This window comes from Suillus plorans (assembly GCF_016647745.1).
Source record: "Suillus plorans strain S12 chromosome Unknown HD556scaffold_115, whole genome shotgun sequence".
Taxonomy (NCBI): Eukaryota; Fungi; Basidiomycota; class Agaricomycetes; order Boletales; family Suillaceae; genus Suillus; species Suillus plorans.
In genome coordinates, this window is record NW_024537499.1 from 1 (window position 1) to 123,822 (window position 123,822).

General features: G+C 47.5%; 44 protein-coding genes across 44 annotated transcripts; 19 read left to right on the top strand and 25 right to left on the bottom strand.

The window, feature by feature from the left end:
- Positions 1-4,476: 4,476 nt before the first annotated feature.
- HD556DRAFT_1423711 (aspartic peptidase domain-containing protein) lies at positions 4,477-7,189 on the bottom strand. Its single transcript, XM_041304561.1, has 5 exons — positions 7,037-7,189; positions 6,832-6,910; positions 6,594-6,780; positions 6,017-6,544; positions 4,477-5,964 (listed from the first exon to the last, which is right to left on the bottom strand). Exons 1-5 carry the CDS (start codon positions 7,060-7,062, stop codon positions 4,781-4,783), a joined length of 2,004 nt encoding a protein of 667 aa, XP_041152696.1. The 5' UTR covers positions 7,063-7,189; the 3' UTR covers positions 4,477-4,780.
- Positions 7,190-9,570: 2,381 nt separating this feature from the next.
- On the top strand, positions 9,571-10,896 carry HD556DRAFT_1423731 (kinase A anchor protein). The gene is made up of 5 exons (XM_041304562.1): positions 9,571-9,758; positions 9,817-9,833; positions 9,884-10,250; positions 10,305-10,363; positions 10,418-10,896. Exons 1-5 carry the CDS (start codon positions 9,659-9,661, stop codon positions 10,664-10,666), a joined length of 792 nt encoding a protein of 263 aa, XP_041152697.1. The 5' UTR covers positions 9,571-9,658; the 3' UTR covers positions 10,667-10,896.
- Positions 10,897-10,983: 87 nt separating this feature from the next.
- Positions 10,984-11,807, top strand: HD556DRAFT_1250201 (P-loop containing nucleoside triphosphate hydrolase protein; the record flags this gene model as incomplete). Its single annotated transcript, XM_041298906.1, has 5 exons — positions 10,984-11,037; positions 11,096-11,137; positions 11,204-11,401; positions 11,460-11,594; positions 11,652-11,807. 5 exons carry the CDS (start codon positions 10,984-10,986, stop codon positions 11,805-11,807), a joined length of 585 nt encoding a protein of 194 aa, XP_041152698.1.
- A 2,092-nt stretch (positions 11,808-13,899) lies between these two features.
- On the top strand, positions 13,900-15,121 carry HD556DRAFT_145258 (protein-tyrosine phosphatase-like protein). Its single transcript, XM_041308075.1, has 2 exons — positions 13,900-14,513; positions 14,573-15,121. The coding sequence occupies exons 1-2, from the start codon at positions 14,133-14,135 to the stop codon at positions 14,894-14,896; spliced, it is 705 nt and encodes a 234-aa protein (XP_041152699.1). The 5' UTR covers positions 13,900-14,132; the 3' UTR covers positions 14,897-15,121.
- A 703-nt stretch (positions 15,122-15,824) lies between these two features.
- HD556DRAFT_1423766 (NADH-binding subunit of NADH:ubiquinone oxidoreductase) lies at positions 15,825-17,967 on the bottom strand. The gene is made up of 5 exons (XM_041304563.1): positions 17,728-17,967; positions 17,505-17,668; positions 16,651-17,440; positions 16,468-16,598; positions 15,825-16,421 (listed from the first exon to the last, which is right to left on the bottom strand). Exons 1-5 carry the CDS (start codon positions 17,902-17,904, stop codon positions 16,193-16,195), a joined length of 1,491 nt encoding a protein of 496 aa, XP_041152700.1. The 5' UTR covers positions 17,905-17,967; the 3' UTR covers positions 15,825-16,192.
- A 114-nt stretch (positions 17,968-18,081) lies between these two features.
- On the bottom strand, positions 18,082-21,111 carry HD556DRAFT_1423769 (major facilitator superfamily domain-containing protein). Its single transcript, XM_041304564.1, has 17 exons — positions 20,650-21,111; positions 20,579-20,597; positions 20,505-20,527; positions 20,335-20,452; positions 20,242-20,277; positions 20,130-20,189; positions 19,818-20,078; positions 19,537-19,764; positions 19,408-19,489; positions 19,218-19,354; positions 19,085-19,168; positions 18,963-19,033; positions 18,885-18,910; positions 18,821-18,830; positions 18,625-18,769; positions 18,543-18,572; positions 18,082-18,488 (listed from the first exon to the last, which is right to left on the bottom strand). The coding sequence occupies exons 1-17, from the start codon at positions 20,779-20,781 to the stop codon at positions 18,409-18,411; spliced, it is 1,542 nt and encodes a 513-aa protein (XP_041152701.1). The 5' UTR covers positions 20,782-21,111; the 3' UTR covers positions 18,082-18,408.
- A 1,725-nt stretch (positions 21,112-22,836) lies between these two features.
- On the top strand, positions 22,837-25,530 carry HD556DRAFT_1423785 (WD40-repeat-containing domain protein). Its single transcript, XM_041304565.1, has 9 exons — positions 22,837-23,990; positions 24,046-24,093; positions 24,154-24,174; positions 24,227-24,442; positions 24,499-24,654; positions 24,703-24,807; positions 24,867-25,010; positions 25,069-25,231; positions 25,287-25,530. The coding sequence occupies exons 1-9, from the start codon at positions 23,040-23,042 to the stop codon at positions 25,298-25,300; spliced, it is 1,818 nt and encodes a 605-aa protein (XP_041152702.1). The 5' UTR covers positions 22,837-23,039; the 3' UTR covers positions 25,301-25,530.
- A 47-nt stretch (positions 25,531-25,577) lies between these two features.
- HD556DRAFT_1423791 (uncharacterized protein) lies at positions 25,578-30,302 on the bottom strand. Its single transcript, XM_041304566.1, has 13 exons — positions 30,047-30,302; positions 29,819-29,983; positions 29,677-29,760; positions 29,522-29,628; positions 29,170-29,472; positions 28,775-29,120; positions 28,505-28,712; positions 28,238-28,454; positions 26,746-28,185; positions 26,596-26,692; positions 26,457-26,542; positions 26,275-26,405; positions 25,578-26,221 (listed from the first exon to the last, which is right to left on the bottom strand). The coding sequence occupies exons 1-13, from the start codon at positions 30,258-30,260 to the stop codon at positions 25,918-25,920; spliced, it is 3,702 nt and encodes a 1,233-aa protein (XP_041152703.1). The 5' UTR covers positions 30,261-30,302; the 3' UTR covers positions 25,578-25,917.
- Positions 30,303-30,661: 359 nt separating this feature from the next.
- On the bottom strand, positions 30,662-32,131 carry HD556DRAFT_147270 (uncharacterized protein). The gene is made up of 5 exons (XM_041308470.1): positions 31,864-32,131; positions 31,780-31,810; positions 31,393-31,726; positions 31,060-31,334; positions 30,662-31,008 (listed from the first exon to the last, which is right to left on the bottom strand). The coding sequence occupies exons 1-5, from the start codon at positions 31,995-31,997 to the stop codon at positions 30,841-30,843; spliced, it is 942 nt and encodes a 313-aa protein (XP_041152704.1). The 5' UTR covers positions 31,998-32,131; the 3' UTR covers positions 30,662-30,840.
- A 704-nt stretch (positions 32,132-32,835) lies between these two features.
- Positions 32,836-33,771, top strand: HD556DRAFT_1450899 (cytochrome P450; the record flags this gene model as incomplete). Its single annotated transcript, XM_041307840.1, has 5 exons — positions 32,836-32,981; positions 33,035-33,131; positions 33,186-33,322; positions 33,375-33,500; positions 33,555-33,771. The coding sequence occupies 5 exons, from the start codon at positions 32,836-32,838 to the stop codon at positions 33,769-33,771; spliced, it is 723 nt and encodes a 240-aa protein (XP_041152705.1).
- On the top strand, positions 33,737-35,224 carry HD556DRAFT_1531706 (cytochrome P450). Its single transcript, XM_041309506.1, has 5 exons — positions 33,737-34,115; positions 34,169-34,255; positions 34,312-34,393; positions 34,450-34,572; positions 34,629-35,224. Exons 1-5 carry the CDS (start codon positions 34,034-34,036, stop codon positions 34,876-34,878), a joined length of 624 nt encoding a protein of 207 aa, XP_041152706.1. The 5' UTR covers positions 33,737-34,033; the 3' UTR covers positions 34,879-35,224.
- A 1,420-nt stretch (positions 35,225-36,644) lies between these two features.
- HD556DRAFT_1423826 (uncharacterized protein) lies at positions 36,645-39,153 on the bottom strand. Its single transcript, XM_041304567.1, has 10 exons — positions 38,872-39,153; positions 38,715-38,813; positions 38,626-38,666; positions 38,397-38,575; positions 38,293-38,348; positions 38,186-38,241; positions 38,058-38,136; positions 37,995-38,003; positions 37,683-37,941; positions 36,645-37,623 (listed from the first exon to the last, which is right to left on the bottom strand). Exons 1-10 carry the CDS (start codon positions 38,959-38,961, stop codon positions 37,007-37,009), a joined length of 1,485 nt encoding a protein of 494 aa, XP_041152707.1. The 5' UTR covers positions 38,962-39,153; the 3' UTR covers positions 36,645-37,006.
- An 845-nt stretch (positions 39,154-39,998) lies between these two features.
- Positions 39,999-40,923, top strand: HD556DRAFT_147505 (uncharacterized protein). The gene is made up of 3 exons (XM_041308515.1): positions 39,999-40,647; positions 40,698-40,748; positions 40,801-40,923. The coding sequence occupies exons 1-3, from the start codon at positions 40,467-40,469 to the stop codon at positions 40,812-40,814; spliced, it is 246 nt and encodes an 81-aa protein (XP_041152708.1). The 5' UTR covers positions 39,999-40,466; the 3' UTR covers positions 40,815-40,923.
- A 2,248-nt stretch (positions 40,924-43,171) lies between these two features.
- On the top strand, positions 43,172-45,180 carry HD556DRAFT_1423877 (uncharacterized protein). The gene is made up of 13 exons (XM_041304568.1): positions 43,172-43,676; positions 43,739-43,748; positions 43,803-43,822; positions 43,881-44,013; positions 44,061-44,089; positions 44,142-44,169; positions 44,218-44,250; positions 44,300-44,376; positions 44,428-44,587; positions 44,642-44,761; positions 44,815-44,852; positions 44,904-44,935; positions 44,988-45,180. Exons 1-13 carry the CDS (start codon positions 43,644-43,646, stop codon positions 45,145-45,147), a joined length of 873 nt encoding a protein of 290 aa, XP_041152709.1. The 5' UTR covers positions 43,172-43,643; the 3' UTR covers positions 45,148-45,180.
- A 752-nt stretch (positions 45,181-45,932) lies between these two features.
- On the top strand, positions 45,933-47,303 carry HD556DRAFT_147676 (uncharacterized protein). Its single transcript, XM_041308540.1, has 3 exons — positions 45,933-46,544; positions 46,597-47,054; positions 47,106-47,303. Exons 1-3 carry the CDS (start codon positions 46,130-46,132, stop codon positions 47,109-47,111), a joined length of 879 nt encoding a protein of 292 aa, XP_041152710.1. The 5' UTR covers positions 45,933-46,129; the 3' UTR covers positions 47,112-47,303.
- Positions 47,304-49,820: 2,517 nt separating this feature from the next.
- Positions 49,821-53,202, bottom strand: HD556DRAFT_1459455 (glycosyltransferase family 2 protein; the record flags this gene model as incomplete). The annotated part of the gene is made up of 13 exons (XM_041308210.1): positions 49,821-49,879; positions 49,938-50,014; positions 50,070-50,092; positions 50,151-50,429; positions 50,479-50,562; positions 50,617-50,951; positions 51,012-51,225; positions 51,279-51,371; positions 51,420-51,952; positions 52,001-52,055; positions 52,103-52,523; positions 52,572-53,116; positions 53,185-53,202. 13 exons carry the CDS (start codon positions 53,200-53,202, stop codon positions 49,821-49,823), a joined length of 2,736 nt encoding a protein of 911 aa, XP_041152711.1.
- Positions 53,203-54,288: 1,086 nt separating this feature from the next.
- HD556DRAFT_147721 (WD40-repeat-containing domain protein) lies at positions 54,289-55,878 on the bottom strand. Its single transcript, XM_041308551.1, has 7 exons — positions 55,743-55,878; positions 55,537-55,679; positions 55,367-55,468; positions 55,201-55,314; positions 55,031-55,151; positions 54,722-54,971; positions 54,289-54,670 (listed from the first exon to the last, which is right to left on the bottom strand). The coding sequence occupies exons 1-7, from the start codon at positions 55,840-55,842 to the stop codon at positions 54,430-54,432; spliced, it is 1,071 nt and encodes a 356-aa protein (XP_041152712.1). The 5' UTR covers positions 55,843-55,878; the 3' UTR covers positions 54,289-54,429.
- Positions 55,879-55,978: 100 nt separating this feature from the next.
- HD556DRAFT_1531711 (uncharacterized protein) lies at positions 55,979-57,932 on the bottom strand. The gene is made up of 13 exons (XM_041309507.1): positions 57,847-57,932; positions 57,752-57,784; positions 57,682-57,701; positions 57,615-57,629; positions 57,523-57,561; positions 57,439-57,467; positions 57,367-57,380; positions 57,276-57,311; positions 57,037-57,096; positions 56,844-56,978; positions 56,555-56,786; positions 56,434-56,497; positions 55,979-56,378 (listed from the first exon to the last, which is right to left on the bottom strand). Exons 1-13 carry the CDS (start codon positions 57,917-57,919, stop codon positions 56,178-56,180), a joined length of 951 nt encoding a protein of 316 aa, XP_041152713.1. The 5' UTR covers positions 57,920-57,932; the 3' UTR covers positions 55,979-56,177.
- A 1,948-nt stretch (positions 57,933-59,880) lies between these two features.
- Positions 59,881-61,044, top strand: HD556DRAFT_1435224 (glycosyl transferase family, a/b domain-containing protein; the record flags this gene model as incomplete). Its single annotated transcript, XM_041305398.1, has 2 exons — positions 59,881-60,246; positions 60,301-61,044. The coding sequence occupies 2 exons, from the start codon at positions 59,881-59,883 to the stop codon at positions 61,042-61,044; spliced, it is 1,110 nt and encodes a 369-aa protein (XP_041152714.1).
- A 703-nt stretch (positions 61,045-61,747) lies between these two features.
- HD556DRAFT_1423962 (uncharacterized protein) lies at positions 61,748-62,802 on the bottom strand (the record flags this gene model as incomplete). Its single annotated transcript, XM_041304569.1, has 4 exons — positions 61,748-61,988; positions 62,016-62,279; positions 62,324-62,685; positions 62,800-62,802. The coding sequence occupies 4 exons, from the start codon at positions 62,800-62,802 to the stop codon at positions 61,865-61,867; spliced, it is 753 nt and encodes a 250-aa protein (XP_041152715.1). The 3' UTR covers positions 61,748-61,864.
- A 1,187-nt stretch (positions 62,803-63,989) lies between these two features.
- Positions 63,990-65,021, bottom strand: HD556DRAFT_148466 (uncharacterized protein). The gene is made up of 2 exons (XM_041308691.1): positions 64,589-65,021; positions 63,990-64,537 (listed from the first exon to the last, which is right to left on the bottom strand). The coding sequence occupies exon 2, from the start codon at positions 64,521-64,523 to the stop codon at positions 64,080-64,082; it is 444 nt and encodes a 147-aa protein (XP_041152716.1). The 5' UTR covers positions 64,524-64,537; positions 64,589-65,021; the 3' UTR covers positions 63,990-64,079.
- An 865-nt stretch (positions 65,022-65,886) lies between these two features.
- HD556DRAFT_1423973 (major facilitator superfamily domain-containing protein) lies at positions 65,887-68,051 on the top strand. The gene is made up of 9 exons (XM_041304570.1): positions 65,887-66,073; positions 66,128-66,300; positions 66,351-66,386; positions 66,442-66,487; positions 66,540-66,563; positions 66,612-67,181; positions 67,232-67,477; positions 67,530-67,578; positions 67,638-68,051. The coding sequence occupies exons 2-9, from the start codon at positions 66,261-66,263 to the stop codon at positions 67,947-67,949; spliced, it is 1,323 nt and encodes a 440-aa protein (XP_041152717.1). The 5' UTR covers positions 65,887-66,073; positions 66,128-66,260; the 3' UTR covers positions 67,950-68,051.
- A 1,189-nt stretch (positions 68,052-69,240) lies between these two features.
- On the top strand, positions 69,241-71,189 carry HD556DRAFT_1279890 (major facilitator superfamily domain-containing protein; the record flags this gene model as incomplete). Its single annotated transcript, XM_041299276.1, has 8 exons — positions 69,241-69,451; positions 69,499-69,534; positions 69,588-69,633; positions 69,695-69,718; positions 69,775-70,344; positions 70,395-70,640; positions 70,702-70,750; positions 70,804-71,189. The coding sequence occupies 8 exons, from the start codon at positions 69,241-69,243 to the stop codon at positions 71,110-71,112; spliced, it is 1,491 nt and encodes a 496-aa protein (XP_041152718.1). The 3' UTR covers positions 71,113-71,189.
- A 1,443-nt stretch (positions 71,190-72,632) lies between these two features.
- HD556DRAFT_1314425 (acyl-CoA N-acyltransferase) lies at positions 72,633-73,233 on the top strand (the record flags this gene model as incomplete). Its single annotated transcript, XM_041300927.1, has 2 exons — positions 72,633-72,657; positions 72,713-73,233. 2 exons carry the CDS (start codon positions 72,633-72,635, stop codon positions 73,231-73,233), a joined length of 546 nt encoding a protein of 181 aa, XP_041152719.1.
- A 2,152-nt stretch (positions 73,234-75,385) lies between these two features.
- On the bottom strand, positions 75,386-76,707 carry HD556DRAFT_1540187 (ubiquitin-conjugating enzyme/RWD-like protein). Its single transcript, XM_041309736.1, has 4 exons — positions 76,593-76,707; positions 76,419-76,540; positions 75,956-76,363; positions 75,386-75,897 (listed from the first exon to the last, which is right to left on the bottom strand). The coding sequence occupies exons 1-4, from the start codon at positions 76,630-76,632 to the stop codon at positions 75,811-75,813; spliced, it is 657 nt and encodes a 218-aa protein (XP_041152720.1). The 5' UTR covers positions 76,633-76,707; the 3' UTR covers positions 75,386-75,810.
- Positions 76,708-76,813: 106 nt separating this feature from the next.
- Positions 76,814-78,278, top strand: HD556DRAFT_1424026 (Coproporphyrinogen III oxidase). The gene has a single exon (XM_041304571.1). The coding sequence runs from the start codon at positions 76,888-76,890 to the stop codon at positions 77,941-77,943; it is 1,056 nt and encodes a 351-aa protein (XP_041152721.1). The 5' UTR covers positions 76,814-76,887; the 3' UTR covers positions 77,944-78,278.
- Positions 78,279-78,552: 274 nt separating this feature from the next.
- On the bottom strand, positions 78,553-79,178 carry HD556DRAFT_148657 (uncharacterized protein). Its single transcript, XM_041308724.1, has 4 exons — positions 79,039-79,178; positions 78,936-78,984; positions 78,701-78,884; positions 78,553-78,647 (listed from the first exon to the last, which is right to left on the bottom strand). Exons 1-4 carry the CDS (start codon positions 79,056-79,058, stop codon positions 78,592-78,594), a joined length of 309 nt encoding a protein of 102 aa, XP_041152722.1. The 5' UTR covers positions 79,059-79,178; the 3' UTR covers positions 78,553-78,591.
- Positions 79,179-79,890: 712 nt separating this feature from the next.
- HD556DRAFT_148688 (clathrin coat assembly protein ap17) lies at positions 79,891-80,790 on the bottom strand. Its single transcript, XM_041308733.1, has 6 exons — positions 80,625-80,790; positions 80,504-80,575; positions 80,330-80,450; positions 80,222-80,274; positions 80,046-80,167; positions 79,891-79,987 (listed from the first exon to the last, which is right to left on the bottom strand). Exons 1-5 carry the CDS (start codon positions 80,697-80,699, stop codon positions 80,066-80,068), a joined length of 423 nt encoding a protein of 140 aa, XP_041152723.1. The 5' UTR covers positions 80,700-80,790; the 3' UTR covers positions 79,891-79,987; positions 80,046-80,065.
- Positions 80,791-80,792: 2 nt separating this feature from the next.
- Positions 80,793-82,741, bottom strand: HD556DRAFT_1424040 (uncharacterized protein). The gene is made up of 6 exons (XM_041304572.1): positions 82,605-82,741; positions 82,435-82,553; positions 82,170-82,370; positions 81,457-82,113; positions 81,056-81,398; positions 80,793-81,001 (listed from the first exon to the last, which is right to left on the bottom strand). The coding sequence occupies exons 1-6, from the start codon at positions 82,671-82,673 to the stop codon at positions 80,966-80,968; spliced, it is 1,425 nt and encodes a 474-aa protein (XP_041152724.1). The 5' UTR covers positions 82,674-82,741; the 3' UTR covers positions 80,793-80,965.
- Positions 82,742-83,506: 765 nt separating this feature from the next.
- On the bottom strand, positions 83,507-85,468 carry HD556DRAFT_148817 (uncharacterized protein). The gene is made up of 15 exons (XM_041308757.1): positions 85,230-85,468; positions 85,156-85,165; positions 85,089-85,108; positions 85,009-85,041; positions 84,851-84,947; positions 84,761-84,789; positions 84,671-84,701; positions 84,584-84,616; positions 84,459-84,535; positions 84,353-84,407; positions 84,189-84,287; positions 84,021-84,131; positions 83,915-83,955; positions 83,829-83,854; positions 83,507-83,771 (listed from the first exon to the last, which is right to left on the bottom strand). The coding sequence occupies exons 1-15, from the start codon at positions 85,287-85,289 to the stop codon at positions 83,636-83,638; spliced, it is 858 nt and encodes a 285-aa protein (XP_041152725.1). The 5' UTR covers positions 85,290-85,468; the 3' UTR covers positions 83,507-83,635.
- Positions 85,469-86,256: 788 nt separating this feature from the next.
- On the bottom strand, positions 86,257-88,453 carry HD556DRAFT_1250220 (glutamine synthetase guanido kinase; the record flags this gene model as incomplete). Its single annotated transcript, XM_041298907.1, has 14 exons — positions 86,257-86,282; positions 86,335-86,494; positions 86,547-86,837; positions 86,887-86,897; positions 86,956-87,119; positions 87,172-87,188; positions 87,242-87,396; positions 87,447-87,545; positions 87,595-87,654; positions 87,709-87,724; positions 87,781-88,045; positions 88,098-88,159; positions 88,213-88,241; positions 88,363-88,453. The coding sequence occupies 14 exons, from the start codon at positions 88,451-88,453 to the stop codon at positions 86,257-86,259; spliced, it is 1,446 nt and encodes a 481-aa protein (XP_041152726.1).
- Positions 88,454-89,355: 902 nt separating this feature from the next.
- On the bottom strand, positions 89,356-90,930 carry HD556DRAFT_1424098 (uncharacterized protein). Its single transcript, XM_041304573.1, has 3 exons — positions 90,702-90,930; positions 89,624-90,650; positions 89,356-89,565 (listed from the first exon to the last, which is right to left on the bottom strand). Exon 2 carries the CDS (start codon positions 90,266-90,268, stop codon positions 90,047-90,049), a length of 222 nt encoding a protein of 73 aa, XP_041152727.1. The 5' UTR covers positions 90,269-90,650; positions 90,702-90,930; the 3' UTR covers positions 89,356-89,565; positions 89,624-90,046.
- A 1,030-nt stretch (positions 90,931-91,960) lies between these two features.
- HD556DRAFT_1314432 (uncharacterized protein) lies at positions 91,961-93,296 on the top strand (the record flags this gene model as incomplete). The annotated part of the gene is made up of 5 exons (XM_041300928.1): positions 91,961-92,078; positions 92,144-92,250; positions 92,298-92,372; positions 92,427-93,140; positions 93,201-93,296. 5 exons carry the CDS (start codon positions 91,961-91,963, stop codon positions 93,294-93,296), a joined length of 1,110 nt encoding a protein of 369 aa, XP_041152728.1.
- Positions 93,297-93,371: 75 nt separating this feature from the next.
- On the bottom strand, positions 93,372-95,397 carry HD556DRAFT_149374 (uncharacterized protein). The gene is made up of 14 exons (XM_041308844.1): positions 95,111-95,397; positions 95,042-95,061; positions 94,961-94,993; positions 94,801-94,897; positions 94,711-94,739; positions 94,613-94,643; positions 94,515-94,547; positions 94,386-94,462; positions 94,281-94,335; positions 94,122-94,220; positions 93,956-94,066; positions 93,857-93,900; positions 93,774-93,796; positions 93,372-93,714 (listed from the first exon to the last, which is right to left on the bottom strand). The coding sequence occupies exons 1-14, from the start codon at positions 95,133-95,135 to the stop codon at positions 93,564-93,566; spliced, it is 828 nt and encodes a 275-aa protein (XP_041152729.1). The 5' UTR covers positions 95,136-95,397; the 3' UTR covers positions 93,372-93,563.
- Positions 95,398-98,663: 3,266 nt separating this feature from the next.
- HD556DRAFT_1424138 (uncharacterized protein) lies at positions 98,664-100,174 on the bottom strand. Its single transcript, XM_041304574.1, has 7 exons — positions 100,120-100,174; positions 100,022-100,069; positions 99,937-99,972; positions 99,820-99,889; positions 99,413-99,768; positions 99,342-99,353; positions 98,664-99,292 (listed from the first exon to the last, which is right to left on the bottom strand). The coding sequence occupies exons 1-7, from the start codon at positions 100,121-100,123 to the stop codon at positions 98,910-98,912; spliced, it is 909 nt and encodes a 302-aa protein (XP_041152730.1). The 5' UTR covers positions 100,124-100,174; the 3' UTR covers positions 98,664-98,909.
- A 75-nt stretch (positions 100,175-100,249) lies between these two features.
- HD556DRAFT_1424146 (nucleophile aminohydrolase) lies at positions 100,250-101,418 on the top strand. Its single transcript, XM_041304575.1, has 6 exons — positions 100,250-100,504; positions 100,559-100,640; positions 100,693-100,822; positions 100,875-100,981; positions 101,049-101,168; positions 101,215-101,418. The coding sequence occupies exons 1-6, from the start codon at positions 100,323-100,325 to the stop codon at positions 101,359-101,361; spliced, it is 768 nt and encodes a 255-aa protein (XP_041152731.1). The 5' UTR covers positions 100,250-100,322; the 3' UTR covers positions 101,362-101,418.
- A 428-nt stretch (positions 101,419-101,846) lies between these two features.
- HD556DRAFT_1301627 (chaperone for protein-folding within the ER, fungal-domain-containing protein) lies at positions 101,847-103,142 on the top strand. Its single transcript, XM_041299473.1, has 4 exons — positions 101,847-102,173; positions 102,233-102,297; positions 102,351-102,400; positions 102,453-103,142. The coding sequence occupies exons 1-4, from the start codon at positions 102,039-102,041 to the stop codon at positions 102,899-102,901; spliced, it is 699 nt and encodes a 232-aa protein (XP_041152732.1). The 5' UTR covers positions 101,847-102,038; the 3' UTR covers positions 102,902-103,142.
- Positions 103,143-105,613: 2,471 nt separating this feature from the next.
- Positions 105,614-107,868, top strand: HD556DRAFT_1250247 (kinase-like domain-containing protein; the record flags this gene model as incomplete). Its single annotated transcript, XM_041298908.1, has 2 exons — positions 105,614-106,697; positions 106,865-107,868. The coding sequence occupies 2 exons, from the start codon at positions 105,614-105,616 to the stop codon at positions 107,866-107,868; spliced, it is 2,088 nt and encodes a 695-aa protein (XP_041152733.1).
- A 306-nt stretch (positions 107,869-108,174) lies between these two features.
- On the bottom strand, positions 108,175-109,786 carry HD556DRAFT_1424194 (uncharacterized protein). Its single transcript, XM_041304576.1, has 8 exons — positions 109,568-109,786; positions 109,391-109,503; positions 109,194-109,338; positions 108,788-109,047; positions 108,688-108,730; positions 108,537-108,632; positions 108,410-108,480; positions 108,175-108,361 (listed from the first exon to the last, which is right to left on the bottom strand). The coding sequence occupies exons 1-8, from the start codon at positions 109,731-109,733 to the stop codon at positions 108,236-108,238; spliced, it is 1,020 nt and encodes a 339-aa protein (XP_041152734.1). The 5' UTR covers positions 109,734-109,786; the 3' UTR covers positions 108,175-108,235.
- A 1,076-nt stretch (positions 109,787-110,862) lies between these two features.
- HD556DRAFT_1450923 (uncharacterized protein) lies at positions 110,863-112,143 on the top strand (the record flags this gene model as incomplete). Its single annotated transcript, XM_041307841.1, has 9 exons — positions 110,863-110,926; positions 110,983-111,095; positions 111,159-111,320; positions 111,375-111,429; positions 111,492-111,584; positions 111,642-111,752; positions 111,815-111,855; positions 111,913-111,938; positions 112,005-112,143. The coding sequence occupies 9 exons, from the start codon at positions 110,863-110,865 to the stop codon at positions 112,141-112,143; spliced, it is 804 nt and encodes a 267-aa protein (XP_041152735.1).
- A 1,245-nt stretch (positions 112,144-113,388) lies between these two features.
- HD556DRAFT_1450924 (uncharacterized protein) lies at positions 113,389-113,938 on the bottom strand (the record flags this gene model as incomplete). Its single annotated transcript, XM_041307842.1, has 5 exons — positions 113,389-113,423; positions 113,489-113,505; positions 113,558-113,574; positions 113,627-113,698; positions 113,765-113,938. The coding sequence occupies 5 exons, from the start codon at positions 113,936-113,938 to the stop codon at positions 113,389-113,391; spliced, it is 315 nt and encodes a 104-aa protein (XP_041152736.1).
- A 1,365-nt stretch (positions 113,939-115,303) lies between these two features.
- HD556DRAFT_1450925 (uncharacterized protein) lies at positions 115,304-116,132 on the bottom strand (the record flags this gene model as incomplete). Its single annotated transcript, XM_041307843.1, has 5 exons — positions 115,304-115,502; positions 115,554-115,674; positions 115,744-115,786; positions 115,828-116,013; positions 116,088-116,132. The coding sequence occupies 5 exons, from the start codon at positions 116,130-116,132 to the stop codon at positions 115,304-115,306; spliced, it is 594 nt and encodes a 197-aa protein (XP_041152737.1).
- Positions 116,133-116,522: 390 nt separating this feature from the next.
- Positions 116,523-118,096, bottom strand: HD556DRAFT_1450926 (uncharacterized protein; the record flags this gene model as incomplete). Its single annotated transcript, XM_041307844.1, has 4 exons — positions 116,523-116,873; positions 116,938-117,773; positions 117,829-117,999; positions 118,048-118,096. 4 exons carry the CDS (start codon positions 118,094-118,096, stop codon positions 116,523-116,525), a joined length of 1,407 nt encoding a protein of 468 aa, XP_041152738.1.
- A 1,300-nt stretch (positions 118,097-119,396) lies between these two features.
- Positions 119,397-120,339, bottom strand: HD556DRAFT_1450927 (uncharacterized protein; the record flags this gene model as incomplete). Its single annotated transcript, XM_041307845.1, has 3 exons — positions 119,397-119,506; positions 119,561-119,912; positions 119,965-120,339. 3 exons carry the CDS (start codon positions 120,337-120,339, stop codon positions 119,397-119,399), a joined length of 837 nt encoding a protein of 278 aa, XP_041152739.1.
- Positions 120,340-123,822: the final 3,483 nt, after the last annotated feature.

Consider the following 123,822-nt stretch of genomic DNA (forward strand, 5'->3'; position numbering starts at 1 on the left):
ACCCTAACTAACCCTAACTAACCCTAACTAACCCTAACTAACCCTAACTAACCCTAACTAACCCTAACTAACCCTAACTAACCTAACTAACCCTAACTAACCCTAACCCTAACTAACCCTAACTAACCCTAACTAACCCTAACTAACTAAACCGACTCGCTACCGAGTAAGGTATGTAAAGATATATGTAAGTAAGGGTCCATGGTAAAAATAGAGGTGGAACGATATGTAAATAAGAGAAATGGGAATATACGCACTAGAGAGCTTGGTGGACAGTGGATGGATGCTTCTGGATGGCTGGCGCTATAGGGCGCTCAAGCGCGGGAAAGCGCGCGCGTGTATACATCGCAAAGCGCGGGAATGGTGCGCGCATGGCGCGCGTTGTGCGGGAAAGCTGCGCCTCATATAGGAATAGCTGCAGGTAGCATACAGAGTGATTGCTGCAAGTCGTGCTGTGTACTCCCTAGTGGATACTGCCATATCATGCCATGAGAGGCATGAGTCTCTACAACGGTGTTCTTCTTGGCATTTTTCAGATACTAGTGTTTTACAAACACAATCAAATTTCAAATTAAAACTTACTGGTTGCATGCTGAAGCTATCAGTGGTTCCAAACTGTCAGATCATATTGGGGTAATCTTCCAATGCATGGTACTTATAGGTCTTGAGATTGAGTTTCTTGTGTCTTGGACCAGATGGAACTGTCTTGCCCTTGCTTTTTGGGTCTGCTTCTGTAAGCTTGGAAGCTAACATAGCTTTCTGCCATCCACATGTTGCATACTCATTAGGTAGTTCTGTCATATAGTAATCGTTACATGTTGTGCGAGCGAATTTTCGTACTGTCTGCCCTAGAACAGCCGTGGCAGTGTCAAAAAAGTTCATGGTGTCCTTGGTGTGCATGTGCAGCTCCGCGAAGCCATGCCAAGTCACCAGATCGAACAGAAGGTCTAGAACCATCACATTATGGCTGTCTGGCAGTAAGCCCTCAAAGACAGGAAGCGCACACTAAAAATAAAACCAGATCATCAATAACTGTATCGAGGAACTTGGAACCAACACCTACCTGCAGAAGATCCTCAAAATCTCTTGCATAGGCATTTCATTGAGGATGCATTTGAATTAAATTTTCTTATTGTGCCTCTACCAAAGGTTGGCGTAGCACGATATCTATTAAGATCTGTTAGGGAAAATTTAAAATACATACCGTTCATTTAGTTTTTGGACTACATCTCCACCAACTGCATGCAAAATGTGCATTAAATGTGTGAATTGAAGCAAATTCATGAAGTTCATTGATCACAAACATGTGAAAACAGTTGAATCCGTAAGGTGATAGCTTGTCAGAAAATGAATTCTATGTATTAAATATCATCAGTCAGTAAGAAGTTGGAGTGGGCACCAGAAATTTTTCATTAAGAATACTCTTGACACGAGTCCCATCAACAGGCACGCCCAACTGAAAAATGAGCACTCGCGTGTCATCGATCTTCTCGGAGGTGTATCCTGTCATCCTTCCACATACATCTGATCCGACGTTTCATATCCACCTTTTGTTCCCATCAATGGAACCTCGTCCTTCTTTGTGAGACAGCGTGGACAAAGGCATTGTCCGAGATTCTTGATACCTGTGAGAATAACTCTGAGAAGCATTAAATGCATGCATCCAAGAATGAATAATATTACTTACTTCTCTGGATAGTCGGCTGAGTATGTAAAGAATCAAGGGAACACTCTACGAGTGATCCCATCGCTACATTAGATTACCATACCATACTCATAAGGCATAAAGTCCTCATCTAGTAGTAGAGCCCATATGGCTTGCATCAGCTGATGCTTGCAATGTGTGTAGACCTGATGTGTACATGGCTCGCCAAAATCAAGTATACTTTGACTCGTTGGCCAAAATACAAATCAAAAGGCCAGAGTGAAGTGTCGCCGAAATTTGCCAGATGTGTAGCATCAGACCAGAACATAAGTGATGCAACGATGCGCTCGAGGTCATCTCCGGCTTCACAAGGCAGATCATTGATCTCTGCATATGTCTCCACCATTTCAGCGCTGGAGTACGCTTCTGAGAAGACCTCGATGTCGCGACGATCCAGAGATTTCCAGAAGTCGCCGATGGGGGGTGTCATATCGTAAGTTTTTGGGACGTCATCCTGGCAAACAGACTGAATGATGTCAGTGATCCTGGACCCAGAGTAATGATAGGGGCATGAGAAGCTGGCTGCATAGAGATCATCTTGACCGATCTCCTTAGACGACGAGCCCTCAGTGATCAAACTGGGAATCAGGTCACCTCCAGCAAGTGTCGGAGCATCGGTAACACTTTCCAGGGTATTTTCATTGGGGTATACACTGGGGGCGGGTGGGGTAAATTCAGTAGAGGCATGCTTTGTTGGGTCTAGTCTTGAAAGGGATAAAAAGGGGGTGGGTCATCGTGCTCTGATTGCTGTGGGGATGGCGTATGAGGCTGGGGGTCCATACGTTGATCTGCGATGACATCATTGTGATGTAAATGTTGCTGACAGTTGGAGAGCGGCATATGGGCAAGAGCCGGCGCCGAGTCGTTCAGACATGCACAACATCTGAACCATCATACTGATCAGGTGCTCAGAAATAAAAAAATTAAAAAAAATAAAAATCACATCTGAGGGGATTTGAACTCTCAACCAGGCATGCGCAGCCAATATCAATCGGTTTGACCACTAGGCTAAGTGACCACAGATATCTTTGACCCAGCGTTCGGGGTATGTACCATATCCGCTGGACTCGAAAATATTTTATCATCTCCATGAAAGTCGTAGCCCTAGCCGTAGTGGAGACGAGGCCGGTCTTGGCTGGTCGATCGGCGGTCGTTCGAGCGAAATACGAGCGAAATACGAACGAAACATCGGCGAGTTTTGTGAATAAGTGAAAATGAAAGGCGAATGAAATATCGATGAAAGCCGTGGACGATTGTATGAACCTCGAAGCATCGGCGAGTTTTGCGAAAAAGCGAAAATGAAAGGCGAATACAAGCTCGATGAAAGCCCTACGCATCATGGCCTCTTAGCCTGGCGGTAAGATGGACCCGAGATTCTGAATCATCTTGAGTTCGATTCCTGCCGGACGCAACTTTTAAAAATCGCATTTCTTTTGACGCAAGATTTCGAACAGACAGGGGTTTGATCTGCGAGGGACGGACAGGGGCCAGCCCAGCCCGTGGGAACCGTTTATCCCCCGACAGGGGCTCGTCGGGAGGCCCCCGACCGCCGCCTCACTATACATATATGGAGCCTGGAGGTGGCGCTCAAAAACGCTCTGGTACGTATGCGCTTTGTGGTCTAATTTCCCTTCCTAATTGTTTTGGCCATCTAGGGTGCAGATGATGGCAATGTAAAGCTCAAGGCGAGTCTTCTCTGCTTCTCTTTCACACAGTGACACTGCATCTCACCTTTTACTAGGGACGTCCAGACCAACCGAGAGTTGTGCGTCCACCAATTGTGAGCAACCCCACCTTTTCTCATGTGTCTCGTCAGACCTTTGACCGTCTTGCGTATAATCAGCAGCCTAAAAAAACAGGACTGGGAAGATATGTCAGTGTACTTTCTTCTTCTTGACCTATCTGACACCAGGATACAGGGCAATGATTTCTTTGGCAATGAATCAGATCACGCGTCTCGTCGTGCAGCTCCACCCAGAAGTCCATCGTCCCTTATTCGTTGGCGTCGTTTGCTCAGTTCCATACATTTCGGCACACGACCTCTAAATGCATCCCAAACAATCAAACGACAGTCCCGACACTGGAATATCAACTTCAAATTATTTTCTGGAGGACATTCCATGCGCACCATCAATGTACCTCTTGCCCAAGATGACAATGTAAGTGACTCGTCGTCCCTCTAATTTTATTCCATTAAAATACACTGCAGAGAATTGGTATTGTCCCTGAGACTGATGCAGAAGCAGCCGCAGCTATGCAACGTACGAACAGCAACCAGGCCGACATTTCAACGCAATCAGGTCAACCAGCTGGGGCACAGCCATCTAAAGCACAATCAATCCAAACAGAAGCACAAGGCTCAACTGGCGGAGTGGAAGACTTTGTGTATGCAGGAGTGAGCTGCTGCGGATTTTTCTTTGGTCGTCGTCGTCCTGCTTCGCATCAGTCATGAAGGATGAAAGACGTGTGACACGCGCACACTCGGTTCAACTCTCTTTCTCCCGCACCTGTGTCTAACTCCTCTCATAATCGATATTCGCCACCATAACTATCACCCACGTACTGGGATCCAAGTACGAGAAATGTGTATCTTGATTCTGATGTATAAGCTGGACTTGTCACTTTTTTGGACAAGTTTCCTGCTTATTCGAATGTCATTAGTTGAAGTCCTAAGGCGTTGTATTGTGAACGTGTCGTGATGCCTCCAGAGACGCAGTTGAGTTGAACGACAGGGCAAAAATCTTCGCCAAGAAAACCAGGTATAGGACCAATCGCAAGCATAAGACAATGGATTTTAACAAATGAGTAGTTATAATATATTCGCTCTAAATACAAATGATGTACATGTATCCGGTGGATCTGCACCAATTGGCTTGACTGTATCATACTTATACGAATACGCACGATAGATAGTCCAGGTAATGAGCCCATATAAAAAAAGTCCAGACGAACAAGTATGCATCAGTATACCACATATATCGAAATATCAAAGAGCGTCGGTAGAGATGTGCGCGAGATGAAATGAGATGAGATGGAAAGCAGCAATGCTCTTAATAAAGCCCACATCCATATCCGTCAACGAATGTCGACATCAACAGTATCAGGATGCTCGTGTGATGTCGAAAATCGCCATGACGGAGTGACGACTTCAGTACTCGGACCCAAGGATGACGAGTTCCTGTCAGCGCTGTCGCTCCGAGATAGGTTATGATGTAGACCAGTGAAAATTTGGCTCCCGCGTGCAACAGTGCCAACGCCTGCCATACCTACACCAGCCTCCGCAACGTCGCCATCACTGCTCTGCGAGCCGCTTCCTCGGCGATGCCGGTTTGTGAGTAAGGGAACAGATGTGCTTTCCAGCACGCCAGTGATTTCATCCGATGTTCGTCGATGGTTCGTGGTCAAAAAATCGAGGGAAGTGGGAGTATCGGGCAAGGGCGCATCAGTGCCTACAATCGTATCTCGATTGGCAGCATGAGGATCCCAAGGATCGCTCAGGTCGAATATTGACGGAGGCGAGTGATCGTATTTGACATTCCATTCTCCAAACTCGTCGACTGGATCTAGCTCAACACGGGTCCCGTTTGAGTCCAAAGTATACTGGGACACTTTCTGTTTCCTCGTAGCGTATGCAAGCGTCCTGAGAGTACTAACAGCAGCATCATCGCTTGACTGCGAATTGCGCCTCGTAAGTTGGTAGACCCCATACTCGCCTTCGCCTTTCTTCCCTCCATCTGTGTCAACCATCCCCTGTTTCTTCCACTGCCGCCGCGTCATGAACCATTTCAACCCGAAAAGTGTGACGCATAGTGCGAAGAAGCCGATCAGGCCAATAAGAACTTCGAGGCCCACTGACAACTTTGGTTCGCTTGAAAAAGCGACCTGTGGCGGTGGTGCGCCGCCAAGTGGCTGATTGAGGACGCGCACGTTGTTAAACTCATTAAGCGCTTGAGTTATATTCGTGAGTCCCATAAGTCCGAGTGTTGGTCGGATTCCAGCGTAAACAGACATGTTAAAGGGTGGGGGTTCGTACGCAAGCACGGTGTAGACGTTGCGCATGAAAGGAACGCCGAGGACCATGTCCCCGATGTCAGAATTAGCAGTAAGTTGTGAGTCGTCAGCCTGTATAAGGCCGATGCAGTACTGTGAGTTGTGCTGCCCAGACGGCTCGCTGGTAAGGTCGAGTGGGTGGATGGGTAGCTCGGGTTGGCCGTCGAGAGTAATGGTCATGTTGAGTGGTGTCGTACAAGGGACATAGTCTAACAGACATTCAGCTTGGCAATTACGAACTGAGGTGAATAGAATACAAACAATTGCCGTCCGAGGCTGGGCTTATGCCCAGTGCGCCATATATTCCGTTTGCGATAGACGATGTCGTGACGATAAATGGCACCCCAGAGTCGAGCAGTGCAGTGGGGAAGGCAGCACCGGTAACAGACTCGGTTAGTACTACAGGACGTGCCTGACCATTTACGTAGACCGTAATGGCTCGAACATTCGTTTTCCAGAATAATATGCCAACGCCCTGGCTCACAAGCGTCGAATACTGGATTTTCGAGGGATCTGGAACCACAGACGAAGGATGCATACCAATTCCAAGAAGTGATGGAATTGCATCCGAACCAGGACGGGCAAAAGTGAGGGAGAAGAACGGTTGTGAGGGAGCTGTGGAGGCGGGCGTCATGGAAAACAGATTCGAGGAAAACGATGCGCCATCTGGGTTGTTGTCCGTGGTCGGGGGAATTGTTTGCTCGATGATCGAATCAAGAGGAAGAGCGAGACCAAGGATGCCGTCAAAATCTAAGCTGAGGGGCTCGTCGGATACCGTGTTAACAGCAGCTGTAAATGTCGATCAGGATAATGTAACAAAAAATTACAGAAAACAAACCCAGCGCCTGATTCTCCACACTGTATGTTCCAAGCTGGACTGTATCCCATACTATGGGCCCGCTAACGGTTCCGGAGAGATAAGCGATGGTAAAACTAGCGCCACTTGTCGTTGAGGAGGTCGGATCGTAGAGGCGACCATTTGTGGACGAACACGATGCAGTGGAGCACGATTTTGATGCGATCCACTTCATTTTTGGGATTAAAAAGGCTGTGCAGCCAAGGAAGGCACGACTCACAAGATCCGATGAGCCTGTGTCAATTTGAAGGGAAAGGTTTTGCTGAGCTGCGCCTACTGACACGGGCACGGTATAGGCACTAAATTTAAGCGATGAGTTTGGAGAAAAACGAAATCAGAAGGTAAATTTTTTAACCGCTGGAAAGGCAGGGTCTCCGGGACGGATAGAACAATTCGAAGTTCGTATAGGTAATTCAAAAACTCACACTGAATCGTAGCTGGTGGTCACCATCTCAAGTTCTAACACCACACCACCAACCCCACCTGTACCCTCGTCTCGAGCACGTTGCTTGCCTTCTGCCTTAGATGATACACGGGCGCTTTTGAGTAGGGTCATCGTTCACTAAGAGAGACAGCAGTCTGAAAGGTCAGGGGTTATGGGGAGCCAGAACTGCAAAACATAGTGGACTTGCAAAGAGGGTGGGGATAAAGGAGGGTCTGGATGAGATTTTGAACGTCTAGATGAAAGCCAATGAGGACATGCAAGCTTGATAGTACCAGTAGATGCGCTTGATAGTCGTCCTTAACTGAAAGGTAGGATTAAGACAGCACGAAAGGGAATGGATGAGACCGGAGGATAGCTAGTGGGGATAACAGAACGAGGTAAAGAACGAGGCGATGATGCCAGATTTCAGGACGCTGACACCTGTACATAAAAAGTTCCGTCAATAGGTAATATGTCAGAAAAGACGCCCAAAAGTCAGTTTGAACATACCGCAAGCAAAACCAAACTTGCTAAGATTGGGATTGTGTTAAGACAGTACTAGTGTTAAGAGGGTATCCTCGGGCGCGCTCACCATCCCATTCCCGCCCGACGCGCTCGGGCTCGGCAGCGTTGCAGTTTGCAGCGACCCTGCATGATCTCCTTTAGGCACTTTATTCGCACACTTCACATTCTAAACAGGCGGAAACGCGAGCATGACGTCTTCATCCATACTCACCACGGCTGACTCTGTTAGGCACTACCGGAGGATTGAGCTGGTACGAACGGAAGACCTTCACGCGATTTCCCTACTTCCAGTGAGGAATCAATAATCCGATTTAACCTGTGGACGACCCACGACATGAAACTTGCTATCGAAACCGGCCGTAGCCTTCGTGTAGCGATGTGGAACGTTGAAGAAGATGACAGGTGACTGGTAGTGACAGCCGAAGTAAAACATGGTGTCTAGAGCAGGAATGAAGCTTGAAGCTTTGAAGCCGCGAAGAAGTCGATGATCGGCGACTCTCAAAACCAGAGCACTATAGTACTAGCCGCTGTCAGCAGCGGTACCTTCACTCCGGGACCGCATCATCTTCAACATTCAACCTTGTATCCTTTGGGTCCGTTTAAATGTATGCTAATAATCGCTGTAGCAACTTGAATAGATTTCCTATACCACTAGCAAGTACAGATTCTGGTGTAGCCGCTGCCTAACGCAGCATTAAAAGTGCACGCTGTGCTCCACATGCTCCCATCGTTATCGCGATATGTCCTATTTCGACATATAAAGTTAAGGCGGATCTAGACTTGAAGCTGTACCTGAACGGCATTTGTCGAGAGTTCCCTGATGGGGCAGACAAATACATAGAGTTCAATCATAATGCATGATGATTGATCCCCGCACATGTTTAAACTTACGGAGCGCTAAAAATGCTGCAGACGTCACCATGCGCTACTTGTTGATTGATTGCGGAGGACAGTATAACCCTTTGGTTGAGTAGACTGCAATGTCTGCCGTTGGCTTGGTGCGGTAAGTTTATGAACATCCAGCAATGCGTTTACAGCATGCCATCATATGCCAAAATTGTCGCCTAGCTGAGAAGTTGGTTTCTGGTAATTTGCAACTAAAACTGCTCCACACCTCGAAGCGAAGTCAGGGTTGGTAACTTACCAGCTATTGGTTCAGGAAGCCACACGCACCACTATATCAGATGAGGATACAATTGTGATACAAACAGCTCCCCACCAATCCGCAAAGTCGATAAGGACATCGCAACGTTGTCAAAGTGTCCTGTTTAAAATAGAGCAGTCGGAGATTACAAGGTGCGCTTACCTTCGATGGGCACCATATATGTCCCGCTTTCCACGATTCTATATTAGAAATTTGTGCAAAAAACGACGGACTCATGGCGGTACCACAGGAACGACTCGGAGAAGAGGTGATGATAGATCTTCAACACGTTGAGAGTAGGGGCTGGACTATGAGTTATAAAAGGATCGGTTTGTGACATACACACACATGATAATCATGACCGGTAAAGATACTGGGTTCAATCAAAGTCTCATCGATAAGACTTCGACTGAGTACAGTTCCTATTGCTGTGGTAGTAGCACCGTTGATCAAGAGCTTGCCGCGTCAACAGACTGTTCAAAGGGGGGCAGGTACATCCTGGAGCTACGTACTTGTTAGTTTGTTTCTATAGCTAAAGGCTTTTCGATAGCGATAAAGTTGCTCACCAGCTTGACAAATTGATGATTGATTTCTTGAGTCATGAATTGTATATATACCGAAAAATTAGAAATGACCGTCCCGACTCCCGTTCCTCGACCATTCGTTAGATCTGTCGAACCCTGATTTGGTGATTTGGAAGCCCTCCAAAATCCCGGAATTTATTTTTGAGGATTTGTGTCAACCTGTGAGCTCTGAGCATAGCACATTTCAGCGTTTGTTGGACGACGGGGACAGAGGACGAGACAAAGCGGACATACAAAGCGGACGGACGGGACGGACAGGCCGGACAGAACTTACTTTCAGGGGACGATTCGGAATTTCCCGTTCTGAGTCTTGACTCTATCCTCAATCATCAGGGTTAGTTTCTTCGCCTGGGTCGACCTGCTATAAAGTATGGCTACAAAATACACTGCTAGGGCAAGCGCTTCGACTTCTCGCCGTGGTCAATTTTCCTCTGGAACAAACCGTAATTCTAAATTACGGCCTACACATTGTCCGTGGGTTTCGACTTTTTGAATGCAGTATACGTGCTCAGTGCGTGATCTCCAAAGTCATATCCCTGCCCATCGTAAGTACCGATCTTTCGATAATGAAAAATTCACGCCAACGTAGAACTAGGGGCACCATGTACAATTGCAGGAATCAGTGAAGTCGTTCACGGATGGCTTGCTTAATTGTAAGCCTTCGCTCCCTGGCCTTGATCGCGGTATTGTTATCGCACCTCGTCGCCTTCATCTGACACTAGGAGTTATGACTCTTGAAAATTCACCGGGTTCTTCGGGACGAACTCTAGAAGATGCACAAGCACTGTTGTGCACATTGAGAACGCGCGTCATGGAATTATTGAATGGACATAGTCTCTCCATCCCTATTACGGAGATGAACATCATGAACCCCGATCGCGGTAATGCAGACAATGCGCATGTACTCTGGTTGGGCCCTTCATTGGACACAGAAGATGCGCGACGCCTCAAATCTGTTAGCGGTGCGCCGATGCTCGCCCCATGCTAATTATATTCGCATATCAATACTGTAGCAGAATTTGTGAACAAGGCATTTAGTGACGCCGGGTTTATTCAGGATCGTCGTCCCCTCAAGGTTCGTATCTCTTATTCCCAGATTAATGCAACTTAGTGGCCAACACGGAATTAGCTGCATTGTACAATTCTCAACACTTCGCACCGCAAACCATCTCGACAGCCGTTCTCCTATAATGCAATTCTGATGTCGCCGTTTATTCGCGAGATTGTTCGTACACCGCTAGAATCACATGATTTTCGGGATCCCGTGAAAGTGGAGTTTGGTACTTGGAGTGTTGATGAGATACAGATATGCAAGATGGGAAGTTACGGACCCGAAGGCGAATACGTGAGTTGCGGGTGCTGTTCGTTGGCGTCATAGGTTCGATGTATGACATATGGTGTCCAAATTGTTTTATACTTACAGCCGAGGCTTGGCTGGACTGCGTCACTACGGCATGACAGATACTTTGAGTACCCGTGGCTGTAATGCTGTGGCTTGCGACGAGGAAGGGCTTACTAGAAAGGAAGTTAGGTCTCACGCACAGGCCTACACCTGTAGCACAGCCCATTGTGTGGCCATTGAAAGAGCGATTAAAAGACCGACTTGTATCATCGTGCGACTCTTGTCTCGCTGAACACCATCATCCCCAAGGAGCGCCCGTACATCCACGCAATCCTACTTTCTACGTTCGAATAATGGCTGAAATCAGGAGGAAGCTTGTTATCGTTGGTGATGGTGCTTGTGGAAAGGTACGCCCCTTAACGTGCACGCGAAACAACACACGGAACGAGCTCATATCATTAACAGACGTGTTTGTTGATAGTTTTCTCTAAAGGAACATTCCCTGAGGTATTTTCCATCAGTATCGTCAGCCGGGTGTTTGTCTAATTATTTGCTCGATTTGTGCGCACATAGGTCTATGTTCCGACCGTCTTCGAGAACTATGTAGCAGATGTGGAGGTTGATGGAAAGCACGTCGAGCTTGCGCTATGGGATACGGCAGGGCAAGAAGATTATGACCGTCTCAGACCTCTCAGTTACCCAGACACCCATGTCATTCTTATCTGCTTTGCTGTTGACTCACCAGATTCTCTGGACAATGTTCAAGAAAAGGTACGTCTGGCCAATGAGCAATGCCTCATTCGGTCCTGACGGCATCTCCCGAAACCAGTGGATTTCCGAGGTGATGCACTTCTGCGCCGGTCTTCCCATCATTCTTGTTGGCTGCAAGAACGACCTCAGACGTGACCGACGAGTGATTGACGAGCTCAAGAAGACGAGCCAGAGACCTGTAACTCCTGAGGAGGTACGTTTTTGTTTCCTTTCTCACAGATTTCTTTGGATGATGTGTCGACCTTTTCAGGGTATGGCGGTAGCGAACAAGATTGGCGCGAGGCACTATCTCGAGTGCTCGGCCAGAACAGGCGAGGGCGTTCGCGAAGTCTTCCAATATGCTACAAGGGCTGCACTTCTTAGCCGGCCCAAGAATAGCAAGAAACACCACTGCGTGGTTGTGTAGACTATCTTGTCTTACTTTCCACCTCGCCGCACCCCGCCGCTTCTCTGACTACACCCTTGCCCCTGTCAAGAGTCCATACCCTTCACGACTAGTTGTTATTAGCAATCTTCATGATCTGTCCTTTCCCTCGCTCTATTTTTGCGTGACCGGACACGTGTGCGGCCTTGTCAGTATTTGACTCTGCATTGATGTTTCTTTGCTTTTCAGTTTTGAATGAATTCAAGTAGGATTGCATGGACCTTTGGTAGTAGGTTCTATATCTACGCTTCTGCCTCTTATTCCGCTTCGAGTTTGAGTCGCATGTCTACAACGGTCCTTGTCTCCGATGTTCCAGGAGTGCGAAAGCGCCAAGGTGAACCTTGAAGGTATTGTGAATCATACGTCGGGCTTTCCCTTGATGAGGTCTTTGCTCTCTAGACGACGTCAAGGAGGCCCAATTCTGCAATGCGCTTACTGGGATTGATGGTGTGGCGCAGAACTGCAAAAGCACATCCTCGATGTACAGGTGAAATTGTACGAGGTTCGCCTTGCACATGAAACTTAATTTGTCATGTTCATGCATTCGCATGCTTGACTTGAAGAGGCACGCTCATCAAATAGTGCGTATCATTCAAATTGATGTCTTGTTTCCAGACCATGCCCAGAGCTTCAGTGACCTCGTACAATCCGAATGCACCTCTTGCGGACTGCCGGCGGTGACGGTGACATCGAGGGGCCGACTTCTGATCGTGCTATATACCAACAAGGTTGATATTAGGTTAGTTGTCCGACGCTGTTTTCCATATTTCCTGCACCGTTTCCCTGCAATCTATCTGGTGACTGATCGTACCAAGTGAGGCGTGGGTGTTACACACTAACATACAAGTATAGTATGCAAGCCGAGCTGTGCGAGCGTGCAGGCTTCATCGCGTGAAGGGGCCGATAACAGATCGGCTGAAGTGGACCGTTTGCATGCTGTCTGGACAGCACGAGTGGATAAGCTGGGAAGCTCCTGCCGGAACGAAAATATGTGTTGATGCGCACACGAACAAGTGAGATACGCACCCGCCGGATCACTTGTCCTGATGCCTGAGATTGTAGAATTGAAATAGATCACAATCAAGAGATCTCAACCGTCTACACGCCGCCAACGCGCTAGAAAGAAATGCCTATACCTTCGGGAAGCATTTGAAAGTAAGAACCATCCGCGGTGGAGCTATATGCAAATCGTTGATGGAGTGGAATTGACCTCGTGAAGGCAGGGCACCGCTGTGTGTAAGAACCAACAGGAACTTGAAAGTGGATTCCTGTCATCTTCGTAGGAGAATGGTAGCGGCAGATCTTGTTCAATCCGACTCCGGCAACCGGCTCGACAAAATACGTGATTGCAATTGAATGTGGTTCTGGAACCATGGACATGCACCCGCGCCATCAGATCGGCTTCAAGTACTGTGGGTCTCTGATAGGCGAGGTAGAGGCATGGCAATCGCCATACAATGCTGGAACAGCAGCCTCGTGCTGATCCTGATGTCGCAACCTCACAGGGCTTTGACGCATTTCAGGATCTATCGCGCCCCAGCTTCCGAGCCATATTAATATACTGAATGGAGTTCCGGTCAGAGTTGAGGCAGATATCAAACTCGTGGTAAGGTGTTAGCCGAGAAACCGGTAAGCGCGAATCTTGGTGAGAGTATCTGGCTTCGAGGATCATGTGCACCTAGGTTGTTCAACCTCGATGCCTTTCGCGGAGAGATGTTGTTGAACTTCCTATTGCCCACTCCGCGGCACATCAGTTGTAGGCTCTAAGTGAGCGAAAAGATGATACTTGGGGGGAGCACTGGAATTTGGGGGCGTGCTCCTCTGAGAAGTTACGATATCGGAGTGCTGGGATCTAGACGCTGATAGACGGTTGTAGAGATGTAATAAACCGATGATCGAATTGCCTGCCGAATTAAAGTTTCGAGGTGGCCTCGATTCGATGTCCAGGTACGTTGAGCGTACCTTTTGGAGAAAAACTTGATGTGATCACGAGGATCAATCAGAGTTTGTTGGTCCAGACTGTGGACTACTGACTTCGGAAGCAAGATTAGAAAGACAATTCTGACTCCAAAATAGGAAATCGCATCGATTATCTGAAGGAGCAGCCTTTACATAAATACTAGTATTAATGCTGCTCCACCATCCTCCTAATATCGCTCCACTGACAATCGTCTGCTATATGTACATTCCACACGAGTGCAGCCTGTAATATAGATCTTCACCCGAACTCTGATCATCTATCATTTTCTCTCCGATATCGACTCCATCACTTTCTTACTGATCTCCCCCCGTCATACTGCCAAAATTATGATCCGCTTTGAGGGCATGTCTCCAGACGTCATGGAGGCAATCTGTACACCCATGCACCAAATTCTTCCTTTTCAATTTCAATCCCAGTCCATACAATCCGTGGCTCATGCCTCCAGTTCCCAACCCGGGTTCTTGTATCTCGGCTCCATGTCTGCAACGATGGATCGCGAGTTGCTCGCTAAAAACCATATCACTCATATCGTACAAGTACTCGACGTCCCCTGGCTTCCGATATCAGAAAAGGACGGCTTCCGGTGCCTCCGTATAGACATCCTTGATAAACCATCCGCTGACCTTCGTCCGCACCTGGAAGGAGCATGCCAGTATATTGCTAACGCACTGCGAAGTGGTGGGAACGTTCTGGTGCATTGCCAGCAGGTATGCCTCCCTCGAAATTTATTTAGCGTCAAGCCTGATCAGAGGTTCTCGTGCAACAGGGTGTCTCACGCTCTCCAGCCATAGTCATTGCTTATCTCATCCACGATCTTGGGATGTCATATGAGCAGGCATATGCCCTGGTCAAACGTTGCAGACCCTGTATTAATCCCAACCCTGGTTTTGTTGCCGGTCTTCGTGCATGGGAAGAGAAATGGCGAGCGTCCGCGCCGCCGCCACCACCACAGCTGCGGAGGTTCAATACCTCCTATGCACCACCTCCAGCAACTCCTATAGCTGTCAGGCCGCTCGCAGGCATCCCAAAACTCTCCAGGGGCACGAGTTACAGCGGTCATTGTAAATCCGGGAGTACTTCAGTCTCTTGATCTTCCTTGCTATCGTTATGGCATGGGTCATGATCTATCACAAAATCGCTGTCGCAAAATTATTGCGAAACACCATGGTGTTTTCGCGCCTCAGATTCCTCGTTACCTGCATATCCTCTTATATTCATCGTTCCTATACATCCTAGCATCGTTCACAAATACGCATCACTATCGCTCTGCTATCCTCGCTTTTCAATCCTGCACTGTTGTCCAGACGTACGCCATACCCCCATTTACATCCTTTACTTCATGCATACCCCATACTTGGATTTCTTAGGGCTGGGCTGGGTATCATCAAGCATTTCGCTTTGTTTTTTTCCCTCAGGTAGTGAAATTTTAGGGGATCGGGTTGTCTTGTACATTTCTGTAAAAGTTACTTCGCTCAGACGGCTATACAAACCAACCGAAATAATTCGGACCTACTCACAAATGTATCCACCTCGGCAAACATGCCTTATCAGCCGACGTTCGACATTTGGGATCAAGTTTTAAAAATTCCACTTACGATCTATGATATCAGGAGAAAATTATTTGCAGCGTCATACATGTTTCCTCGTGCTCGACGCAGATTGATCGTGATACGCCTGGGCCAAGGATGCAAGAATGGGTATCAGACACTCGAATCCGTAGCAAAAGTAAATCATTACCCACCTCACTACAAGAGCGATTCATCATGTGACAGCCCCTTGACAGGTAGAATGCACCTGAGCGGAAACAATAGTGCACGTCGGTCTGCATAATGCTTCAGTACCTGACCACCGTGAATTAGTCTGGGCCATTGAAAGTTGAATTCTTCCATAGCTCTGGCCAGGTTGGTCCAGGCTGGTCCAGATCTGCCCTGAGTTGCGCAGGCAGCGGTGCATAAAGGAAACAAAAATGCGCGTTAGCTATTAGCATGGCATGTCGACCCAATAGCCACCGAGCCCGTGATTCAAGTGCAACATGCATACACGAAAAAATGTGCTCATTTGGAACAAGGCCCAGTCAGGAATACTGAGCGCTACTGTCATAATCAACAATTTGGTCCATTTCCCGAAGGCCGACTGTCAATCTCTGTCAATGTCGCAAAGGGAGAACACATCTTAGCGCCCAGACTTGTGCGATTTAACAGCTCTGGCAGAACCGATTATCCTGCCCATGACAGTAGTACTTAATTACGTACTTTTAACAACTGTTATTCACATGTCAGCAAGTCAAGCTTCAAGCCTGTGCATGACATCGTAGTCCATCCCTGGTGACTGTTAAGTGTGATTCCGTGCATTGCATAGCAAAGTGAGGCTAAGTAACAGGCGCAGGTCATACTCTATCACCGGGCTCGACTAAGTTAGCACCCAGGTTATCAGGTATTGCAAGTGTTGGATCCGCGTCGTGTATCATACGGCCACCAAACATCACACCGCCTTGAGAAGCACGGAAAGCATCGATACGGGCCTCCACTTCTGGGCGGAAATGCCGCATGAGGCCCTGAATGGGCCAAGCGGCAGCATCGCCGAGAGCACAGATGGTCCGGCCCTCTACTTGTTTACTGCAGAGAACAGTGAGTTGAGAAAAGCTGTGCAGCGATAACTTACGTGAGCTCAAGGAGCATATCAATCTCACGCCTATGAGCGCGGCCTTCCACCATGCGATTCATCATGTTCATCATCCACGTCGTGCCCTCCCGGCAGGGCGTACATTGTCCACAAGACTCATGTTTGTAGAACTGGTAGAAAGTTAAGTATAATAGAAGCATGAGCAAAACACAAAGCCCGTACTGAAGAGAACCGTGCAATGGCAGATACTATGTCCGTACTCTTGTCCATTACGATGACGGCACCCGTCCCAAGACCCGACTGTGCGTCCTTCAAAGAGTCATAGTCCATCAGAACTTCTGAGCACTTGTCGATGGGCAGGACTGGGACGGAGCTTCCACCAGGAATGATACCGAGTAGGTTATCCCAGCCACCTCTGACACCTCCGCAATGCCGCTCGATAAGGTCTTTCAGCGGGATGCTCATCTCCTCTTCGACAACACAAGGGTTGTTAACGTGACCACTGATGCAGAAGAGTTTTGTGCCTTGATTGCGCTCACGACCAAAGCTAGCGAACCAAGATCCACCACGACGGCAGATAGTAGGTGCCACCGCAACAGTCTCGACATTAGCAACAGTGGTGGGGCATCCGAACAAGCCAACATCTGCGGGGAAAGGTGGCTTTAGTCGGGGCTTGCCTTGCTTGCCCTCGAGACTTTCAATTAACGCAGTTTCCTCGCCGCAGATGTATGCACCAGCTCCGCGATGGAGGTATACATCAAACGAGTAACCGGAACCGCATGCATCTTTGCCGATGAATCCACCTTTGTACGCCTCATCGATAGCTTGCTGAAGGTGAGAGGCCTCCTGGAAAAATTCTCCACGAATGTATATGTAGGCTGCGGTCGCATTCATGGCGCGGCCGGCAACCAGACACCCTTCCACCAGTTTGTGTGGGTCACCACGAAGAATCTCGCGGTCCTTACAAGTTCCCGGTTCTCCCTCGTCGGCGTTGACAACTAGGTAGCGGGGCCTGCGCAAAAACGACAGGTGAGTACCGAACCGGACGAAACGTTACGATTCAAGAACATAAATACCGTTTATCCTTTTGCCAATCTGGCTTGTTCATAAATGACCATTTGAGACCACTTGGGAATCCGGCACCACCCCGACCTCTGAGCCCTGAATCCTTGATTGTTTGAATGATCCAAGAGTCACCCTTCAAAAGAATGTCTTTCGTGCGATGCCAGTCACCACGAGACTGTCAGAAACAGCAAGACAAATGAACACGAAATAGTTGCATAAGGACATTAGACTCACTAAGGCGCCCTTGATACCATGGTCATGTCTGCAATATGCATTCGTGAAGATGCGGTCCTGGTCTTTGAGACCGCCGTATCGGCGAACAGGCGGGTCAGCAACAGTTGCAAGACCACGCCTGATTGAAATATTGGCTTGCCGCTGAATTCTAGCGACCGATTTAGAGGCTTTGAGCATATTTGAGCCTGTCGCTGTCGTCGGCGGTGACTACTCTGAACCAAGTCCTTCGAGTTCGGAACGATATGTGTTTATTGCTGTTGACAAAATTGAGTGGAAGTGGCTTAGTCAGCGTGTGTGACCGTCCCGGGCGTGTCCGTATTCGTCGAATCAAAAGCCTGAGAATACGATTCGCCGTTCGGTGGGCCAAACATATGCGACATGTTTCAGATAATCTGATAGACATATTTTTATGGAGTACTACTAGCAGCCTCTGTTGCGCTACAATACTGTAGGTACCGACTGTATTAGATACTAGCTGTTGTAACTTTTTTCGCAAATGAATTATCCTGCTAGTAGACGGGGAAGCAGGCAAACATCGCCGACGTTTGTCTGATTTATGTAGTACTCTATAGATAGGGAGAGAAGTACTACCCTTAAATATTGGATAGGCTGAGCGACGACTCTTAAAAGAACAAACCAGGACAATAAGTGTGAATTACATGGTGTTGACAATATCAGAAATTACTGCTGCTCCCTCAGCTCCTCTTCGAGGATCGCATCTGGGTCCCGACCAGCGACCTCGGGCAAAAGGAAAGTACAAGCTGCAAATGAATTTGTCAGTCACTGTCGCAGAATGAAACTATGGTTTTCAGTACCGGCACCAAGAATTGAACAGCCGAAGAAAACTGTGGGGAAAAAATTGAGTTGCTAGCACACATTGGTCAATTAACGACGTACTCCAAAGCACAGCAGGTGTACCAATCTTGTCTGTGAGGGAGTTGAATACGAGAGCAGATATGATTGCTCCTGTTTTCCCGCAAGCCGCGGACATGCCGTGTGCAAACGCTCGGTATCGGGTGGGGAACACCTCAGCGGGATAACACTGTGAGTTCCGTCAGTTGTATCTGGCGTGCAAACGTGCATGACAACGCACATAGGTGGTGCTACGCAATGGTCAAGTCAGAATGGAGTATGTTCTAGTTGAACGAAGAACTCACGCATTGGCTCCAAAGTTGAAAAAGAACTCAATAAAATTCGATTTAGTCAAGATCTTCTATCAAACCCCTGTCACGCACCTGGAGCAACGTAAAGTTTATTATGAACGCTGCAGTGCTCAAGCTATAGAATTTCCCAGCCAAGATGCCCACTGCAGCACGCCGTCAGCAGAGATTCCTCTAGAGTATTTGTAACGACCCACAGAACAGAGCTTCCATCAAGAATCCCATTACCTGAATGGTCTTGCGGCCAAGCTTCTCGATGGTGAGCACAGTCACGTAGTAGCCTTTCTGAAGTGAGTGATCATGTCAAGGAAGATGTAACTACACATGTACCTGGCACAAATCCTAGTGCGGTGATGATGATGTTTCCCGTAGCGACCTTGAAGAGCTTCTCCCAGGGCGTGCCTGTTTTGCCGGCGTAACCTATTTCAGAAAGCACCACGTTTGTGTTCAGATTGATCCCATAGAAACTAGCACCATCATGTCAGAAGGAAACATATTCGAAGATCGGGACCCGGCGTACGCGACGTCTAGTAGAAACCAGCATGAACAAGTTCCGATAAGTATCTTCAGGTGTCTCCATTCGGAGAAGTACTTGATGACCTCTAAAACATCCATGAGACCAAGGAAGAGATTCGACAAGGAACCATACCTAGGACGTGAGACTTCTTTGGCACAGAAGCTCCTCTATCTACGTTCAAGTCAGATTCAGTAGCATGAACACCAACTTTGACCCCCATCTTCTCCTTCTCCAAATCATCCTGTTCAACCACGTCTACCCCCTGCGACTTCTTGTAACGCGTGGACTCTGGGAGTGTCAAACGCTGGTAGAGTGTGCCGAAGGCCGGAATGAGCGACAATCCAATGACGATCCTCCACACTGGGGTAAACTGTCGATCAGCAACATCATGCAACTTAGTACACGACACGCACCTCCGTCGACCTTGGATGTCTCATCTTCATCATTCATGACATGCTTGTAGCATGCCAGAACGATAATAGTCACCAGCGACCCCACGAAGCTACCCCATCCTTGATTCGCGAAAATGTATGCGAGCATGGTTCCACGCTTACGGATTGTGGCACGGTCGCTTGTCACGGAGGCCGACATGGGGTAATCGCCACCGACACCCACGCCAAGTAAGATACGAAATATCGTCAAGTAGATGATGCATCCGTTTGGGGAGAGCGAGCCTTGGTAATAGCTTAGCGCTAGCAATACGAATGGAGAATCAAAGGACATACCTGTAGGTGTAGAAATGCAGAGGATAGTTGCAATGATGATGAGCATAAGCTCTTTTCCATCTGTCAACACACATGAATGCGGATGCTAGCAAGAAAAATGTAAAGAACTGACAGATTGCCTTTCTCCCGAAAGCATCAGCACAGTATCCTGTACCATTACGAAATTAGTATGGCGTGATAAAGCATGATGTATTACACAGCTCACCAAACAGAAACTGGCCGATCACACTTCCGATGTTAGCAGAAGCTTTCAATAATCCTTGCAGATTGGCGGGCATGGTTCCACCCGGGTAAAGCCTGTATTGCAACATAGTAGATACGGGCTGCGCAGATTGATTTAGTCCCATACGCCACCATATGAAATAACGCACTTACATTGATGATGAACAAGTCATAAGCTGATCGATAAAAATATGAGAGTTTGCATTCGAGAAGGACCAAGTACCTACCATCCAAGAAAAAGCCAACCTGGACGACAGATAAGTTTACGCAAGGCGGACGCGACACTGATGGCACTCACCCCAGCGATGCCCAGGAGTTTCGCCTCGGCATATGTCAGAATGAAAGGGGGCCTGCCCTCACCAGATTGCTCATACTCCTCGAGGGCAGCTCTCTGGCGAGTATCATTGCTTCCTGCGGCTTGACCGGACATCCTAGTGCACAGATAGGAAAGGGATCAATGATGCAATATTTGTACCTACTCGGCCGGGCTTTTATTAAGTGTGGCGCTGGCTCAGGCCCAGGATCAACTAAGCTCCAAGGTTCTGTCGCGAAGCGCAAACGTGAGTGATAAACGCTGGTGGCAGTATAGTGCCACGCGTCCGAGTCTGTAATCACAAGTTACATTCCCCGCTCCATTTCCGATGAAGTTTTCAGCTTCAGCCTAGCTCAGCCTGCCTTACAGCAAGCAGTAGTATGAATCGGAGAATCACGGTCACATTGTAATAATAATAAAGTGTCACCATGTGCTGCCAGGTGCTGCCAAGACTGCCGCACAGAAAATTACCGAATCAGTGTCAACCGTAGGCAACAAATCGCATATGACACATGCGTTGGAAATTCAAATTTGAAGCTATGCTGACAACCGAGAAGCATGATTGATCTGCAGCTTAGAGTAATTATCACTGATCATGATAATCTGGCAATCCTCGCATACTGTTATGTGTGATAGATAGATCAAAATACTGATATGCCAGGTGACTTATTAAGCTCATAGCGTCTATATCATTGGCCGATATCTTCCGATATCTACAAAAAAGCCGGGTGCTCCGGAGTGAGGAATATTTCTGACAGTATTTTGAACGTCTGCTGTCACGTAGTAGCATGTGACCCGGGCTATGGAGCTACGTTGCTATGTGGCTATAACAGGGCCGGGAGCCCGCTCTATCGCGATTCAGATTGGCTGCAAAACATAGGCTGCAGCCTGCAAGTACTGTGCACACGTTCTTGACTGTTGATTGATACTACAGCATCATGCTTTTCGGGGCAGAATGACACAAGTCTGGTAAGAACCGTCTCAGAGAAGGCCTAACACTGCCCGTAGATCGTTCAATCATCTTGCAAACGTTTGACAATTGACATACGTACTAACAATATTTCACTGCAGTCAAAAACAAGACACAGCCCTAGAGAGCGGAAACCGCGGGAGTAGGGTCCTAAAATGCGTAATGTATATGCCAAAATGTATCCGTGATGCTGTGCCCGCAAAGAACTACGAGGTCACCTCGTGTCTGATGTACGCCTCCATGGAAACTGCTCCAAAGGGAGGGAATTACTTGATCAGCACAGAGCGGAACAAATCGTGGACAGGTCGTAGATCGACGGTAGATAAGATACAAGGCAGCACTGCACCAGACAGGATTAAAAATGGTTCAACAAATGCAAGCATAAACAGACACACGTTGTAAGCATGGAGGCATCCCCGAGTCAGCTATTGTGGTTCGTTGAACGAAAAGCGCGAGGTGCCGCAGCAGTGACGTTTCCATAAATGAACTCAGTGTGCAACCGCGCTCGAGAGTCAGGAAAAGGAGTGTGTGCTCAATCGGGAGACATACAGAATTACAGATTGGGTGCTCGGTCGATATAAACGGGCGCAAACTATTCTAGCACAACGGTCTGGTCAATTTGTTGATGCATGTGAATAAGAATAATGGCCTCGAGCAGTGAATAGTACATACGATATTTTGGACCAGAAGATGCTACACTTCGTGAGGCATGATCGTGCATTGCTTTCATGTAAGACAGTCATTTGGATCGTCTGCGGTACAGCCTGAATACTCGACGAATGGATGAATACGAGGCGAATTGGAAGCTGACTTCTTCTCCCAAGATCGCGACGCCATAATGCATGCAGGACACGTTATTCTAGATATGTTGTTGTAACAGTCAGCCCTGAAATACGTGTATGATACCATCCTGCCTTTGTGAGGCCTGCTACACCAATAAGTTCATACTTGGAAAATTGCTTCAAGCATAGTCAACGAGAAAGGTATCATGAACATCTAAATTACATACCAAGAAGTGACAACGCGTGTAGGGTCAACGCTAGTTTACTATTGGTTAGTACTGTGTCAGGTTTAAGTTGCAGGTCGTGTGCCTTCTGTCAGGGCGAGAAGAAATCGGATTGCCCTGAAATGTTTCCGCGCGGTCATGGTGGAGGGTAACGTGCCATCGAGCAACTAGTACATAGAGAAAATTCACATGGTCGTGTTAATGCCGCCGGCTACCTTACCGGAATGCCTTAAAATGCCTATTAAAAGATTATCATACCTCGAGTGTGAAGTTAGCCCTTGAAATTTGTGTTACATGGTATCTTAAGGATGGGAACCTTTTCCTGACTCATCTGTGCTACACCTCTGCGACTCAGCACACGAAACCCACGATCCCTACACCAAGTCCACCTCTTGTGAAATGGTGCAGCTTATTCCGAACACCACAGCTGTTCGAGTGTTTGAAGATCATACAGACAACATAAACGCAGTGGCAGCTTTGCCAGATGGGCGGCGTATGATCACTGCATCAAAAGACAATACGCTCTGTCTGTGGGACTTGGAGTCAGGCGAAGTGTTGAAGAAAATGGAAGGGCATCGTGGCGCGCTGAATGCGTTGGCGGTATCACCAGATGGGAAATTGATAGCAAGCGGTGATACGAGAGGAGAGCTCATCGCCTCCCATGGAGAAACTGGAGAAACCCTCACTAGGCCCATCAAAGTTCACTCCGCGACAATCCTATCCATAGACTTTTCTCCAGACGGCGCGGCTCTGGCTACTGGTTTAGATGACGGAACGACAAAGTTTGTGAGCACGCGGACATGGCGGGTGCAAGGAAATCCAATCAAGTCTAGTTGTCTAGTTCGCTGCGTCCGGTATTCTCCGTCTGGCACACTCCTCGGGATTGCGACAAGGGAGAAAATCGAGATCTATAAATCAGGCAAGAGACAATGTGTCGCAAAGTTCAAGGGTCACCGTAAAACGAACTTCTCACTGGCATGGACTCCCGACGGAACACGCCTTCTCACAGGCGGCGATCATCAAGATCCCACCATACGAGAGTGGGATATATCGACTTGGAAGCAGGTCGGTGAACCCTGGATAGGTCACGCTACTGTTATCAAGGCTATTGTTGTCAATTCTGCTGGCACGCTCGTTGCGTCTGCATCTTACGACAACCATGTTCGTCTCTGGCGCCTCTCAGATCAGCGAACCATCGCCAGCTTCCAGCACTGTGCGTTGGTGATTTCCGTAACCTTCTCCATCGATGGCAGTCGTATCCTCAGCGGAGGTGTCGATAAGAAAGTTTCAGAGTGGGCTGTACCTGAGGATGCTTTGCCAGATGATAATCCAAATGGTCTGGCGCCGAAGGTACTTTTTTACGATTTCCTGCTCCTTTGCCATCTCATCTCGCGTCTTTTCGGAGGCTCCAGGCTCTGATTCAGAAGACGGTCCAAAAGATCTGGCACCAAAGGTACTTTCTTGTTGAATTCCCGCCCCTTCGCCATCTCACAACGCGTTTTTTGATTCCAAGGATCAAGGTTCTGATTCCAAGGCAGGTTTCCCCGATTCTATTATGCAACACAAATAAAATATTTGCCTGCTAGACCGTCGTCGCAATTCAGACTGTCGTCACGGTTCAGACCAATGTCATCACCAAGACTGCCCGCAATACGCGCGTGACAGAGGTCTTATCTACTGCTGAAATGGTACTGACCGAAACTTTCGACGCCGGCATCAACAACTACGCGTCCTATGCTAATCGCTCTTTCGTTATGGCGCGCAAATCCGACTGGGACTGTGCGCTTCAGGATGCAATCAAGGTGACAACGGCTCATCGTGCCCTCATACAAATATCCTGATTTCGATCGTAACATAGTCCCTCACCATACATCCCTCATTAGCAGGCTATATTGCCCAGGGTATTGCCCTATGTGGAAAACAGCTTGTCGAGGACGCGAGAGCAGCCTTTGAACTCGCGTTCACATTTACAGTCGGCAATTCAGATGCTACTCTTTTCCTTTTCTTGATCAAGGTAGGTTGAATTTTTCCTGCGTACTCCGTACTTCATTATAGGTCTCAGGCTATCGCATTGTTCAACGCAAATGAACACAGCGAGGCAATGCTTTGTGTCGAACAGCTGGCTACTGATTCAAATGCCGATCCCCTCGTTTGTCGTGTCGTGGAGGTAAGCATCGTGCACTCGTGTTTATGTGTTCATTAATGTATCTGTGCTTCGTATATCAGGCAAGTCTGAGAGTTCAACTGGGAACCATTGCCTTCAATGGCGCGCATCACAATGAAGCTGTTGAGCACTTCACTGCCGCTGTCAAGGCTAGCACTTTCTTGGCTAAATCAGCCACTCCTTCTGCATGCAAGGCTTTCACTGTGGTATGTCGATATGATGCAACCAAACATCCCTTTCATGTCCAAATGCACTTTTTTGCAGCTATTCGGGTGGGAGCTCGAGTCATTGTGGCAAACTGCCAACGAGAAGCTATGTTTTGCACTCCTTAAAGCTGGAAGACTTGGAGAAGCTCTTGAATCGTACAAATATGGGATGGACGCAAGCGATGAAGCTACGAGGTCCGGCTTACGTGCGTGGATCTTCAGTAAGTCTCTTAGTAATACCACCTATGCCACGGTTCTCAATTACCCTTCACTTAGCCATCTCGTTATAACGAATGTTCTACCCACTCACCGCGACCGGTTACACATGCATTTTGAAAACACGGAAATCTTTTTATTTAGCTTTCAAGTCAGAGTGAAGCACCCTACATGCTGCCAACTGAGATGCAGTCCTCGAGCAGTTACATACGTATTTAAGAACACGGACAGTTACTTTAACATTAATTGTATTTCTCTGTACTCTTATCGTATATTGGCGAGCTCGTGACTTGAGTGCATATCCAAAATTGTAAATTCTCAACTCAGTGATGCTGCGGAAATTGCGTTTGGTCGTGACGAAGCGGATAGATTGCTCAAGGAACTGACTACAGCGGGTGCTTGCTAGGTACTGTCCATGATAGGGCAAGGCCCAACAGATAATAAACAAGGATCCAAAAAAATCAACTGATACCTCACGCGAGAACACTAATCTCGATGTTCAGCTCGCAAACGGCTGCCGGCCCTGTTCCCGCCCGATCGTATCTTCAATACAAACCACGAATTGCAGGACAGCGTACAGTTCTGCTGCGTTCGAAATTTGCCATTCATTTGCCACCTGGCAAATTTTATTTGCAGTCGCAACAGACTAAGATCCAACTATGTGGAGTCAAGCGATTCTTAGAGCGACTGGTCATGAAGCTTCCTCTGCATCTAGCTGCCCACCCACAGTTGCCCAACAGTAATGCCCGCATCCGGCTGCACATAGATGGCCCGCCAGTGTTCTCTCCCCCCGGCTCTCAGAGCAAGTAACCTCCTCTCCCTCCTCACCATCACCATCACCATTTCGTTCTCTGATCAGCGAACGCCCACGTGTCGATAAAGAGGTTGGGATATCGACCATCGGACGCCCCATGTGATACCGCCTATAGCACTCCTGGTGGCCACCATGCGTGCAAACAGAACATTGGAAAAGTAGTGTGCGGACGGGAAGATGACTAATGACGATGAGTTCTCAGCGTGCAGAGTAACATAGAGTACTTTGACTGACCATATCGAACACTTCACAACTGCACTTTTACATGTCGTACATAATGCGTGAGCTCCTGTCACCGTTCGGGCGCGTGAAAGAAGGATAGGTTTTCGACAACGTCCGCAGGCAGTGTAAATGATGGTTTCGAGCTAAAACTTATGTTCAACACCGTCCCCGCCCATCAGCTAAACAGGACCTACCTTGGTGGTATTTGAAACATCCTCGAAATTGCTGCATTTACGTAAGTACGCAGCACAAGTGTGCAGTCGGAGGCGAGTGAGTAGTTCTTGCGGGTATTGGTTTAGCGTTCGTGACAGGCAAACAAACATCAAAGCTCACCGATATATGCCTCTAAGAATTGCAAGCCTCTCCTCCGGCTGATTCCCAGTTCCTTCGCTGCAATGAGCGCCAGCATAGCGCACATCTGAACATCACCCTGATTTTTGTTCCATCAGATATTATGTGAGACCACCTCAAAATATCCCTTACTGTTTCTGCAAATTCTTCAACTGCCTCCCTTAGTGCGTGCCATGCTGCCTCGCGAAGCTGAGCTTCCTCTTCCATTACAATACGACGTCGAGATTCAGTCATACCACGCCAGGCTTGATGATTATCCGCGTCCGCCTGCGAGACATCCTCATCACGATGTATGAGCCCAGTGTTTTGCTCCTGTTCGCGGGCAGATCCGACTGTGACTGTGCGAATGCTGCTGTGGCTTGCCTTCTTTACCAAATGAGAACTCTCAGACGCTGGCTGCGCAGGAGATGGTAGTGACGCAGTAAGAACAGCGACGGTGGCACTCCGCGTGCGACTCTTCAGTCGTTTGGCGTTCGAGCTCTTTCTGGAGCGTATCTTCGCCACAGAAACTACTTTTACCTTGACCTTCCGTGGTCTGGTACTACACTCCGAGTCACGGCCGCTATGTCCTTCGCCGTCAGTATCCGTAGATCCAGGCGACGGACTGGCCTCATCGTCCTCATGCTCCTTACTACCATCATCCTCATCCTCCGTCCAACGTTGCCCAGCGAGTCTGGAGAGTGGGCTGGGATGCGCTGGGCCTGTACGGCCCATGCTAAGACTCCTCGACTTTGATATTATGGTTTGTCGAGGGATATCAGGCGGTGCATCTCTTTCGTTTTCACTATGGCTATCCTGGGCATCGGCGCTCACCACTGCGCAGTTTTCACTGCCGTCTGACGAATCTGAGTCATCCAGGGCGCCTTCACCTACGTGACGGAGGCTTCGGTCGCTCGCACTGACACTAGGTGTGCTAGGGGTCTCGCTGTAGGCTGTAGGCGTGCGGTTATACACAGACGGCCGCCGCACATGTCCCTGTGCCTGTGCCGCGGTGGAAATAAGAACTGATGGACGACGAGTTGTAGCAGGCGTCATGATTGCCGAAGGCGGGAGTGCTGACGCTGGCGGAAGGGAAGTAGGTATGTGGCGAGGCGATGAGGATGTAGACGACGCAGGCGTCAAGTTTCGTGAATTAGGGGGTGGCTTAGTTGTGGGCAGGGCGTCTCGCTCCCCTTCACGTTCTCTCGATGCAGAGGTTCCGCTGCTATTTTTCGATGTGGAGCGTTTGTCTTCAGGGTGAGGTTGAGGGTATGTCTGACTGGATATATGTGGTTGAGCGGGGGAAGTGGAAGTATGGCGTGTCTGTTGGATCATCTTGGAGACAGAATCTGACGAGGCAGCACGGTATGAGGTGGGTTTTGAGGTGGATCCTGAAGCATGTGGTCCAGATCTTGTGCTAAGTGTAGGGATGGCAGCAGGGGCTGAAGCAGAGTGCGTGAGGTGCATGGTAATCTGATGGCTCTTCTCCGAATGAGGTGAAGGTTTAATGTACTCCGGAATGATGTCGGTAAGCAGAGAACCAAGTAGCAACCATACTTGTGCTGTGTGCACGCTTCCTGCTTCGATAGACGCCTATGGATATTTGTTCACTTATAGACACGCCCCGTACGGAAAGAGCACTCACCTCGGCGTTTACCTTGCAAACGGCGGTCCTGTTCCTCCCGTCAGACTCGACAAGGTACTTTCTTGCCAGGTGCTCAAATGACCCCCCAGATTCTGGATCACGAAGCCCTCCGCGTACATACATACCCATAGTCTGCAGAATGGGCATGCGAGGCTTGTCACCAAGGCATTTTAGTTTGAGCTTTCGTTCAGAAAGTACGTGTCGTTTGTCAGGGTGACTGCATCACAAATGAGAAAATAGCTGCGACATAAAGTGGAGAGTACGAACATATCGTCGTAGGGCACTTCCCATCTGGCCCTCCTGTCTGAGACAAAAGCTAATGTTCCGTCGGTATCTCCATCGACACCAACATTCCAAGAGAGTGCCACGCGCGGAACGGCATCAATAGGGCGTACAGACCTACGTAAGTCAACTTGAGCAAATGTTCCAGATGCATGCTGCACCCAAAGCGCATGCGAATCACGAAATATGGCATCTGCAGATGCGGGGCACCCGTGTGGTTACTTCAATGAGACCTGACGTGATTTGAATACATACCAGTCACACCCCCCTCCGACACGCTCACTTCAACAGTCCATTTAGCAATCCAACCACGTCTTACATCCCATATCTCTACAGCATCTGCGCCGTTACTTTTGGGATCCTTGTCTTTAGTGACAGAACTGGAGGCATTGATGAACGCTGGAGTCGCGGACTGTAGTCGAGGGCTGGCTAATAGCTCACTGCCACTCCCTCCGCCAAAGTCCTCATTGGACACGAGTGCAATCTCGGAGGGAAACTCAGGACGCCAGAGTACTCGGCGTACAGGGAACGACGGATGTAGGGTATAGGTAGGCTGATGCGCAATATGAACGGACGTGCCAGATGTAGCAAGGTCCCATACCTGATGCTCATAAGTAAACGTAGCGCAATAGTGCAAAAAACCAACGTGCTTTGACAGTGTGGTCCAAACCTCCGCTGACTATCCAGCTCCTATCGGCACCAATAACATCCCCGGCATTATTGGAACCTGGAGTGCTACACCAGTCCAATGCGAGAATTGGACCTGTATGTGCGACAGGTAACCTGTCGAGCTGACCTCTCTGGCCCATTTGAAGATCCCAGCGATAGATTGATCCGTTGTCAAGACCTACAACAGCTTGAAGGGGATGGGATAGACATGGCGAAAAGACAAGAGAGCGAACAGAGGTTGGATGGTGGATCTTCATGATGGACTTCGACATATCCCGAAGATCCTACGCGAAAGTGAGCTACCGAGGAGGTCGGCACACGATAAGTACACACCCAGACACGCATATCGCCATCAGCAGAACCTGTAACACAGTAGTACGGAACTATAGTGGAACAGGATAACTTGTGAATCGAACGGATATGAAACTTCGTCTTCCTTTCTAACGGTATTTGAGATGTAGAATCTGATATCAGACCAGTCTACGCACCGTACTTGGCATTACCAGCTCTGTTGAGGTCCCACATAATGAGGTCCCCATTCCGCGCGCTTGTGAGAATCTTGTTGTTATAACCTTCAGAGGAGGAAATGGGAATGAAGCGCTGAACACCGTAGGATCTGTAACCGCTTACTGCCATGGCACCAGGCAACATCAGTACTTGCACTGTCAATCTTCAAGCCACTTCCATCCCATATGTTCCGCGACGCTTCTATACGATGCCCACCGCGACCAATAGAGGCTTTGTGGTCATTATTTATGATATCTTCTGGATCAGACAGACGCAAGATGCGCAAGGCTAACGATAATTTTGAATTACGCGTCAATCTCGTGCTACACAAAATATTGAAAAGTGGCTCACATTCTCGTCCTGCAACAACGCATCTTAAACCATCGTCGCTCTTCGCAATCGTCCCTCCACCATTGGTTGTTGCACGGTGTAAGCGGACATTTCTCACTGGTCCTTGGTAGCCATGTTTGCGCGAGTCCGAGTACAGGTCCGCCGTATAGCCTACGAGAGACAATGGTACTGCAGAATTTAGCGTCGACGCACGCCTGGGGACTGTTGATTGCATGTCCCAGAGCCCGTTGAAGTTCGATGAATCAATCCGACAAGGTGTTATTGCTTGCCATTTTAGGCAACCATCCCTAGTTCTTTGTCAGTGACCGGTTGACCAATGACCATATCCCAATTATGTAACTCCCGGTCAGCCTCGTTATCATGTCTTTGACTTCATTTGTCCGGTACCAACACCATGCCATGAAGGTGGGAGGCTCACAAACAAATTGAGAAAGCATTGTACCGAAATGTTGCTTTACCGCTACGGCTCGTATACTGTCTGCTTCATACCCTTCCAGTGCAACTATATTCTCGTAGCATCACGTCTAGTAGGCGCCAGTTCCTACCCATTACTAAAAGAGACGGACCTCTAAAGCTGGTTGTTGACTCAATTCAACCCCCCCATAGTTCCTCTGAACAGTATCTAATTTCAGCTACAGGTGTCACCGTTACCAGCCTGAGGGTCCACAACTAATTCATTTGTCTCACTATTGCCAGTCCACACCTCTGACATCAGACAATCATGACCGATAGCTACCTCCTGCAGCTCTAGTCCTCTCCCGAAGCCTGTCGGACTTTAGGTCAAGTACGCCCTTTCAAGATATTGGAGCGATGGTCTTCCCATATCCTGCGCTGACGCCTCCAGTGATACTCTCAATGAATACACCCGAATATGTTAGCGCCTCGGTATCACCCTCCTGGATACCGAAATGCACAACATCGCCCTGCTGCGAAGCTGTTTCATTGGGATCCGCGAGTGGAAGCTACTTTGCAATTCGACAACCCTTTATCGCGTCATATAATAGCTTACTTACCTTTAGTACACCAAAATGATAGTCGCCTTGGCCAGCTGCACCGGGTGAAGCGTTCGAATTCTCCATGAGGCTAGTGACAGCCTTCAGTAGCTCTCCATTGGTAGAATAGAAGACGCCAAGGGTAAGATTCGTCCAGTCGATCTGGACTGCAAAGTTATGCCAGTCGTGGGAGGTAAAGGGCGTTTCAAACAGAAGGTCAAGTGCATGGTTGCGGACTTTCAGAAATCGAGCATCAGAGACAGGTACAGTGCCTGTAGGGATGGTGAAAGGTGAACCTATATCAGGCTGTGTCAGGGGGGAGATATAACAGCTTTGGCATCATGTAACACTGACCGAACTGTATTTCGAAGACGTGGCTTCCATCATTAGGCTCAATCCAGACGATCTGGTACTCATGGCTCATATTCAAAGGTTTCTCCAACTCCTCCATAATGGATACATGGAACACAGTGGTTCCTACATCGGCAATAGCGTTTAAGGCGGTATGGTTCCCATCCTTTTGCGCAATGAGATCCGTCCTGCGGAAACCGTTTTGAGGCGTGCCACTTCCAGGGACGAAGACAGAGGTATTATCAATCGAAATAGTTATCGGCTGCTCTACAGGAGACCCCGGATTGGGTGACCACAATGGGGTGGCATTGAACGCGTGCCCAAGGAGTTGAGTATACTGCGAATCGGTTATTTAGTAGTCGATCATCACCAAGTAGGATACAACCATACATGTGAGGCATTCATATTGCCTTTCACTACTCTGCAGCGAAGTTAGCCCGCGTTTGGCGAAGCAGCAAACGAGACGATATTTACGATAAGTAGGGGTCCACGGAATTGTCCAGGTCTTCAATGGTATAGTTGAAGGGGGCGCGGCCGTCATAGATTAAAGGGGTTGCCGAAGTAAGTGATACAAGAGCAGCGAAAGCGAGGACAGTTGAGCGTAGCATCTTAACCGTTCAATGCCAGCTTGAAACCCAAGGCGAGAAATTTAAAGAATAGCATGCCACCTGCCAGTGCGCATTTATCGGGCTAAAGGAGAAGCTAGGAATAACTATTAGCATACATCGGTTACAACATTGCTGCCGGGGGGAGAAGGAAACGGCATATGAGAAGAAGTCTGCATAACGTGACGATTGAGAGTGCTCGTTAATTTGGATCAAATGGCCCTATGGGATGAAGGTTTCTCCGTGAGGAGAATATCGCCCCTCCTCAAAAATGAGTTGTGATTACCAGCCACGAAGTCCGCCCAAAAATGAGCAGAGATCATCTCCATGGCCTAACGGGGCAAGTCGTGGACCCGTGGTACTCAGTAGGCTGTTAGCCTATCACGAGTCGACCGGTCACCACAGGCCACGTCAAATCAACAGCTGCCTGGTAGTCTTGTTGGCAAAACTCACGCGGAGGGTGACAAAGCTTGGCAGAACTCCAGACTCGCGGAGATGCAACTTAGATCTGATAATATATAGTTTAAATTCAATAGAACATATCCCTAATTTATGTAAGGCAAGTTCGGAGTACGAAGTTACACTTTTAGAATGGCGACCCACTTTACTTCCGCTGAGTCGACCTCTATCACAATGTTTTGTAAACCTAACGGTCGACGATCCTGTGGCATGATCAATACAATGGCTCATCGAGAACGACGTGAACATCTACCTTAACACTGTAGTACCCGTTGCTCGTTACAGCAAGTCACCACCTCTCTGCTCTGGAGTATCTAACGTGTTGCAAAGTAGCTACTAGCGGGTGTCCGAATCGTGACTATCAGCAAGCCGGACCATTCCAATGGCGATTATCATTGCATGCACCCTTATCATTATCTTAGCCAGCGTCTGGATAGTGAAACAACGATATCAGGCCACAAGGCGGTTGCCATTACCGCCCGGACCACCTGGACGTCGGCTATTGGGAAATACAATGCCAAAGTCATAGTAAGTCTCTGTCAAGGGACACCAACATGATCTCTATCTAACCCCTCACGCAGTGCACCGTTTCAATTCGCGAGATGGACAGAACAATATGGACCTATGTTCTCGCTCAAACAAGGCCATAGGATTTTCGTGATTATAGGACGTCAGCAGGTCAGCATGAAACAACACATTGTCTAGTCAGGCATGAAGTATATCACGTCACAGGCTGCAGTGGATATCATGGAAAAAGAGGGAGCAAATCTTGCCAACCGCCCGCGTTCTATTGCAGCGCAAGAGACGTTGACTGACAGGTTGGGACTGCTCCTTGAGGGCTCTGGTGAAATATTTCGCCGGTTGCGCTGGTACACATCTTGTCTCTACCAGGCGTGATCAGCGAGACTGAATGTAAAGCAGGGTCTTGCATGCAGGCTTGCAACCCAAGGTTGCGGAGACTTATGAGCCCATCCAGACGGGACATTCGAAGAATCTGGTTCTGGATATCTTAAATGATCCAAACAACCACCAAGGTCATGCCATGCGGTACGAACACTAGCTCTTGCTTGTGCGGTACAGGTGATAATCCGAGCATTTAAGTTATTCAGCTTCCGTGGTCATGTCCTTCACCTATGGAAAAATTACTCCGACTTCATATACAGATCCTGAAGTTGTTGCCGTCAATAAGAGTCTTGCGCGTTTTCATCAAGTTATCCGGCCGGGAGCATACCTTCTGGATACGTATGCAATCCTGCGTTTCGTCCCAGGCTACCTGAGTCAGCTGAAGGCATGGCACAAAGAAGAACATGCTCTATAACAGGCAGTTGGACGCGGTGCGAAGACAATTGGTTCGTGATTTTCTTATGATGATATATGTCCTCGCTCGCCACTGTGAAGCGTGAGGGGACTACGAGGCCATCCTTCGCGAGGTTCATCTTAGAGCACTAGAAACAGTACCAACTCGAAGACAAGGACCTGGGATACGTTGCAGGAACGATATTTGCGGCCGGTTCTGATGCAGTAAGCTCTTGCATTACATCGCGTCTTCACTTGACAACTGTTCGTCCGCAATCACAATTATGATGATGGCTGCTGCCACCCACACAGATACGCAGGCTCGCGTACAAGAAAAACTCGATAACGTCGTGGGGCGTACGCGGCGTAGGTTATGCCTTTTCTTTGTCCATCTACTAACTCAAATAGCTCCTGATTAGTGCCGACTTTTGATGATCAGGAAATGCTGCCGCAGGTTACCGCGTTCATGCTCGAGAGTTTGAGGTGGAGACCTGTCAGTCTTGGAGGTACGTCTTATTTGAGTTGTGATGACGCGATAACGAACGACCACCTTTCACTACAGGCTTTGCGCATCGCGCGACCAAGGACATCATTTGGAAGAACTACCTGATTCCGGCAGGTACGACTGTGATTGGGAACCATTGGTCAGTAGGCAATCATTTTCGTCCTCTCACCTTTGGATCTGATGCTCGTGTTTCAGGGCTATCGCAAACGATCCTGAGGTCTTCCCGGAACCACACACGTTTAATCCTCAGCGTTGGATTGACGATGCGGGTCGTGTGCGCGGTGATCTCCGATTTTTCACTTTTGGCTTTGGCCGCCGGTGAGTGGTATCGTTCATCTCTCGACCATTTGTTATGCCTTACTTGGAAATTTCAGAGTGTGTCCTGGTCAGCATGTCGTGAATCGGTCAGTCTTCATCACCACAGCTCTTATTCTCTGGGCTTTCCGCCTTTCGGAGAATCCTGCAGCAAAGATCGATACGCTTGCATTCTCGGACAGTGCAACATACGTGCTGCTCCGTTTGAGATATGTTTGGAGAAGAGGATCGATGAGAATGTGGTCAGGGAACTATGCGCACCGGGGGAGTGAACTTCTTTATGAACTCAAAAGTTCTTATGCAGGGTGACGTAGCGACTGAATTTATACAGGTTGTGTCTTTTGTTCTTTCTCTTCGTCCCAGATTTGCAGGGCTTTATTTTTGGAAGCAGTGACGATCCATCGATTGTCTTGGAGGAACGCGAGTGTTGTCGCTGTTTTCATGTGTGCTGGGGCCGGCGTCCCTCGCCTTCTCACCATAAGAAACGCTTCTTTTACCACATCGCGATGCAATCCTGACATCACTGAACAAGGAGATGGACGTCAATAGCGTTATTACTATGATGTTGTTTATTACCCGCAATTCCATCTATCCTGCTTTGCCTCTCCCAAAAGCTTTTGTCCTTGGCTGTCACGAGTTCTTGTCGAACATAGCTTAAAGCAAGATGGTGCACGCTGGAGAACGCCCCCTCGCGTCACTGATCAACAACAAAATTGAGCGCCTGGAACAAGTCCCGAACAACTCGCATAAATGCAAACATTGCGGAGACACTGGTAGCTCATCAGGTGCTCGAATTCAGGTTGTGACAACAACCTAAGCACTGTACAAATGCAACTACTCCTCTACGTCAAGCAGCGCACCTATTTAGTATGGAAAAGACCGGCGACCCCACTGTCTCTCAATTGTAGGGCATGCAGGCAAAGTAGAGCGCACATTCTCTGGTCTTGACAACACAATCCGTGCGACGGTGTAAGCTCTCAATTGAGACACTCATGCGAACCTTCGACACCACAGCGCCATAAAAGCCGCAGAGACCGGGAAGTCAACCCATCATCGACATACTCACATACACACTCGTGAAGAAGTTGGCATTGCTGTTGAGACTGTACAGGATCTTTTGCGTGGCCACCTCCGCTCTCGACCGAGACTGGCCTCGTGATACAGATGAACTCCTTGCCGGTCTGGCTGAGAGTATCTCACCGGGCGATGTCGCTGCTGAAAATTTGTGGCTCTCGAAGAGTTGAAGAATTGGAGGGAAATGCTTTTGATTTCGACCAGTTAGATCAGGTCGAACAAAGGCTATTCTACATGAGGTTGAGTTAATTACAATGGCGAGGATGCTTCGATGATGGGACGAGGCAACATTGATGTCTTTATTAGGAATGTCGTACACAGTGTGACGAACGCTCGAAGCTTCCGTTCTGACCACGGGCCAAAGCGAACATTGCTGAATTCAAGAACTGTATGGTCAGGGCATTCCTAGGGCTGCTCAAGGATAGGACCTATGTCATTATAATCAATAATCTGGAGGAAAGAATAATACAAGTACATCGACATTCGAGTCAGCGGCCACAAGTGACTATTCATTCGGATAGGCAGACAAGTCCTCGAGATATGCTAGCCTGCAGCTGAGTAGTACCAGGAAGTATCGTGCGATCTACGGGCGAGGAGCTGCAGAAGCAGCCATCATATTCTTGATGCTTGGTGATGTGAGCAAAAAGTGTTTGTTGGAAGTGACACGGGTATCAAGTTTCGAGGGGTAAAACGAGCAGTTTGTGAGACTCCCGACGGTAGCCTAGATGAAAGGGTAGATCATGATTTTGTCTAGCCGGTGCCAGTTTTGATTCCATGGGAATTCTGAGGATTCCCATGGGTCCTGGATTTATCGAATATCCGGACTCCAATGCCATCCTAGACTCGTGATTAGTAACTTTTCGTCTTTTGGGATACAAGGGAGTTGGAGGTTGAACGTGAGGTTGATCAAGAGGTGTTACTGTGGAGTTTCGTCAAGACTAGGTCATATAATCAAGAATTCTCACGGGGACCGGGAGCTGAGCAGTACTATTGTCGCTTTACTGGTTTCATCAAGAATCACTCCGTAGAAAAACAATTGTATGGAATCACACAAGTCTGTTGCCTTCCAATGCAAGGAAGACTGGTACATGGGAATTCAGCATGCGGTATCTAGTATTTGGTATCTGTCAAATGTATGCGGAGTAAAATACATTGAGCCTCATTCAATGAGTGCTAACGCCGAGATGGTAACAACGACAACATGCGGGGCATAAACAATAATCGAACTTCAAGAATATGACAATAGAAAAACGAAAACGAGGGAATGCGAAACTCACAATCTACAGACGAGCTAACAAAAGATAGTCGAGCCCGCTCAACAATAAGAGATGATTGTAGTCGACAGGATCGCAGCGTAGATCAACTACTTGAAAAGAAAACGACGACGGACGGGCTTGTGAACCATCCGTTTGCGGCAAGTCTTGTGGCCTGTCGGGGTGGCACTCAATGAGCTCGATACAGCAGTGGCTACGAGATTGTTGGCCGATTGTGAGGTTGCAAGATAACTCGGTGTAGAGGTGGTTGCCACCGCAGGTGGCTGAACCGTAGATGTAATGAACATTGTACTAGTAGAAGTCTCGCACGATGGAGGTGAGGCCGCTGAGGCTGCGGCACTGGAAGAGATCGTGGATGATGAAGCGGGTGACGAAGGTGATGGGTATGATGAAACAGCTGACGAGGCTGCAGCACTAGAAGATATCTTGGATGATGAAGCGGGTGATGAAGAAGGTGATGGGTATGATGAAACAGCTGACGAGGCTACAGCACTAGAAGATATCTTAGATGATAAAGCGGGTGACGAAGCAGGTGACGAAGAAGGTGATGGGTAAGATGAGACGGCTGGCGAGGATGATGCAACAGCTGAAGAGGATGATGCTGAAGCTGAAGAGGATACTGAAGTAGCCGATAAGGGTGATGAAGCAATTGCTACAGGCGGGGCGGCGGCAGAGGACGATGTACCAAAGATGTCATTCTGTGCTCCTGTGGCGATATATCAGACAAAACGTTTCCAATGACAACCAAAGCATGAAAACCCTCACCGTCCTGGAACCCACACTTGCTATTGTACGCCGGACTCTTAGCATTGCCGCTCAGGTCATTACCAGTAACTGCGATATTGTTGCCCTCAGCCTGATTCCAGATCAGGATTTGCTTTGCGCCCTGAGTACATGTACTCTGGTCCCCCTCGCACCAGACGGGAGGTTTAGGGGTGGCAAGAGGAGTAGTGGAGGTAGCGCCGGTAACCATGCACTTGAATCCCTGCATGTAAATGTTAGGCTCGCCGCACCCATCCGGAATCTAGAAGATGTTGTCAATTAACGGTAATGAAACGCAACCGAGAGGCAACGAACCCAAACCCACTGTTGAAGATGAATGAAAGTTAGCCTTGTCGAGAGAAACCATTAATAACTCACAGCACAAGTGCAACCATCTGCGGGACAAGCAGGCATGTCCTTGGGAACATCGTAGCTTGTGATACGTTTCCAGGGGGTGCTATAATGAGGGTCAGGGGTATTCACAGGGTCATCGGATATGAACGCACTTATAGCGGACGGTAAACACGACGAGGTTGTCAATCGTAACCTCGCTGAGTTCCGACTGTTCGATTGGTAAGCTTTGCGTTCAATCAGACAGCAAACAGTAGCAGACCTGGTAAGAGATTGCGAATGCAGTCCCAGCAGCCATGGACTGGTTTTGTGTATGCACTACCCATCGTTAGTGCGACTGTTCGACCAGGTCTAATCTGTACTCACTATTGGGACTACCTATGCAATCACTTTCAGAAAGAGGAGAGCCTGCCAAGTTTGCGATGGAGTAGTCGTCGGGGTGATTTTTACCATCACCCCACTCAGTCGCAAATTGTCCATTAAATGACAGGGACGTCACACCACGGTTGGCGGCTACTTCAACAGTAAAGGAACTTCCGGCAGGTCTGAGACATACAATGAGATTTACACAATCAGAACAAAACACAAAACACACAGTTCAAGGAAGTCTCCTGGCGCAGGGGGAAACTCATCACACTAGACAATATAAGCATAAACTCATGACTCCAAAAAATGTAAACTCACCCCGTTGAAATGATGAAACCAGTAATCGTTCTTCTGTAACATCCACAAGGGGCTGACAGGGTCGTCATTGTTATAATTGACCTGTCCCGCCACAGTTCCCTACAGACACAATGCTACTATCAGCGTTGAATCATGCGACATGGAACATTAGACTGACATTAAAGCAATACATTGCCTTGTGATACGCGGCCATATGCGCGTTAGTTAGCAAAGCGAGAGACGATAGCGCAAGCAATTTTAGAGTCATTGTGTTGTACCGAAAAGGATCGACAGGAAAAGAGTGGTGTATGTGGACTCTTGGAGGCCAAATTCGCGTGCAACGCGTATGATGCTTTGAGAGAAAGGAAAGACCACAAGGTTATGAGAGAAAGAAAGATGAAAAACAGTGAGCGTCTGGAATCTTGAAATATGCAGGGACGGTTGGACCGTCTATCCACTAAACTTCTTTTGTTCTTATACAAACCGTAATACAAATGGGGCTAAGGCGGGATCACTGTCCGCTTTTGGTTATCTACAAAAGGTCAAGGTAAGAAGAATCATGGTTCATTCCCTTGGAGACCCTCGGCCAAATCTTCAACGTTCTGCTAGGACCATATGCTACCTATCCTCATCTCCGTCTGTGGCATGAAAGGACCATGCGCCGTCAGCATTCAAGACAACCATGAATCATCGCAGTTTGGAAGCTCAGAGTTCTCGATCGAAATCAAAACATTCAACATTCAACACTCGAAACATAGGATCAACGACCGTTCTAGGGCCACGTCGGGCCTGTCGCGCACTTATTACGCACAAGGAGTAAATAATTTGTCTGTGCATACTGAAATCTAGGCACGCGTTGCCTGCTGCGAAGTCTAGACGACGGGCCTACAGTGGTTCGCTGAGGTGAGACCCGCTTCTGTCATTCGCTGAGTACGGTCCTGGCCCTACGAACTTAAGCTGATCGACAAGAGGGCGGAAAACGGCACCCCGGGTTTGGATTGATATTGCCGCGGTGAGTCGCCCTGCAAGTGTCATTCACTTATCTCAGCTGATCCTTGTTTCCTTGTCTACGTAGAGAAACCACGAGAAGATGAGGCCTATTCTATTTCCAATAACTCAAACACGTTGATCGATTGGCCAGAGTACTTGCCAGATCTTGCGCCACTCGGGTATCATTACTGCATAAAGTTTAAAATTTTGACATGTTGCATTGGTTTCAACCCTCAGTTTCCCCTTTCTGGTTCTCCAACGTAAGTTATGTACGACAAGGGCACGCCATTTTCTATGGACCCGTGTTGTACGCCTTGCAGACGGCATCACTTTTGATCTTGAAGTGAAAAGGCACCGTAAAAAAATTGGGGGTATTGACGGAGATCATTTTGTGCCTCGCGCAATCCTATTACTTCTGCATCCAGCATCGCAACACGATGTCCAAGAGCGCCCACTGAACGGAACTCATAGCGTATCAAGTCTATAGAAACGGTCAGAGTTTAAATGGGAGTGCGGTAGCCTCAGGGTAAGCCCTCGTTACGGATTTGCTTCGGTACTCAAGTTCACATGCTAGAAACATGCGCACGGTGCATTTTCATATGTAACATCATCCGTTCATATTGGTTTGGAACAGACACAAGTTGCTTATGTCATTGGAGATAGCCATATTTGGTACTTGGATGTCAGAATGACATCATTGCATGGCGATCATGCGCCCCTCGTCAGTACTTTATGTAACCCACGAAGCTTCTTGTCCACGAATTCCTTGCACCTATTCGAAACATGGCAGCCACTAAACAACACTTCGTCGGAGACACGCCGGTCGACTCTTTCCCATCTGAAGCCACACAACAAATTCCGGACGATGGACTCACAAAGAAAGAAGTGAAAAGACTGTCCAAGGGTGAGCAGAAGGAGCCTGGGGCTGGCAAGCGAGCCGGAGCTGCTTCGCGAAACCCAGATGGTAAGAGGAAATTTCCGCTGTGCGGAGCGCTAAATGCAAGCGACATGCAGACTATGATACACGTGGTCGAGGAGGACAAGGCAATACACAACCAATGGCAGGTGCGGCATATTTTTCACAAATCTCAAGTCAATTATCGACTGAGTTTTCCAGACCCTATTGTCTGAACTTTGTGCATGCCAGGAGACCATTTTGTTTGTATTTTTAGGCAATGGATACTGGGCTGTTGAATCCGCAGGTTGTGAGAGCGTTGTAACGACTATTGTATAATTGCGGCTCTCATGTAGTACAACACATGCGAACCCTTTACGTGTAAGCAGTACATGATCATCGTCGCCCCTGACTCATACTGCAACAGCGATCACATGAGGAAACACGCAGAGAACAACATGTAGGTTTGAGTCATTTCTAACGATTCATGACTTATGTAATTCGGTCCCCTATTCTTCTCAAGAGTCGTAGAGTTGGAGACCTGGAGCGTATCGCATCCTGCAGCTCTCGCCAACCCATCTTCAAGCAAGATTTCAAGCAAGATTTCAGCTAGGACCGAATATCGAGGACCTTCAACGATCAACTGCCAGATCCCTATGCCCCTGTAAACATAGAAAGACTTCAGGTCGCTGCTAAAGACATTAAAAAGCAACCAAGACATCGCCACTACCACACGACTTCAACCTTTTCGTACTCAGGAGCCCTTTCCCATTCAAAAATCTCATCGATCGTCCATGTCCGCCTCGCAGACGCGTGCCGTTCTCGACGACAATGTCATGTCTGGCTTCTTTTCATCATCGCATAAGATGCTGAAAATGGTATTGGAAGCACGCAGAACGCCGACGCCGTAACTGTAAGTTCGAATACGCGCTCAAGGGCTGAACTCGTGTTTGACTGCAGAAAGTTTTGTGCTTGTTGTATCATCCGACTTTGTTTCGGGCTAGCAGGCCCTTTAGATAAACAAAAACGTGGCAGAATTCAGTCTAGGCGGATCTATTATCAGTGACGCCGTAGTCGTACTTGTTTCCATTTCGTCCCTTATGCCGAAATTGCAGACACTTCAGTAGCTCAGTGTCACAAGCGGGAGGTCCTGCAACATGTCTCTAATCGCGGCCTCAGCTGTGGACCTGGTGTTAAATCGCTCGTGGCTGTTCGCCAGCAGGGAAGGGATGTGTCAGTGCGCAGTCAACATATGATGAGAAGCGCGTTTACCTTCATGAGCTCTTTCTTGAGCATACCATCAGGGGGCAATCGGCAATCGGCAATTAGCCTCGCTGAGGGTACGTGTGACAAGGGAATGTAGTACATTCCGCGGGAGGTAGCAGCCCTGTATCCAGACATATTCGTGTCATGTCATTAACAGTGCGTTTCGCGCCGCCATCTGAAGGCTTTCTTTTAAAGGGCTGCCCTAGGTGCCGTGTTCAGGGCCTGCTATATAAATCCCAGCCTAGAATTGCCCTCCTTGCAATTAGTAGAGGAGCACAGGAATGCACCTCTGCGAATATTTGCAACGAGGCCCTGAGTTTACATGTGCATAGTAGGAGCAGTACTCTTCAAGTTGCGCCCGTGACAGCATGGATGCCGAGTCGGAGAACAAGTCCCAAATCAATCGTATATACAGCATATGGTGGATCCGGTCCGACATACATATGATATATGATAGCTTGCAGGGACATGCTGCAGTGGGTTAAGATTGAGATTATAGTACCAGTGAGATGATCGATAATCAAAAACCTTGTTTGAAACTCGAAACTGTAACGGTATAACGGTGTTGACACACCCGCATCAATAAACCGTGATATCCCCAGCCGCGAGGCGCTCCTTTCCTTGATATGTAATGTACCGGAAAGAAGCATTGGGCTTACAATATCGACTAATATCTGTGTCTCACCGTACTGATGCGGTGATCTGAGTGACCTGTTATCACTCGGAAATTGTTCGGCTCCCACAGCAAGGTCAAAACTCAGTGAAGACCTCGCTCACCGCATGGACCTTACATAATAAGTCTATTGATATTTTCGCTCTTTTTCTTGTAAATGAGGTACAGAGCATTGTAGCTTCACTCCCTCTGATATTGGTAGTATATATATTAGCTCAGTATGTCCTGTTGAGTTTATCCTAGCGTGCAAGCCTACTGTACGCAGAGTGAGGCTTGTGCTGGGCCAGAATATGTTAATATTTGAAAACTACCAAATGAGGAAATAATCAATATGTATATAGTTTTATGCTCATTTTTTCCCGCGAGGGAGCTCACTCAATTAAATTCATTTGTCGTTTATTCGAAGAACGCAGAGCTACTTGGAAGATATCTGAGTTGAGTATTTTACAGAGGTACTACTTACTAATTATCAGAGCCGACAGGGTTTCTGAGGTCTTTCTGCTGTACCTTGTTTTCGCCACGGCTTGGCAGCCGAACGGTGGCTCCGGGAGTGGTAACAGGTCACTACACACTCCTATTGATGCGGTGGTTACTAGTAGGGTTACCGACACCACCTTTAAGAAGTAAAACTCTCCGAGATTACGTACACGCACATGTTTTCCTTCACACAGTTGCCAGTACTATCTAAGGAACTGCTCGCTTCAAGTAGCAGACACGATATGATATTCCAATAGCTGCAACACTTATGCTGTTCATGCAAGCGTAACTACATCTTCAAATGACTTCCGTCATTCGGCTCAAACGGAACTCGTTGCCTCATGTTGTCGCTGTGCACGGATTGCCAGCAACGCAGCTGATGCTCTAAGATGCGGCGTTATGATTGGTCACAAAGAAGAAGTGTCCGATGATTCGATAACGTGGGTCTGAAATCTTTTCCCGTATCACGCTCGCTTCTTAATTGCAGCCGGGTCATAAGATTCCCTCCAACTTATCATCTCTCTTCATTGTTCACCCAACTTGCGATCATATCGCCCACCAAATGCTGAAGGACCTGGCGAATTGAAAAAGACACGCCCACTCAGTGGCCCAAGCTAATCCACGCAACATTGAACATACATCATCTACTATGGTTTTACTTCACACACAGCAGACGATCAAGGTATGAATGAGCGACGCTTCACCATCCACCTTTTTGATCTGACTCTCGTGCTTTGTTTACAGTACTTTCGAGGTTCGTTATTGGATTTTCTCGTCCGTTACAGCCTGTGTTGAAGTACTGGCAAAGTTGCACCGGCTGCTGTTTGGGTGAGTTAGGCGTGCACTATTCTCCAAAGTCTGTCCAAGACCTTATCTCCTTCGTTAGGCATTCGATTACTGTTTGACATTCGAACATGAAGTTCGTCTGTTTAGCACCATGGGCCGTTTGAACATCGCGTCTGTCATGTTTGTCATAACAAGATATGTTCCCATAGTATGGATTATCAGTGAAATATACGGTGAGCAACACTTCATTTTTGAGAGAAACATTCTTATTGGTTTGCAGTCACTGTAGGGCCACAATCAGTGGAAGCGGTAAATAAAATTGTCTCTGAACCATACCTAAATCATGTTAATGCTAACATAGTGCATGACAACATATCGGACGGCTGGCGGTAGGTCACCTCACGATCACTAATTACATGTTCCCTAACGTATCCCAGGTTCCCTGGTTCTTATCATGTTATCTACCGAAGGTATGTGCGCTCGTGTTAATTAAGTAATTTTCCCCTTCATATGTTTCAGGTCTGCTTCTCATGCGTACACTTGCCTTGTGGCATAATAACGAGAAAATCAAACGATTTCTGTTGGCAAGCTACTTGGTAAGTGATTCGGCAATTCTGTTACTCGGGTGATAATATCAGGGTTTGAAGGTTGTTGCTACCTCAATGCTCACTTGTGACATCCTGGCGGTGTCTCCGAAACTCGAAAGTGTATGTGCACCCACAGCAAGTAAGAGCTCCGTAGAGGAGGCTACGAGAGTGGAACACCTGATTATGGGCATGTTCGTTAGCGCGGCGTTGTTTGAACTCAGTGAGCGACTGGCGATGCTGCCTTCCTTTGAATCTACTGACGAAATTCGTGCAGCGGTAGTTTTTGCCACAATGTATCACTCTTTAACATCTCGCTCTGTTGGCATACGTACCGTCAATGGATTGGTGTCCAACTTGTGGAAGGGAAGTTTGCTATATGCATTATCGCTTCTTAGTATGTTATTCTGAAATCTATTTCTTCTTCGTCTCTCCTAACTGTGCTCTAAGCGATCTCTATTGCGAACGCTGTTTCTTTTTCTTTACCGGTGCGTGCTTTTCGTGTACTCCACCATGATTAGGTATAACTATTGGTGCAGGTCTCAAGCGGGCAGAACGGTATCATTGATGTGTAAGTGACTGCCCTTCGTGTTGAGTGCCAACCGCTGAACTATCATAACCAGGTTTCAAGGTGTCCTGCATGGCGTTATGGCTTCACGTATTCTTTTTGATTTGCGCAATGCAGACCGGCGTGAAGAAGATAGTTATCGACTCGCCTCATATGTGCCCCCTTCTAATTTACAGTTTGCATCGTACAACATACCCATGACTCCCTTACTATGACGAAAACAATATATGAATTACATGTCCCCATGATTCACGTCCGGAACTCGAATTCGAATGGCTGACGGACTTCGGGAGGGTTTGTAGAACAAATCTTTTGGGCGTCAAGATTAGATCATGCGTATACACGGACTGACGGGATCCGTCTGCCGGATCCCAGATTGATCCGCAAAGTTTTTTTTTGCATCTGTAATGGAACCTAATGGGACTGTGGCTGAGTAAGCAACCGACCCAGCGGGTCACCCAGGCTACTACCTGGCCACCACAACAGCTATGGTTTCGGGCAACTCAGGTATACAGACGCTGCCACAAGTGACAGCGACCCAGATTCAAGAAAACTTCCAGAAGACAGCAATGAGGGAAATCGACCGGCCTAATACCTAGACAACACCACGGCAACCTTGTTTGAAGATGAGGTCCGTATCTAGTAGGATATTTTGAACTTCGCTGCATTGGATAACGCAGACACATTCTTCTAGTAATCTGAAATAGATTGCGAGTTAGACGATATACGTACAAGACCAAAATAACAATAACCGAGTCGAAACTTCTACCACTAAACGTTGTCATGCAGGCTGTTGTCCCCATTGGTTCGAGTAGATTAACGCCAGGGTTTGAGAATTCGTTTCAATGTGAGTGCATTCTCTGCTAGGCAGCCAAGCACAGACCATCAAAGAGAAGAGTTGGTTGTCTGCAGTAACTCAGGGACACAACCGAATGTGAGTGTGATCATATTATCTTCTCCGAGTCCGACGGATGCCGTTTGTGCGTGTATTGAAACACATCATTTAACTGAGGAAGTAATTGAGTCCATCACGCGCATGTTATCTTTCGCAGAGGGAAGCCGTCGTGGAGGTTTTCTCTTCATCACCATGTTTCTTAAAGGTGGGGATAAATATTTGTGTACTTGTTTATAGTACAACTCGTCAGCTCGTCCGCTCACTTGTTCATAAATCCTCTTCACAAGAAGCATAACCAAGCCATGCCATCATCTAAACGCAATCAGCTTCCCAACACACGTACTCCAGTATACATCGACATTTGGCCAGAGTCTAGCTCATGGTCGAGCAGCTCGAGCTCATCCTCATGTTCACATACACCGCCATCTTCTCTATCAAAGTCGCCTCAAGTTGTCACCACGCCTCACCCTTCCTTGAACATACCGCGTTGCATAAGGGATATTGATCCCAGCGTAACCTTCGTCTCGCCCTCTGTCGTCATTGCCAAGTCATCCTATATAATTGTATTGGATGGTGCGCCTATACACAGCGAGGACACGAAGCTCGAATGCATTGGACCATATTTCACCGATTCTATAATCCCGTCTGGTGACGGTCCGTTGCTCTACAGCACAACCCTAGTTCCCAAGTTCTGGGAAATCTTGTGCAGATCTCCAGGTCCGTACTTTCCGGCCTTGACGTGCTACGGATATATGATTAGTCCCCCAAGATCCCACTATGTACACCATCATTCAGGATGTGTACCGTCGAGATCTAGCACCCCTTGGAAGGTCCTCGTGTCGTCCTCGCCCTGTTCTTATCTTCTCTGCTGAATACCACTTCCGGTACTCAGTCCATGCATGCACGCCTCCACCTTCCATGACACCATACACCGCATATCATGCCAATTCGCCTTTCATCGCGAACGTTAATTGTGCTCATCTCGATTCACCCGAGCCCAACTGTCCGTGCAATCGTCATCGGATGCCCCTGAGTCAAGACAGCCCCCAGTTGCATGAAGACAACATGCAAAGCCAACTGTATAAACAATGCATACCGGACGTCAGCCTAGAGGACTTATCCCTCATTAACTCCATGATCGATAACCATGACTCGTCTGCTGCCAAATCGGAAGAGATGATGACACAGTCGTCATTCTCAAGCTTCCCAAATGACATCCGTAATTATGTGAGTAAGCTATAGTTCAATGAGAAGGTCTGCTGCTCACATGTCCATCAGATATAGGAAAGTAGCACGCATATAACAGTGATATTACTTGCTGGATGTATGCTGACATTCTATATATAGAGAGTCCTCCGGCATTGTTGCAGTCAAACTGAGTTTCTGCCCTGTAGGTCCCACCAATGACATTTACCCGTCTGAAAGCGCTGAGAACTTAGAAAAACGTGTTGGGACGTAATGTTATTTTGTATACTGTGTGTGCTTGTTATTCCAGACATTTGGAGTCTCCCGGTACGGCTAGATAGTGACTGGGTGCTGTGGTCCCAAGGAAGTCCTTCACTCACGTAACTCTACAGGAGTAAGATTGATCCTAGAGCTTCGAGCCTCCAGCCTTGAAGCCCTGCCATCGGCGAAGATTATAGTCCTAGAGCTTCGAACTTCGAGCCTTGAAGTCCTGCCGCATCGGCGAGGTTGTAAGTATCTGTCTCCAGTGCGGAGAGATAAACCACCGTAATGATATCGGTGAAATGACTTTCAAACGACTACGTACTAATGCATTCTTATCGCTGTTAGAAGCCCATGTCGACTATGGATGAGCGCCCACTGGCAGCTTCTACCATTTATCTGAACAACTTCGTTATCCATATTAAGTAGACAGGTGAGTGCTAAAAATAATGTGGACTATCATATACCGGAATTTGAAAAACAATTGTCGAATTACGAAAACCGGACCGTAGATCAACGGGAGGATATCATGATTATTAGTATCAAGCACTGCACAATGAGACAGAGATGGAAGTAATCGACAAAGAAAAACCTGCACTCATTGTTGCAGTTGCTGTACTGATGGGAACCGAGCTAACTCGACCGACGGACGAGTCAACCACGGTGGCTATTCCTTTGCCATGCGCAGCTCCTGCTAAATTCACAGATGAGTACCTCATGCAGTACAAACACGAAAGGTAGTGTTGGGGAATGAAAATTTCTTGAGGGGACTTTCGCATTGGACGCCAGTTGTCCGTCGTACATTGATATTGAAACACAAGGCCCGGTTCCTAAAGCGTGAAATGATATTATATCCTACATTATTTTTGCCTATGGGAAGTCATCCACTGTGGGACAGGAAGAGAAGCGGTGAATGTGTCCTAAATTATAACCAATAGAGTTTGAATCTGACCTCGTATGCGCTTGCCTTATAGTACGGGACGAGTCACCCGTCTAATTTCTCCGGACGACAAGCGGAAAAGAACCCCAACTAGGTACTATCGCATGGCCTCGAACGCTGCATTCGTTCGTCCTTTATCGCGGTCTACACCTGAAACTGAGAACGCATTGCGACCTGTTCGATCTCTGACTGATACATGTGCATGGACAGGTTAGAGTCGGAAGAGATGCATACTTGGTATCTGACGCAAAATAGTCATGAAATTCTAATGGGTATCAGTGAAATTCGACTCACATTCCCCCACAAATGTAGTATGCCTCAATCCTGCGGTTCCAAGAAAAAAGCGTTGTCCACCATCCTCACAGTCGACATATAAACGTGCGCAGGATACTTAAACCCGTTCCAGTATCTGCACCGGGGTCAGCTTCCATTGCTGTTACAGTGAATCACTTGTTGTATGGTTCCCTTCGACACCTATGTCAAACTTCAAACTCCCGTTCAACGGCTTCCTGGTGTTACACCCGAGTAAACTTTTTTTCAGCCGCGGACTCAGGGTTTCTGGATAAATTATTTTTAATAACATCTTGAAGACGCGAACTTTCACGAACACACCTTCGAAGTTGAGTTGAATGTGGGTGACTGATTTGTTCATTTTGGGCAAGTACAGAACGTAAGCCTGCTGCATCGTGCCGACTGTAACGTAACATGTATCGTGAAAGCGATTTAGGGCGCGAAAAAACGTATATGAATGAAAGTTAAACATACCCTGGGCCCGCGCTCAGGCTGTAATCATGGGACTACATCAAACCCGGTGAGCAGAGAGTGTCTGCACACCATTTCTCCAGCTTACTTATCCTTGCAATCAGGGTGGCGAAAAGCCTTGCACGAATCTGCCAGTCAACATTTGACTTACACCGCAGTCAGAACCATCGACACCACCGCCCGTGACCCTGGTTTCACGGACGTCGAGAAAACTGTGTGGTACTACGCCAATGGTGGGACGTGGTCTAACAGACTCTACTAACGAGACGCTCGTCATGGGCGGCAGCGGCACATCTAGTACGTTCCGCTTCAGCGACAGTGCCGCGGAGGAGTTCCTTGTGATGATAGGACTGAAGACACGGGCATGAAGATCCACACTGAGTACTGCATGGCTGGCCTAGGAAGTTGAATTGGACTCAACTAGTTGACTCGGAGGACGAGTACAAAGAGAACTACCGTGGAATCTGGATGTTATGGAAAACAACTTCAAGGGCGTCCACATTACTATCATATTTCTTGAGTTATCGTACCAAAAGAATTAGAGCTATGTCAAGACAAAATCGATATGAGTGATGTGATGGCAAAACAAGGACTCTGCAATTGAGAAATACATATTGTCAATAGAGAGAAGGCAAGGAACAATATTAGCTCTGTCGAATTCGGAAACCGGATTCAGCTGCAGTCTCGGGTACTGAAATGAACAATATCCTCGGAGTACGTATTCCTACTATAAGACAAGACATGACAAAGATACAAAACACAACAATATTTAATATCAACGAGACATATAATTGTCTCCATGCAAGTCCATATCGTACCGTGTCATACTCGGCATCAAGAAATGATCACTCTCCTGCAAACAAGCGCACGAGCATGTACGTCGTCGAGCCGATGAAACGAACGACTAAAGAACAGAAGTTATCAGCACTAGTGATGGTGTGGCGTCAGAAGCTTCCCCTTACATGCAAGTCCAGCAACTGAGAAGAGGATGAACGTCATATATCCGGTCACACCTGCACTTCCACTGCCACTCGTAGTGCTGCCATTTAAAGTGTTAGCGATCAGTAACACCTGCAACCTTTCAAATTGCTTACATTATAGCAGCAGCCAGAAGAGCCTGTAAACCCACGACGTCAATAAAAGTGTCTCTAATACGAACCTATTTAGTTACTCACATTGCTCAAAGTCCAAACCAGCAATACGTTCGTCCGGAACGTCTTATAATAATCTTCTTGCTGGGTTGCCGGATCAGGCTTGGAATCCTCCTTGGGTGGTTTCGAGGACAGAACATGGATAGCATCTTCATATGCTGCATTGATGTCAGTCTCAGCCGTGGGCACCGCTACCTCGACTTCATTCTTGTTGTCCCCCGTGCCCGCGCTGACGACACCGAGATCAGTGGAAACCTTGTTGTCACCCTTCGTTCCCCATGAGACATCATGGACGTTGGCAAACTGAGACTTTGTGAACGACTGGGAGCTGTGCTGAAGAAGAGGGACGTACTGCGTAGACGTTCAAGACCGCAATATACGACGGCGCCATGAGGAGATACTGGATGAAGGACGTAATCATATGCCATGGCTCAAACTTTGACCATCATCAATAAATAACAAGCAAGATACAGAGCAAATAATGACTCACGAAGATCAACGAGGCCATGAAATACAGCCCCAGCGTTGCCGCCAATGAGACCACGACATCTCTAAAGATCGAATTCGACAATAGATCGCTAGCCTGTATCGCCCGTCCTTCACTTTGCGCGACGCCTTCAATGGCCTTGTAAGCGAGCAATAACGCCGAGACAGTCATATCAATCGTGATTATGGCAAACCCGATGAAAGCGAGGGTGTAGCCCCATTTTGAACCTTGCGGCCGATTACCGAGCGAGAGGAGGAAGCACATGATGAGCAACCCGAGATAGAAGTAGTTGAGAATGATGTTAAGGATGCGGATTTGAGGAACGTAGGACTCGAGCGCTTGGGTGAGAATGATGAAAGCAATATAGTAGTTACCCTAATGCGCATGAAGGTCATGACGGTGGCGCAGAGAATGGTACAGAACGAAGCTTACAAGGGAAAACCAGGCAAATATGAGGTTGTACAGTTGATAAAACATCTCGATGTGAATCCAGAACTTGCGCATGAATGAATGCGAGGAGCGATACAGGTAGTGGAAATGAACGGTAGAGTGTATGGCGGCAAAGAAAGAGCCATTAAGCCAGCGACGTCTTTGGGAAATTAACTCGGGGACCTGTTGGAAAGGGTCAGCGTGCTTTACACTAGGACTTGAACGTTTGGATTGACCTGGTCGGGAACATCAGTCACGGCGTATGCAGACTTGACATAGTGCAGAATCCACGATCCCCCGCGCTTTGAGACAAGCTCCCAGCATAATATCTGAACAAGTGTCAGTCGAGACATCATCTTATTCCACTCAGCACCCACCCGATCCTCGGCAAGATACATGTTCGCTGTGAAGATATCGGCACCTGCACCATGCATCTTCTCACCTAAAAAGTACTTCTGCAGCGGGCCCTCCCCCATCTGGTCATTCTGCAGGGCAATATACCTATATGCACTAAACGCGCCAGGCAGCACGGTGATATACCCGAACACACTCTCTAACGGCTTATCCAAAATATTCGACATTTTATATTCGAAATTCTGCGCTGCGACGAGTGGGTTGAGAAGATATTGTCCGTACTTGCCCTTCAGAGCGACGATTTCACCGCATGCACCGCCAACATTCGAATTAATATCGAAGGCTTTCCACAGGTGGTAGATTGAAGTGGGGCCGGGCATGGTACCAACGTCAAGGAGAACGCACACATTGGGCTCCAATATTGGACCAAAGGCGTTGAAGAACCAGCGATGGGAGTTGATCTTCTTTTGGTTCTTCTCTTTAAGGCAGAAGATGATCTGTACGGGGACAACACCTTTTTCGGCGCCTTCGATTTTCATTGAAGGAGAGACCGATACTGTAATCACGTTAAGATTAGATACAGACAAATGACGGTGAGACAAACTTTGCGTGGTATACTCGTATATGTGTGCTGCGACAGGTTTTCCATTGACGATATTCTTTTCTATCATCAATTTGATGACCATTTGCTAAAAATGGAACTTACCTTTGCAATGCCGTCTTGATATGCACCCATGGCAGCAATGACACTCAGCGTCCGGGAATTGATCTTCGACCGCCCATCACTAACAATACAGACCACAACCTTTTTCCAACCCTCTTTCCCCCACGTTTTGCTCCGATCTCGTTTGCACAAATGAGCGATATTCTTAATGACACCATGCATTGAACGACAGAATAGCTCCTCATCTTCATTGTACATTGTCATGACGATGAAAAGCTCCGTCCTCCGTGGAGGATCGTAGTGCACTTGGCGGAGGGTGAACCCAGAGTTCTTAAAGTCGTTGGGGTCGCATGTGGCTGCAGAGTACCGCATGTGGGTGAACTCGCGTTCATTGCGAATCGCGCACATATCCAGCAGTTTTGTTGGCACTGCGGAGTCGAGCACGAAGTTACCGTGGAAGAGTCTGTGCACTATGAGGGAGAGAAAATAAGATTCAACAAGGAACACTCACTCTACCTTCTTGATAGTCTTGTACCGTCGGGGCACGCGCTGCGGTATGTGTCCGTAGCGAATGTTAGTTTCTGAGCGGTCATCAGAAATGGCCTCCTGGTAGCCTCCAGGCATTTGTGCTGCTGTGTAAGGACCATTGTGTTGCAGCAGTGGCATGTCGCCCAGATCATTGTCCTCACGCTCTACCATCTCATAATCCATACCAAACTGTGACTGCGGGCGTGGAGCGGGCGGTGCATTGTCGAATGGGCTATAGTGGGCATGTGGTGTAAGGTAGTCTGTTGGTGGCTGCGGCGGATGTTGTTGTTGTTGTTGATACAAATCTTGTGATTGAGAAGGAGGAAATGGGGTCGATTGAACTTGCGGGGTAAGAAATGGGTCCGGGAGGTGATATTGCTGGTTCGGATCGTAGGGTCGGTGTTCAAATTGGGGATTGTAGCGATTTGGGTCATACGGGTCATGTAGTTGTTCTTCATAAGGATTAGGTGTCTGAGACGGGTGAGCGCTGTACCCGTCATTGTAGTGTCCTCGCTGTGCCTCGTCAGCCTGTTTATCATCGTGACAGAATTTTGTTAGACGCCTTGAACGACGACAATGGCAATAAACAAACCCACCTCGTTGTACCGTGACATCGCGTGTGGGCAAATTGTCTCCTATATGAGCAAGCAAATGAAAGAACGTGAAGAAGGTCAGTAAGTAGTCTAGACTATAAGCGCTAGCTCTAAGTACTGTGCAAAGCTGTCAGAAGTTGTGGCAGTGCTTGGGCAGTGCTTTCAATTCACAGGCCCAGCCAAGCGCAGTGACTGGGGCAATGCGCAGCTTTCCAAGTCAGCTTTCGGGCTCCTAACTATTCTCTAGCAAGAGAACTCTTATCCGAAGTTCTTTCAAAGAAAAACTAGTACAAAGGGAGAGAGCCCTAAAAATAACTTACTATTAGCTCATGTCGATGTACCGTCAGTGTCTTTTCTATGTAAAATTCACTCTCAAAGTCACGGAGAGATCGTCTGTGCTAGAGACAAGGTGATGTATATATTGCAGGGACGAATCACAAGTGTGGCACTCCTCGATCGACAAGTTGTGACTTCTAGGTTCAAGATTTCATTGCTTCTCGATATCTGCATTTAAGAATCCCGTACGACATCGTTAAATTACAATTCGGTTTACTTACTTCCATCACAGCGGAAACTCGTTGCTTGAACAAAGCTCTTTCAAGCCCACTCTCACATTTACGAACAAATAGCTGGATTAGTCGCCCGTCGCTGTTACAGACGATTTCACTTCTTAGGGATTGGCACCCTTGTATATCCTTAAACGTTCAAGGTTTCTCTAGATGAAACGGTACCGTTCTCAGCGTGCAGGATTGCAGGGATAACTTAGATGCATGAAGCTCGTAGAGATGAGCTTTCTCTAGAGATGGAAAACCACAGGAGATTTCTTGGCTCCAACTTCCGAAATGCGAAGGATCAAGGAGATAGTCATAAACGACAAATTCACGACGTTCCTCCCTCCCTTGGCAAGTGCTTTTCTGTCGTGCTGATCGTGAGGTGGTGGATCCTTGTTGTTTGTCTTCCAGATTGACTTGATACATTAAAAAGGTTAAAGCAGGTTGACAGCACGAGACAATCGGGCATGCTCGGTTGGGGACCCATTAGTCGAATGATTCTTCGTCATCATGTCTTGTGATGGTTCAGTAGACTAGTAAGCGTCGCAGCCGCATGCGGGAATCAGGTGCGGGAAGTGCCCGTTAGTTCCTGGTGCTAGCACTGGACAGTGGAGTCTGACAGCGCTACAGTGGTACCTGCATAGTAACACAGATGATAGTAAGTTGCCAGTGAGTCCACAATAACTTAGTAAAACATTCATACATCACCCGACTTCTCCCAAACCTCTGTTATGCCTCCTCCCGTCTCACTCAATCCCCCGATGATGATCAAGTCCTTCGTAGCAATGATCGCATTAACCTTGTTCACATCGGTCGTTGCCTTCGTCCACTTTGGAGATATGTCCAACTTTCCATCTGCAGTTGGGCCACCAATTTCTTGGAGGGTGACTTTTCCCATCAATGTGGATGTTAAAAGTGTGCGAGGCCCGAAAAATGTCCTGCTGGTGTCTCAGTTCGGATATCGCAGTATAGCAATAATAAATACATACAGAGCAGTGATAGGGCCATGCCCGACATCTGCCGTGAAGGCTCCATCTTGCTTCAATCCTTCCCACTTCCGCCGTTTCTTTTTGACAGATGCACCAGACGAGACTCCTGTCATTTTCTCTCCGCCGGTGCCAATCCATACCCGTCCGTCGGCGGTTCCCGCAGCCAAGATGCCAGATGGTGACATGGCAGACGACAATATGAACGGCGGGGACATTGAGACACCTGAAGACTCGGACAGAGGAGACGTCCCTGACATGCGAAATATTGAAAAATGAGTGACAGCCAAATTGACCAAAAAGTCAAACTACCTAAATCGAATCGCGACAATATGGTCTTTTGCTGAAAGTCGTGATGCAGCAGCCTAGAGTCGTATCCACCGCTGACAAGTTCACTCAGACGATCGGGAATGAACTTCACCGTCCCACAGATCTGTACTCCTGTGAGCGAGGCATGCACCTGAAACACGAAAGATACAAACATTGTCATGACTTGTTTTCATGCGTGTTACTTGTTTCGTAGAAAGATCAACGACACCGACTGCACCAGAGTCGAGACAAAATGCCAGTTGACTGTTTTTTTGGTTGAGCGAGAGCTGGCTGGTCATGATCAGTCGGAAATATAAAGAATGATGTTGTGCCCTCTACCTCGTTCAGCAGGTCGTCATTTTCGGCACCAAGTTCCAACGTCAAGGTTGCATCAGCCTTCGCAAGAATCATCTTTTCCGTGTCCATACTAAAACGTAGAGCCTGTATGAGTTAAAAACAGGTTTGTCAGACACATGCAAGATTTCGATCCTTGACTTGTCAGGACGTACATGACGATTGGATGCGACCCAGATATCCCCGAGGCCACCTGCACTGTGTGGCATGCAGACAACAGACGATACTTCTCCCAACCCTCTGATAGCCTTCACAACTTTCAAAGTCTCTTGATTATATACGCGAACAGATCCGTCATCTGTAATATGTACAGAATAAATCTACACGATCCATCAGCATGGGATTTGATGGAAGCCCGTACCTGAGCCTGCAAAGAAATGACCCGATGATCCTTCAGCCAGACATGAGATCGGTGCGGGTGTTTTCAGTGTTTGTCGGTAAGTGTATGGTGTCTCCTTCATGATGAGCGCGAGCTTCAACAAAGTTCAAGGTCAAGCCGTCCGCATTGGGTATAAAGTCTCGTCCACGCATGATGGCAACTTGCCGGCAACGGCGGCCCGCCCGCGCCTCACTTCGTCCAGCAACTTCAGAGCAATAGAATCTATAACAGCATGTATAGCAGATCACTTGACTAAATAATACGACAAAAACTTTGTATATCTCTTTGAAATCTACTTCGGAACACCATATAACTTCGATCAATACTTTCAAGAAAGTGGTAATAAATAAAAGCAAATTTCCCTGCTCTTTGGAGGGCCGCCCGAGGGCACCAGACAACTGTTAACCCCACCGAGTATCACACACCACTACCAGTCGATATTTCCACGCGCTCCTGGAAAGCGATTGAGGTCATACCAGTTGCTGCATCGGAATTAGCAACAAGCTTGGCGTGGTATTCTCGAATACCAAGGATCAGGCGTGGTCCCAACACAAATAGCTGCACGACGTCAAAAATCTGAACAACCCCGGAAATAATCTGACTGTCCAGGGGAATGCTCTATAGAAACGATAAATTGTGGTAGCGTGCATAGGCAAGTGTAAGATTGACATACCGCTGAGAATGAGAATGTTGGAGAGAACACAAGAATGAGATGAAAGCAAGAAACAGCAACGAAGCTAGCACGTCCGACCCATCAGTGGCAAAAAGGGACAATAATCATGATACGAGTGTACCTCGCAAAGTAAAGCGCGTGAGTTTTCATCAACACCGTGAAACAGTCCTCGATAATTCCTCCTGCCGAATGTTGTCGCAGTTCACGAATGTGTTTGGCCGCAATCCAGACTGCGAGACATAATGCGACGACCTCCCATGCGGTACCGAGTATCCAAGTAATGGAAGCCAGAAGTGCCATATTATCCGCCTCATCAAACTGACACTGATGAGTGCCGGAGAGAATGAGTTCCTCTGGTATTCATCGTTGAGCCCCATGCACATTTTTTTCTCATCCACAATTAAACGTACCCCCTGAAGTATGCATCGTTGTCATTATGGTGGACACTGCATTGAAAGTGTTGATGGCCAGGAAGGTGACAATGAGAAATATCAGGATCTTTCTGAATCCTTGATACATGGCATGCAACCGCGTGATGATGATAGCTTGTAGCATGTTTCAGTCAAATCAATATCGCTGAGGTTTCACAAGTGCAAAGCTCACCCCACAGCATCACAAATACCACAACACCAGTCCAATCCAATACGACGTAGATAATCCAGCCTAACGAATCCAGTCAGGGATCAGCCTCGGGTAGCACACACTCCAAACAGACTCACATCTGTTGCAGTATAGCGCGACAGTAATTAGTGAGCAAAGAAGTTAGTAAAGAACCACACCCACTGCTAAAAAGCACCAAGGTCAATTGTAGGGGGATAGTACCAGGCATATGTGCAGAAGACTCACTGTGTCTGTCAGCGAGGTGGTCGGAACACTGGCTGAATGCCGTTGGTCAGAAGAAGCGAAGACAGTGAATGTACTAAGGAGACATACTTAGCATGTTCAGCCTGATCATGAGAGATAGACGATTAGCTCAACACCGGTTGTGTAGCCTTCCGAACATACACAGCGTATAAGATTCCGAGGTAACGCGCCTAGGATACTTTCAAGTCAGCACAGCATGGCAACCGCGACAAACAAGCTACATACACCGAGATACAGAGCTGTCATTAGGGACCATCGTTGTCTCTGGAATCGAGTGTATTTTCATGTGTGTTCCTCTTACACCAGACACTACTCACCCAGACCAATTCCACCTATAAAGCCATTCTCAGCGAGATGGCTGCTCCGGTCATACCATCGACATACCTCTTGTCCAAATGTGAGTACTGAAGATAATCGTAAGACGTCAGCAGTCTTTTAATGTTATCATGCTCACACCAATCATGCATCGCTGCAACAAAGGCGGCGACTGTGAAGCCACAGCCAAGGTTAGATTGTGTCAACTTCAACATCCGACTGCTCTCCACGAACCTGCAAAATAGCTGTCCAAACGATTTGTATTGATGGCCAACCACCAAGCGGGATCATTGGAGACTACGGTCATATTGGTAGAGAATGGGTGTGGGTGAGAGGCGAACTTGGTGGACGTAAGACGATGGAATTCATGCTAGTTATACCACCATCCGGTACGTAGATCAGCGAAACGAGATCGAAAGATGATGATCGTTCCTGCTTTGATTGGTCGAAGTGGATATTTTTGCATAAGGGAAGATAAATCAATCCAGGGGATCATAGTAGATGTTAGTCGTAAAACATTTGCAGGAGCGAAACACTTGAACTCCGCAAAAGGTCAAACAACATCAAGAACTGTTCATGGTCTTGTCACCTTGTTTCCGATGCTATCCTCGGAATGATTTTGCTACACGTGCATCAATTCATTAATGCAACCAAGTATTACTTCATCTGTTTGATACATACTGATCACGGTGCGACCATCAGAAAGCCTGTCATCTCATCTTTCTTCGCCTCTCTAGCACAGGCCTGGGGAGCATAACAGCTCATCCAAGGTCACTCGACAAATGCACATTGCGTCTGCATGACACCAGACCAGAAAAGTCGGCCGTCAAAAATTAATACATTGCAAACTAATTCGCATCTTACCCTAGCTACCGATACCGCCCTGCAAACACATTTCACTATCTCATCTTGTCCTTAGGTCATCTGTTGCTTCATGCGCACCCCCTCGCTCTCTGCTTGGAAAATCGAGTTACTGCCATCATGAAATGGTGAGCCCAGAATGTTTGATTTGTATCGTGGAGTTGGTGCGGTGGTAAGAGGTTTCACCAGAGACGTGAGATTCCGTGATTGATATATGAAGATACAACAACACCCCTATATCAAGAGAGCATTGAGAGCGTTGAGAGGATATAAGAGAAATGATGCCCATATGCACAATGGCTGAAGGCGATAACATTCCGTTGGCACGCCATCAGAAAGTTGGAGATTTGAAGAAGTTGAGGGAATAACTCACCGGGTCATACAGCTTCCACTGCACACCATCAACGCTAATTCAAATGAAAACCGATCCAAACCGCACCACACTGAATCCATCATGCAGTTGATGCCCTTCTGTTGACTCACACATTCGTAGGGTAGCCTGAGTGGGAATGTGTATTAGAACGCCGTATATATTTCGCATGAACCAGCTACTATAACGACGCCCGAGACTGCACCGACACCTCAGAACTTCGACTGACGATCAAGATTCGAGATTCGAGGATTCATGTGGTTTTAGAGCCCTTGCATGCTAACCGATTATACAAAGCAGGCTCTATATGGGTTTGCTTGGCGAAAAATAATTGAAAAAAGAAGGGATACTCACTGTGGATGTAGACTTGCTGTGAACAAGCTGTATGATTTCATCAGGTGGCCTTTGTTAGACCTTAAAAAAGTGGGATGCCATGCATCCATGGCTGAGCCCCAGTGAAAATTGACAAGAATGAGGTAGATAAGGACTTGTAAGTAGTACGTACTTCAATTTGGAACACTGGGGATGCTGGCGTACAGTGGCGTACCCAGTCGCGGACCGTGCGAATGCGGCGCAGTCTAGACTCTAAATCTCAAACAATTCATATGTGACGGCCACGAGTGCCACTCTAGGAGCTCCAAAGGTCAATCAATGACCTGAAGCGACGATGACAACTTACTGTCTAGAGTGTTTCGCAAATCCAACTCCACACCGCTCCCGATCGTGTTTGAGTAAGTGTGTCCGGAATTGGGTCCGCCTAAACTTTTACCTCTCAGAACCAGCTGGTGATACCCTGGATCGTCATATCGGGACGCTGGAAATGTAACTTAAACGTTGAAATAGACTATCCCTTCAACGTTGGTGTAAAGCGCAGGAGAGCGCGTCACAATTGTGTCACGAGTCACGACCAAGACACTGCATAATCGCGTCAAAATAGCTACCAGCGTATCAGCTGTAACAAAAATCGTACAAAAGCCTGAGATGCTGCTCATCTCAAATACCTTGCAAGAGAAATCTTCTTGATAATAGCTATACTCATGGCTGAATATACTCCCGATTCCTTCAAAATCCTGCTAGGAAAACTTGTCAAGACTCCCGAGTATTTCACTCCGGAAGACCTTGAACTCTCACTTCATCACCTTTTCACCCCCGATGCTGCCTTTCCCGCACAAACAGGTGCATTCCTTACTGCCCTCCATATAGGAAGAGTGGAAAGACGTCCAGAATTCCTTGCAGCGGCTGCTAAAGTCCTAAGGGCGCGCGCGTTACAAGCAGTCATCGAGGATAGAGACACGGATTTTGTAGTCGATATCGTTGGAACTGGAGGAGATGGTCACAACACGTTTAACGTTAGCACCACAGCAGCCGTCGTTGCTGCAGGCGCAGGCGCTCGAGTAATCAAGGTAGGATCATTTTGCATCTGCTACGGTAACTTAGCTGATGAGTCAAACAACAAGCATGGAAGCAAGGCTTCCACATCTTCATCTGGTTCAGCAGATCTTCTACAATCACTCGACTGTTTATTCACTGCCCCTTCACAAGGCACTTCCTTTCCCATATCTAAGGTGCCGTTCACCTTCATCCTCGCGCCTCATTACCATCCTGCGCTCGCTATGATTGCACCATACCGCAAGTCCTTACCGTTCAGAACGCTCTTCAATGTCCTTGGACCCCTCATAAACCCTGCACGTCCACGAGGCATGGTACTGGGTGTGGCTGAGCGCGAGGTTGGTCCTACCTTCGCTCAGTCCCTACATGAGGGTGGCGTCGAACGCGCTCTCGTGGTATGTGGAGCCGAAGGACTTGATGAGATCAGCTGTGCAGGTAACACACACGCGTGGCAATTAGTGGATGGCAAAATTACCGAAACCACATTGCACCCAGATCTTTTCGGATTGAGTACCCATCCACTTACATCCGTAGCGGGCGGAACGCCAACAGAGAATGCAGAGACATTCAAAGCGCTCCTCAACTCGCGTAATGACATACCAGAGTCGTTGACGCCTGTTCTGCACTTCGTCTTGTTGAATGCATCGGCGCTTCTGGTTGTCGCAGGTTTGGCTTCAAACTTCAAAGAAGGGGTTGCGCTAGCGATGAATAGCATAACTTCGGGGAGCGCATGGGATGCATTTGTAGTGTTTCGAAATGCTAGTAGGGAGGCAGTGAAGGAGACCGACGAAGTCAAAAAAAAGGAAATCTAGATGCGATAACCAAGATACCCGCCTGCATACGCATGCCTCGAGTTCTTCATTCATCAACACTAGTGTCATTGGTGTTCAGTTTTTCCTGCTATGTGGTCATATGCTTTCACGTGTATGTATATCACATAGACCATGGATCGCGGGGTGAGCACTCGAGCACACACTCACCGTACAAGCTTGTCATCGTACTAATCGGAGCTACTTGATACACCTCGTGATGAGATGCTTATCTTTGGTCGGACTACAATCAGTTGTAGTTGCACACTGGGCGCGTATGAAACGATCCGAACTCTCTTAGGTAAGTTCTACGCCTGTGAAGGGTCAGCGGGATTTCTTTGTTCGAACATTTATACATTTTCACTATCACAGTTCTTTCGGGTCAAAGTCGAAGTCAAAGTCACGGACAAATTCTCTCGACACATCGTCAAAAGTGTGTTCATTGCCGTCTGCATTGGCTGCCACTTAATTATATACTGCGTTGAAAATTTTCTGTGATTCTATTTGGAGCGCTTTGTGTTTGTTCGACTTTTTCGGCCCGGCTTGAGGTATGGATATTTGGCGTTGGTTTTCAACGTAGGCAGCTTACATTCGTCGACGATATTAGTCCGTGAGTCAATTAATCATCATGATTCAAATTCTCCTCTACTCCACAGCCTATTCTGCCCCGCTGAGTATAGCACAACAACGATGTTATTCATTATACGAGAATCACTGGAACTTGTTTCAAGAAAACTATATGATAATTTATGCCGACACGACAGAGTATAAGTTCGGCACTGCAAATGTTTAAAAGATCGGGGAATGAGTACTGAGTCTCAAACTAAGCCCATATGTGAACGAATACGGTAAGCAAGGCAAAGTGGTGTTTTATCTGTTCATCGGGCGTACCCCAGTGGCGAGAGACTGAATGCAACTTTTGAGAGCTGCGTATACAGCCTATAGGCCTCATCCAAGTACCCTACTGCTCGAACATGGTTTCAGGGTTGATGTCAAGGTGGTAGAGAAATACGAATCGCCTAAGATTGTCAGGGGGACGGAGCGCGACTGCAGCTAGATGGAGCTTAATGGCCTCCCTCGTCCAGGTCAGATAGGGCGGCACATTCCGCGAATCCGGTTGGAAGGCTGGTGGCAAAGTCGTTGAGACATAGATCAGGGAATGGCCAGGGGGACGCAGTGCGAGTGCTGCCCAGTAGAACTCGGTGGCCGCGTCCAAGTCAGACAGAGCACCCTGCTGCCTAAATCCGTCACACAAAGGCTGACGTCAAGGTTGTTCATATACTTGGATCGAAGAGCATGGTGAGGTGGACAGAATATGAGTGTAGCTCCGTGGAGCTCAATGACATCTTCCAGTTCAGACAGGGTTCCGTGCTGCTGAAATCGGTCACGAAGGCTGGTGGCAAGGTTGTTGTTATACTCCAATTGAGGAATATGGCCAGGGGGACACAGTGCTAGGGTGGCAGCGTAGAGTTTGATGGCCTCATCCAGGTCAGATGGGGAGCCCCGCTGCCTCCATCTGTCATGAAGGCTGATGACAAGTTTGTTGAGAGCCGTGGATCGACCAGGGTGACCAGGGGAACGGAATGGAAGTACAACTCTGTAAAGCTCGATGGCCTCATCCAGGTCAGACAGGGCACCCTGTTGCTTAAGTCTGGCTTGGAGACTGATGGCCAGATTATTCAGATAAATTGACTGATCAGAAGAGCCAGAAAGACCTTCTGCAAGATCGCTGAGTCGTCATCGCTTGACATCATCTGCCATGCTTTGTACTGAAAATCATAAAGTTCAATAGATACGGCAAAGAATATCGAAGCAGGATTGAGCAGCGCGAAGTTATCTAGATGAGATTGCAAGAACACAAGCTCAATGTCGAGCGCCTGGCTAATGAGTACAAAGCTGAGGATGGTCGGAGCGCTACGCACAGAATAGCGATACAGCAGCTGTCGTGTCTGGATACGGTTATGCTCTGTAGAGTACGCTGGCATCAGGAATATCAAAGAGGAACGGAGGAACAATGGTGACAATATTATCTGCACCAAGGAGACGCAGGCCGACAATCAGCTCTATATTGCGGGTCCTCACCCTCAGCAACTCGTCGGTATCGGAAGTTCATTCAGCCTTGAAGAATCTGCACTTTCCATCAATTGATGGGAAGAAGACAAATGACGTAACGTGCTTGTCTGGGAGTTGGCGCTATGGCACTCAGCGGGTCTGTTCACTGACAAAGTTTTTGTGTGGATGTCCAATGAAATGGAGTGAAAAGGGCCTTGCGAGGTTGGTTGTATATAGTCCTTGGCATGAGGGTTCTGCTTGCATGAAAGTCCGTGCGCAAGTAAGTACTCCGCCTTAGTCAGCTGCACGACTCGAGTTGTCCAGTGTGCCTGGCAGGTCAGACTGCCGCACGCGCATAACCGTCACGCTGAAATCTGCAAAACTTACTTTTCATGTACGTACAGTACTGAGTATGGGAACTCAGGTAAACCAGCGTCCTCACAGCAGGCTGTTTAAATTTGTCTCCTTGGAAGGCAAAGTACTGACAAATGTTTTTAGCTTGTTCACTATGCATCTGACTTCAACTTGAAGTGGCATAGCGTCACTGCAGCCCAAGCCTGAGAGCTTGAAACTTGAATTTCCAGATCCATTGCTGTCGACGAGCTCGGATCGCTGCAGGTCAAATTGAGATAATGCGGCCATTAATCCTGGTCTACCGTCGCGTCTTGCTAGCAGCGTTTCGCTCATGTTGAAGGACGACACCCAAGTGCCCATCTCCAACTGACAATGCGAAGGGATGGGACGTCATCACTTTCACGCCTCATTTCTGTCTGTCAGACTCGGAGCGACAGAAATTGAATGGCTCTTGAGTCTTTATTCAGTCAGGACAATGAAGGGCACTCACGATCACCCAAGATGTCTATGATGCTAATGATGATTCACATGACGATTGCAAATGTCTTGAATTTATGGCGAGTGCTCCCAATGACTCTAAATAAGAACACTAAATACTTGATCAACCACTCGGGCACGCCAGATCTCCACCTCTAAATTCGACCGAAATCCCAGTCCTCCAACAGGCAGCACATCTTTGTTTGAAGGTCGCATTGTCTAAGCTCCCAGCTGATCTCAAAACGTTGATGGCGGAGGCGGCGAAGACAGTCCCACACCCAGTTCTGGCTGTTCCATCGGGGGTCGTTATGCATGATCGGAACGCTCGCGAGGTTCCATTCGAAAAGGGCCAGCTTACTTGCAGCCACTCTTCCCATGGTGTGGCTTCCGCGCCAGTCATCAGGGTTGACATGTGGCTGGTTACGCCTGAACTCCACGGTGTAGGTCTCTGTGTCTCCCAGGAGGTGGTACGTGTTTCCGACACCAGGATCGGTTGGGACGTAGATGACCCAGTGAAGGGGATGCGGCCGAAGGTACTCTACCTCGCCTCGCCAAAACTGGATAACTTCGACGTTATAGTATGTTTCTTTGGCAGACATATTAAGATATGGCTCTGGGACTGGGTCAGTTGCAGTCGCCTGAGTTTCTTATTCCGTGTTCTTACCAAGAGAGCAGATGACGGAAATCACAAGCGGGTAGGTTCGAGGTTTAAGCCCATCGAATACCTGGATTTATATTCGAGCTGTTGTGGATTTCTTGTCTCGGGAACATCCTCGAATTGTGGAATACAACATCGAACGCGACATGACCATTGTTATTCCAACAGAGTATGGTGTGCGGTGCGAGTGGATCACTGATTTCCTTCCCCGATGAGCCACATCTAGTAACCCACAATAGCCGACTCAGTTCGAAAGCAGAGGCTAGGCCGCAAGTTCACGCCCTCCTTTAACTCATCGCATGATGGACTAGATCAAAAATTAATATGATGCATCTACGATTCATAATATTGTACGCAAGTGTTCTAGGCTTCTAGGCTCTTGAGATTATGGACGTGGACCTCGAAGGGTATTTCTGGCTCGTTGGAACTCGTGACATTTTTTGTCTCGCGAATGTGGAGATCGGTCAAACCACCCGAACCGTATTAGTCCAGTGGAGAGTTACGATACAGAAGAGTCCGTTGTCCTAGCGTTGTCTTTGACTTGCAAGAAAACTACTTGGTATTCACAACATGCAAGCGCTCCAGTCCGTTGCACATTGATTCATAGTAATAGACGTCTGTATAGAATGTTAGCCATGGTCTCTTCCTCTCCTGGGCCCTTCCGGCCGTCAGTATGTTTCGTCATTGTCCGTGTGATTCCATGCTCACCATAATCTCCTGGCGACTCGATGCATCGTCTAAAAGGTGTAGCATTTTGAATGCCAACGAAATTTAGAGTGCGAAAGGAGCATCCGGAGACCGAAATGAAAAGGAGCCTCACTTAAGATGCAAGTTGGAGCGCCAGTGGAGCTCAAGTGGAGCGCGCACATGGGAGTCACGATATTGGAAATCGCTCCGTCCTTACAATATGTAGAATGGCCATTGGACTACAATGCTGCAGCTCCTGTACGAAGCTACTCGATTTTCCCCGCTTATCTGACATATTTCCGGATTCAAGCTGGCCTGAATAAAATCAAACTATATAGGTGGCACGAAGTTAAGTCAAGTCTCAAATATGTTGAGCCTCCCCGTCATATTCTTGAACCTTGCTAGGGCACATAATCAACGGATCGATTCATTAGTAATTCGGGGCTTCAGATCAGCCCACTTTTTCGGCTATACTTACTTTTGTCCTTCACAAAATCGTCAACCTGCAGTAAGAATAACTTTGATTGCGTGAAATACAAAATTATTCACGCTAATAGCACCGCGCGCCGGATCGCTTGTAGCGCATCGCATGTGGCTGTGTTGACTGTCCTGAGTCTGCTGACACCATCATGCATTCAGTGTCCATGTTGTCCCCCATGATGCATGTCCATGAGATCTCGGTGGTCCCATGCCGCTCCTGATAATAGCATTATTAGCACGTTTTGTTACTCAAATACCTACACTATGGTCTTTCTCGAACAAGCAGATTTATATATATTAGTGGGCAGGTCTTACAGAATACTGGTACGTCCCCCCTGCTGCGTGAGCTATGACTTCTCCTGATGAAACAATTGTCAGCTCAGTAGCAACTCAACCTACTCCGTCGTCGCTTGTCCCAGCGCAGACGGATCTGACATTCTCGAAAGACTTCGGATGCCTTCCTATTCCGAGACGACTCCGTTATGACCCTGATAAGCCTTTCTACTTCGGAATGTTGCTCAATGTATCTTTTGGCATAGGCAGTACTTTAGGTAAGTCATGACACCAGGACACTCACAGATGCGCGTTTAACATCGAGCAGTGTTTGCCAACCTATATTATTGTCAGCCAATTCTAAGTACGTTAGCTTCGCATTTTCTATTTTTTTTTTGGTCTTGATGTATGTCTCCAAGTTCAATTATCGGCTTCTTTCCATGTCACGTATGACGAGGTGGCAAGGTGTGGATAGCCAAAAGTCTAGCTGAGATCCGCGAATCTAACATTCGCACAGGATACCAACCTTAGTTCAAGCTGGGTAAGGTTCTACAATCCTTCCGAATGGCTACTGTTAACAGTGGACAAGGTTTGGTATTGGCCTCCTATTTATAACACCACTTGGTGACATGCTTCGCCGACGCCAGTTGATATTGCTCTTGGTTGTGTGTTCAACCTCCTTAACAATAGGATTAGCCATTACAAAAAACCTCGTGGTGTTCGAGATAATCTCGTTTCTGATTGGGTTGACATCTGTCGCTCCTCAGATTCTCATGCCACTAGCCGCTGATCTCGCTCCTCCCGCCCGTCGTGGATCAGCTATCTCAATTGTTCAATCAGGTCTTCTGCTTGGCATCCTCATCGCACGTGTACTGTCTGGCATAGTGGCCAATTTCACGAGTTGGCGAATTGTGTACTATATGTCTATCGGCATCCAGGGTATCGTCCTGGGTGGTGCATACATGTTACTGCCGGACTATCCAGTGAAGAACCCTGAATTGTCCTACCTCGGGATATTTCGTTCCATGGCGAAATATATTGTCACCGAACCTCTCGTCGGCCAGATCATGTTAACAAACTGGGCTGCCAGCGCATGCTACACCAATTGGTGGGTCACCCTCACGTTTCTACTCGGTGGACCGCCATATAACTACTCCACGTAAGTGACCCTGTCTTATTATCACACATTCGCTGATGCCGTTGTGTCAGCATGATTATTGGCTTATTTGGCCTCGTTGGAATGTTGGCTGTAATTATTGTGCCATTCTTTGGTCGTCTGCTCGATCGGCTTGTGCCATGGTGGTCCGCTGTTGTTTCGACTGTATTTCTTTTGGTGTTTCAAGGAATACAAACTGGGGCAGGAGGTATAAACATCGCCGCGGTCATCATCTCTTGCTTTGGATTAGACATGTTCCGCCAAATGCAAGCCGTATCATTCTCTACACTAATGTTCAGGTACAATATCATTCGTTTTGCAGTTCTGCTATGCTGATTGACGATGAACCAGCATTTCGGAGACCGCGCGCTCACGTTTGAATGCACTGATGACCATATCAGTGCGTCAATTCGCATTTTCTGTTATGGATCAGCTTGATGATTCCACGGACTGTCGCAGGTTTTTCTGGGTCAAATTACAGGGACGTCCGTTGGGTCTGACGTTTTTGTCGGATATGGCTGGCGTGCAAATTCTGCGCTTTTCATGGCCATGATTGTCTTCCAGCTCTCTGTGCTTATCCTTAGAGGTCCCCATTGTCCCGGAAATCGCTGGTTTGGTTATGAAGGCGGGTTGGGATTATGGAAGATGTTGCCGTCTAAGCAGTCCCAACTCATCGTGAGCGACGACCCTGAGAACACAGGATGCGGTCACTTGGCTGTGGTGTGCAGCGAGAAGGGGGATATCAAAGGAGGTGCTGAGGAGCTCCGCTAAGATTTCTCGAGCCAAAACTTGACACTCGTACTGAACATATTATATACTGATAGAAACTTAGAGGCCGCCGCAACATGCAACACTTGATGGATCTGATCATGCATATTACCAGCTCACCGGCTTCATACATTTGTTCCGTGGCAAATTACTAACGGAAATTTACTCGTTATTGGGTACTATCACTATCACTCAGGGGGTTTTCAACCCCTTGATTCTCGGCGTGTGCGCAGCTCCTCTAACGCAACAGAAACGTGCTGTTTCAGATTTTTAATATGGCAAGTTGTTGGAGCCACGGCCCGCGGAACAATCCTGAAAGCTGCTGTCCGTGTGTCCCTGGAATGAGTCATACAGTACACGGACGGTCTCATGATAATGAATGTGCATGTGCGTGGCGTCAGTCGCGGAGGTTTAAACGTTTGTATTCACAAATTGTCACACCTATAACGGCGGCCGGCCGCAGTCATATCTTTGTAAGACTTGCAGGCTGTGGTTTACAAGCACTAACATGAACAGGTCATACTTCCAGCTAAGGACGAGCTTCCGAAAAATTGTGGGGCCGCCAGATCTAGCCGCTACGGTATGCGGTGAAAAGAGTTTCGGAATGTCAACTCACTGTGACTTCTGCTCAGTGCTATTGACATATGAAAGTCTCCAAATTTGGTCACACGGTACCGGCAGAGTAATTACTGCAATCGATTGAAGCTCACATCATTGAGAGAATAGTATTTCCAACTTGAAGTGAATCCTGAGTCAGGCCTCAGTATTCAGTACTTGATAAAGCGTAATAGTAGAGTATTGACGCTGCAGTTTGGTCAACAATTTGTTGCAACATGTAATATGAAGGGGGAAGAGTTGTCTCCATTCCGCTGCTTCAAGTTAAATCCGTGAGAGTAAGCGCTGGCCGCTGGCACAACTTACCAATGCCAAGGACGGACTTCCGTCTTATTTACGTACGGTGAGTCGCCACCGATCAAAGTCGAAAATATCTGTTATATAGCACATTGTAGCCAGTTTATAAGCCCAAGGTCGTCATGTGTTTGAAAGGACAGGCAGCTGTTTTCTTTCGTCGATTTCTTGGCCGTTCGCCCTACATCCAAGTGCGTACCTTCTTTTTATATATTTCACAAACTCACTTTTGCACCCTTCCGTGCACCCCATGTGGCTTAGCACTGCGGTATCACTCCCGGTGCTTCACGTCATCTCGTGTTTCTTGATACTTATCGCAGGCCTCGTCCGAGTCGTTGCCTACCTTCACGCTGTTCGTGATTGTCGCTGAGACCCATCCTCTTTTATGTCTCCCTCCAGCACTGAGAAGCTAGGGGCACACTGCGAGTCTACCGAAACGGCTGTCGAAAATGTTGCAACGTCAGCAGAAGACTCGAGTTGGCCCACAAAAGATTTTGGTCTTATACCGATTCCGAAAAGGCTCCAATACAATCCCATGGAACCTTTTCACTTTGGCATCTTGCTCAATGCTTCGTTTGGATTTGCTAGCACATTCAGTACGGATTTCCTGGTAGACAGTGAATGAACGCTAATAGTAAAACAGCTGTCGCTAACCTGTATTATTGTCAACCGCTGTTGAGTATGTTGTGAAAAGTCGTCGGCTGCGCGTGTCTCTAATCATGAAATTCGTAGTTGAGTTTTCGAAATCATTCGATGTAACATATGAAGAAGTCTCACGGTGTGTGATTTTGTCCGTTTCAACGAATCTGGGCTAATAGTAAGCATGATTGGTTATCAAGTATCCCCACCCTCATTCAAGCAGGGTAAATAAACTTATCGGACTCCAATGGAACCTGAACGTTTACGTGTTGTTGTTCAGGTATTTAGTGGGATTAGTTCTGATATCCCCTCTCGGTGACCTTGTTCGACGCAGGCAACTGGTGCTACTGCTGGTTGCGACATCCACTGCTTTCACGATCGGTTTGGCCGTGACCAATATTTTCCGGGTCTTCGAGGTTTTGTCCTTCTTGACCGGCGTTGTGACTGTCACTCCCCAGATCTTGATGCCTCTAGCTGCAGATCTTGCTCCACCTGAACGCAGAGCGTCTGCACTGTCTGTGGTACTCTCGGGTCTCATGCTGGGGATCCTGATCGCTCGTGTCTTGGCTGGCGTCATAGCGAATTTCACAACCTGGCGTGTGGTCTACTATATGTCAATTGGTGTCCAATTACTCGTTCTCATTGGCGCTTACCTGATGCTTCCTGACTATCCATCCAAAAACCGTGACATGACCTACTTTCAAATCCTATTTTCGATGGCCAAGTATGCAGTAACGGAGCCACTGGTGATACAGATGGCAATTATAAATATTGCATCCAACGCATGTTTTACCAGTTTTTGGGTCACTCTCACCTTCCTTCTCGGCGGTCCACCCTATGACTATTCCACGTACGCACATATCCTGACTTTTTACCGCCCGAACTCAAGACCATTGTCAGTCTCATAATTGGTCTCTTTGGTCTCGTTGGCATGCTAGGCGTGCTCGTTGGACCCTTCGCAGGACGTCTCATCGATAGGCTGGTTCCTTGGTATGCAACTTTGGTAGCCACTGGCGTGCTCCTGGTTTCCCAAGCTGTGCAGACTGCGGCAGGTGGAATCAATGTTGCAGCTGTCATTATCGCATGCTTCGGGCTCGATGTTGGGCGCCAGTCCCAGCAAGTGTCCATGACCGCTCGGGTCCTGAGGTCAATATATTGGGTTTTCCGTGAAGGAAACTGCTGTTGACTTACAGTAATCGTACCACAGCATATCTCCCGCAGCTGGTGCGCGCTTAAACGCGATCCTCATTCTATCAGTGAGTTCCGCAGTGAACTATCAATCGGAGTGTTGTTAAGCAAGACGTCATAGGTGTTCATCGGGCAGGTGATGGGCACGTCTGTTGGCACCCAAGTTTTCGTGCAACACGGATGGAGAGCATGTTCAATATTGATGCTGGCACTGCATGCCTTCGAAATTCTAGTTTTATTGCTTCGCGGTCCACATTGTTCTCGAAAACGTTGGTTTGGCTATGAAGGGGGATTCGAGGCGCGTCGACGTGTTATCTTGGAGAGGGAGAAACCACCGAGTGGCGAGGGGAAAACGGTGGATCATGATCCAGAGGCGCAGAAGGAGGCACCGATACAAAGTGGTGAAGGCCTGCAGTCCGATCCATCGTAGCTACCGAAGTAGAGGACGGGGCGTAGTTATCGTCACTGGACATTTTTAGCATAGACAATTGGATTGGTGTTTTTTTGAGACTGGCTTACAGTTGCAAATGCCCGTCAAAGCTGGATGTGATGTTGAATTCCCCGTAGATGCTTCATGCGTGCGTCGCGGGATATTCCCCAGGTGGACTACCAATCAGAGGGAAAAGCGCAATCGCTGGAGCCGATTTGGAGGCGTCAAAGTGCAACATGAGGCAAGTCGGGATTTCGTACAAATACTTATCATCGCGGAGCCAAAAAAAAACCAGTAGTTCCGAGCTTTGTACAGTTGTGTACAAGAATGGATAAAAGAGCACTAGAATCATTGCAGAGATGCCAAGGCCCGTCTAGCATACTCCACATAGTACTAGTTTGTGGGGCAGGACTTCCTTGCGGCAGAAGAAACCCGATTTAACGGATAAAGGCTTCTCGCGTACCACGCCAATAATTGGCAAGGGTGACTGCATTGAGCGCCATCATTGAGTGCACAATAATGATTACGCCGCACTTACTGCGGGTGCCTGCATTTCTGGAAACTTCTCGTGTTTCAAATCATAAAGAAGAATACATTGTGGCTGGAGGCACCTTAATTTAAATAAAGATACATTACCTGGATTGTTGCAGTTTCCGTGGCAGACAGTGTTCCAAGGGTGCACAGAAAGGGAGATCGGGACAAGGAGCAAAACGATGTATACGTGTGTTCGAGAGAGAAAAGGGGAAGGAAGCCAGTGAACCCTGCATGCATGCAGGTTATTATGCCGAGAGATGATCAAGCACAATGCACTTCATGCTTGGATGCAATGGCCGCTGAAAATAATTTTATCGACGGAATATTCGATGGTAAATTCCGATTGCAATTTTTGCTTACTTCCTCCACCATCAATGGAACTTAAGTTGGTTATATGCGCATTCGATCAAGAGAACACACCTTCTGAGAAAGCACACAACAAGGGTGCGAACTTGTGTGCACACTACACACGGTCGACCACACATTGCATGGTCAAGCACGTAAGTTATTGGTTTGGGGTCGCAACATTCGATACTAAAGTAGCAAATCCCTGGAAATATAATTAGGCACGTCAATTTAATGAAACTTAAATCTTCCTCAATGGACAGCCTGTATTAACGGTCTAAGACCTCCAATCGGCGGTCAACTTGTAAATTTGTGGCTTACCTTATCTCGAGCTTGCCAACTTGCCAAGAGCTTGTTTTAAGTTTCCTACTATTAGTTCTGAGTCACGTTTGAAAGTTTTTCGTGGAGTTAAGTGGTCTAGGTCGTGTCAGTGTATTATAGGTTCACTTTATCTCGGAACCAGCTTTACCAAAGTTCTAATCTCCAGCCAGACTTTCATAGACGAAGGAAGAGTTTCAATCCCTGACTTTTAAAATTGTGACATTATGTAAGATGTGGATTTGTCAGCCAGCAAATCTGTCTTGGAGGGACAACGTACACGTAATGCATTCCTTATACATTGCACTGGGCCACTCTCTGACATGTCCGGCCAAACAGAAAGTGAAGGTGAATCTTTAGGGTCTCTTTCATAGGAAGCAGGATCTCATCTGATGAGTTTTAGTGAAACCGAGCGCGGTTCTCCGTATCACTCCCATAGACGCGGATGCTACCTTGGAGCTCCGCCAGTCCGTTTTGTGGCCCAGTCTTTCGATTGCAGATGTTCTTCTCGCTGAAGATGGCAATGGTCTCCATTTTGGAGCTTTCGTACCACATCATGGAAAGCCCATTGCCGTCATCTCGTTATTTGACGAACCCTTACCGGAACAACACCTTGTAAGATGTGGGAATGATAGCCCTTCTCAGACAAAGGCTGCGCGCTTTCGTAAATTTGCCTGCGATCTGATGCACCAGAATCAAGGCATAGGGACCCAGTTGCTTCAACATGCGGCTGAAGCAGCTCGATCGACGCTAGGTGCAAGCATCATTTGGTGTGATGCCCGGACATCGAGTAGTGCCTGGTATAAGAAACGTGGAATGATCGAATTTGGTGATCCGTTCTACAAGGGAGATGTGCAGTATATTCGGATGAAGATGTCCTTGGACGCAGATACTTGCAAGACCAGTGCGTATAACGCCATTTAGATGTACCATAGCGCCGGGACGTGACTAAATGATAAGCGTAATTTGGTACGCCGTGTTCTCCGCATCGATATACAGGTGATGAGCTCACGGTAATAACATTGTCAGAATGCTGTCCGCGAGAACTGTCATACAGCATATTGCGTTTATTGTATGCGTTATGTATCTTTGTCTTTTCATGACGAACAGAGGCACAGCATTGACGCAAGTTTCCATTTGCATGATCATCCCGTATACCGGATCAAGCTTGATCTTCTGGCTAGTTCCGCCGTGTAATGTTTGGAAGATGCTTACCTCATTTTGCTTACTCACCCGATGACTTCGACAGCAGGAAAGATACTGAACAACCGCTTCTATAGGCTTCTGTGCGTCAGAATTTTTTTCCTAGGGGGAAGCGACCTGACGGACTATTGAGTTTTCATAGACAAAGCGAATGACGTTGGAGAGCCACCCCAACTATCAGGTATGCTACTCCTGTAATTCGCGCGGGCTCACTGCCAGGGGTCAGCACTGTGATGGTGTTCGGCATGCCTGACCATTTTCGGCACGACCCTGGAGATTCTAGCTCTGAAGGTGCTGCATTCGGCGAGGAACGTGTTCAACCCAAGTAAGTATTCGCCGTTGCCATGAGGTGTCCGATCGACTATCTCATACAAGACCGCAGCTAAGCTGATCTAAGCATGCAATTGCGGCAATCCAGGGCCACTCATAGTCTCATACAATGTCGGTGTGTGACTTTCGTAAAGAAGGATCGACCATTCGTCGTCTATACACCGGGCCAGCCACGGAGAGACTAGTGCTGGGTTGGTAGTTCGGATCAAAATACACAAAAGAGAACTAGTGTCAGCAGTTTCCCTGAGTTTTTTTTTTTGCCTAATGACGATGTGTGGCTTTTGTATTCGCGATAAACGGGTTGTCAGTGTGGCTTTCGGCTGTGCCGCTAAGGGACGGCACTTCCTCTTAATATCACAAACTCAGATTGTTGACGGGCTGATATCTGTCCTGCCGTTCGTTTTCCTTATGCGTCAGTGCAATCTCGATCTTTCCGACAGAGCGTCAGAGTGTCAGCTGATAATTGTGTCTTGTGTAAAGTAATTGTTCGTGACGATGGGAGCAACGCAAGTTCGGATAGACACTGCGCCCACGAGATATCAGGCTATCATATTTTGGCATATATAAGAACTTCTGATGCAGGGGTAACGCTAATTCATCCCCCATTTCTTACCTTGGCAATTGGTGCTTACTACGAGTGCGACGGTTTGCCGTGCCCCTCCGATTCTATTGTGTTCTATGAGTCCAAATCTTATGGGTGTCATCTTCGTTCAAATTTGTCACGCCTGGATTTGGTTCATAGCCAATACAGTAGACCGGAGGTCACGCCCTCTCTTGCATTTCATGTTCACCAATCGTTCTCATTTTTTTCCTGGTCTACTGCTGCTATACATGACCGAACGCGCACACACGCAACCTTGCTCAACCCATTGACAACTTGACACGAATGTTTTTTGATCATCCCTCTTCATTTTCTAACAAACGCTGACGCCGCCAAGTGATCCTCGGAGCACACATACATGTCTTAATCATATCTCCGAGCCTTTAGGCTTCCACCCCATATTCCCAATAGGGACATCCTCAAGCTATACCATTCGATACTATAGACCTCGGATGACCTCGGCTCGTCACGGATCATTGGTATCCATTATTCTGTCATGAGATCCAGATGAGGAGCACAGAAGCTCAGGGAGCCCCAATGTACGGCGCCTCGGCGCCTCTTGACGTATCCAGCCATTTTCTCCGATTCTTCTGTGATTGGAGTTTTCGGTGCGATCTCCGTTACCAGATAGCTTGTAGATTCAAGAGCTTTCCAGTGATATTCCATTCTCTTGGAAGAGCTGTTCACTGCATCAGATCTTCTGATCGTTTCCTTCCTCGCACGAACTTTATCCACGAGGAGCGGTAGTTTCAACGAGCTATAGATATATGCAAGGACATCTCATGATGATCCGACCGCCGCGGCCGAGACTAAGAGTGGGGGGGTACGACGCTGGGGAGGTTATTTGAAATACAAGGCTACGGGAATTCAAGAAGATCAACAGTTCCGAGTTCTTGGAGGTTCTTGTGCGTCATTAAGGGGGGGGGGGGGGGCAGTCCGCAGTAAGTATTATCGGGCGTGCAGTATGTAATATTGATGCTGTACGCTGATACTGCCCAAAGTCCAAAGTCCGAAGGCTGTTCCAAGGGCGACATCGAAATAGAAGAAGATGTGATTATCATGACGTCGCTATGGATCGGCGACACTTCACACCCATCACGGGAAAATGGCGAGATATCGATCATATCGAGGATGATAGTATCATCCCTGCACAACTCGGAATGAACCGACAGGTCAGCGTGACCCACGAGGCTGGCCATGGGGAGAACAGTAACGGCATTTCCACTAACCTCACAAGTCGGTCCGAGCGCACCCGTCTCATGAGTACTGGAAACACAAAATCAAGTAACGGATGGCATTTACAGCGAAAAAATACAAGGATCAACACCAGTAACCACGTGCGGGGTACCCGGGTATGTCCATCGATGTCATTTCAAAAGCTCTTCTACAATCCTATCTTCCGAAATATTGGCGACATTCGCGCCACGGTAGTTCAATCTCCGAAGAACGTCGATCTGGGTCAGCCCCATCAGCAGTGTCGTGAATATAAAAAATAGCTCTTCTGAGACGTACGACTTTTGAGCGCTCAAAACCGAGACTCTCGAACTGATCTACATGGGCTCTTTCAAGACCCGCTATTGCGATCTCATCTCTCTGTGGCTCTTTCACTTCCATCTTCTTGACCAAAGGCCCTCCGGCATATATCTGTGTCCAGTATCTTGCCGTCTCATCGAAGCTTCCCTTGCTGGTGGTGTAGTGCTTCGCAACCTCCGCATCTTGCGGATCATTAGGCTCGGGAGAACACAGCAGCGATTGAAGTGAGATCAGTGTTGATTTGAGCGTTAGAACAGGCGACCACGCGTCCTTGAGGATGTCGAGACAGATAGCTCCGGACGCTGATGATATGTTTGGATGATACACTTTCGTGATGAATTTCATCTTGACAGGTTGGAATGGATACGAGTCGGGGATGACAATATCCTATCATCCGGATTAAGATTCTGATTATGCTAGACAAGGTATCAACAATGCGCACCACTTCAAAGTGGCCACCTTCGTATGGCGTGTCCTGAGGACCGGGGAAAGATCCTTTCAGATGAAATGGCGATGAATCTATTAGGTCGATTTTGATGTTTGAGGATTTGTCGTTCTTGCAGTCTGACCAGGGGTGAGAGTGAGCGATGCTACAGTAATAACAATTAATTCCTACCAGCGATTTCTTTATTCACGCGGCGGAGACGAGCGTCCATGATGTACAAACAAGAAGACTATTAAGCTTAGGGCTACGTACAAGACAGACGGTGAAATGGAATGACAAAACGGGGCTGTAATTGGGCTACAATGCCTCATGTAAGGGTCATGTGACTTTATTGGGTTTTTCAAAAATTATCTTTCAGCGACCCTCTCCCAAGGGGGTCTGTTGCCGTGACGTGTTGATCCAGGATAGATAATCTCTTAAGCATCTCGTATATGCAGGTATTATAGTCTGAAACCCTTTGATCAAGATGGAAGCCCCTACCATGCGCCAGCGTTTCGAAGAGTACATCTTCGGTCTCCAAGAGGAGATCATCACTTCCTTTGAAACCCTCGATCCCAATGCTCCAAAATTCAAACGTGACTCTTGGCAACGAGCACATCAAGGAGGCAAGGGTGTATCGGGCGTCTTCTTTGTTCCCCCTTCCGAAGATGGATCACCTGGCCCACAAACAATCCTGGAGAAGGCTGGCGTTAACATATCTGTCGTACACGGCATGCTCCCCCCTGCTGCAATCAAAGAAATGCGTGCAGATCACTCTTCTATCCCCTACGACGGGAAAACTAGTCTTCCGTTTTTTGCGGCTGGAATAAGTCTCGTCGTGCATCCTCGCAATCCCCATGCTCCCACTGTGCATGCCAATTACCGCTATTTCGAGATTTCGGAGAAAGCCGCAGAGGATGAGGGTACTAGCAAGGTTGTTGCATGGTGGTTTGGAGGAGGCTCTGATCTCACGCCATCGTATCTCTACGATGAAGATGCACGTCACTTCCATACGACGTTGCAGAAGGCCTGCAACCAACATGGTAGCGAACTATACCCTGTGTTCAAGAAGTGGTGTGACGAATATTTCTATATCGTCCACCGTCAAGAAACCAGAGGGGTCGGAGGACTCTTCTTTGACGATCTCAGCACTGAGAAGCATGCTCGGCTCTCAGAGGATATCAAACGACCTCGATCGTCAGAGGAGATATTCGACTTCATAAAAGCAGTGGGAAATTCATTTGTCCCCTCCTACTTGCCCATTCTTGAGCGTAGGATGTCGATGCCCAGCACCGACCAACAAAGACGCTGGCAGCTGATACGCAGGGGGCGTTATGTCGAATTCAACCTCGTGTACGACAGAGGTACCAAGTTTGGGTTGAAAACGCCTTCTGCGCGTATTGAAAGCATCTTGATGAGCCTTCCGGAGACTGCAAGGTGGGAGTATATGACGGACATGGGATCAGATTTAGAGAGTGAGGAAGGGCGGTTGATTGCAGTTTTGAAACAGCCCGTCGATTGGGCTGGTTTGGAGAACTTGTAGCGATGATTTTTCAGCCGCTGGGTTTGTACGTTACTCGTGAGGAAAATTTATAGCTATCTTCACATCGATAGACCAGAATTTCAAAAATTCACAGAGCCGTTTTTGTTTATTGTTGGAGTGACACCAAACAGAGGCGCTAGCTACTTTTGTAAGACGTACGTCAACCCGACTTGTGGGACTTGCCCGAGGCGGTACGGGTGTGGCCTTGGAATCGTACTGATCTGCGACCAACTGCACACAGTACCGTACTGCACTACTATTACCAAGTGTCACATGGGTAACCTTCATTGTCGAGCGAAGAAGCCCTCGCAGAACTTGTGCACATGGCAACATACTACCGTCTCGCAAGATGATTTATGTCGACAATTTGCGTGCACAATCATCGGCGACGGTCGGCAGCCATTGTGATGATACTCCGCAGGTTATGATAATGGCTTACAAAGGTAGCTCGCATGAGCGCCCATACTTGATGTCGCTGTGAATTTTCGAGATTCTGGAGATACTTGTGAATTCGGCGGTTGAAATTGGTACAATGTACAGTCTCTCGTGTCAAGAAACTGATAGGCACTAATATGTAAAAGGGTTCTATTGTATATCCACTCCAAAGTCGATGAGGAAGGGCAATATCTAAGGAGACAGGCTTAGGACTCATGTGGGTTTGTTGATCTCTTGCTGTGTCTGGCCCTTCTCGTTCTTGACGTTCCCTGATAGACAACTTGTCAGACATGTCAGCCACCATCCTGCGCGTGTTACCTACCAGTTGTCTGCTGAGCTTTGTCGCCAGTCACAGCGCCAACGACTGAATCCTTGTAGCCGGCAGCCCTGTCAGAGACACCCTCCACGTATCCCTTGGCTTGGGCGGCGTTGTACTCGCCCTCCCCCTTGGCGTGTTCTTCTTTACCCGACTGCGTCCAAGATTGCATACCGGTCACGTCGCCGATCTAGAGAGAAAAATCAGTATGCCGGCGGCGTGTGGTGCGATGAGCTCGTACTGTCTCGACGGCGGTACCCTTAACAGAGTGGAATTGACCGGATACTTTGCTATAGGAGAATAAGTGAGTTGTTGTCATCGAGAGGGGCGGGCAAAGCGCTTACCTGGGCTCTTGGGAAGACATAATTGTGATGAGAGTAGTTGATTGAGTTAATAAAGCGTTGATGAATAGTAAAGTTGGTTGTGGGTTGCTGGGAGGAAAGATAGCTTGACGTCCTGCCAGTACTTATACTCCTCCGAGATGGCGTACAAAAAAGGCAAGTGTGTATGACGTCGAGCGGTCATGACATCATACGGTTTGTGACTAACCTGAATGTGATTTGCATGTGAATTCAACACTAACGTCATGGCATAATTGCTGGTTTATGCATGGTGCAATCCAGAAAGGTCGATATATAGTAAATTTGAAGGGCGCCGTCGCGCTACGGCTCCCTGAACAGATCAAGTGGAATGGAAGATGGCTGTTATTTTCTATGGAAAGGAAAACTCATGTTCGAACGCACAAGACCTTCAGATTCTGCTTCCGTCATCCAGACGGCGTTCTCACGCGAGGACAAGAAGCCCCACCATGTACTCCAAGTTACAATCACCACCGTGTCCGATTCGATGCCGCTGAGGTGATGGCCATACGTCATCCGTAGAAGTCAGTTTGAGCGCGCGCGATCCACAGAAGCAATAGTACCTTATCAAGAAGTCATAGGACGGCGGCCTGCAATGTAAAATGTTCGAAGATTGGAACATATTTCGGCATTGATTCTGATAGCCCCATTGCTCGCTACCATGAAAAAAACGAGGCCTTGCCAATGGAGTCAGGAAGTGCACACGCACCTTCATTGTGATGGAGAATAATAGGTAGCATAGTCATTCATGGACATGGGTGAAAATGTAGATTGGAACCACTCGGCAAGCCTTTGATGCACCGTCCGAAAGCTTGATGCCAGTGGCTGTAAGATGGAGCGCACCAAAGTGTTGAAAGTAGTAAATCCATTCATGTGGAGCAAGGTAAGTCACAAAATATCCTGGCTACTATAAAGTCCCGGTTATGATAAGATGCTAGAAAGAGCTGTCACATGGGAATCAATCGCAGGTGAACATCGTTTGGCGAACTCACAAACCACGACATAAAACCCATCATTCAAGTTTCTCAAGCTCCTCTAACCTCGATAACACCACATCTTTGCTAGTTTCCTCAATCTCTCCTGCCAAAAATATCTCGTCTAAAATGGCATACACCTGTGATTGTTGTAGGTCAGGAACAATGCGTACGAGGGATAAACACAACCGCACTTTGTAGAAATTGAAGACAAGATCCAGCTCGCACACATTGTCGAAGAATGAGTCTGGATCAATGTCAGCGAGTAGGCTCAGCCCGTGGGGTGCAAACGCATCGCTCACCAAGGATCTCAACAAAGAGGTGGATAGCCTCTAGATATGCCAGCTCATTGTCATTAGCGTCGACACATACGCAAAAGAAGAGACCAGCATAACGCCTGTACACGATCTTGTAATTCTTGAACTACTCCACGTCATGAGAATTAGAAGATGCGTGACATGTCGTTCTGTCCTCACCTCAACAAAGTTCGACTGGTGTTTCTGGTCGCGCGGAGCAACCAGTCTGTGCACTTCACCTCGGAGTCTCACCTGAGCACATAGTCAACGGCATGGAAATTCTCAATAGCGTCTATCGCACCTTCTCGTCGTCGTCGTACGGGACATACCACTTCGACAATCGTGTCTTCCCTTGACGGTTCTGAGCGCATATCATTTGAGCACATGGTCTTTCTGCTGAAGAGTGCACCTGCCTGCACGAGGATGAACCTAATCATGGTGGGCTCATTTGCCTTGAATAAATTCTGGATCTCCCACTTTTGTTTACTTCAGAGGCTTTTGCCAAACAACGCCGCAATAAGTCACGTGGTTTCAACTTGACCACGATCTTTGCAGGTAACTAGAAACACATGTGTAGAAATATAACAAAAGAACTCGAGATGTATGTCGGCGAGGATATTAAAGTATTTGAAATCGTTTAACTTAATGCTGAGACATCTGCGCCAAATAATCCGAAAGCTAAATTGCACAGTAAGCACTAGCCACGTGCAAGGGAATGAACAAGATAGTCACCTTCAGTGCACTGGTTCTAATGTTCTCCCCGACGTTCTGGACGTCAGGATTCGCCATGACCCTTGCCACAATGTCTCTCGCTGCGACTTCGAGATTCGAAAGACTGCCATCGCCCAACATTCCACCATCTGAACTAGTACGCTCGAACTCTTCTTCTTCTTCCCGACCAAAGTATTGGTTAGAGGAAATAGATGTAGCGCCTTGGAAGTTCTGTAAACGAGACTGAGACTCGGAGACGAAATTAGGGTCGTAATCCTTTCGGCCAAAGTACATGTCCGACGAGATAGCTTTTTGATTGCCAAACTTGTCTCGTGCGGTGGTTGGTGCGTCATCAATGGCAGGACTATACAATTAGAAGATAGATCAATTTTGCTGAATGCCCAGTTGAGATCATGATATACCTTGATCGCGCAGTCGATGAAGGTGAAGCGGTGGGAACTGCCCCAAAGCCAAGCTTACGGAAGCCCATGCCCAGCCTCTCAAGGTCTTGGCTATTGCCCTTTTGTAAGTCAACTTTTCCCTGCACAGTGCCCGTCTGCACAGCATCAGCAGGCTTCACCCTCACTTGTGGTGAAACGATCTTTTCTGCTTCTTTCTGTGCGCGCTCTTCCTCCTCCTCACGTTGTCTGTCATAGCCAAGCTGTTTGATACGCTCAGCTTCCTCCGCAGCTTTGCGTTCCGCTTCCGCAAAATCTATCGGGGTGGCTGCTTTCCTCGCCCCAAGGCCACCAAGTTTGGATTTCTTCTGAGAGGTAGAGGTGGCTGATGAACCGATCGCGGAAGTAGATGATGTTAAACGTGTTGCACCGAGCTTAGTGATGCCGTTCGTAGAGGGACTAGAGTTTGATCGCATGGAACTAGATGTGGTTGGGCGAGAAGTAGCTGAGCCCGTTGATGCTGGTCGCCCAATGATAGGAGGAGATGTGATAGCTGAGGAAGAAATTGGTTTTGGAGCGGCGGGCTTTTCCCATGAAGAGAAGAAATCATCCTCTCCTTGCGTAGCTTCAGCGCTCACAAGAGGTGCATCGACACCATCGACTACGATATGCGTAGGGAACCTGAGGGAAACAATAATAATTAGATCAAGTTCCTGTCAAGCGTCTCGACAATTCACTTTGCGATATCTTCCTTCACTCGTCTCGCAAGCTCCTCCTTATATAGCTCAGCAGCACGACTTGAATACTTCTTCTTAGTGTCGGAATCGCTGAGAAGCATCGTGGCCCCATGTCGCGTGAAAAATTCAGTCGCCGATGTGTTTCCACCCACTTTCATGGTACGAAGCTGGTTTAGTTGCCAACTGTCGAGATTCGTCGATCTGTCATGCCGTTCCCGGTGATAAGAACCCGCGGGGCCACCAGTTTTAAGGAACGACCACACACCGTACAAAACTTATGTGTACGCCCATATTCCGATGAATACTAGAGCAGTCTAGGCATATATAAACTCCAAAAGTCACACTGGACCAGGTCGGATTCCGAGCCTGACAATCAAAGCACGTCTGAAACCCCGGAAGTCAACAACTATAACGAGTGGGCTGAAATACACTGACCTTGTTGCCTTTTTGCAATCTCAGCACTTGAAAGATCTGCTCTGATTCCGCCTTTGAAGGGTCTCCCATTGCTGCTGCAAGCAAAATGATCAGTGAGCTTAAGTGTCTGTCGTGGAGAAGTCAAGGCTTTGTGGTGTCGTATCAGGTGTTCTGGGGTCCTCAGCACCAAATATGGTGACTGAGGTCCGCTTGCCTTTCTGGCCCGCCGGCATCAGGTTGAGCCGAAAATGATATACCACAATGGCACCTAGGCTATATGAGCACCCGCTATTTCTTAAATATTTTTCTAATGAAGCCATATGGCTTGCCATTCCACAATATCCAATCCCCCAACTAATTAATCATCATGCTGCTTGTCAGGTGGTGTGGGTAACCATGTGCCACAGTCTTGTTCTCGAGTAGCGATGTGCTTAATCTCAGGAAATGTTGCATGAGAACCCTTCGCAAGGGCACACATATTTTTGCTCAACTGAGAAAAAGACTTAGGGAGAGCTTCTGCATCAAATCAGTGTTGCATGTGCAACAAATGCTTAAATATGAAGAGCAAATCACTGGTGTTCGTCACATAAATGAACATGGAGCAAATCACAATCATAGTCACATGTATAGGACATTTTGACCAAAAGTGAATGAGAGCAGGCTGAATCATCAAAATGAGCACTAGGAAAATTAATGATCACATGACGGAGACTGGGAGATACAGCTGGATACCATTGAGCAGTAGTAAACCGCACTCTCAATACTCCACGATGTTGAAACAACCTCCGGGGTAGAAAGGAGGAGATAACAGAAAGACCATTGTCAGTGATATGCTGATATGTTACAACAACAGGAATGAAAGGTACAGGTTGATGTGGAGAATGCACAGTACATGATGAAGACGAAGCCATGATGTATGAGGTTCATAACAAGAGAAGCCCCTCAACAAAAGAGAAATAGTGACAAGCGCATGAAGGGTCCTTAGTCTATTTGCATTGTCCAAACTTGACTCCGTGAACGACATCAAACAAACAAGTAAGCCAATTCCAATTTCACCCCGTACGACCCACAGATGACACATCAGTTAGAGGAATGAGCATGAGAGCGGAAGCGTGTATTTGTCGGTCGACATGCCAGAGATGGAGATGCATGCGCGTGGCAAGAATCGCCAGGATGATGAGCTGGAAACTGCATTGTGGAGGGGGTTTATTAGTAGGGATGTGTAGCATGGTTTGAGGGACGTACTCTTGAAACATGGCGTTGTACGCGTACTGAGCGTGCGGAAAATCAATGGCTCAGTCTTGAGGATGGGGTGTGGAGAGTGTACTCACTCGAAGGAACAGGGATGTGAATACATTCACTATCGAGAAAACTTTCGGGACAATAATGATCATCGGTGAGCATAGTGAGGATAAAATTGTCTGCGGGATGACTTACATAGACCGCATACATAATAGAATATGTTATGCTTCAGCAGGACATCATACAGAGGGGTACGAGCTGTTCGCCAGCTCTGTATAGCGCGTACGAGCGTAAGAGAGATAAGCCCTTAGGAGAGCATTAGTCAGTGCGCGTCCGTGTATACGCATGCTTCCTGTGACGCACCCAGTTCGAGAGCAAACAAGAGAACAAACGGCACGAAGAGCTCATCACTGCCTGTAGACTGGTAGCAGCCTGTGATGCTCGAGATCGTGCTGGTTTCAACTGTGACATCCAAGCCGACAAGTGTGAGTGATAATAAAACGTCAAAGAGAAGGTGGAGTGCATACATGGTGCATTGGCAGTGGCGCTAAAGAGGATACCGATGGAAGCTATGATGACAGCCTGACTAATATATTTACCATGAGCTTTGGGTGCAGTAGAGTAATGACTCACAAGAAAACCGGCCAGCATGGCGGCGAGCACGACTTTGTTGTGATTCCAGAGTGCATATGTCCTGATAATAAAAAAGCCTGGATGGATGGGATGAGGAACGCACGTGAATCAGGGGAAGGAGTTACATTCGGAGCAAATGACTGAAATCAGACTGAAACCTGTGAAAGGGAATAGGAGCGTTTAGGACGTGCATGCAGGGATCATGCACGTACATGAGCAAATATTGTTGATCATTTGACATTTCTGGTAATGTCATGCAGTGAGCGTCGTTCAGTCAGTAAGCCCACCGCGATATTACGTACATCGGGATTATTATCCGGGACGAAGTTCACTGAAGCACATGTCAATCCATTGATCATTACCGGAACGATCTGTGCTAAAGCTGAACGCACGATATAGGTGTGCAACGAAGAGGAGGAAAGGCGTATAGCGTGTAAGGATATAAAGGCCTTTTACTTTGGTCCAACGCGATTGAGTCAGGAACGCCAACTTGAAACAAGCATGTTATCGCTGAATAACAAAAGAACCTCATCGTAAACAATGGCATTACCTCGTGGTGAAACGAACAAGCATAGTCATAGGTCTGGACAAGCAAGGTCAATAGCAGACGGAATATGAGGACAAACCCACCCAGAATGTAGCCGCCGAAGCTGAGCCGCGTTAGGACAAGAAAGAAGCTGGTTCATATGGTACGCACTGTATATATACTGATTCCATATGATCATATATGTTGTTATCAACGACCATCATATCCACAAGAAAGAGACGTACCGTGTAGGTTTGAATACTCCTCGCCGCTGCGATGTTGCCAGCCGAATACTCCGTTTGCATTCAGACTCGCAGGAGGGGCAGAAAAAGAACTTCTACGCGAGGGCATTTACTTTTGCCTCTTATATAGATGCGTCAGGAACCGAACAAGATAACGGCGTAATGAGTACGCCACTCCGGGCTGAAGCTGGGGGTCTGCCGGTGGAGTGTTCTCATGGGAAACTGCTAAGTATTCACGTTCATGCTGACGTGCTATGCTGCATTTGGAGTTACATAACAGTGAATCACGTGATGATCGATAAAAGGGTTACATTGTTACGACAGAAAGTTAGCAAATCGACACAACTCAACAGATTATCCTGATGCAGTTCCATACCATTTGCAGCCCATGATGGCATTGGATGGTTGGAATTAGATGTCACAGTAGAGGGGCCGTTATATGCGCCTGTAAAGGCCTGGTTGTTTTAATCCGTCAATGGTCAACAGCCATCCTATCACAAGAAGGAGACGCACCGTACAAGTCTGCAGACTGCTCGCCGCTACGACAGTGTCAAGCGAAAGCAGGATTTTACCCACGAGGTACCTCTTACATAAGTGAGTAGAAGCCAAGCAACATGAAGGCGCAATGAGTACGCCATTCCAGGGTGAAACTAGGGTCCTCATGGGCCATAGGAAGCAGATTCTGGAACAAAGTGACGTGAATCCAGTTGGTGGCATGCGGTACCTATACTACATTTGGAGACGATTGTGGGTGCGTCTGTCATACAAGAGTCTTGATGGCTGCGTGCGAACGTTCACCTGCCTGAAAGTGGATGGGACGATATCTCCGCCAAACACTTATTCGATCCGAAGGGTGACAAGCAGAGTGACGGATGACAAAGGGCAACACACTTGGAGAGATTTGAACACATCTCAGATGCGGCATGCCAAGTCAAATATCTGCGATGCATATTACAATCAAGGAACTCAGTGAGTAAAATTCCACGGTATAGGGGCCATATATATGCGCCCGTAGAGGTCTTATTATTTCTTATGCAAGTTCAAGGTATCTTTCGACTGTAAGGCCCGATTAATGCATGAAGTGAAAAGATAGTTTATCATCGCCTACCTTCCCAATTTGTCACTGCCGCATTCCAGAGTCTCACCTCATGCTCCCTGGTTGCTCCGAAGTGGTCCACAAAATCATATCCGAATACTTCACGGGCAATGCTGTCAGGCTTCATCATAGCCTTGGTCGCATCTTCCAACGAACTAGGAAGTAAGATGACCTAGTCGTAAATAGTTAGAGTTATGATACTGCAAGATCATTTTCTAACTCACCTCCTTCCTGGCTGGGTAGCTTTGGTAAGTAGAGATGGGGGGCGTCGTGAGCTTCAGTTGTTTGGTAATGCCCCGCATGCCCAGTTGGAAGATGGCACTCAAGGCAAAGTAGGGATTCATATCGGCACCAGGTACACGGACTTCAAGTCTTGTTGCGGATGGTGGAACAGACGGTGGCGAGATGATACGAATGGAAGCTGCACGAGAATCGTACCCATATGTAACCGCGTTAGGAGCCCAGAAGGCTTCACCACCAACGAGACGTTTATAGCCATTGATCGTTGGGACAAGCTCCCAAGTTTTTAGATAAAAATCACATTGGTGGGAGTCGGGTACTCACCATAGGCATCACTGCATCATCAGTTTAGCATCAACATACACCTTAACCGAACAAAAAAATAAATCCTACCATCAGGAAGGCCGTCCAATACACCTGCCAGAAAGTGCTCCCCAAGTTGACTTAGGTATCTTGTGTCCTCGAATGCTGCATTAGCTCGTCCATGATCACGGTCCGCCTCTGAAAGTGAGAACGCGTTGCGGCCTTCTCTGTCTTTAAGTGATACATGCACATGTCTGAGCTGATGTCAGAAAAGTTTTGGACGCAAAATGAGATATCGATACAAACCCGCTGCAGCCAGGTAGCTGAAGCAACGTTTCCGTGAGATTGTAAAAAATTCTACTAGGATTTGACTCACATTTCCCCATGGTTTCGCCATAAAACTAGGGAGGACTCCATGCTTCAGCCCAACACTCTTCGCCAAGAACTTGTAAAGGATAGCATTGTCCGCTATTCTCATAGCCGATGTATAAGCGAGCGCAGTCTCGAGGACACCTGGACCCGTTTCGGTGTCTGCACAGGAGTCAGTTGTCATCACTGTTATAATGGATAAATCATCATACGATGTCCTTCAATATCTATGCCAAACTTTAGACTTTCATCGAACAGTGCATGAAAATATTCTTGGTTCAATTGAGTGCGCAATAAGCTATATCCATGCACTGCGGTACTCTAATCAGCGAATGTGCAGCGAACAGTTACTTTGCTCACTTCCTGGGGTTAATGGCTGCAGCCGGGTGAAGCCCTTTTGAGCCACGGACTCGGGGGTTTCTGAATAAATCCCTTTGAATCACATCCGGTAGACGAGAAATTTCATGAACGCACCTTTGAAATTAAAGTACTAGAAAGCCTCATGAGTCCATTCAGAGCAACGCATAAGTGGCTGAGATTGCTCACCTCAAACTCCACGCCAGAGATGCATTCCAAATCATGAGCAGCCGCATTGTCGACAACTTTACGCAGAACGCCTCTAGGATCCGCGCAAATAGGCGCTGAAGTCTTCGGATCAAAGAATGAGACAAGGAAAAAAGGTACGTTGTTTTCCCAAGGTATGCGACGAAATGTCGATAAGTCTATCGAAGCCATTATGTCGCAGTAACCGTTCTCTTTATTTGATATGGCCAGTTCTCGAGTGTAGACTGAATCGTGCATGTCCCAGCCACTGCAACGTAACTTGTATCATGACAACGAATCGGGGTGGCAATGAGACGTACAAAATCACACTGCAAAATCCAAACCCTTCTGAGGCAGCGGCACCCAGAAACTTATCTTTGGACTGCGAAGAACAAATCAAATACTGACGAGGACGGACTCAACAAGAAGCAATACCATGAATTTTCCTCTGAGGACGCCATCAACTTGAGATGGAAATCAGCATTCGACTTATTCAATGGTCGGAAGGCAGGGTGCACCATCTATGCCTGTAGGGTAACAAAAGTTGTGAACATCAAGTTATCACATTTTACAATCACAACCGACCTGCAACTTTAACCTTGACGTCGTTGTGAAGTAGTTGTTTCAGGTCATCGATTGACCTCGGAGCTCTTGGAGTGGCACTGGCAGTCGCCATATCTCAAGTGGTTGAGGTGATCGATTGTTCCAAGATTCTACTGCTCTGGAAAGCCGCTGGATGAGTCCAAGTTGCCGATGGCATGAGCGGTGCTGGTGCTAGTTCTTTAAAAGGAATTTTTTCTTCCAATGCGGACTTCGATCTCATGTCTGGCCTGGGCCAAACGATCACCCAAGGCTCAGCCGCTCAGCGCTCAGGCCTCAGGTACGGGCTTCCATCAAATTTCGTGCCGATACGATCATGCAGACTTACTTTGTACATACTACAGATGTCACGTTTGCGCATATAATCAAGAGACTCTGAAGATCAGAGGTTTGGGAGAAGTGTCATCCGTTGCAAGTATGTCGCACAATGCAGGTGGCCTCGGGGACGTGTAGGTCGCGTCCAATCGTCATGTACGTCTCGACGAGTTGAAATACTGTATATGTCTGACCAACTGTGTTTTCAACTTATACAGGCTCTACGTTTTACTATGGACACGGAAAAGATGTTCCTTACGAAGGCTGACACGACCTTGACGCGTTGGAACTTGGTGCCGACGATAACGACGTGCTAAAGGTAGAGTGCATGGCATTATTCTTCATATTTCCGACTAATCATAACCAGCCAGCTCTCCGAGTCGTTCAACCAAAAAAAACAGCCGACTTTTTTTTCTTTTTGCTCGGACTCTGGTATAGTCGGCGTCGTTGATCCCTCTACGAAACAAGTAAGAAGCATGAGAACAAGCACGACGAATTTCGGACATGGCCTTATCACTGTTCTATATGTTTATTTTTGGGGTACTGCAGTATCCGAAACCGCAAGCGACGTAGTAGGGTCAATCAAATTTGCTTTTTGCGTGTACAAACTCGTCTCAAAAACATTCGAGCCAATTGAAGAAGAAAAAAGCAAATCGAAATCATAAGCACGAGTCACACAGCGTAGACACAGCGAGAATCGGAATAAGACTGCGATCAGAATGGGCATGGGAAGTCAGAAAGGAACGCATGCAGAACATCCCGAATTCCCTTTCATCCTCATTGCAAGTTGATGCCAGAAGTCAACGGGACCTCATACTCGTTGCATGTTACCTGAGAGAACCGAAGCCTCTGACCGACTTTAGGGTTACCATACTAATGGACGAAAAGATGTCATCAGCGAAAAAACCCTTTGAAAAGCAGTAAGACTTACAAATGTCAGTCCGGGCTGGGGTTGAACGGGCCGAGAGGGTCGAAAGGGCCGGGAGTGTTCGGAGGGTAGACAGGTTGGTAAGGGCAGGCAGGGGTGGGAGGGTAAGCAGAGTTAGGAGGGTAGAAGGCGGCGTCAGCGTGTTGAGAACGCACGACAAAGCTTTGCGAGAGAGTTAGAGCAGTTATAAAAAAAAGGTCACATCATTGTGGATGGCACACTGAAGGAGTTGCACGCCGTGCATTAATTCTGTTGTTAGCACTTGACTTCTGTATAGGAGAGCTGGTGATTGGCATCGAAGCTCATGAATAATGATGCATGCAGCATCGAAGACTAGCTCCCCCGGTTCACCTGATGTTCTTACCATGCCCTGTGTGATTCTCGTTGACGGTAACCGGAAACTCAAGTTCTCTCTAAATTGACGAATCAGCGACAAAGAACAGAGGGGAAAATCACCTTAATTGCGCGCGGGCGTCGACTTCTTGATCGTCGTGATAATAAGATGAATTTCCGATCTGTCATCGACCCTGGATAGAAATTCGTGGGGCTGGTTAGAAACAACCCACTTGCTTGAGTCAGCGCAAAGAACGAGAACAACAGGTGATCTGGTAGCAAGATACACATAGATCGGATCAGAGTCAGACTCATGTACTGAAGACTGACTCAGAGCGAGTCACCAAAAACGTGCGCGAAATCGCAATTGTACGTCCATTGACAATCACTTACAATGTCTGTACCAGTGTCATTCGAACGACAGAAAGAAGTGAAACTTCTTTCGCGTCCCCATGACAGCTAATGATCTAATAGACAGCGAAGAAAGATCCTGGAGCCAGTACGTATACGCAGAAAGTGCGTGAATCATTTTCAATAAATGGAGTTACAATCACCCTTCGTTCGTTGCCAAAGTTGGGTCACCGAAGAGCACGCCGGCTATGAAACTCGGATCCTCCTAATTCAAATCAATAATAAGAGATAGGGAAGTATAAGATCACATGGGTGTTGACATGATGATCTCAACAGTCTTAAAGAGCTTGGAATTTCATTAGCTAGAACGGTAAGGCCTTGCAACGTATCACATTACCTAAATCTGTAGACAGATCGTTGATAATCGATTATTCCTGTGCGCGTGACGCTATAGATCAGTTAGAGACCCATCAAACAACCGCCATGAGTTTTAACAGAAGACGCGCGCATTCTTGAAAACCCGGGAACTTTCAGTAGCTGTAGCCGTGACGCCGTGCACGGTGAGTCATCTTTAAGCTTTAAGACGGGAAGGTGATCAGCTAGATTTGATCATGATACAGTCCGAGTCCACCACAATGTTCAAACATAACGTGACTTCAGCATATGTCGGAGTCTGAAACGGCTCCCGAGTAAGAATATTGTAATAGCCGCAAGGGTACAAAAGGTTGACACAAGGTATGTGTACAGTCCTGGCCACTACCTTTCAAATTCAGCTGATCATCTTCTCGTCTTCGCTCGAGAAGTTCTTAACTCTAATTGCTGTATCATAATCTTGAGTAACAGAAGCCCAGTCCGGCTCACGGCTACTGAAAGTTCCCGGAATTTTCATTCGAATGCGCACGCCTTCTGTTAAAACTTATGGGGCTTGTTTGATTGCTCTCGAACCAATCTAGCAATTCTGCTTATACCCGATGATGATCCCTCTGCATATTTAGGTAATGTGAAACTTTGGCAACGAACGTGGGGTGATTGACATTCCATTTATTGAAACATCATTCACGCACTCCCTGCGTATACCTATTGGCCCAGGATTTTTCTTGGCCGTCTATTAGACCATTAATTGTCATGGGATGCGACAGAAGTTTCAATCTGTCCGAATGGCGCTGGCACATACATTGTAAGATTTACGTTGTGATTGTGAGTGAAAATCTGATGTGGTCTATGTGTATCTTGCTACCAGATCGCCTTTTGTTCTCATTCTTTGCAGTGACTCACGCAAGTTGTTTCTGACCGACCCGACGAATTTCTATCCAGGGTTGATGACAGATTGGAAATCCATCTTATTATTACTACGATGAGCAAGAAGTCAACGCCGGTGCGCAATTAAGGTGGTTTTCCATCTGGTCTTTGTCGCTGATTCGTCGATTTAGAAAGAACTCGAGATGTTTCCGGTTACTGTCAACGAGAATCACACAGGGCATGGTAAGAACATCAGACGAACCGGGCGAGCTGGTTTCTTCGATGCTGCGTGCATCGTCATTAATCTTGAACGTTAAATCCGACGCCAATCGCTAGCTCTCCCGGCACACAGAGGTCAAGCGCTAGCAACAGTATAAATGCACGGCGTGCAACTTCTCTGGTGTGCCATCCGCTACAATGCAACTTTTTTTAATACCTGCTTTAGCTCTCTCACAGGCCTTTGTTGTGCTTTCTCAACATGCTGAGGCCGCTTTCCACGTTCCTTCTACCTGTGAGGAACGTGCTAGGCAAGCAGGTAGGTGTACAATTCTGCGTTCGAATCCATCTTCACCAACATGTTCAACTGATTCGTATCATCAGGCCTGCCAACTGATGGTTGGGAAATAGTTCCTGACAACAACGGTCAAATGGTGTGCCGTCAGACAGCCGTGCGTGAACTCTGTTACGGTGTTGAATATGTTGACGCAGTAAGTCCATACACATATTTTCTGAACTAATGCTAAATAACTGGCAGGACACCCATGAGAAGAAATGTGCTCAAGATGCGAGTGGTCTCACATGGATCGACAAGACTGCGCAGTTAGCCAAGGTATGCTTTCGATCTGACTTCTTATCAATCATGCTTATCGACATTTTGGGGCAGTGGTGCGCCAAGGATCACGTATGGACGTACGATAACGGAAGCGGTGCTAGGTATGGAGGGTGCTGCCCGGTTGGGTTTCACATGGACCGCGGGACGTGCATCTCAGACGCTCCTGAGCTTCCTACCCCTCCTACCCCTGCCTGCCCTTACCACCCTGCCTACCCTCCGAACCCTCCCGGCCCTTCCAACCCTCCTACCCCTCCTATCCCATTCCCTGGTCCTCAGGCATGTGGCAATGGACATGGCGGCGTTGAACCCTCTTGCACGTGCACGAACTATCCAGTCTGCGGGCGTGGCAAATACCTCGGCATCAAATATGGCCATTGCTATATCCTTTCCTTCTCCGATGGCGAGCAACTCGGCATCGACCGCGACCACACCGACTACAAGAAGAACGGCTTCTTCGTCGATATCCCATTCAAAGTCTGTAATTCGACCACCGATTGCTCGCGTGGAAAGGAGGTTGAGATGGGCCAGTCCTTCTCCCTCCAAGATCAGCATGGATTGTATAAAGACACGCAGTCGACGAAAGGGTGGATCAATGACGCCTCTGGTGGTAACCATATGGAATTCACCACTGATGCCAGCCATGCTGGTAAATTTACGGGAATCCCTACTTGTACTAGCGGTGAATGCGCTATTCAACTATATGGTGGTCCCTCTGGCGGTGCATTGGCATATGCCTGCCCGATGCCCCAGCCCGGACTGACATTTGTAAGTCTGACTGCTTTTCAAAGGGTTTTTTTTCGCTAAAGACATCTTTTCGTCCATCAGTATGGCAACCCTAAAGTCGGTCAGAAGCTTCGCTTCTCTGAGGTGTCGTGCGACGAGTATGAGGTCCCTTTGACTTCTGGCATCAACCTACAGTGAGGATGAAAAGGAATTCGGAACGTTCGGCAGGCTTCCATTCTGATTGCAACCTTTTCCGATTCTCGCTATGTTTACATTGTACGACTCATGCTTATGTTTTCCATTTTGCCACACTTTCTTCTCGTTCAATCTGACTCGAATATTTTTTGAAACGTCTGTCTGTTCGTTGTATGTACACGCAAATAGCAAAGTCTGATTGACCCTCGTCACTCGTGGTTTCGATCGATATGAAGTACATTCTAATCTATCACGTTCTTGACTCAGAGGTCAAGGCTCGGTCACCTCGGGCTCCGATCCGACGAATATGCAAGTATTTGATAGGAATGTCTGCAAACCAGAGATATTCACGTGTTGGTCGTCATGCCAGAGATGGAGGTGCATGCGCGTAGCGATGATCGCAAGGATACAGACTTCCAAACTGTATTTTGGAGGTTTCGTCAGTATTGGAAATTTGTAGCAGGAGTTTGAGGTCCGTACTCTTCAAAGGAGTGAAATAAGGACTGGGCGTGCGTAACATCAATGGCTCGATCATATTGAAGGATATTGCGAGATTTACGCACATCGGAAAACATCAACGGTATGAGCACATTCATGGCCGAGAGAACTTTGGGAACAACAATCATCACTGATGGGTATGGAAATATGAAGTCCTGACTCACGGAGACCGCATGCATAGTAGAATATGTTATGCTTTACCAGGATAGAGTACAGATGCCCCCTGGCTGTACGCCAGCTCTGTATGACATGTATGAGTGTGAGGGAGAACAGTCCTGAGGAGAGTCAGTACGTATATGTAATTGATGTTTCCAGTTCCCGGCGACATACCCACTTGAGATATAAGCAAGAGAACAAATGACATGGAATACCAGACACCGCCCAAGACCCAGTAACAGCCTGTGATGCCTGGGATCACGCTGGTGACGACTATTCCAGAGAAGTCAATATGTGCGAATAGTAGTGGGGAAGGCCCATGAGAGCACAGACCATATGAGAGGGCTAGTGCCGCAAAACGAAGGCCGGTGGATATTGCAATAATAGCCTGGCTGATGGATCAACATTGTTCAGGTGTGGTCGAGGTATGAAACTCACAAGAACAGTGGTTAGCATGACTGCGCGTAAGATCCGATTGTTGTTCCAAAGCGCACATGTTCTGAGCACAAAAATGCCTGAAGGATTAGGATGAGGAGCATGTGCATGTCGTAGGAGAAGGACAGATACATTCGGAGCAAGTGAGTGATATCAGTCCAAAACCTGCGAGAGCAAAGAGTGGCGCTTAGCCAGGAAGTACAGCCATTGATCAAGTACCGTGCACGTACATGAGTAAATATTGATTAGCACCCTGCATTTCTGGCGAAGTCATACAGTTACTAAGTACCACTCATCAGTGGGTAAATCCAACTGCGGGCTCACATACATTGGGGTTCTCGACCGGTGCGAAGGTCACTGAAGCACAGAATTTTAGTTCATTATCGGGGGCATGTGTGCTCGTTTGGAATGAACGCACTATATAGGCCCATAGTCATGGAGAAAAAGGGGACATATCGTGCAAATATATAAATGACTTTTACCCTAGTCCAGCGCGACTGACGCAGGAATGTCCACTTTGAACAACATATTATCAATATACCAGGCGAGGCGTATCGCGGAACAACTGTATTGCTCACCTCTTCGTGAAGACAACAAACATAATCATAGGTCTAGATAAACAGGTTTAACTCGACGGACAGGAATAAATTGGGACCTACCCAAAATGTAGCCTGGGCCACTGAGTTGTCAAGTTAGAACGAGAAAGAAGTAGATAAGACCACACGCACTGCGTATGTACTGGTAGCCGCACATGATATGGGTATCTGTTATCGTTTCGCCCTGGTATTAAGAAAGCGACGCACCGCTAAGTAATGCAGACCCCAGGCAGCTGTAATTTGGACATCGTCAGCCGAAGGTTCCATCTGCTTTGGATTGAGAGGTAGCTATAGTAGAATTTTGCACACATCATGCTACAGTTTTGTCTCTTATGAATGAGCTAGACACCTGCCGAGATGCGGGCGGGCGCCGCCCGCCCTGACATGAACAGGTGTAAATGACATAGACTAAGAACACAGTTCCGATTAGCTCAATGATGATGGCGATGCAATGTTTCACTGGCTGATTTGTGTAAAGTCGACTGCGCAGGACCGGTACTAAGTTGATAGAAAGTTAGTACAGTCGTCAGCATCTGTGGCCCATAAAGTTGAAACATGTGCTCATTATTGCATGTGGGTCCTTCATTCCTGCTTTCGAAAGGCTTGAAGTTAGTTTGAAACACCCCGGCCATCGGTGGCGGCGGCCCTATACTCAGTCCGTGAAACACTTAGATTCAGGGACTTACGTGTAAGTTTCTACAAAGAAGTTTTCATGATCAACCCGGCCGTTTCCGACGTACGCTTTTTCAAACTGAAATTCGCCATCCACCAACACCATCACCAGAACAACCGCCTCCTTGTGAGTGCATTGCTTGATAAAACAGAGCGTCCTGGAATCTCGACACAGACATCTCAGTGGCCCTCCCCTCCAGCACGACGAGAGAGTGGAATGTGCAACCCTTTCTGCTGATGGAACAGTTGGAACAACGCTAGTCACTGCTAGTGACAAAGATCTATGCGTATGGCTATCCTCAAAAGGGTGACCTTGAAGACCTATTTTCCATTCACAATATGAGTTGAACTTTTCAATAGAGAGTCGAGACCACTTTAGCTGAACCTGCCACTCGCAGGTCGCAGATGAAAAGTCGCTTATCCCGCCAGCTTTTTTGTACATAACTAGTACAAGTGCTGAATATTCTACGACATGAAAGACTCAGCTCAGCTTGAGGATCCCCGTCCAATCGACGATACCAGATAGTGTTCAAGTGTGTCGCCATCTCACTACTTCCTATTCTGACCTCAAAACTCTTGGTCCTCCGTGACACGTCACGACGTCTGAATAACGACGAGACACCGCAACTCCAACGACCTTCAAGGCAAAAGTTATTTCGCATCATGGCCGTAGTCTCGTAGGAGTTGCGCCAGTGAGGGGAAAAGGACTTTCTTGTGCATCTTCCACTCGCTGCGATCCGATGATATCTCTGCAAGCATTATATATTGCTCCACGACCTACTAAGCGAGGCCAGCCGCGGCATGCCCAGACAGCCTCTACATTCACACCACCTCATGCTACCGCAACCCCAGTGTAGCAGCCGCGTAGTCACGTCCCATAATCTATGATCGACAAACCCACACGGTAGACTGGATTCATAGAGACGTGGCACACCGACTACTATTTTCACTTTTCATCCTAGTTCTTTCATTTGTGTTCTTGGCTCATCGTAGATATCATTCGCTATGCCATCAACACCTTCCACGTGCGATTCGATTGTTGTTCCAAAGCGCACATGTTCTGAGCACTCAAAAGCCTCAAGAAATCACATCAGGAGCATGTGCACGTCGTAGTAGAAGAAGGACAGATGCATTCAGAGCAAGTGGCCAGGAAGTGCAGCCATTGGACAAGTACCGTGCACGTACACGAGTGAATATTGATCAACATCCCATATTTCTGGCGAAGTCATGCAGTTACTAAGTATCATTCATCAGTGGGTAAATCCAACTGCACGCTCACATGCATTAGGATTCTCGTCCGGTGCGAAGGTCACTGAAGCACAGCAGTTCAGTTCATTATCGGGGGCATGCGTCGTTTGCAATGAACGCACTATATATGCCCATAGTCATGGAGAAAAAGGGGACATATCGTGTAAATATATAAAGGGCTTTTACCTTAGTCCAGCACGATTGGAGCAGGAATGTCCACTTTGAACAAGATATTATCAATATCCAAAGCGAGGCGTATTGCAGAACTGCATTGCTTACCTCTTCGTGAATCAAACAAACATAATCATAGGTCTGGATAAACAGCTTTCACTCCACAGACAATAGAGTGGGACTAGCCTACCAGAGTGTAGCCAGCGCCACTGAGTTGTTAAGTTAAAACGAGGGAGAAACAGTTCAGACCACACGCACTGTATATGCACTGCCAGTAGCGGCACGTGATATGGGTATCCGCTTTGCCCTCGTATGAAGACAGAGACGCACCACTGAGTAATGCAGACTCCAGTTTGCTGCAACTTGGACATCGTCAGCCAAAGGATCCATCTGCTTTGATTGAGAGGTAGAATAAATGGGTTTCGCACACATATTATGCAACATTCTTATCTCTTATGAACGAGCTAGAAACCCATCAAGATGCAAGTGTAAATATTTGGAACACCAAATATTCTGCTTAGCTTAGTGATGATCACGATGGAGCGTTTCACTGGCTGATTTATGTGAAGTCGACCACGCAGGATGGGTGTTGATAAAAAGGTACGGTTCAATAATTTGTCGCTGTGTGTAGCCAAAGTGAATACTGTATGATTAGATCCGAACATGAAGTCGAAACGTGTGCTCAACTTGAATATCCTTGATTCTTGCTTTTGAAAGGCTTAGAGTTTGAAACATCATCAGTCCTTGAAACATGCAGCCACCTCGAATCCGAGGGACTTACGTTCAACCGAATGACCGGCCATCTCCGACGTACGCTTTTTCAAACATGAGATGGCTGTGATACGCGCACGATCCTGATATGAAAGCAGACTGAAGGAAACTAACACGTTCTTGTCCATCGAAATTTATAAGGGGGCAGATGTGGTAATTGGGAATGGAGTTTCAGAATGAAGAACGAAAATGGTTGAACGTTCAAAGGGCTTCAGAGCTTCAACATGTTTTCGAATCTACCTCTGATTTTGTGAAGCCGCGTCACATGCCCAGTGACATCGTCCACTATAAGACTTTGCTTCCGATGATTCAAACACTTTGCGGTATCGAACCATAATATTCCTCGCTATTTGTTTGACTCGGATTGAGAGGATGGAGTCTTCGAAAGAGATGAACATGGCTATCATGATGAGGAAGGAATATTTATGATGCGCCAGAAGATCAACCTCAGCTGCGAGATGCAACCCTTGAGCTTAAATTAAAGCTTTGAAGCTTGACGGGGAGGTAAAATAATATGACATCGTGTGTTTCGGTCACAAGTTGTTTACTCACGCGTGTCATTCAAAAACAACCAACAAGTTAACCGTGATCACATAAGTTGTTTGTGAGCGCTTGAGCCCCTTTGAGCCCCCACGATTCTTGACTTGGGGCATGTGCTCGCTTCGTAAGACTGAGTCACCATTGTACGCAGTAATTCACTCCGGAGTCACCGATCCATCCCAAATCCATCCTCCGGGTTAAAGCAAGTTTAGGTTTAGCGGTCTAGAGTGTAGACAGTTTGTCACTGATGTTATAGTGCTGCGGGATCAGACGTGTCAGGAAATAAAGACTTGCTGAAAGTGTGTCGTCTTTGAATTCAAATTTGCATAAAGTGGTGGTCTGTATCTGTCAGGTCGTCTTCTCACACTGTGTCATGCATGTTGTGTCTAAGCGAAGAAGTAGCGACAGGAACCATGAAACGGTAGTACCAACTTGAAGTACTTACAGTTCTGTGGATAAACACATTCAAATTTGAGAATCTTGGTCCAGAAACTGCTCTAAAGCAACGCCTCTATGCTCATGCTGACGTTCATACCCTGCAATTATCCAGATTGAAGACCATGAGATCCTCTGCGCCAATCTTCACTAGTTGGTCCATGACATTCGCAATGTTCTTCTTCTCAACCATACTACTGATCGCAACCCAACCTTCCTCTTCGAGAGGACTGATGGTGGGTGCTCTTCTTCCAGGCGTAATAGCTGCTGCCTGAGGTATCGATTGCCTGGGAATGTTATATTCGCAGATAACATATTTCGCAGCAGCTAGGACTCCAGCTATTCGGCTTGCCATGAGATCGATCAGAGGTGCATGATGGGCACGATGGGGAGCGTTCGATCTTATGAGTACTGCCTCAGTTTGAAGTACTGTCGCAATGGCGTGCAGACCGGCTGCTCGCATCGTATCTCCAGATTCTAAGACATTGTTAGATCTTCCTACGCCTGGCCTGGGACGATGACATACCGACAAGATCGACTATTCAATAACCAAGATGTGAGCATCATCGCAATCTGTCATTCTAACGCGCGACTTACCTATACCATCCGCGAGTCCAAGAGCACAGGCTGCTTCTACACTCCCGCCTACATACTGGATCTTGGTTTTGTTATCACCAGTGAGGTTCAATCGCTCATCGATCTCAGCAAAATATGCCCCCGCGATAACATCAAAACTTGTAACCACGCGTTTTCCGGCAAGATCTTCGACCGATTTGATTGGCCCATTTTCTGGAGTTTGCACTTGCAAAGCGCATTTTCCGAACCCCAGCCGATGAATCTCCGTTATCTGATCTTGCATTCTAGCCTCAAGGATGACATCGTGGCCTGTTATGCCAAGGTCAACGTCTCCATTTGCGACAAATGATGGTATGTCTGCTGCTGGAAGGAATACGCTGCATCAGAGTCAGATTCGGTTAGATGTAGAATCGGAACCGGAATTTTACAGAGCCATGGGGTGATTCATCACTAGGCAGACGTCAAGCCTGTTGTGTCTCCGGAATTGGATGTCGGCGCCTGTAGGTTGGTTTGCATATCACTCAGGTATTAAAGGAGGAACACACCGGAGAGTAACTCGAGACATTTTTCATGCAGCCGCCCTAGGGTGGGTTAGTACTACTGACGAACTGTAATCAAGATGAAATTGACCTTTTTTTGGAATTGCGAACAGCAGTCGGCCATCAAGCAGGTCCTTGTCTGATTTTTTGTCAGCTAGAATGATATCCAGTGCGCAGAAGACTACTTACTCATATTGAGCTGTACCAAGCTGCAAGATCTGCGATCGTTCGAGTCAAGGTTTACGCAAACAACCCCGCTTTACCAAAAACAGCGGGTAGTATTGTGGGAAAATATAATTAAACTGCCTACTTACGCGGCCTGGGAGTCAGACTGGACCTGACCGTCTCTATTAACTCTCTTGACCACCAACTCAAGCTTGCCCACTTTCTAAATGACCATACCTGACATGGACTCAGTCTCTCATCCTCAGGAGAGGCGCTTCAACCCTTACACAGAAAATGGTGGTACAATCCTTGCTATTGCCGGTGCAGATTTCAGTGTTATTGCTGGCGACACACGACAGAGCGAAGGATATTCAATTCAAACGCGATATGCACCAAAGGTATTTCGATTGTACGCGTGTCGTCACTTACTATTTTGTCTCTTTCTCTAACTTTTTCTTTCAAGAACCGATCGCGCAGTGCTGGCTGTGAATGGGTTCGCAGCAGATGGTAATATGTTTGTGAAGAAAGTGAAGCAACGTCTGGAGGTTCGTCGTTCCTTGATGTGATTTCGCTGTATATGCTTAAGGGGCTACGTAGTGGTACCGTCACGCTCATGCGAAAGATATGCCCCTACGGGCAATAGCAAGATTAATTCAAACGATGCTTTATGGACGCCGCTTCTTTCCCTACTATGTATATAACATTTTGGGTGGCGTCGAGGAGGATGGTCTGTTCATCTTCATGCTCCACCTTCTTAATTTATTCAAGAAGTTTCTCAGGCACTGGCGCCGTGTATTCGTTCGACCCCGTGGGCTCGTATGAACGAGAGGCCTGCCGTGCTGCAGGTGCTGCTCAGTCATTAGTCCAGCCATTCCTGGACAACCAGGTGAGTATTCACTATCTTCCCCATCCTGACGTCGCCCGTGCATTTTGTCTGACGTTGAAACTCCTAGATTTACTTCAAGAATCAACAAGCTGCGCCGGGGACCTCGCATCCGGCGCATCTACCGCTAGAGACCGTCTTGTCGATAGTAATTGACTCATTCACGAGCGCGACTGAGCGCCACATTGAAGTGAGCCCCATATTCTGGTCGTGTAATTTCATCTAACATCATGCAGGTCGGTGACGGCCTTGAAATCTTCATCGCACTCGCCAAAGGACGTACTCTACAGGGTATGGAAAGCATCCGGGGTCTGCAAGAGTTAACCGTAGCGGAAGATGGCGAACGCTTGTTTGTTATGAGGAGGGATTTGAAGAAAGATTAAATCGCCTGTATTCTAGATAACTTTCCCTCGCTGAATGCATTTTGTTGTTGTCTTGACATCGACATTGAAGGTGTATACATTCTTTGGGTATGTACAGAATGTAAACGGAAACACCGAGTTGCTGTACTGATCATAAAACCTATGCAGCTGATTCGGCAATTAGTACGTGTAAGAATGTTGCATGACGACATGGCACGACAGCCTGATGGTCTGATCTGCCCGGTTGGACACTGCAAGCAATTAGGTGGGACGTCAAACAGTGACTGCAGCATGGTGGCGATCATCGTCGGAAAATTGGCGCCCAATGACATGCTGAAGCTTGTTGGTTTCATGTTGGACTAGAGACGGAGATGAAGACTTACGGTGAACTTGTGGTGAACTGATGTTACCAAACACAGTCTCAGAGAAACCCGCGTTTACGTGAGTTATTCACATGGATGATGGAACCCTCTCCCAGTGTCGGCGATAAAATTATTTAAATAGCATCAAGATGCGAAACAAAGACTGATACCAAACAAGAACAAACAGACTGCTGGGCCTCCCACCTCGACAGCTATCGTCGTTCTCAACGTTCGCTCTCCCTCGTGGTTGTCCCGTAGTCTTTTTCCTCTGCCCTTCATACCCCCAAAAAATATCAAACGCTGGCATAAAATATCTGAATCTTATAGACATCCTTGATGATGATATTCACTTCCTTACTTTTGCTGCTCGCAACCTCTGCCCATGGCCAGACCGTTTACGATGCAGCCCATAATGTCACCGCCATCACTGGCACCTGGAGCTCTGGCAGCCAGAATGTCGTTACTGGATCCGTGAGTCGTACATTTTGATTATAGTCTACTTTTTCGGCTCAAGTTGCTGTGGTGTCAAGGGCTTTGCTACGCCAGCTCAAGAGTCGTTTACATACCCAAGCACAACAGGGATGTCATATTCTTTGTGAGTATCTATCATGTTCCAAGCCTCAATGTCTGACTTGGATCGAATCATAGCACGGACGATGGGTACTACGAGATCGCGCGGTATCGTATGACCAGCAATGGTTTGCTTTTTGTGCTGTATCATATTTCATGCCGCTAAAGCACTCCTCACAGGCACCGTACCAACCTGCATCACAGGCGTTATGAACTGGTGTCACGGTACATACGTACTCGCCTCTAATGGCTCCATCGTCATGACGCCATTCGGCGACGGCTACCAACAAATACAAGATCCTTGTGCCGCCGTCTCCAACTTCATAGAGATCTATAACTACGTTGAGCTTTACGTTCTCTGGAACATATATCAAGATCCGGTCAAGGGGTATACTCTTCAGCTGTACCAGTATGATGGCACACCTTTGCCACCTCAATATCTCATCAGCACTTCACCCAACATGCTCCCAACTCAGGCCCTCCGTAATGTCAGCGCAACCACCAGTGCTACCGTCCAAAATGCAGCAGTCGTCAACGCCAATGCTGGGGAGCGCAGATGGGAGGCAGCGGGCATGACAGGCCTGCTTACGGTGATTTCAGGTCTTGGACTGGCTTCTCTACTATTGTAGAATGGGACATGATCACTATACCTGCGCGCCACCGTCGTATTTTTTATACCTATAACACACGCTTTTTTGCATTGGACCTTTGGACACATACCTACCTGCATCGTCATGGATCCTTTTGTCGATGCAATATGGATACCTTGTGATCGACTGCAGCAGACGCTCGTTTGATATGCGTTCTAGTCCTTTGTTTAGTATTACATCCGCCGGCTTGGATAATGAAGACACTTACACGTCACAGGAAGAGTATGGTGTGCGCATGAACATGTGCCATGCTGGACAACATGGGCGCCACAACTTTGTATGACTTGTGACATAAAATGAGCTCCACATTTAAATTGCTCCACAACTTCCTGCTGCGGTTGCCTTTGCCAAAACTAGTTGAGGCTCCCCGTTGCCTTTCCCTCCTTGTCCCCGTGTTGCTGTCCCCATTAATGAATTAATGATGCTCCGTCTTGCTCCGGGCTTCACGCAGGAAGGGGTCCCCCGCTGTGGCACTATGTTTAGCAGCTCTCCTTTCTGTTAACCAGCGAGTATAAACATTCTCGCTCGGTGCATATGAAAATCACCGACCCAATTCCGGCCGGCGCATGTCAACGCAGAGAAACCCTCCTCGACATTTCACAGGCTCCGTTGCGCCGGACAGACGTGGTGGCCATATCAAAATTCTATAACATTCTGCACACGTCAAACATTTCCCCCCGCTCAAAGACTAAGACACCGTACGCCAGATGGCAGGTCATCGTCGGGTCTAATTTGAAAGTTCGATACGTGGTGAACTGGCATTATGGGAATCAAAGAAATTATATTTGCCGCTTTGATGGTAGGTACATCCACGACGAACAACAAGCCAACCCATCTAGCTGGCCAGACCTTGAGCGAGTCTAAACTCAGGACCTTATCATAGGCTCAGTGGCAGTACACGGATCCCTCACTCGCAAAGATATCTGATATCGAAGGTTGATAAACGTTTTTGAATTTGGGGTAGGGACTAGAATTGTTGCCTGAACGGGCTGTGCGCTAGTCCGGACGACAGCGTTTCGATCGGTGTGGATCACTAGACCTCGCCAACTCCGCTTACTGCGGCCGCCGGCGATCCTTTTTCAAGGCTCTCCTCGGGCTGTCGAATTTACCGGAGGGCTAGTTGAATCTGAAGTTAGTCTAGAACTCACCTTTCTCTCGTTATCGTACGGCTACGGTGGCGGTACGTGCATCGTTGGCAGTAAAATCAATATTTGATGGAGTGGAGGTCTGGACAGTTGCCTGTCCTGGTTGCTTTATATCCTGGGCTGCATATATTTCTCGAGGCGCATATCCTGCAGATCCCGCTTAGCAGCTCTACTTTCGGGAGAACTTCCCGGCACTGTTTGCTCAAAACAGTTCGCTCGGGGCGTTCTTTGCGAAGAGAAGTTGCCAAACGAAGCTCGGCCGACGGATCTAACATCCAATATTACTGAAAATATTAATTAAATATACATCCTTCCATGCTCGAACTAGCCGAATTTCACCCGAAGGCCAGTCCAGCTGGCCACGGAACATGTCTAAACTCACCAATCTTTGTGTTGAGCCCAGCTCGGTGGTAGTACATGGATTACTGGCAGCGATATCGAAAATGCATGCACGTTCTCCTATTTGTAGAAGTATGGAAGGTTTCCTGTCCTGGTTGTGCGATACTGCGGCCACACCAGAATTTCAGATTGCGTGAGGGACCGGGGATATCGAATTACAAATATAGACGAAATGAAGTCGATGAAACAACTTAGTTCGGTATTGATACACTCACGGTGAGCGGGCCAAAACGTAGTACATGTGTGCCAACTGTATGGTTGTTTATCGTGCGGTTCATCGATGAGGCATCATTCGGATGGTCCGTTATCGTGCGGTGGTTTGAGGCGAGCCGTCAGAGGCGGACAATCGAATGAGTTTATAGTGCCACGGGAGGCAACGTTTGTTGCTAGAGATCGCCGATGCGAGCAAGTCCGCGCTGGTCTGACAAGTGGATTTCTCTCCCGAATAATGAGATTGTCATATGAGAGAAACTGCTTCGGATGTCCCCAAAAGTCATGTTGATGATCATCCGCATTGCCACTACTGGTGAATAGCGTGGCAGGCTGAGAGCGGCGTCATGGACTAAATACGATGACAGCAGCAAATTGAAGTATACGTGATCATCGGAGTCATTGTTTAACGTTGGGGGTGAAGCCTTGTACGCTGACTTGGAAAGTGTGATCCATAATAAAGGACTTGATTGATTTTGAAATCCAGTGAGAGACCCTAAATGTGTAAAACAGATTGGTTTGCCAACTCAACTGAGCCACTGGCGAGGAGGCCCACAGAGATAAGTGAGACTCGATAAGCCTGGGCCTAGAGATAATAGCTGCATTGGATGGAAGAAAATGAGTTCGAAGCAAGGAGCGTTAAGTAGCCGTAGCAGAATAGCCGCCCAATTTCAAGATCGGAACCGGAACGTGACTGATGCAAATAAATATGGGAAAGGAGTCACACGCCCGTAAATTGGCGATTACTCCAAGAAGTCGTTTATTTAAATTCTCGTGCCTCTTAATTCTTCCCTTGTCGCCGTTTCCCCTCACAGGCCCCACAATACGCGCAACATATCCTTCTACCGTCATATTCATCGATTTTCTTTGTGCCATTAGACCTTGTTTTTCATTGCTGTTAAGCTCAGATCATCGTTCATTTCTACAACACTTTTCCATGATCTCAGGTCTCATCAAATCTCTATCTCCTGCAACAACTACGGCGTCGCTTTCACGCTCCTCCAAAGTTACATCGCAGCATGAGCGTGTACCTCTAGCTTGGGGTTTGCCACCATCCCGGAAATTACCAGATGAATACCAGATAACAGCATCCCAGACAGCTTCCGGCTCGGATCTTGACCAGGACATCTCACGGCAACTTATTACAAGCAACAATGAGCACGCACCTCTCCCAGAAAGCGGTGGTGTCTCCATGTCACCAGCAATGATGTTCTTATCCGCGTTTAATCCCTCCGCAATCCCACAATCACCGGATGCAGAAGGTGAAATCATTCGTGGCTATGTCCTTGGACCAATCATAGGTTATGGGGGTTTTTCTGTGATTAGACGTGCCTCATCCCCTTCCGGAGGTGTTGTCGCTGTCAAAATTGTCCGTCGCACCGATTTGGAGAAACAGACAGATCCTTCTTTAGCTAGAAGGCGACTCAATCACGAGGCCCAAATATGGGCTTCTCTATGTCACGAGCACACCTTGCCCCTCTTCTTTTCCGAACACACTCCCTACGCCGACTTCTTCTTCTCTCTTCTTTGTCCCGCGGGATCTCTATATGATATACTTTTAAGGGACGGCCGTCCCGCTCTCCCTCACGATGACGCCGGCATGATGTTTCGACAAATTGTACGAGGCGTACGCTACCTGCACGAAGTCGCAGGCTATGTACACAGGGATATCAAACTTGAGAACGTTCTTGTAGATGAGATGGGTATATGTAGAATTTGCGATTTCGGCATGACTCGCAAAATCGGCGAAGTTGACGGTGATGAACCCCTATCCGATGCAGACAATCACTCTGATAATCATTCTGGCACTCATCGTCACCGTTCCACTTCTAACAGACCTGTAAAATCCAACACGTCTTCACACCTCTCAATTTTACGACACCATCGTCCTAGGCGTCATCGTATATCAACTCCTATCGGCGAAAACCCTCCGCCTGTCCATCCATCACATGTTTTCCAGCAAGGCTCTTTGCCATATGCATCTCCTGAGCTTCTTCAACCCAAACCTTCACGGTTCAAAGGTGCTAATCCAGCTCAGGACATATGGGCCTTGGGTGTTCTGCTTTATGCACTTTTGACCGGCCGTCTTCCATTTTTCGACTCGTTCGAGCCACGACTCCAGATGAAAATTCTGCACGGTGAGAATATAATATCGTGATCTCCGGCTTGCTAATGCACTTTTTTACAGGCGTCTATGATATGCCTTCTGGTATTAGTCGTGGGGCTGAGCATGTTCTCAAAGGCTGCTTGGAGCGTGATGTCCGCACCCGGTGGACGATTGCGACAGTGGATGAGATGGCTTGGGGTGTTGGGCTTGACGACGATGACGATGACGACACATCTCCTGTAACAGACAAGGATAAATTTGAGTTAGTAGATTATCCCAGCCGCCGATCTCCCTCATTATCCCAGTCGCGCTCGCGCCCTTGCGCACGGCGTGATAACAAGCCGAACCCACCTCACACCGAAGAAGCACCCCCAAGGCTGTCCAACCGTTCCCTCTCCCGTGCCTCTGTCTCAACTGCAAGTTCACTCTCAACACGATGTACAAGTCGCAGTATCTCCCGCCCACCAGTCGTTCGTTATCCAATGTCTCCCACATACAATGAACTCAGTCATTCAGTGGTGAGCGCCTCGACGTCTCTCTCTGTGCCGCCTCTTGACATCGGTGGCCCTACTCTTCTTGCCTCGCCAGGGCCATCACCTGAGCGTGGCCGGAGACCGAAGAAGGCGGGATTTTTACCCCCGCCTCGGTGTACACCATCATTAGCGACGTCTTCCCGTCAATCAGAATATGCTCCAGAATCTGGAGATCTGGACGCTGATGTAGACGTGTTGGGCGATACTTCTCACTGGACGTCTACTCTAGGCATCGACGCTGTAGCAGGATCTACTGCCCGCCGTAGTGGTATGACCACTGCGATCGAGCGTTTGAAAGCCATCCAGGACGTACTGCCACCGCAAGAGCACAAAAGGGCCGAGAGCACACCTCCGGCGTCAGGTGCTTGGCTACGGAGATCGCGGCTTCGTATCAAGGAAGATCCTTCTTCCTATCGCGCAGCCGAAGTTCACGGAGCGGGCGGATTTCTTAGAGACTCCAGCACCACTCCCATCCCAATCACGCCCAAAGGCGGTACCCGAAGCCGGAGCGTAGGGCATGACACCCGTCACGCCTATGGCCGCACTCGCTAGTTGTATCTTTACTCTTCCCCAAAAATTGCAATCTATCTTCTGGGGACCATCAGATTTGTGAGTTGCTGAAACAATTGCTATTTATCTTGCTTTTTGTCTGGGTTTGGGCTCATAGCTGTATTTTGTATTCGATCCTGAGGACTTCTAGTACATACGATTTCCTTGTCTGTTTTTTTCCCGTTGTCATTGATTTTAGAGCAATTGGTGTTTGAGATACTCTTGATGGCAAAATTTATATTACGCATTACTTACCAGATTGTACTACTTGTCTTATCCTCAGGAAATCTCGAACCTCATTCACAATACCTGTCTGTGTGGAACAAATGCGCGATACGATTAGCAATAACACAGATAAAGAGCATAGTGGCTAAGTAGTGAGTTCCATCGGGGCATGACCGCTAGCTGTAACTATCACGTCGTCCGCTGCTACTTTCTGAGCCTGACGCTCAGCAGCCTTGGCCTGAAGTGCCCTTACATCGTCTTGCAATTTGGTCTGAAGAGGAATTTAGCTGAACCCAAAATCAGTGATACCTGGACGCACTATTTTAGCCTCTAGTTCTGCTTTGTCAAACCCCTCATATATTCTTTTTGATGACAAAGGTTTTTTGCTGTCTAATGAGTGATGTACCTGAGAATGATCTGACGGAGATAGTAAGTGGCGTTCCTACCAAAAGCTGCACGCCTGAAGACTTCTTCCATTAACTCGTGGTTTCTCCGATATCTCGCAATTGCTAGCGTCCGTGTCGATAGCATCTCAGATTCATCTGGACAAATGATCAATGCGAATAACGTTCATCTGAACGAATAAAGTAATCGAACCTGCGGATTCGTCATCATCTAGCCGTGGAGGACCAGGCCGTTGCTGAACCGATAACCAACATATCAGATAAATGTTTCTCCGATGATAGGATATACTCACGCCCGCCCCTACTCCCCCATTCCCATCTCTCGTCCGTTCACGCTCCCTCCTCCTTTCCAGGGCCTCCATGTTACTGTTCTGCTGCGTTATCATCGCCTGCGGGTTCATTCCAACTTGGGGCATACCGCCTTGATGCGGACCTGCGGGGTGTGGGAAGACTTTGTGACCCGCCCTATCGCCCATGACATATATAGGAGGGTCGGTGATTTGTCGTAGTGGGTAGTGCCTGACGGGATTGTTCAAGAGAGATGGGACGATCTCTGGAGTGCGGGAGATGTATACGTGGATGTAGATGTAAGGGTGAACGCGGATGTGGGTGTAGATGCGGTGAAGTTGCAGACATATCGGACAACGTCGATGGGTGGTGAGAAGGCAAAAATGATGGTATGGTGATGGTGTGACTTACGGATGGGTGGTACGCGGGAGTAGTGGACTAGCACTAGTTGGGGATGGCCGCCTTTGTGAAGGCGGTAGCGTCGGCGCATACGCCATGCTGCTGTGTCTTGGGAGTTGGGTATGAAGCCGTATTTGACTTCTGCGACTTCGAGTTCCTAGGGAAAGGTTAAACTAATTTATGGATTGCATAAAGGGGCTGATACGCACCCGTGTACCACGTTGGACAGGCATAGTGTATCGATTTTCTTGGTCTTGCCATCGGATACCGTCGTTCAGAGGTTGAGCAGGATTTGGCATGAACAAGAGGTATATTTGACCCTCTGCATGCGTCATAGAAGTAATCAAACGTTAGTTAGAGACTGAGGTCTTTGGTACTATTCATACCTTGTGGCTTATCGATAAAAGTCCATGTGTAGGGTTGGTTTTGAGAGGTTTGGATGGCACGGAATAGCATGTTGGCTGCATTTTCTAGGGAGACGTTTGGATGAAGACCAAAGTCTTCTGGATATTTGAGTATGGGAGTCTCTTGTTGTATTTGCTGAAAGGCCATTCTGGTCACAGTTTATTAAGTTGAGCTGTTTCTTGCCGAGGCGTTGTTTGGTTTGAAAGCTGTTGGCAAACAAACGGTCACGTGTGGGCCAAGCGACTTCGACTGTTTCTCTGAATACACCGATGCCCATTAAGTTGATCGATGCTGTTCAAATTGTGCATTCCCGTTGCAAATGTACTTTCTGCCGCCATGCGATGTATTCGTTCATCCAAAGAGGTCGAGCTTTTACGGTAGTAACAACAACGGGACCCCGAAAAAAAACAACGACTACGTCTACTAGTACTTGAGGTAGTTGTAGGTCGCTCCAAGGTCTTCGCGTTTCCACTGACGATGATGTATAAAACTTTGAGCTCAAGGAGCTTCGTAATTCGGTAGCCAGTACAATGAGCGCACACGGCGAGTTCCCGAACCAATCTTTGTGTTTCAGCTCTCAAACCTATATAAGTTATATATAGTTATCAGGTGCGCTCTGCGTTTGTTATGTAGTTTGACCAAAGACTGAGCAATGTATGTGCCTCAGAATAGAGCACGACTATTGTGCCTTAGGCATCAAAGGTGCAACTGTATCTTTCATCAAGTTGTTCCCTAGCCACCAGCCGGTACATCCTGTGAATGAGTCATGATAGTGAAACACTACAACAAGCTGAGTTCAAACTCGAATAACATGATCCCTAGTATTTTCACTGCCATATTGATGGGCTCACAGCTCGTTCATAAAAGCTAAGAAGGCGCATGATGCGTGTGTGAAATACATTTTCTGACCTCTAGATGGAGTATTCGACTGACGATATCGCAACAGCGAGAAGTCTGCAGGTCACTACGGTAAGTCTTCCTGATGATATGGGGCGAATCATCATTAACAAGTCATGTACCATCAGTACATATACAGTGCGTACTGTCTAAACCTCATATTCTTTGTCCTAACACAGTTCAGCGTCGATGGCTACATTCTGGGTAGGCTTATTCTGATATATTCACCTCCGCTGTCAAACTCGCTTATCCAGACCTATGATTATGCATGTTCACTTCATGAAGAGGTAACATCCTTGTTCCATTTCACACCTCGGTTTTGATACCCACAATATGCTGTGCAAAGTGGACATTTTTGCTTCGATCACACTGGACCAAGATGAAAGGCCTGTATATTGCCACACGATACCTCCCCTTTATCATGCTCGCCACGGATCTATGTAGTACGTTGCGCTCCAGCACACATCGTCACAATAATGAATTAACACTTGGTTTTTAGGGAGCTTTACCCTGAATGAGAACACAATTGTATGCGATGCGGCAAGAGTCAATGGAAACAGACAACTCACTGACTTTGCCAGGAATGTTTGGTGTCGGTTCATATTAGCTCAGGTATGTGCACAGTGCATTCATGTATGGACGTCCTTGCTGAAGGCTACTACTTTCCCCTCACAGGTCTTTGCACAGTATTATCCATTTTCTCCGGATGTATCTCTCGTTTCCCCATATTATATGCGTGGTTCTGATTCGATTCATTCAGGTTTTTTCATCCTCAGAACATATGTGCTCTGGAACAAAAATAGGATCTTGCTCGCAGCCATGCTGTCCACTTTTTTCGTGAGTTCTTAATCCACTCATCACACCCAAGCTAGTGATAGATGCATCAGCCAGACTTTTCTTGGAGCATCCTTCGGCATTGTCTTCGCCACTGCCGCCCCCGCAGCATGTATGCACTCATCTTCCCTCTGGCGTTCCACAACTACTGGAACATTCTGTTCATTTTCACAGATCCAACTAGCGCGATCCCGGGAATCACAGGGTGCTATGAGACCAGTTTCTGGTACTTTATGCCATTTCTTCTCTTTTTCGTGTTCCAATTGGGTGGGTAACCAGGAGCATATATATGTAAAAACACGTACTGACAGATATTCTCCCCAGGACTGATGATACTCACGCTCATACGCGCCATGCAGAGTTGGCGAAGATCCCCAAGCCGTCTGTACGTTGCTCTGGTGAACCATAACATATTCTATTATGCATGCGGTCTTCGTAAGTTAATCCTTGTAGACGCCGTTTTTCGCACTCATCCATGATCAACCTCTTTCCTGAAGTATTCTCGGTAACGAATCTTTTCATGTCGCTGCTCCTCCAGGTGCGTGAATCTATTGGATGCCTTTTTTGACCGAGCCGTTGATGTTCTGCGCCTCAGGCCTCTTACCGCACCATGTTGTATGAGTATGCATCGCTACATACTGCTGCGTATTCCTACTAACAATACCCGAAACGTACACCCATGTATAGCTTCGAGTTCACGATCCTTGCAATCCTCACCACGCGCATGCACCTCTATCTCTGGTGGATAAACCAACATGCACACAGCTCTGGCGCCTCCGTAGGTATCCCAATGTCCGACATGTCAACTGTGATTTCCATCGCATAATGTGGTTTATTCGGTGTCGTTTGTGGAGCGAGGGTTGAACCATACAAGATGACTGGTGGGGGTGGGTTTGGTAGAGTTCGTTATGTGCTTAAATTATAGGATGAGTCTATCGCAGGGTGGAGTATTTGAATGACCTTGGTCTATTTAACACCTGTAGTTTCCCCTGCAAGCGGTGGCGCACTCATGATCCAGAATTCGAGTGTGCTGGAGCCAGAATTAGTGAGCTGATCAATTCTTGATATTGTAGCTTTTGGATGAAGACCAAAGTCTTGTGGGTATTAGAGTATGGGAGCCTCTTGTTGCATTTGCTGAAGGCCACGGTTTACTAACTCAAGTTGGGCTGTTTCGTGAATGTCAGAGATCTGGCCAGTCTGGGGCCAAAGTCTGGGGCGGACATCAGTGAATTGACGAGTCCTCGATATTGTAGCCGTGGGAAGTATAGCACGATGTAATTCTGCTGCCGCCAAATATTAGCTTTTATACTGCGAGCAATTTGAGTTGCACATATATACCCATGTATGCTTGTAAATCCAGCTTAACATGAATGATTTATGACAATGCTGGAACATTCCGCCTTTGCAGCCAATGAGTAGTGGTAGTATACCCGAGCCAATCGTTTTGAGCTTCGACATCTCACCTAGTCTCATTTTTTAATTACAATGTTATTCAAGGCCTTTTCAAGGAAAGAGCCTCTGGCATTTGTCAATTAATCTAGAATGCCATTAGATTTAGCCACAAAGCTATGACATTCCTCCTTTTCAGACGATGAGGGGTGGTAGTACATCAGTAAAAAACTCAAAATGCCGTAGCCCTGGTGACAGCTACATAGAGCTATATAGGCACAGTAGCACTATATAGGCACCCTTCAAGCTACTGTAGCCACTGTAGCGCTATATAGGCACCCTTCAAGCTACTGTAGTCGCAGTAGCGCTATATAGGCACCCTTCAAGCTACTGTAGCCACAGTAGTGCTATGTAGGCACCCTTCAAGCTACATACAACTAGGGATCCGCACGGGTATACCCTGGGGTGTCGGGGACCTGACCCGCACCCGCACCCCGAGGTATACCCGGACCCGCACGAAGGGTGCGGGTTTTTGGGGGGTATGGCCAGCTCGTACCCTCACCCGCACCCGTGCAGGGTTTACCCGTGGGTAGTACATATAAATATCAAGTTAGAAATATGAAAAAAATGATTGTAAAATAGAACTTACTAAGACATTGCGAACGGTGGGCAACGACTTCGATCAGTATGGCTTGAGCTCGATGGAGGATCGACACGCTATGAACAATAGACAATGACTTCAATCAGTATGGCTCGAGCTCGAACGAGGACGACACACTCACGTTCTATGAACATTGGGCTACGACTTGGATCAGAATGGCTCTTGCTTGAACGAGGATCGGCGCACTCACATACTGCGAACGTTGGGCTACGACTTGGATCAGCATAGCTCTTGCTCGAACGAGGATCGGCGCACTCACATCCTGCGAACGTTGGGTGACGACTTGGATCAGCATGGCTCTTGCTCGAACAAAGATCGGCATGCTCACATCCTGTGAACATTGGGCGACAACTTGGATCAGCATGGCTCTTGCTCGAACGAGGATCGGCGCACTCACATCCTGCAAACGTTGTGCTACGACTTGGATCAGCACGGCTCTTGCTCGAACGAAGATCGGCATGCTCACATCCTGCGAACATTGGGCGACGACTTGGATCAGCATGGCTCTTGCTCGAACGAGGATCAGCGCACTCACATACTGCAAACGGTGGGCGACGACTTGGGTCAGCATGGCTCGAGCTTGAAGGCAGGCGTTGTGTTGAAGAAGATGGAGGGGTATAGCACGCTATAGTAGGTAGTGTAAGCATTAGCAATAGGACAAGTGTAGTAAGTACCGCTATAGTTCTCGATTATGTAATGTACCGGTCAAACCCGAGCGCGGGTGTGGGGTGTGGGTCCGGGTACTCAAAGTGCGGACCCCCACCCGTACCCCAGTAGTACCCATACCCGTGACCCGCACGGGTTACCCATACCCGTGCATATGCCTACATACAACTATATAGCCAAAGTCACCGCTACTACAGGAGTCAGCTGGAGAAATATTTGCTACAGGTCACTCCAGGCAGCTACAGCACTCGTGTGATATTAACCTGTCTACAAACTACTTATGACAGACACACCAAACATCTCGCCGTCAATATTTGAACTCGTTAAAATAAAAATCACTTGCCACCTTGCGGTGGAGTTGGTGTGTCGAGCGAGGACTTGTTGCAATCGAAAGGAAGGTGCTCTAATGTGCCACCATTTTGGACTCGTTGAACCATGTGATAATTGACTTGATGGAATTTTCGCAATATTGTCATATTGCATTGGTATATATTTCTATTATTGTAAGAATATACAAGTAGTCTTGTAGCCTAGTTGTAAAAATGATGCACTTATAATTGTTCAAGGTGTTGGGTTCAATTCCTACCAATTGTACATTATAACATGTGAAAATCATCTGATGTGAGCACTGGTGACATTTCTTTTGGCCTCGTAACTATCAGGTCCTACTAGTGTTAGTAGCCTGTAGCCTCCTGTAGCTTGCTATGACGAGCTACCAGTGACTCTCATAGCGAGCCATGTGGCTATATAGCCACATGTAGAAGGGACTTGACAAATGGGACTACAGGTACTACAGCAACTATATAGCCACCTGTAGTCAAATGGTATTTTCCTGATGTAGACTTATTCTAACTATTTCGTGTATTGCCGTTTGGCCCTATTTATTTGTCCTATTACAATGCTATTCAAGCCCTTCTAATACCTTTGGTGCTGGACATGTATTTTTGTAACACATCAGGTAAACATAATTCACTACAGAGTGCTACAGAGTGCTCTGTAGCACTCCGTAGCACAATCCAACCCGCTGATGCCAGTAAGTGCAGCCCTTCATTTTGCTGTAATGGGGAGCCGCAGAAATCAAAATTTCATTGCGGTCGAGAATGTACTAATTGATAATTTGATACATGCATCATAAAGGATAAAGGAATCGTGGAATATTGCAACCTGACTTAAGAAAGTTAATCGTGATAGCCAGAGAGCGTGAAAGCAAAAACGGGGGTAAGATCCAAAGCACAAGAGTGAGTATGAGTAAAATATCAATGAAGTACTATCAATGGGCTTTGCCATTGGCCTTTGTCGTGGTAGATGGTGTGCCATTGCTCTTGCCACCTGTAATGGGCTGAGGCTTCTCAGCAGACGTCGAGGCTTCCGCAGACGCTCGTGGTGCAGCTTCCTTCATCACCATTTTGGTATGAATGTCCTCCAATTTCGACGCCTTGACTTTCTTGGGCCAGAAAAGTGTTACGAAACTGCGGTCAAAGATGAACATCGATACAACTAGTCTAGGTGTTAGTACTCACGCCCAAAGATGTCGACGCCATCGCTCTCGGTCCTCTCCAGCGGCTTGTTTATTCTGAAGAACAATCTCGATGCGTCGTCCAATAGCGGCTAAAGAATCCTTGAGAATGGCAACTTTATCGTCTTATATGCCAGAACCTGCAGACGTTTGGAATTAGATGGACTTAAGAAACCACATAAATGTTGACTTACTTGGAAGCTTTCCTTCCCTGCCCAGGCGTTGGCACCCAGATTTCTACGCGCAGCTGTTTAGATGTGATGGCATCTCGCAAAAACAAGTGTGCCAGGGTGTGGGCTGAGCGTGACACTCGGAAGACCACTAGCCTTGCCTCCAGCACCTAGATACTCGAGGACGGAGTTGATACGAAAGATGTGTGTTGCGACATAGTGAGAATCCTGCCCGTGGACAGAGTAGTAGTCTGTGCGATCAAATAGACGGATCGTTCCAGTTTCAAAAGATTTCTTTGGGAGTTTGGAAAAGAATGCAACGAAAGGTCAGAGTTGAAATTTCTGTCGTCGAGCAATCGAAGACTCACTCGGTTCATGCTCTGCATCTTTCCCTTCCCATACACGAGAGCCATGCTACCGTTAAATCTTGACTTGATAATAGAAGGAAGAAGTGAAAGATAAAATGTGTCGCGTCACGCGTATTGAAAAAATTGCTCCCGGTCTCTTTTGCAAATCTGCTCGTGTATTAGTAAGAGTCTAAGACTTCAAGCGCTTTAGTGTCTGCACGCGTTAACAACTCGTGCCGCGAAGATCATAGTGGAGATGTTTTGAATGCTCGGAGACAAGTACTTATACGGATTGGCAAGACAGATTTGTAAGTATGACATCGAAACAACTTGAACACAATCACAATGCGCAACGAGGAACTAGTATGACTGTCAGTCCGATGAGATGAAAACATATGCGAGCTCGAGTCAGAGTAGATATCTAGTAAGGCAGGAGATATACTATCAAACACCCAGTTACTGTAGTGCACGATGCATGCTAATCAACAATGCCTCAAATCTCAAGCGTTCATCCTCGGGCAACATGCGTAGACGAGACTTCGTGAACGTGTAATAGACCTTGTTCTCCTCGCCGCGAAAGTCCAAAGCTGCAGACCAAGGACCCGCTAAGGCTTTTTGCAACGACCAAGCACGCGAGGTTACTGCAAGGGCGATGACATTGGTAAGGAGGGGTTGCCAAGACTCTGTATCGAGGGGAATATAACGAGAGTATTGCTTGCAGGATATGATGTGTTCTAACAAGTCAAAGATGGCCTTGTGGCCACATGGAATTCGACACAACCTGATTTGCCCGTCGTCCATGGTCACCTAAAATGTATAGAGTATAGTGAACACCGAAAACGTAAGGTTTGATCACAAAACTCGGACCTACCTCAACAATTTTATCCGCAAATAGAAAGTCTGATAGCAGGGCTGCAATATTTGCGACCCGTGCTGCTTGCATTTCGTCTCTTGAGAGAGATAGATCAAGGCTCAAGTCATAAGCTGATATCCAAGAGATACTGGCGATCTCCTCGAAGTCGCCATGTATCTCCTTCGGGATTGCTTTGAGCCTTGCGAGAAGGTTCTTAGCGTCCGGCCCCGATTTCCAATGGATGAGTTCATGCCCGTGGTTGACGTTATTGCTGGTATAGCGAGCAATCGTCGCGTCTAACGTGTTGTTGGCAATGGTGGAGAGTTCAGATGCGGACGGAAAGAGATTGTCTTCGAATAAGTTCTTGAACATGTCGGTCCGAGCGTCCCCTTTGAAATCCTGGAGTAACATCGGTGTTAAAAAGACAAACGACGAGGACGCCTGTTCCATGGACAGGGATAATTCCTGGGTGACATATTTGGAATTGAGGAACTTCGTCCGGGTAGAGGTGGCACGTTTGGTTTTGCGGGAGGTATGCCTACCCCGGATCAACTTTTTCGTCACTTCAGGTATGGGGTCAAGGGGGGCCTGAACGTTTGAGTCGTCGGATCTCATGAAGTAGTAGCCATCGTTAGACATGGCGGGCTGAGAGTTGTTTGAGCTGTGGGATACCACGGAATGGTAGGTGTCAGGAAGGGGAGGAGGATCGTCCGTGCCGTGTGATAGAGTGAAATTGTAGTTGTGACCGCCGTAGTAATGGCCGCCCCCATCATGCACTTGGAAAGAATGGGGTAGCGTCATTTGCACGCCCTGCTGGCTGCTACCTGAGGGCACCAAGTAGTTACCGTGTTGAACTTAAAGATCGTTGAAGTTAGAACGGCAGAAATCAATTATACACCAAATAAATACCGTTCAGGTGGCCACTATCGTGTGTTGGCACCTCGAGATGGCCGCCGGCAGAGAATTGGGAACCGGGCCCATCATACTGCTGGACTGGCTGCTCCAATTCAAAGTCGGCATTGCCTTGGGTGTTTGGGTAGCTGTCGTAAGTGTGATGACCTGCACTGGGTCCTGCGTAAACTTGAAGATCGTGAGTGCAGAAGGCTGATGCAACACGAAAAAACTTACCATCACCATGATCAAAGGCGGCGTGAGTCTGCCATTCAAAATCTGACATGTCCATTATGCGAGAGTCTGATCGATAACGACTTGTAAGCGGCAGTGGGTGAAAGTAGAGGGGAAAAATTGACCGTGATGCTTCGTATCCCCACCGGTAGTCAAATCTTCAAGCTCGGCATGCCGGACGCGATACCGAATCTATTGGACAACGTTATTAAAACTTACAATATTATTATTTCGATCTCGTTGAATTAGGCCCCTGTAGCTCGACACAGCGTCCGATTGGAGGGACGTACTTATTTCCTGTTTGGGATGCCTACACATTTGACAAGTCGACGTGTCAGAAGGGCATCCTACATTAATTCCCGCTATCATAAGGTTTGGGGTGGAACAAGGTGCAACTCGTGTCGTCGCCAAATGGAGTTCGATTGCATTGCGCAGCCCTATGGCTAGTAGCTTCTGAGCCTCGCGCCTATGAAATTCGGAACCTTCCACTGAGTCCAAATTAGTCGTGTCAGCCAATTTTGAATTCAGCGTCGGCTGCTGTCAACTGACTCGAACTCAGAACGCTTCTCACTACCATCCAAAGTCACAAGCACCCGAAACACGCCCTCTGAAGCGCGAGCGAGGACTCATCAGAAGTCAAAAAATACGAAGACAAGTAACAAAACATCCGATCACACAAAGAGAATGAGCGCTACGAAGAAATGAGGCGTGAGAAAAGAGCACTCGATATATCCACGGAATTTGCAAAATACGATATAGCGGGAATAACTATACAGTAATTGTCTAGAGGGGCCTCCATTTATATCCAACATCTTGATTTCCTGAGCCCCAATAGTTGACCGGTAATATTGTATTTACTGAGTCCGCTTCAGAATTAAAATCGACGGATAATCCAATAATCCAACTGAACTTACGTAATCAACTGAACTTCTGAAGTGCCATTCTCGTTCGGCTTCACAACAAGTCGTCCGCAACAGCTGTAATAATGGTACATGTCATGTTATAAGCTATCGTAACAAATGGATGGCTGGGTGACTCGGAAGAGATAACTAATACTGACACAACTCGAATGAATGCAGAACAAATAAAAAAAGTGGGGCCTGGCGCCCCACATCATCGATGTAACTACAGGGGAAACTTTGTCCCAGCATCAGGGAAACATAATTCACTACAGAGTGTTACAGAGCGCTCTGTAGCATTCCGTGGCACAATCCAACCCGCTGATGCATGATCCATCACAAAAACAAAAGTGCGATTCTACTGCTGCTTTCCTGTTGCTACGGCTCGATGATTGGCCTGTCGCCAACAAGGTCAGTGCAAAATTAGGTGACTCCGAAGGAATACTGATTACTTCAGCTGGCATCGGCAGAACCTCCCAACTTGGAGGTTGTTCGGAATCGGTCTTCTTCCGAGTTCGTAAGCGCAATGCCAGAGTCGTCAGAGTCACTAGTCACATCTGTGACTTTAAGCTGGTCGTCAGCTGCAACATTACTCACATGATATAAAAAAAACATACGAGCATTTTCGAGATAATCCAGCTGAGTATCTCCAACAGAGAACAATGCAATATCGTCGCTATATGCTGTGACACTGCAGTCTATCTGTTCCTTGATAACCTTCTCATTGGATCTTACGAGCTCCTGGACTGATACTCCAAGAGGCTCTTGAGAAGCATTTGCGTATTCTTCCCCCTCATTTTTCAAAACCATGTGAAGGAACTTTAAGTGCTCCTCACTAGCATAAATTTCCCACGCCGTTGCCAGAGCAGACACACACCTCCATTCAACGTCAGCGTGCATCGTAACGACAGCTTGAGCTGCAGCCCCAGGAGACAACCTTCCCAGGCAATGCTCAAGCACATCTTTGCTCTGGTATTTTTTTGTCAATAAGCAAGTTCTACATTTATATATCACAACATACCTTTTCAGCATCTTCCTGACTCATTGAGTCTTTGTGACGCAACTGATTGTTAAAAAAGCGGCGCTCCAATCTGGTAGAGCCATTCCTCTCGTAAGGCTTTGGGTTTGATTTTGCACGCTTGACAAAACGAGATAGATGGTGGATTATGGGAGGAGGAGTTACAGGTTCGTTTATGTCGCTGTCGGTTTCGTCTGATGATGGTGACCTTGCACGTTTGGTTCGCGGGACATGCCGACTGAAAGTTCTACCAGTCGTCATATCAAGAATTGGAGCAGGTTCATGTGTATCCACAGTCATGCGACGACTAGGCCCATCACTGCTCTCACACTCATGACTAGACCCTCTGGAAGAATGAGAAGGACTGTGAAAGGACATGCTTAGCGTGGGCAGGGGATCAAGAGGGAGGCAAGTATGTAGGTTCCAAAGGCTGAACAGTTGCTTATGAGTACGTGTACGTATAATATTAATATAACTGTAATTCCTATATTGAACCTACGTCGTATAAGGCAAAAAGATAAGCAATTTGAAATACGGATAGCATGAAACTCCGACTCGAACTCTCACTGGATGCACGTATATACCGAAGTGGAACGTTCGAACGTTGAAGGTCGAAGCTTCGGAACTTGGAAGCTCAGACGAGGCAGTATAGCCGGTGTCAGTAATACTTCATGTGGTTTTCACAAAAAGTACTTTGGATCCTGTTGTTTTTTTCAATGGTGTCTTGCGGAGCTCGAGGTTGCTCTTGGGAGAGAGCAACAGACAATCGAGGACTTAACAGACATCGCGCGAGCTGCAGCTTTTTCAGGAGGTCTAGTGTTCTTGCAACACAGAAAAGACTAGAGCGTGCGAGGAATGCGACTTCAGCACATTTAGCTGCAAATATGTCCACGAACGCTTCACAAGTGAGTCGATTGGTTTCTGACGAGTCAGAGCTGAATCACTAAACTTGTCAATAGAGAATCTTACCATTGAAGCCTTTCAGTGCCCCTTGTAAGCCCATGGCCGGGCCTAGGTCTAGTCCAGCAGCTCGTATGTCATCTGATGTCCCCAGCCCGAGTCTCGAAATTCCCGAGTTGCAGCACCCCTTTAATAACTCTGACTTGGAAAGGCGACAAAATGTTGACTTTGACATGGACGACAGGCTTAGTCTTGGAAATGGATGTCATCGTGAGATCTTATGTCCGAATATTGGATGTCTGCTGATCACTCTACCGGGTTTTAGAAGTTCCCATACTTCCTAGGAGACGTATTCCAAGGTCTTTCAATGATATCGAGCATCCGGCTGAGGATCTCAATGACTGCAATAATGTTCCTGTTCAACCACTCCCAGCCCGGTCCAGAATCCAGCGTGTCCTTCTTACGCTGAGAGATACTCTTCAGACCGCCTTTGACTCGGTTGGGATCTGTCGTCTATACCCTCGCCGTCCTTCATTTGAGCCCGATAGATTCGTACCGTCTTCATTACTTGCCAATTCGTGTCCGATAATCGTCCAAGGAACTGACTCCCCAGCAAAGATCTTTCCGCCACCCTACCCATTTCCAAATATGACTATTTATCGCCTCATGACGTGGATGAACTCGGGCAGTCACCAGAAATCGGAGACTGAGGTCCAGCGACTCGTCAGTGATGTTCTCCAGGCTGACGATTTTGACACGAAGCATCTTGAGGGATTTTCGGTTAAGAAGAACTTGAAAGAATTGGATAAAGATAAGGGCGAGGAGAAAGTCACCTTCCCAGATGACTGGATCGAGACCGATGTCACCATCGACATCCCTACGAGATCAAGGGAGGAAAGCCCAAAGGCGTATAGTATTTCCGGATTCCATTATCGCCCTCTTGTTGAAGTGATCCGCGTGGCATTTGCAGACATCCAAGCAGGCGCATTCCATCTACTGCCTTTCAAACGGTTATGGAAGGATCCAATGGACGATCACCAGGAGCGAATATTCGATGAGCTCTACGCTTCTGATACCTGGCTAGAAGCTCAGGACGATCTCCAGAAGCTGCCCAAAGAACCTGGCTGTACATTAGAACGCGTCATAGTGGGTCTTATGTTCTTTTCTGATGCCACTCACCTAGCAAATTTTGGAACTGCTAAGGCATGGCCCCTCTACTTGTATTTCGGCAATCTGACGAAGTACGCACGATCATTACCTCAATCGGGAGCGTGCCATCTAGTAGGATTTTTACCTTCGGTGAGTCCTCCTGATTTGATTCTCGACTATTAACATGAACGGTTTTTGTTAGCTCCCCGACAGCATTAAAGATGTATTAAGCAACCTGTCCGGTATATCAAAGACTGGCATGGCCTCGCTTCATACACACTGCCGTAGGGAGTTATTTCATGCATGCTGGGAAATCTTACTTGATGAAGAATTCCTTCGAGCATACCGCCACGGTATCATTCTGACTTGTCCGGATGGAGTCCTGCGGAGAGTATTTCCAAGAATATTTACCTATTCTGCTGATTATCCAGAGAAGTACAGCCATCCTTTTCCCTAATTTAAACTGTTAGATCATTCGTCACTTTTCAGGGTTTTGATCGCAACCATCAAGGATATGGGCACATGCACATGTCCTCGCTGTCTCACACCAAAGAAATTGTTTGGTTCCCTCGGTTTACTTAAGGACATGAAAAATCGTATAGCTACACTTCGAGTGTATGCTACAACGAAAGTCGACAAAGCACGCGAGTTTATCTACCGGTGGGGAAACACTGTACTTGGTTCAAAGGTTGAAAATGCCCTTGGAGAGGGTTCCTGGGTACCCACCATCGTAAGCACAAACAGTTCTTCACGACTTGTGATTAGCTGAGATCAGTTCCCCTAGAATCAATTTGCCAAGAAGCTTGTGCCGCTCGGCCTCGACCCATTTTGCATGCTTGTTGTTGACCTTATGCACGAGTGCGAATTGGGTACTTGGAAGGCGCTGTTTACGCACCTTGTACGGCTTCTTTATGCTCTTCCTGGGGGTAGCCAGCTGGTGGCTACTCTTGACAGCAGGTTCGTGAATTCATAGAGTGCTGTCACTATTTACTAATGCGTCGTCGACTCTCAATAATACCGTAGATTTTGCCAGGTCCCCACATTTGGTCATGGCGTGATTCAAAAATTTGCGAACAACACATCTGAGATGAAACGATTAGCGGCGCGTGACTTTGAAGATATCTTACAGGTTATTTCGTCTTTCTTTTTTTCTTAGACTAACTGACATGTTCCCCAAGTGTTCTATTCCAGTTTTTGAAGGGTTGTTTCCACCAGAGCACGATGCAATCGTGCAGTCTCTGTTGTATCGATTCGCACAGTGGCATGCGCTCGCTAAACTTAGAATTCATACAGAGTCTACGGTTACTTTTTTTGACGAGATATTCAAGAAGCTCTGTCAGAACTTGCGGAAGTTTCAACGCGACACGTGTGCTGCCTTCAATACCATCGAATTACCGAAAGAAAAAGCGGCTCGCCAACGAAGACTCGCTCAGCACTCAGAACCCCGTACCACCCCTCCAGAAGTAAATGGATTGAGGGTAAAGAAGTTCAATCTTGGTACTTACAAGTTCCATGCAATGGGAGATTATGTTAGAACCATCAAGCTCTTCGGAACAACGGATTCTTTCACCACTCAAATAGTATGTGCCTGTTTTATTTACACTATCCACCTGATGTTCAGTTTGGCCAGGGAGAGCTTGCACACCGAGCCCTAAAGGCATTTTACCCGCTAACCAGTAAATTAGACACTCCAGCGCAGTTAGCTAAACACGAGCGGAGGCGCCGTGTACTTCGACGTGTTGCAGAATTTGGAGGCACGTCATTCTCCTCTGATAGCCAATCGCCTACCGAAGCCCCGCCTTTGGTGCTCTC

What these genes read in the sequence shown, in the direction of transcription:
- HD556DRAFT_1423711 (XM_041304561.1), bottom strand. Translation starts at nt 7,062, where the DNA reads ATGGTGACCACCAGCTACGATTCAGT. An exon ending in ACCACCAGCTACGATTCAGT is followed by an intron (nt 6,911 to 7,036) that starts GTGAGTTTTTGA and finishes GCTTAAATTTAG; the next exon opens with TGCCTATACCGTGCCCGTGT. An exon ending in ACACAGGCTCATCGGATCTT is followed by an intron (nt 6,781 to 6,831) that starts GTGAGTCGTGCC and finishes CCAAAAATGAAG; the next exon opens with TGGATCGCATCAAAATCGTG.
- HD556DRAFT_1423731 (XM_041304562.1), top strand. Translation starts at nt 9,659, where the DNA reads ATGGCTACAAAATACACTGCTAGGGCAAGCGCTTCGACTTCTCGCCGT. An exon ending in ACGCCTCAAATCTGTTAGCG is followed by an intron (nt 10,251 to 10,304) that starts GTGCGCCGATGC and finishes ATACTGTAGCAG; the next exon opens with AATTTGTGAACAAGGCATTT. An exon ending in AGGATCGTCGTCCCCTCAAG is followed by an intron (nt 10,364 to 10,417) that starts GTTCGTATCTCT and finishes ACACGGAATTAG; the next exon opens with CTGCATTGTACAATTCTCAA.
- HD556DRAFT_145258 (XM_041308075.1), top strand. Translation starts at nt 14,133, where the DNA reads ATGATCCGCTTTGAGGGCATGTCTCCAGACGTCATGGAGGCAATCTGT. An exon ending in TTCTGGTGCATTGCCAGCAG is followed by an intron (nt 14,514 to 14,572) that starts GTATGCCTCCCT and finishes CTCGTGCAACAG; the next exon opens with GGTGTCTCACGCTCTCCAGC.
- HD556DRAFT_1423766 (XM_041304563.1), bottom strand. Translation starts at nt 17,904, where the DNA reads ATGCTCAAAGCCTCTAAATCGGTCGCTAGAATTCAGCGGCAAGCCAAT. An exon ending in CCATTGCACGGTTCTCTTCA is followed by an intron (nt 16,599 to 16,650) that starts GTACGGGCTTTG and finishes ACTTTCTACCAG; the next exon opens with TTCTACAAACATGAGTCTTG. An exon ending in GATATGCTCCTTGAGCTCAC is followed by an intron (nt 16,422 to 16,467) that starts GTAAGTTATCGC and finishes TGTTCTCTGCAG; the next exon opens with TAAACAAGTAGAGGGCCGGA.
- HD556DRAFT_1423769 (XM_041304564.1), bottom strand. Translation starts at nt 20,781, where the DNA reads ATGTCCGGTCAAGCCGCAGGAAGCAATGATACTCGCCAGAGAGCTGCC. An exon ending in ATGACTTGTTCATCATCAAT is followed by an intron (nt 20,453 to 20,504) that starts GTAAGTGCGTTA and finishes CAATCTGCGCAG; the next exon opens with CCCGTATCTACTATGTTGCA. An exon ending in GATCGGCCAGTTTCTGTTTG is followed by an intron (nt 20,278 to 20,334) that starts GTGAGCTGTGTA and finishes GTAATGGTACAG; the next exon opens with GATACTGTGCTGATGCTTTC.
- HD556DRAFT_1423785 (XM_041304565.1), top strand. Translation starts at nt 23,040, where the DNA reads ATGGTGCAGCTTATTCCGAACACCACAGCTGTTCGAGTGTTTGAAGAT. An exon ending in ATCAAGGTTCTGATTCCAAG is followed by an intron (nt 24,175 to 24,226) that starts GCAGGTTTCCCC and finishes TTTGCCTGCTAG; the next exon opens with ACCGTCGTCGCAATTCAGAC. An exon ending in TTTTCCTTTTCTTGATCAAG is followed by an intron (nt 24,655 to 24,702) that starts GTAGGTTGAATT and finishes TATAGGTCTCAG; the next exon opens with GCTATCGCATTGTTCAACGC.
- HD556DRAFT_1423791 (XM_041304566.1), bottom strand. Translation starts at nt 30,260, where the DNA reads ATGCAATCAACAGTCCCCAGGCGTGCGTCGACGCTAAATTCTGCAGTA. An exon ending in TGTTGCCTGGTGCCATGGCA is followed by an intron (nt 29,761 to 29,818) that starts GTAAGCGGTTAC and finishes CCTCCTCTGAAG; the next exon opens with GTTATAACAACAAGATTCTC. An exon ending in ATGGCGATATGCGTGTCTGG is followed by an intron (nt 29,473 to 29,521) that starts GTGTGTACTTAT and finishes ACTTTCGCGTAG; the next exon opens with GATCTTCGGGATATGTCGAA.
- HD556DRAFT_147270 (XM_041308470.1), bottom strand. Translation starts at nt 31,997, where the DNA reads ATGCTACGCTCAACTGTCCTCGCTTTCGCTGCTCTTGTATCACTTACT. An exon ending in TCCGTGGACCCCTACTTATC is followed by an intron (nt 31,811 to 31,863) that starts GTAAATATCGTC and finishes ACTTCGCTGCAG; the next exon opens with AGTAGTGAAAGGCAATATGA. An exon ending in GCAATATGAATGCCTCACAT is followed by an intron (nt 31,727 to 31,779) that starts GTATGGTTGTAT and finishes ACCGATTCGCAG; the next exon opens with TATACTCAACTCCTTGGGCA.
- HD556DRAFT_1531706 (XM_041309506.1), top strand. Translation starts at nt 34,034, where the DNA reads ATGATGATGGCTGCTGCCACCCACACAGATACGCAGGCTCGCGTACAA. An exon ending in CGTCGTGGGGCGTACGCGGC is followed by an intron (nt 34,116 to 34,168) that starts GTAGGTTATGCC and finishes GCTCCTGATTAG; the next exon opens with TGCCGACTTTTGATGATCAG. An exon ending in ACTGTGATTGGGAACCATTG is followed by an intron (nt 34,394 to 34,449) that starts GTCAGTAGGCAA and finishes CTCGTGTTTCAG; the next exon opens with GGCTATCGCAAACGATCCTG.
- HD556DRAFT_1423826 (XM_041304567.1), bottom strand. Translation starts at nt 38,961, where the DNA reads ATGACTCTAAAATTGCTTGCGCTATCGTCTCTCGCTTTGCTAACTAAC. An exon ending in CCAGGAGACTTCCTTGAACT is followed by an intron (nt 38,576 to 38,625) that starts GTGTGTTTTGTG and finishes TGTATGTCTCAG; the next exon opens with ACCTGCCGGAAGTTCCTTTA. An exon ending in CATTCGCAATCTCTTACCAG is followed by an intron (nt 38,242 to 38,292) that starts GTCTGCTACTGT and finishes CCAATCGAACAG; the next exon opens with TCGGAACTCAGCGAGGTTAC.
- HD556DRAFT_147505 (XM_041308515.1), top strand. Translation starts at nt 40,467, where the DNA reads ATGGCAGCCACTAAACAACACTTCGTCGGAGACACGCCGGTCGACTCT. An exon ending in TGCTTCGCGAAACCCAGATG is followed by an intron (nt 40,648 to 40,697) that starts GTAAGAGGAAAT and finishes AGCGACATGCAG; the next exon opens with ACTATGATACACGTGGTCGA.
- HD556DRAFT_1423877 (XM_041304568.1), top strand. Translation starts at nt 43,644, where the DNA reads ATGGTTTTACTTCACACACAGCAGACGATCAAG. An exon ending in TATCATGTTATCTACCGAAG is followed by an intron (nt 44,251 to 44,299) that starts GTATGTGCGCTC and finishes CATATGTTTCAG; the next exon opens with GTCTGCTTCTCATGCGTACA. An exon ending in CAGAACGGTATCATTGATGT is followed by an intron (nt 44,936 to 44,987) that starts GTAAGTGACTGC and finishes TATCATAACCAG; the next exon opens with GTTTCAAGGTGTCCTGCATG.
- HD556DRAFT_147676 (XM_041308540.1), top strand. Translation starts at nt 46,130, where the DNA reads ATGCCATCATCTAAACGCAATCAGCTTCCCAACACACGTACTCCAGTA. An exon ending in AATCTTGTGCAGATCTCCAG is followed by an intron (nt 46,545 to 46,596) that starts GTCCGTACTTTC and finishes TAGTCCCCCAAG; the next exon opens with ATCCCACTATGTACACCATC.
- HD556DRAFT_147721 (XM_041308551.1), bottom strand. Translation starts at nt 55,842, where the DNA reads ATGAAGGAGACACCATACACTTACCGACAAACACTGAAAACACCCGCA. An exon ending in ATGACGACCTGCTGAACGAG is followed by an intron (nt 55,315 to 55,366) that starts GTAGAGGGCACA and finishes ATGACCAGCCAG; the next exon opens with CTCTCGCTCAACCAAAAAAA. An exon ending in TGAAAACAAGTCATGACAAT is followed by an intron (nt 55,152 to 55,200) that starts GTTTGTATCTTT and finishes ACAGGAGTACAG; the next exon opens with ATCTGTGGGACGGTGAAGTT.
- HD556DRAFT_1531711 (XM_041309507.1), bottom strand. Translation starts at nt 57,919, where the DNA reads ATGACCGTAGTCTCCAATGATCCCGCTTGGTGGTTGGCCATCAATACA. An exon ending in TGCAGCGATGCATGATTGGT is followed by an intron (nt 57,702 to 57,751) that starts GTGAGCATGATA and finishes GATTATCTTCAG; the next exon opens with TACTCACATTTGGACAAGAG. An exon ending in CTCGCTGACAGACACAGTGA is followed by an intron (nt 57,097 to 57,275) that starts GTCTTCTGCACA and finishes TGGATTCGTTAG; the next exon opens with GCTGGATTATCTACGTCGTA.
- HD556DRAFT_148466 (XM_041308691.1), bottom strand. Translation starts at nt 64,523, where the DNA reads ATGTCTGCCAAAGAAACATACTATAACGTCGAAGTTATCCAGTTTTGG.
- HD556DRAFT_1423973 (XM_041304570.1), top strand. Translation starts at nt 66,261, where the DNA reads ATGTTGCTCAATGTATCTTTTGGCATAGGCAGTACTTTAG. An exon ending in TTATTGTCAGCCAATTCTAA is followed by an intron (nt 66,387 to 66,441) that starts GTACGTTAGCTT and finishes TATGTCTCCAAG; the next exon opens with TTCAATTATCGGCTTCTTTC. An exon ending in CCAACCTTAGTTCAAGCTGG is followed by an intron (nt 66,564 to 66,611) that starts GTAAGGTTCTAC and finishes ACAGTGGACAAG; the next exon opens with GTTTGGTATTGGCCTCCTAT.
- HD556DRAFT_1540187 (XM_041309736.1), bottom strand. Translation starts at nt 76,632, where the DNA reads ATGGACGCTCGTCTCCGCCGCGTGAATAAAGAAATCGCTG. An exon ending in AAGGTGGCCACTTTGAAGTG is followed by an intron (nt 76,364 to 76,418) that starts GTGCGCATTGTT and finishes TCCGGATGATAG; the next exon opens with GATATTGTCATCCCCGACTC. An exon ending in GTTTTGAGCGCTCAAAAGTC is followed by an intron (nt 75,898 to 75,955) that starts GTACGTCTCAGA and finishes GGGCTGACCCAG; the next exon opens with ATCGACGTTCTTCGGAGATT.
- HD556DRAFT_1424026 (XM_041304571.1), top strand. Translation starts at nt 76,888, where the DNA reads ATGGAAGCCCCTACCATGCGCCAGCGTTTCGAAGAGTACATCTTCGGT.
- HD556DRAFT_148657 (XM_041308724.1), bottom strand. Translation starts at nt 79,058, where the DNA reads ATGTCTTCCCAAGAGCCCAG. An exon ending in AGGGTACCGCCGTCGAGACA is followed by an intron (nt 78,885 to 78,935) that starts GTACGAGCTCAT and finishes TTTTCTCTCTAG; the next exon opens with ATCGGCGACGTGACCGGTAT. An exon ending in CAAAGCTCAGCAGACAACTG is followed by an intron (nt 78,648 to 78,700) that starts GTAGGTAACACG and finishes GTTGTCTATCAG; the next exon opens with GGAACGTCAAGAACGAGAAG.
- HD556DRAFT_148688 (XM_041308733.1), bottom strand. Translation starts at nt 80,699, where the DNA reads ATGATATGCGCTCAGAACCGTCAAGGGAAGACACGATTGTCGAAGTGG. An exon ending in CCTCTTTGTTGAGATCCTTG is followed by an intron (nt 80,275 to 80,329) that starts GTGAGCGATGCG and finishes ACATTGATCCAG; the next exon opens with ACTCATTCTTCGACAATGTG. An exon ending in TTGTCTTCAATTTCTACAAA is followed by an intron (nt 80,168 to 80,221) that starts GTGCGGTTGTGT and finishes CAACAATCACAG; the next exon opens with GTGTATGCCATTTTAGACGA.
- HD556DRAFT_1424040 (XM_041304572.1), bottom strand. Translation starts at nt 82,673, where the DNA reads ATGGGAGACCCTTCAAAGGCGGAATCAGAGCAGATCTTTCAAGTGCTG. An exon ending in GATTGCAAAAAGGCAACAAG is followed by an intron (nt 82,554 to 82,604) that starts GTCAGTGTATTT and finishes CCGGGGTTTCAG; the next exon opens with ACGTGCTTTGATTGTCAGGC. An exon ending in GTGAAGGAAGATATCGCAAA is followed by an intron (nt 82,114 to 82,169) that starts GTGAATTGTCGA and finishes TGTTTCCCTCAG; the next exon opens with GTTCCCTACGCATATCGTAG.
- HD556DRAFT_148817 (XM_041308757.1), bottom strand. Translation starts at nt 85,289, where the DNA reads ATGCAAACGGAGTATTCGGCTGGCAACATCGCAGCGGCGAGGAGTATT. An exon ending in CTTGTTCGTTTCACCACGAG is followed by an intron (nt 84,948 to 85,008) that starts GTAATGCCATTG and finishes GCTTGTTTCAAG; the next exon opens with TTGGCGTTCCTGACTCAATC. An exon ending in GATCAACAATATTTGCTCAT is followed by an intron (nt 84,617 to 84,670) that starts GTACGTGCATGA and finishes TCCCTTTCACAG; the next exon opens with GTTTCAGTCTGATTTCAGTC.
- HD556DRAFT_1424098 (XM_041304573.1), bottom strand. Translation starts at nt 90,268, where the DNA reads ATGAGTCTGACTCTGATCCGATCTATGTGTATCTTGCTACCAGATCAC.
- HD556DRAFT_149374 (XM_041308844.1), bottom strand. Translation starts at nt 95,135, where the DNA reads ATGTGCGGCTACCAGTACATACGCA. An exon ending in CATGACTATGGGCCTATATA is followed by an intron (nt 94,740 to 94,800) that starts GTGCGTTCATTC and finishes TCTGTGCTTCAG; the next exon opens with TGACCTTCGCACCGGTCGAG. An exon ending in CTTGCTTATATCTCAAGTGG is followed by an intron (nt 94,067 to 94,121) that starts GTATGTCGCCGG and finishes GACTCTCCTCAG; the next exon opens with GACTGTTCTCCCTCACACTC.
- HD556DRAFT_1424138 (XM_041304574.1), bottom strand. An exon ending in GTTCGCAATTCCAAAAAAAG is followed by an intron (nt 99,973 to 100,021) that starts GTCAATTTCATC and finishes AACCCACCCTAG; the next exon opens with GGCGGCTGCATGAAAAATGT. An exon ending in ATGTCTCGAGTTACTCTCCG is followed by an intron (nt 99,890 to 99,936) that starts GTGTGTTCCTCC and finishes ACCAACCTACAG; the next exon opens with GCGCCGACATCCAATTCCGG.
- HD556DRAFT_1424146 (XM_041304575.1), top strand. Translation starts at nt 100,323, where the DNA reads ATGACCATACCTGACATGGACTCAGTCTCTCATCCTCAGGAGAGGCGC. An exon ending in GGGTGGCGTCGAGGAGGATG is followed by an intron (nt 100,823 to 100,874) that starts GTCTGTTCATCT and finishes GAAGTTTCTCAG; the next exon opens with GCACTGGCGCCGTGTATTCG. An exon ending in CGACTGAGCGCCACATTGAA is followed by an intron (nt 101,169 to 101,214) that starts GTGAGCCCCATA and finishes AACATCATGCAG; the next exon opens with GTCGGTGACGGCCTTGAAAT.
- HD556DRAFT_1301627 (XM_041299473.1), top strand. Translation starts at nt 102,039, where the DNA reads ATGATGATATTCACTTCCTTACTTTTGCTGCTCGCAACCTCTGCCCAT. An exon ending in ACAGGGATGTCATATTCTTT is followed by an intron (nt 102,298 to 102,350) that starts GTGAGTATCTAT and finishes ATCGAATCATAG; the next exon opens with CACGGACGATGGGTACTACG. An exon ending in GTATCGTATGACCAGCAATG is followed by an intron (nt 102,401 to 102,452) that starts GTTTGCTTTTTG and finishes CACTCCTCACAG; the next exon opens with GCACCGTACCAACCTGCATC.
- HD556DRAFT_1424194 (XM_041304576.1), bottom strand. Translation starts at nt 109,733, where the DNA reads ATGGCCTTTCAGCAAATACAACAAGAGACTCCCATACTCAAATATCCA. An exon ending in CTCCCGCGTACCACCCATCC is followed by an intron (nt 109,048 to 109,193) that starts GTAAGTCACACC and finishes CCCGCACTCCAG; the next exon opens with AGATCGTCCCATCTCTCTTG. An exon ending in AGATGATGACGAATCCGCAG is followed by an intron (nt 108,633 to 108,687) that starts GTTCGATTACTT and finishes TCATTTGTCCAG; the next exon opens with ATGAATCTGAGATGCTATCG.